Consider the following 144,179-nt stretch of genomic DNA (forward strand, 5'->3'; position numbering starts at 1 on the left):
ATGAACTACACTGAAAAAATTATACACGTTAAATATTTTTTGGGGATTTTTAATTTTACTTTTTGTCACTAAAACTTGATTTGCAAAAAACACGTTTTATGATTTTTTTATTTTTCGATATGTTTTAGAGGACATCAAATGCCAACTTTTCATAAATTTCCAGAACGGGCAAAAAATCTTTGAACTAGTACAGATTTTTCAAAAAATCGAATTATTGGTCGCAAAATTTTTCAACTTCATTTTTCGATGTAAAATCGAATTTGCAATCAAAAAACCCTTTAGTGAATTTTTGATAAAGTGCACCGTTTCCAAATGATAGCCATTTTTATGTAACTTTTTTGTAAATAGTCGCAAATTTTAAATTTTTAAAATAAGTGCTTATGTTTGCCCACCTTTGGAAAATTTGTTTTTTTTTTTTGAAAAGCTGAGAAAATTCTCTATATTTTGCTTCATTGAACTTTGATGGTACGACCCTTAGTTACTGAGATATTGCCATGCAAAGGTTTGAAAACAGGAAAATGTATGTTTTCTAAGTCTCACCCAAACAACCCACCATTTCTAATGTCGATATCTCAGCAACTAATGGTCCGATTTACAATGTTATAATATGAAACATTCGTGAAATTTTCCGATCTTTTCGAAAATAATATTTTCGAAAATTTAAAATCAAGACTAACATTTCAAACGGGCCAAATATTAAATATTACGCCCTTATCAACAATGTTCAATTTAGCAAAATATAGAAAATTTTCTCAGCTTTTCGAAATTATTTTTTTTTCAAAGGTGGGCAAACATAAGCACAAATTAAAAAAAAATTGAAAATCTGCGACTATTTTCAAAAAAGTTACCTAAAAATGGCTATAATTTTGAAACGGTATTTATCAGAAATTAACTAAAGTTTTTTTTAATTGCAAATTCGATTTTACATCGAAAAATGAATATGAAAAATTTTGCGATCAATAATTCGATTTTTTGAAAAAATCTGTGTTGATTCAAAACAACATAACACGGTCAAAGATTTTTTGCCCATTCTGGAAATTTCTAAAAAGTAGGCATTTGATGTCCTCTAGAACATTAAAAAAAATCAAAACCGTGTTTTTTGCAAATCAAGTTTTAGTGACAAAAAGTGATATTAATAATCTCCAAAAAAATTTACCTTGTATCATTTTTTTTAGTTCAGGCATACCGAAGGCATCAAAAAAGTTTCAGCCGGATTAAAAAATACAAAAACTAAAATTAAAGAAAAAATACCGATTCCGAAGAGACTGCTCAGTAGTGTTTTTCGATGAAAAATACGTTTTTTCAGAATTTTGAGTACGCCATCAAATCGGGTTGTTCCGCCCCTTCGTCACAATGCAGTAGAGCTGACCGCTTTTATTTCATATTTCTATTACTGAAAAAACGAAACTATTGGCACTACGCCCCCCGGGGCATGGCCTTCCTCTAACGTGGGATTTCTGCTCCAGCGCCTCTGACGAGACAGGAGAAACCGGGACCGACGTTTTACTTCACCATCCGATAGAAGCTCAGTGGATAAGGCGGGAATCGAACCCGCGTCTCATAGCATCATCGGGATCGGCAGCCGAAGCCGCTACCCCTGCGCCACGAGACCCACACATTTTCTATTACTATGTCCTCGAATTTATTGCAATTATTAATATTGACAAGAAAAATGCAATCTTACCGTTAGATTAGATTAGATTAGATTAGATTAGATTAGATTAGATTAGATTAGATTAGATTAGATTAGATTAGATTAGATTAGATTAGATTAGATTAGATTAGATTAGATTAGATTAGATTAGATTAGATTAGATTAGATTAGATTAGATTAGATTAGATTAGATTAGATTAGATTAGATTAGATTAGATTAGATTAGATTAGATTAGATTAGATTAGATTAGATTAGATTAGATTAGATTAGATTAGATTAGATTAGATTAGATTAGATTAGATTAGATTAGATTAGATTAGATTAGATTAGATTAGATTAGATTAGATTAGATTAGATTAGATTAGATTAGATTAGATTAGATTAGATTAGATTAGATTAGATTAGATTAGATTAGATTAGATTAGATTAGATTAGATTAGATTAGATTAGATTAGATTAGATTAGATTAGATTAGATTAGATTAGATTAGATTAGATTAGATTAGATTAGATTAGATTAGATTAGATTAGATTAGATTAGATTACACCGTGTTTCGTAGCAAAAACCTCATTTTTCATAAAATCATAACTCCACGTCACTTCAACCGTTTTTAGTTGTTCCAAAAAATCCAAATAATTATCCTTACATTTGAAAAGGCCAAATGAAACTTTAAAGTGCCGTTTTGACGATGTCTCAAAGAGCCTGTGCCTGAAATAGTAGTTTATGCAACAAGTTGCAAAAAGAGGATTTTTTCAGCACGAGTCGTACATTTATCCAACGAGGTTCACCGAGTTGGATAAATACGAAGAGTGCTGAAAAAATCAAGTTTTGCAACGAGTTCCATACAACATTTTTTGCAATTCCAAAAAACACACACTGAGTGAAATTTTATGTCAAATTTTCATGTATTTTATCAATAAATCGTTTAAATCAAAAAAAATGTTGAAAAGTGTAACTTTTCGAAACAAGTGCTGAAAAGTTCAACTTTTCAGCACCCATTTGAGTGCTGAAAAGTAGAATTTTTCAGCATTTATTTTGAAAAGTGTTGCTATTCGATTCTGTTATATTTGGTACAGAAAAGTAGGCTATTTCGTCGTTCAAGAATGACAGGAAAAGTAAGTAGTTTCACGACGGAATTGCAAAAATATTTTTATCGGATTCCTTGAATAATTTTACGTTTTCATGCTCAAAAATGGGAGGTATTCATCAACAGGATTCCAAGATATATTTTTTTGAAAATTTAAACTGGGATTCTTAGCGCGCGACGCGCAGAAAAAAAAATGACAAATATAATTAACTTTTTTCACTGAAACTGTGATAACTTTAAAATTTCAGCGATGATCTATACATGTTAAGGTATCAAAATATTCGCAAATTAAATACGCAACCGATAAAATCCGACATACATATTTTCAGACTAAGACTCTTCGGTCCAGACACTGTCAAAATGGAATTTTAATGTTTTATTCGACCTTTTCAAATGTTGGTTGAGATTTTTCGGTTTAAGACTAGTTTTCCTAGAAAGAGCAACTTTTCACCTTTCATTTGCGTCCAAGATAACTAGAATCGCTTGAAATGGCGTGGGGTTATGATTTTTTTTTAAATGGGCAATTTGTGGGTGTAGGTCACCCTTAAGGCAAAAAAATACAGGTCTAATTATTGTGGAAAAAAAGAACTCCTAGAAAAATTTTGAGTCCGATCGGAAAACAGTTTTTTAAGGTTTATGCACTTTTCAAATGGAATTGCTGTTAAATTAGAAAAAATGATTTCAGATAAAATAAAACATTAATGGATGAACGATTTTTGATATTTTTTCTGTCATTTGGCTTTGATTTAACGAGTTTTCAAACAATGGCAATGATGATGTTTTTCATTAAAGATAATTTACTTTTAGAATTTCGTCTGATTTGGTAGTGTTACATTGGTTTGGGTAAAATTGTATCATACATTATTTTAAACATGTTTTTAAATAATTAAGCTCTGTTCAAATTAAAGCTCAATATCCACCCATAACAACCCAAGTGATTTATGTTTCATTAACTCGCAAATTTTCCCAGGAAAAATCCACCCAGTTTATTACCTGGCACACAAATTAACCTCCTCGTTAAACATACCCGTACAGATCGGGTGGGGTGAAATGGGCCAGTAATTAGATTGGCACAACACCACATCGCCTAACCCAGCCCCAACCTGTTCACCTCATTATGCAACACACATGCGTGCATTTCTCCATTGCACTAAATTGCCACCGAACATTCCAAACCCTTCCCCCCAAAGCAATGATGTCATCTGGCTTTAGCTTACTTTTATTATGAAATAATTATCCTTGCGATAACATCGAGCTGGCCTGATTGCCGTGTTGTCGCCGCTGCAAATTGGGTGCACCTGAGGCAACTGAAAAAAAATTAAACAAAAAATAAGCAGCATTTTTCCGCTTCCATGAATTCCACCCGATGTAACTTAATCTTCAGGGGAGACAAGACAGCTGAGAGATAGATTGCGAGAGCAAATTTCTTAATGAATGCACTGCCAAGATGAATGAAACGGGTGCAAAAGTGAGAGTGGTGAGAGGAAAATGTTTTTAGTTGAGAAAGGGAGAGAAAAATTTACTGATTAAAAATGTTAGTTTTATTTGTAACATATTGTGATCATAGAAATATTGGATAAATTTTAGTATAAAAATAAAAACTTCTTAATTTCTTTAATATTATTTCAAGCAAAACTAAAGCTGGAAGCAAAAGCTCCCACCATCGTAAGTAGAAACCCCTCCACAGTCTGTTGATGCAGAAGCTGCAAGTGCAAGGTACTATTTTTGTTGCGTGCAACCGGTAGCAGCTGTCGAAGGAAGAAGTGAGTTTTGCCTCGTGGTCGTGCGATAATACGCGTCGTCGTCGTCGTCGTCGCGGTGCACCGCAATCAAAACATCTCCCAGGCAGTCTTAAGCTGGCGATGCACGACACGGTGTTGCACACTTGATGCTATTTTCAGGCTCAATGCGGTTATCGAAATCAAGTATCTGATACTGATGTGGAATTAACTTGTTTGATAACATAGTGATTTTATAGCATTCAATTAATACACTTTTTTGGAAATCTCAAAAAAAATCTAAATTTCTAATTTTTCAAAAAATGAAAGATTCGAAAATAAAAATTTAAGCGAAATTTTTTTTTTTAAAACATCGAAATTTTAAAAAAATCTAAAGATTTTTAAAGCAACTCAAACATGCTTAAAAAGATTTTAAACGCAGGGAAACGCATTTAAAGTTGATTTCAGAAAACAAAAAACAAAAAACAAAAAACAAAAAACAAAAAACAAAAAACAAAAAACAAAAAACAAAAAACAAAAAACAAAAAACAAAAAACAAAAAACAAAAAACAAAAAACAAAAAACAAAAAACAAAAAACAAAAAACAAAAAACAAAAAACAAAAAACAAAAAACAAAAAAAAAAAAAAACAAAAAACAAAAAACAAAAAACAAAAAACAAAAAACAAAAAACAAAAAACAAAAAACAAAAAACAAAAAACAAAAAACAAAAAACAAAAAACAAAAAACAAAAAACAAAAAACAAAAAACAAAAAACAAAAAACAAAAACAAAACAAAAAACAAAAACAAAAACAAAAACAAAAAACAAAAACAAAAAACAAAAAACAAAAAACAAAAACAAAAACAAAAACAAAAAACAAAAAACAAAAACAAAAAACAAAAAACAAAAACAAAAACAAAAAACAAAAAACAAAAACAAAAACAAAAACAAAAAACAAAAACAAAAACAAAAACAAAAAACAAAAACAAAAACAAAAAACAAACAAAAACAAAAACAAAAACAAAAAACAAAAAACAAAAAACAAAAAACAAAAACCAAAAAAAAAAACAAAAAACAAAAAACAAAAAACAAAAAACAAAAAACATAAAACAAAAAACAAAAAACAAAAAACAAAAAACAAAAAACAAAAAACAAAAAATAACAGCCCACGATTTTTTTTCGTTCAGATATTTTGTGAAAATAGCCTAAAATGTTGAAAATCAAGTCTGTCATCTAGAAATTGTCAAAACCTATTAAAAACGTTACTTAATCCACCCTTAGGTGGTTGGTGCCTTCCTCTCATTCAAAGGGTAATGCTATCCAAAATAGACACGCTCGTGGGAAGGTCTTTAAATTACCTATCCAAAGATAGGTCGCATGATATATTTGGAATACGTTTTCATCTAAATATCTGAGAACTAGCCTCCAAAAAGTGTATAAATAACTCTTAAGTGCTTATAACTTTTGATAGGGTTGTCAGATCTTCAATGTTTTGGACGCGTTGGAAAGGTCTTTTGATTACCTGTTCAACGACGGGTTGCATGATAGATCCGGGCAACGTTTCATCGTGATATCTGAGATCCGGCTTCCAAAAAGTGCATAAATAACACTTAATTGCTAATAACTTTTGATAGGGTTGTCAGATCTTCAATGTATTGGTCGCGTTGGAAAGGTCTTTTAAATACCTTTCTAGAAATGTATAACATGCTGGGGTTTCTTACAAAAACCACTTTTTTACAATCTTCCGGACTTTAGTCAAAATCGTTTTTTTAGCATAACTTTTGAAGTACTTTACTAAACTTCATAATTTTCAAATGAGACCAAAACGGTCCAAATCGATTAAGCCAGTGCTGAGATAATCGAGTGCATATTTTTTGGTGCACAGACCCACATCCCTACACACACACACACACACACACAGACATTTGCTCAGAATTCGATTCTGAGTCGATAGGTATACATGAAGGTGGGTCTAGGAGGTCTAATTGAGAAGTTCAGTGTTCGAGTGATTTTATAGCCTTTCCTCAGTAAGGTGAGGAAGGCAAAAACAGTTTCTGTAAATGATTTTTGTATTTTTTAGGTGAGTTGCTCCATCCTGCATTTTTCGTGAGTCTTTTTGTAACATCTCAGGCTATTTTCACAAGAAATTTGAACGAAAAAAAATCGTGGGCTCAGAAAATATCATCAAAGTGGAGTGTTTGTTTCTTTCAGTGTATTTTTTGGAAAGCCCGTCAAATTTTCTACAAATTTGTCTTTGACCACTTTTTGATACGATGCAACGGCTTCGAGATACAGAATAACAAAAATATTTAAAACACTTACGTCCTTTTCAAATGTCATTAGTCATTAGTGAAACTGGCTCCACATACACAAAAATTGCTTATAAAAGCGTATGTCTACAAAGTTTCATTGAAATCGGAGAGGGTTCGGTACATCCGATTCCCTACTAGGCATGGAATTGTTAAAAAAAACCAAAATAGCACACTCGCAATATCCAAAAATTTTCTGTTTTTGTTTTTGTTGGATGGTTCCTTGGTTGCTAGGATTTATCTTATTTTTTATTTTGTTTGAAATTAAGTTTTTCTCTTAATCGTCAAATAAACATTGATTTTTAAAATTTCAATTCAGTTTCAGATGGAAAATTTTAAAGAATAACGCCAAAGCATAAAATTTCAAATTTCCATAAAAGAAACAGTTATCGCAGTTTCCACCATCATTTCAGATGTTCACAAACAAATACAAACTTACTGAAACCATTCACTAACCGTTGAGCACACACACACATGCGTGCTCAAGTCTTATCAAAGTTCGTCTCTAAAGCTGCAGCGCTGCAGCTTCACCCTAAGTCGTGCTTCTCTTATCATTATGCAGCAACTCTGCTAACCACTGCTAAGAAAAACACACTGCACCAGAGCGCAAATATTAATTTGCAACCCCTCGGCACTCATCCACCCTCCCAGGGGGAGGTTTGTTCCGCACCGCACACCAGGTGGGGTGCGAGCTGGTAGAGAGTGAGAGTACTCAACTCCCTCTTCCCCCCTTTGAAAAGCTTCAGCTCTCCACCGCATAAACATTGCAAAATTGTTATTAAAATATATATAAAACTCCAACGCTTGGTGAAATTCAATTTTAGTCTCGAGCAAGTCCAAGTCGCGGCCGTCGTCGGAGCGAAGCGAAAAAGTTTGTTGCACGTGTACACACGTGTGCACGAGGAAAAGCGCGCGAGCGGGAAAATTCCTTCTTATTCCTAAAAAAATACGTGGAAAATTGAACTTCCGGTGGTGCGCTGCGATTTCGAGTGGGTGCGTGAAATTGGCTCAATAGTGCTGATTTGGGGGGTGGAAAATCAAATATTTGGAAAATTCGGAACATCCAACCAGTGACCAGTGGCGGAAAATCGTAGCATCAAAATGAAGCTTTTGGTATGTGTCAGCAGCAGCAGCGTTAGTGAGAATCGGGGTTTTGAAAATCAAATCATCCCCAATCGGATGGAAATCAGTGTCGGAAATCACTCCCACATGAGGAGGAAAATGAAGTCGTGATTGGAATTGGAACTCGCTGGAGAAAAGTTGCTCCTTAGCTTTGCAGAAGGAGTCATTTGCGGGGAAGCGTTCCCAGCGAACATTCGTGCAAAGTTGTCACCTTCGTAGCATACGGACCGGGAAATTTTGCTCTAAATTGTGTGCTGACGGGGACGGATTTTGTGTGGAAAAGCCAAAGGATTGAAGTGTCTCAATTAACTTGTGTCAACAACTCAAGTGTGTTGGTATAATGAGTGGGGTCTTGATTGGCTGAGAGTGAGTAAGGACGTATACTGCAGCAGCAGTAATCGTAAGACAGTTTTTGGCGAGAAATGTTTTGTTGACATTTTAATAGAATTATAGAAATCACTGGAAAACTGAAGTGTGTGAATATCAAAAATGATAAAAAAGTTTTTTTTTTTCGTAAATCGCGATAATTCGTAAACTCCTTATGTTTACATAATTTTTTTTTGCAATTGTCTTCTTTGTTGAACATTATGACATTCTAAAAAATAGCCCTGCAAAGTAAGAAAAAAAACGAAATTTTAAAATAGGAAATTTTGTTCTAAATGAAAAAAGACCCTTCTGAAAAAATGTATTTTTTAATATAAATTTTGACTAAAATGGGGTCGAAGAACTAGACTTTGACATTTAAAGCAGGGCTGCGGAGTCAGGTCATATCTCAAGCGACTCCGACTCCGACTCCGACTCTGGCTGTCTGAGTTAAGCCGACTCCGACTCAGACCCGGCTCCGGCTTTCCACAAATTGTTGACTCCGGCTCCGACTCCGACTCCGACACCTAATCTGTATCTCAAATACAAAAGAAAACGCATTTCTAGCATAACAATTTTTTGAGTTAATTTGAGTTTTATTGTTTGAAAAATTAAAACATTTTATTTAACTACTTTAAATTTACATTCATTTTTTTTAGTTAATAAGATAGCTAAACTAATTTTCAATTGTTTTTTTTTAGCAAGTTTTCATTTACTGAACATTTCAGTAGTGCAGATTTCAGTAAATTTAACTGAATTCAGTAATGAGAAATTGTTTTGCAATAACTATCAAAGATACCCTGGTTTTGAAATAAAAAAAAATCAAAGTTACAATTTGTTTAATCTTTTGTGAATTTATTTGAGAAGACGTACATGGACATTGTGTGATCCAGCTCAGTAAACACTTTAAACATACAAATCATGAGAAAATTCTAATATTTGAAAAATAAATTAAATTATATTAATCAAACCACCCCGATTTGAAGCAATTAAAAAAAATCGATCTTTAAGAGTTTGGTAGAGAAATTGTAAAAAATGGGGTAATCGATATATCTAATAAATTCAATGACTCGTATATGCAAAGTTGTATATGCTTATGCCTCGAGCGCCGATATAACTGTATTTCAAAATAAGTTGCAACTTATTTTTGTCAGCTTGAAATGTTTTTAGCAACACTTTGATTTGTTTTTATTTACATACATGCATTAGCATGTTGCGGTCCAAGTAGAAGAATGATATAATAGTTGATAATGTTTTAAAAACATAATTATTTTTTTTAAATAACTGATAGTGAGCTTTTACATAAAATTATTTTTATTAGGTCCTTTTCGGTGCTGGGACCTGGTTAGGACCGAATCGGCTTTTGTAATTACATTTGACTTAATAATTACAGGGATAGTGAGCTTTTGCAATCACAATAAAAATGCTTCGAAAACATCACGGTATCTGATAAATATCTTGAACCAAAAAATAAATAAAACAAAAAAATGTCAACGCAGTGCACGCAATTCAATAAATAAATTCAAAATATAAAAAATGGGATGTAACCTGAATTATTACAAATATAGAACAATAAATACTTTCGTAAATTATATTAAATTTTTTGACATCTCCGACTCCAGCTCCGACTCTGGGCCTATCAGAAATTTACGACTCCGACTCCAGCTCATACAATTTAGCTGACTCCAACTTCGACTTCATGATTAATTGGTATCTCGACCACAAAGCATTACATAGAAAAAACTAGAAAAAATAAAAGTTACAGTGAGTAAACTTCTTTTCTTCAAAGTTATTTTTATTTGAAAGGTCATTTGATTTTGGACATATGAAATTATTATTTATTTAAACTCTGGCATCTTTTTTAGGATTTGATTTTAACTTATGGATAAAAACTTACATTAAATTGATATCTACACCCAAAGGAAAAATATATCTCAAAATCTGCAACATTGGATTTGCTGCAGAAAATGTCACATTTTATAACATTTTTTGCAGCAAGCCCGTAGATCATTTTTGCCCGCGTGTAAACATGTCAGCAATCTGCAGTTCTCACCAAAACATATAATGCTGGCGCGTCCCCGAGCAACTTTTTAAAGAGAAGAATATGTTGGTGCTCTTTCTCCCACAAATCATGAAGCGTCCATGGCGCGGTGGAAGCGTGTCGGATAAATAACCAAGAAGTTGGTGGTTCAATCCTAGTTCTGATAAGTGTTTTTTTTTTGTGAAATACAACCAAAAAGCCGTCTGTAATGTCGATAATTGTCGGTAACGGGCAAAAATGTCATACTCCTATATAGCAAAAAATGCATGAGGACAGATTTCATGCAGATTCTGATATAATTTCATGCCGCCATGCATCACAATCATGCGACTGCAAGTTGGGTGTACTTTGATCAGCTACGAAACTACAAATTCATTAAAAATAAAAACAATCAGTGAAAATTATGAATCGCAAATTATAGTTTTCCCCACACTACAATTTGAGTCCCAACAGGCTTTCGAAATCAAAATTTGCCAAAAATGTTTACATCAAGTACAAAGAAAACCCCAAATTCTCGAAAAAAAGGGATGCACAGTGGGCAAAAACGGGTGAAAAAATGGATCTTTTGATGCCGTCAGTTCCTGCCTGTCAAAAGTATCATATTTAATATAAAAAATTACGAGGAATCGATTGGTGGTACTCTCATTAGCGGCAAATGACGGGAAGTGGTCCATTTTACCCCATTTTGCCTTTTTTGGGTGTTTTTCTCGAATATCTTCAACTGCCGTAGTTTGCAACACTTCTAAAGTATCTTATTTTATGTAAAAATCACGAGAAATCGATTGGTGATACTCTCAATAGCGGCAAATGACGGTAAGGGCCCATTTTGCCCGATTAAGCCCTTATTTATGTGTTTTTTTTATGAATATCTTGAATTACTGTAGTTTCCTGCAATTTTAAAGTATGTTATTTTATGTAGAAAATCGCGAGGAATCGACTTGTGACATTTTCATTGGCGGCAAATGACAGCATGGGCCCATTTTGCCCCAGTTACCCCATTGTATGTGTTTATCGCCAATATCTTTAATTGCCGTTGTTTTTACACTTTGAAAGTATACTATTTTATGTAAAAAATCACGAAAAATCGATTGGTGGCAAATGACGGCAAGGGCCCATTTTGCCCCATTTAACCCCTTTCTAATGTGTTTTTCGAAAATACCTTGGAATATCATTATTCCTTACAGTTTCAACGTATATTATTTTATGTAGAAAATCACGAGGAATCGATTGGTGGTATTCTCATTAGCGGCCAACGACGGCAAAGGCTCGTTTTGCCCCATTTGCCCATTTTATGTGTTTTCTTTAATATCTTGAATTGTCGTGGTTTTGCAAACTTTAAATAAATGTTATTTTATGCAGAAAATCACGAGGAGTCGATTTAGAACACTCTACATTGCGGCAAATGGCGACAAGGGCCCATTTTACCCCATTTACTCTCTCTTGAGATGTTTTTCGTGAATATCTTGAACGTACTGTGCAATCTACAGTAACATTCTTGTAAACTGTATTGGAAATCACGACACGTTTAATATATTTTAACACATGAAATGGGCAAAATAGGCCCTTGTCGCCATTTGCCGCTAATTAGAGTGTTCTCAATCGATTCCTCGTGCATAAAAAACATTCATTTAAAGTTTGCAAAACCACGGCAATTCAAGATATTATAGAAAATACATAAAATGGGGTAACTGGGGCAAAACGAGCCTTTGCCGTCGTTTGCCGCTTATGAGAACATCACCAATCGATTCCTTGTGATTTTCTACATAACATAATATACGTTGAAACTGTAAGAAATAATGTAATTTCAAGATATTTACTAAAAACAAATTAAAAGGGGTTAAATGGGGAAAAATGGGCCCTTGCCGTCATTTGCCACCAATGAGAGTGTCACCAATCGATTTCCCGTGATTATTTACATAAAATAGTATACTTCAAAGTGTCAAAACAACGGCAATTAAAGATATTGGCGATAAACACATACAAGGGGATAACTGGGGCAAAATTGGCCCATGCTGTCATTTGCCGCCAATGAAAATGTCACAAATCGATTCCTCGCGATTTTCTACATAAAATAACATACTTTAAAACTGCAGGAAACTACAGTAATTCAAGATATTAATGAAAAACACATAAATGAGAGGTAAATGGGGCAAAATGGGCCCTTGCCGTCATTTGCCGCTATTGAGAGTGTCACCAATCGATTTCTCGTGATTTTTTACATAAAATAAGATACTTTAGAAGTGCGGCAAACTACGGCAGTTGAAGATATTCGAGAAAAACACCTTAAAAAAGGCAAAATGGGGTAAAATGGACCACTTCTCGTCATTTGCCGCTAATGAGAGTACCACTTATCGATTTCTCGTAATTTTTTGCATTAAAAATGATACTTTTGACAGGCAGGAACTGACGGCATCAAAAGATCCATTTTTTCACCCGTTTTTGCCCACTGTAGGATGATTCAATTCTCGATTCCCGGGAAATTGCTAATCTCTGTGTTGTCCCCCTGTAAGAGTAATTTTTTTAAAGGGCCTAAACACATTCTTTTGACATTCTTAATTGTTGGGCTTTATTTTCATAATTCTCAATGAGCAGTGAACTTTACAAAACTATCATTTTTTAGCATTGAAAGTTACCCCATTCATGTTTTTAGCTTTTTCAACATATTTTTCATGATTTTTTATTAGCAAATTTTACCAAACCTAATTTGAAATCGGTGCACTACATCAAACAAATGTTGAATTCATTTTTGATTGCAAATACGTATTTGCATTTTAAAATAAGTTTTGAAATTTAGTTTTTGCAATTCCGTCGTGAAACCACTCACTTTTCCTGTCATTCTTGAACGACGAAATAGCCTACTTTTCTGTACCAAAAATAACAGAATCGAATAGCAACACTTTTCAAAATAAATGCTGAAAAGTTCTACTTTTCAGCACTCAAAAAACGAAACTATTGGCACTACGCCCCCCGGGGCATGGCCTTCCTCTAACGTGGGATTTCTGCTCCAGCGCCTCTGACGAGACAGGAGAAACCGGGACCGACGTTTTACTTCACCATCCGATAGAAGCTCAGTGGATAAGGCGGGAATCGAACCCGCGTCTCATAGCATCATCGGGATCGGCAGCCGAAGCCGCTATCCCTGCGCCACGAGACCCACTCAAATGGGTGCTGAATAGTTGAATTTTTCAGCACTAGTTTTGAAAAGTAACACTTTTCAACATTTTTTGATTTAAACGATTTATTGACAAAATACATGAAAATTTGACATAAAATTTCACTCAGTGGGTGTTTTTTGGAATTGCAAAAAATGTTGTATGGAACTCGTTGCAAAACTTGATTTTTTCAGCACTCTTCGTATTTATCCAACTCGGTGAACCTCGTTGGATAAATGTACGACTCGTGCTGAAAAAATCCTTTTTTTGCAACTTGTTGCATAAACTACTATTACCATTTTTTTATTTTTTTTTGCAAGCATTCATTATTTCAAAAAAAAAATATCTTTGAGCAGTTCCATGTAAAATATGGAATCACTTTTAATCAACCCTCGTAGACATGTTATCCATTTTTGTTAATATGTAGCCAGTTGCTCTCGTTTTGAAAATTGTTGCAATTGTAATTTAAATATTGCTGTACATCGAAACCGTTGCATCGTGTCAAAAAGTGGTCAGAGACAAGCTTGTAGGAAATTTCAAGGGCTTTCAGAAAAATATACACTGAAAGAATAAAACACGTATTTTTATGATTTTGAAATTTAAAAGTGAATTTTAGAGGTGAGCCCGAGATTTTTTTCGTTTAATTTTTTTGTGAAAGTAGCCTTAGATGTTACAAAAAGACTCACGAAGAATGCAGGATGGAGCAACTCTCTTGAAAAAAATCATTTATTGAAACCTTTTTTTTCGTCAAAATTGTCAAAAAACGAAAACGGGAATCGATTTTCCAGACACTTTTAAATAAAAGTCACCATATGGAATATTGTCTTTAGTCCAATACTTGTGAAGTTACTGCGGCTTTTAAAATGTTTAAAAAATATTGATAAAAATAAAAATGTTGAAAAAATAACTCGTTTTTTGATGATTTAAGCTACATAATTGACTATCCAGGTTACTACCTCCACTTAACTACATTGAAAAAAATATTCTTTTTTCAGATATGAGCAAAGTTATTAGCAAGTTATTATCTTATATCTGTAAGTCCATATTTCCAATTGAAATGTGGTCAAAGACAATCTTATGGGCAATTTGGGGCGAGCTTTCCGGTTAAAAATATTTTCGAGACTGAAAAATCAAGTCGGTCAATAAGAAAATGTCAAAAATTATAAAAAAATCCTATTTTTCAGCATTTTTATTTTGAAAACCGCTGTAACTTCACAAGGATTGGACTTTGGACAGTGATCAACATGGAGACTTTTATGTAAAATTGTCTGGAAAATCGATTCCCGTATTCGGTTTTTGTCAATTTTGACATCTTGGACAATTTTCAAAAAAATTTGAAGGAAAAAATTCGTGGGTTCACCGTTAAATTTAACATTAAAATTGAAAATCAAAAATCTCATAAAATCTTTCAGTGTATTTTTTTCGGAAAGCCCGTTAAATTTCCTACAAGTTTGTCTCTGAAAACTTTTTTTTTGATACGATGCAACGGCTTCGAGATACAGCAATTACGATGTTGGTTGAAAGCCAAAACAACTTTGGAATAACATTTTTTGTTATGGAAGAATACCGCCAACTGTTATTGGGATGATCGGATTAGTTGTTAAAATAACAAAAAATAATAACAAAGATTTGTTCGAAGAATAACTTTAAATGTTATTAGTCTGTTATTACAATAACAATCCAATAACAAAAAATCATAACGACGAATAGCAAATCTTGTTATAAATAACATAAAATGTTATTGGCCTAGTATTTTTAAATATCAAAAAAATTATTCCCAAGTTATTTCCGTCTGCTCGGGACAACATACAACGGGAAATTTGAAACAAAATGTTATCAACTGAATTGAACTTAATATTTCTAGTATCAAGCTATGATATACAAAGCCGAATAGAACAAATGTGAAAAAAAATCGTTTGAGAACTTTTCGAAATTTTTTCTCACCCTGATTCCAATGCTCAGATATTTACTATGATTTTTTTTTATTCAAAAGAAGTTCATTTTTAAAAGATTTTCCAACCTTATCGCAGTGAGGAAGGTTATAAGCTTTCAATTTTATTAAATTCAATAAATCTGTAACATAATTACTAAAGTTTTATTTTTCAAGGTATTTTATGTTATTGAAGCCATTTTTTAAAGTTTTTTTCCATCACAAACAAAAATTAATTAGATTACAATTTGTGTTTGTTTTCATACATGATAAAAAAAATACATTTATCTGAACTTTACGCAAAATAGTTTCTTCATTATCGAAAGTTTTTGAACAACGTTTGCAGTAGGCATATAGAATTCTGAAGATATTTAATAAAAACATAAAACGACATTTTCTGAAAAAAAGTTTTTTATGCACTAAGCTTGAAATTTCAAATTTTATGCATTTTTTTTATGTTCTGTGTCAGCTCTATCCAAAACCAGTCAGAATTCCTTCCTTTCTTAATATTGTGCATTAACAAGGCTAAAACAGCTGTCCCACTTCACCCCAGATGACGGCATGTGGTATTATCCTGATTCGAAACCAACCAATATCGATGATGCACATCTTGCAATCAAAAATACTTTCATGAATGAAACATTAACCTTTTAAAGCATTGTTACCTTACCTTAAAGTAAACTCGTCACTGAGAGCAGTCCTTCTTTTCCGACTGAATTAAGTGCCTTCGCATGACCAGTTAGCCAAACAGCAAAGTCCATTACATTCATATTGGCACCAGAAGCAGACGTTTTCGAGACCCCATTCCACTATGGGGTATTTCCATATAAGCGAGCGGCCAAAAATATTTTTTTGTTTTTTTGTGACTTCTTTGTGTTGTTTGTACTTAGTATAATGAAAAAAAAATGAATTTTGATATTTTTCCAAAAAAAAAGTTTAATTTTTGATTTTTTCATATATTTGAGGCCACATGCATTAAAGTGGTGAGTTTTAATATTCTTGCTCTGTCTATTTGATGCACGGAATGGCGGTTTATGCTATGTTAAAGTTTCTGATTTACGTTCCATCTCCCTCCCCTTTTTCTTGAGTTAAAATCCACCTCTCTTTGAAGACCCCCTCCCCTCCAACTAAAATTTAATTTTTGCGGTGTTTTAGAATTTTAGACGGTTTATTTTATGGAACATTGTATGGATTCTCGTCCACGTTTTTGGTTGCAAAATTTACGTTTTCCACGATAAATTCTTCTAAATCAAAATCACTATGTAACCGATTGTCGTTAGATTACTTAAAATATGAACTTCTTCTATGGGCTTTTGTATACCTCGTTTTGAAGCTACAAAACAACGTGCGTAGTTTTTCCTCTGTGGTTTTTCCCCGAGTTGATCATGTGATGGTTCTGCAATGTTGTAATTCTAACAAATATACTCGAAAGCAGTTCTCACGTTTTCAGAATAGTGCTTCGTTATATCGTACAGGGACACTACGGTATTATTATCCATACTTTCAAAAGAACACAACAGCGAACTGATACGAATATTCGACGAATCGTTTCTGTAAAATACTTAGAATAGGAATTTCTAATTTTATTAAACGTACCTAAGTACCAACAAAGTCATGAATATCAAATCAATTTCAAAACATACATAGCAGGTACGTCATTTCTGCCACCGCAGGTAAATAATGTGATTTTAACCAAGCGTATACGCGAAATCATTAATTTTCTTGCATGAATCAAAATGTTCAAAATGGCATAACTCAAAAAGTGCACATAAGTGCACTTTGAAATTTGGAGACAAGTTAGGACATGGTTCAAATTTTAAGCTGCAAAATTTTCAGATCGCACAAATGCACACAAAAAAAGTTCTCCATTAACAAAGTTAAAAAAAAAACTAAATTTTGAATAAAAATCCATCTTTTTTGATTTTTATTATTTTTTTTAGCCTGTAAAAGTGTGTTTTGTGAAATGTTATTGAATAGTTGAATCAATTACCTTTCTGAATATATATAATGATGCAGGAAAAAATACATAAACAGCTACACAGTACAACTATGAAAAATAATTATTTTTTTGTCAAAAAACATGTTTTTTCTTACCATTTTCGCCTTTGAAGGTCTGCAATTCAGTGAATTTTGAACCTTCAACTTTCAAACTCCGGATTTTTCTTAGTAAGAATGTTTATTTTCGAAAAAAAATACCAAAAAAATAATTAGAGTATGTCGGTTTTTCGATTTATGGCCGCCTGAAACCCCATAGTGCATTCCTTGCCAAAGGAAAAACATTTTCCATGCAAACATGACACAATCTCCGAGACATCTAGCAAAAACAAACATTTTCCCCATGCTCGATAACCGTTCGATTGGGGTGGAGGGGTTGTGTGTGTGTGTCTCAGTTTTGTGAGGTTCGATTTTCAATGGAAAATATGCGACTTAATCCACGGAAAATGACGACCAATTACAAAAGATTTGACGTGGAATGGATTCTTCATTAAAAAATGTTCGTTTGACATTTTTGAATACGATTTTGCTTCAGTTATTTAAATATACTAATTTTGTGTTTTAAAGTGGATTCTTCCATCATCGAAGAATATTTCTTCCTCAGAACAAGCCAGTACCTCATTTGCTACATACTTGCACAGGGGAAGGGGACACACAGAACCATCATCATGTACCACCCCGAAGCAAGGCACCTGTTTACCGTCGGAATTTGAATCCATTTTCCATTTTAATCCGTCCCCCGTTGGTAGCCCGTAAAAGCTTCAAACGAAGATTTATTGGCAAATGCATGGAACTGCACTCGGTCTGATTACTGCCCGTACACTCCGTTTTATATAGGAACTTTGCTCAGATGTGTGTTTCTTCATTTTGTAAACAGAGCTTGTTGGTTCTTCGATCTTAATTGACACAGAACACAGGGGGAACACATTTTTCGTTTTAATGGAACCTGGGCAAAAATCTAGGAGCTGAGTTAAAAGCATAAACTTGTCCAGAAATCCCTTCAAAAAAGGTGTTGGCTTGAAAAAAGGAAAATTCTTCCGGAACTTCAAGCTCATCAGATAAGCCATTCAAATGGGCACTTACCAGAAGCTGGAAATCCTGGAAAAATCCTGGAATTAATACAACTTACGAGAGATTTCTACAGAAATAAAAACATAGCTTGTTGGCGGATTAGCCAACAGTTTCTATACATTCCGTCTGGCATAAGCTCTACTTGTTGAACTGTTGTTTTGAACTAGAAAAGAATTCCTTAAGTATTGACGTTAACAAAAGATTTATTTTTTTGTTAAACAGCCATTAGAGCATATATGCATAAATGCATTTGTATTAAGCATAAATTTCGTGACGGTTTTCCTTAAAAACCGAGCCATGACCGAGTTTCCATGTACATTTGATTGCTTGCTATAGAAAAAATGTTTTGTACGTGTATACGTGTGTCTCAAGAAAAAAATCCTAATTAATTTGGTGTATTTTATTCTGCAAGATTGTGATTGCTTTTCAGAAATAAAGTCAATTTAAAACATTTTTTTCAAAGGTTTATCACGAAAATTTAAACTCTCAATTGTTAGGTTTGATTTATTATTTGTTTGTGGAAGGTTTCAACAAAATTTAAAAAAAAATAATAAAAAATCAATAGAAGAATATGTTTTTCTTTTTTTTTTTAACTGAAAATTGTTTTAATTTGAAAAACCACTAATGCGTTGAATAAATGTTGAATTGTATGTCATGCTTAAAATCTGAACATATAATCTATAAAAATGTTAGTTATAATAAATTTTAACAAACCGCATTAACGAGAGACGAAAACTGTTTTGCAAAATAATTTAGCTGTCTCCTGATTTTTTTTTTTCATTTTTTTTTGTGATGGGAAAGACAAAAGGCGTCATCCATAAAGTATGTCACGCTAAAATCGGCCAAAATTAACCCCCCCCTCTCCCCAATGTCACACTTTGACATGCTGGCTCTGACCCCCCTCGAAAAGTACGTCTTGTTTTGTCGCCCCCCCCCCCATTACCTTGTTTTTTTGTACAATTTTAGCATGATTCATAAAAAAAGATTATTTAAAAATTCGGAAATCAATTAAGGAAGTTTTAAGTTTTTACAGGTTACGTTTGAATTTTATTATTTTCTTCAATGTTGTAGTAACAGAAATCACCATCACAGTTTTTTTAAGCATATTAAATCTTTCATCAAAAACACTGTTTCTTCAAGCCTTGTACACGGAACAAAATCCGGTTTGCGGAATCGGAAACTTTGCTTTCGATTTGCTCTAAAAATCGCAAATCTCGGTTTCCACCCGTCAGCAGGAAACATTGCTTCCAATATCGCAAACGATTATTTCCGATATCGCAAACGTAACGCAGTAACGCATACCCCGCCAAAAGCATGCAGAACGCAGCCACTTCAATATTTACCTTTTTGAATTGACCGTTGCTGCTCGAAATTTCGATAGAAATAAGAAGAAGAAGAGTTCTTTTAAATTTTATTTATTTGTTCATATAAAAACAGAATCAAAAGTGGTGACGATTCGAACGAAGCGATTTGTTCGAACTGGCCTCGATGTCCGTGGTGCAGCTGGGTACAGCTGGGCGCCGTCGTCGCCGTTGACAAGTTGCTTTAGAAGGAGGAGGAGGCGTTTCCACAGTGCACTCGTTGATGCACGGTTGATGTCAGCGTTTGGCGTTTTGTGCAACAGAGTGGGCGAGTGACGTCGGCGGCGGGGCCACTTGGATAGAGGTGATGCTGATATCATTCCAGCGTGCTTGGGCCGGCGATCTAGTTGATTTCCGCGTCCTATTTTAGACTCAGTTCCGAGCTGGCACGCCGGAAGTTCTCCTCGTCCTGGAGATTTTGGCTCTTTTCCTCTACGCGCCTTCGAGAAAGGTCCTGGTGTGGACTCAGGTTCATGCCGGATCCCGAGTGATTCCACACAAGAGCAACGAAGGTGCCCTAGCAATGTGCCATGATCGTGATTCCATTTCCGATTTTCACCTGGAGGATCGACTTGAGCGAAGCGACCTCCCCGCTAGGAGCCCGTCCGCCTGGAACGAGCTCCAGTTTGGACGCCGTGCTGGCATGACAGAATCTCCGCTAGCAGTTTGGTCTGTCGAGGTGTTTGAAAGAAAACACAAAATTTAGTATTAATCATCAAATCAAATCAAATAAATAAAAATACAAACTTCAAAAATTAAAAAATTAAAAAATTAAAAAATTAAAAAATTAAAAAATTAAAAAATTAAAAAATTAAAAAATTAAAAAATTAAAAAAATTAAAAATTCAAAAATTTTAAAATTCAAAAATTCTAAAAATAATAAAAATTCTAAAAATTCTAAAAATTCTAAAAATTCTAAAAATCTAAAAATTTTAAAAATTCAAAAAATTCTAAAAATTCTAAAAATTCTAAAAATTCTAAAAATTCTAAAATTTAAAATTCTAAAATTTCAAGAAATTCTAAAATTCTAAAAATTCTAAAAATTCTAAAAATTCTAAAAATTCTAAAATTCTAAAAATTCTAAAAATTCTAAAAATTCTAAAAATTCTAAAAATTCTAAAAATTCTAAAAATTCTAAAAATTCTAAAAATTCTAAAAATTCTAAAAATTCTAAAAATTCTAAAAATTCTAAAAATTCTAAAAATTCTAAAAATTCTAAAAATTCTAAAAATTCTAAAAATTCTAAAAATTCTAAAAATTCTAAAATTCTAAAAATTCTAAAAATTCTAAAATTCTAAAATTCTAAAATTCTAAAATTCTAAAAATTCTAAAAATTCTAAAAATTCTAAAAATTCTAAAATTCAAAAATTCAAAAATTCAAAAATTCAAAAATTCAAAAATTCAAAAATTCAAAAATTCAAAAATTCAAAAATTCTAAAAATTCTAAAAATTCTAAAAATTCTAAAAATTCTAAAAATTCAAAAAATTCAAAAAATTCAAAAAATTCAAAAAATTCAAAAAATTCAAAAAATTCAAAAAATTAAAAAAATTCTAAAAATTCTAAAAATTCTAAAAATTCTAATATTTCTAAAAATTCTAAAAATTCTAAAATTTTTAAAAATTCTAAAAATTCTAAAAATTCTAAAAAAAACCTAAAAATTCTAAAAATTCTAAAAATTCTAATAATTCTAAAAATTCTAAAAATTCTAAAATTTAAAAATTCTAAAAATTCTAAAATTCTAAAATTCTAAAAATTCTAAAATTTAAAAATTCTAAAAATTTTAAAAATTCTAAAAATTCTAAAAACTCTACAAATTCTAGAAATTCAAAAAAAATCAAAAAAATCAAAAAATTCTAAAAATTCTAAAAATTCTAAAATTTCTAAAAATTCTTAAAAGTTTAAAAATTCTAAAAATTCTAAAAATTCTAAAAATTCCAAAAATTCTAAAAATTCTAAAATTCTAAAAATTTCTAAAAATTCTAAAAATTCTAAAATTCTAAAATTCAAAAATTCAAAAATTCAAAAATTCAAAAATTCAAAAATTCCAAAATTCAAAAATTCCAAAAATTCCAAAAATTCAAAAATTCAAAAAATTCTAAAAATTCTAAAAATTCTTAAAAGTTTAAAAATTCTAAAAATTCTAAAAATTCTAAAAATTCTAAAAATTCTAAAAATTCTTAAAAGTTTAAAAATTCTAAAAATTCTAAAAATTTCTAAAAATTCTAAAAATTCTAAAAATTCTAAAAATTCTAAAAATTCTAAAAATTCTAAAAATTCTAAAAACTCTAAAAACTCTAAAATTCTAAAATTCTAAAATTCTAAAATTCAAAAATTCAAAAATTCAAAAATTCAAAAATTCAAAAATTCAAAAATTCCAAAATTCCAAAATTCCAAAATTCCAAAATTCCAAAATTCCAAAATTCAAAAATTCTAAAATTCTAAAATTCTTAAAAGTTTAAAAATTCTAAAAATTCTAAAAATTCTAAAAATTCTAAAAATTCTAAAAATTCTTAAAAGTTTAAAAATTCTAAAAATTCTAAAAATTTCTAAAAATTCTAAAAATTCTAAAAATTCTAAAAATTCTAAAAATTCTAAAAACTCTAAAAACTCTAAAAATTCTAAAAATTCTAAAAATTCTAAAAATTCAAAAAAATCAAAAAATTCTAAAATTCCAAAATTCTAAAATTCTAAAAATTTTAAAAATTCTAAAATTCTAAAATTCCAAAAATTCCAAAATTCTAAAAATTCTAAAATTCTAAAATATAAAAAAATCTGAATTTTTAAAAAATCTGAAAAATTCTAAAAATTTTGCCAAGTTTGACAAAGTTGTTTGTCATAAAATCTCATTTAACACCACGTTTTGGGTAAGTTTGCTAAATTATTTTACTAAAAAAATACCTCTATGCATTTAATAACAATTATTTTTTTTTATTAAGATTTAGTTTAGTCTGGTCTAGTTTAGAGAAAAAATTGAGGATTCACATGAAAGCAAGTAATACAGCAACTCACCGTACAGCGTCTTGGTTATGTTTTGGTACTGCTCAATCAAATTCTTGATTACTTTGAATGCTCTCCTGCGTGTCGCGACCACTTCCGGCTGTTCAACCGAGACCGGTTCAACAGTTTGCCTCCCGCGATGGTCACATCTTCCTTCCAGATGATTTTTGCCAGCTCCGGAGCTGCCGAATACGGATGTACTGCGTGTAGGTTGTGCTGTTATTCATCATCTGGTGCCTCTTCCCGCTACCAACTTCCTCCGCGGCTGCAGATCGATAGGCAACCTAGCACATTTATTTTGCCAAGATGTTTATGCCCAAAGCTAATCACGCCGCCATCTACAAGTACCTCGTAGGCGTGTTGGCCGCGCAGATGAATTTCTACGCCCCGAAGCACATGGTGCAACTAGAGCAGATTGCAAAGAATTACAATCCGGAATCATGTTTATTTTGATGGACCAGTTTCCTCCCGCTCCCTTCTCTCTCGCCGACGACACCTTCACGTTCACATAGAGTTCAGCTCAACGACGAAAGACGTACCAATGCCAACTGCGCGCGATCGTGCGTCTCCCACTTCTTCAGCGGGCCGTGATCGCCGCAACCGTCGTTGACGAGGCGACCCTCGTCCCAGTACACCTGGTACTGGTAGCGGTCGTACTTGGTGAAGCCCCACTTCTTCGAGATGAAGATCTTCTGACGACCGGGGAACTTGAACTTGTCACGAAGCAGTGCCTCGACGACCTGCTGTCGGAACGGTGCGGATGTGGAGCTGGTCCTTGCCGCAGAACTTGACCAGGTATTTGTTGCAGCAAATGCGGGCCGCCTCGAGCGTTTCCGAGGACAGCTGGACGCCAGGTGGACGCGTTGTGGGAAGTCCTCGACCAGGGTCTTCTTGCGGCCGAGATCGAAGAAGCGGATCTTAGCGTCCAGGACACCACGGCAGAACCGCGGCTGACTATTGGCGAACTAAAACCGAAAAAAAGCGTCACTACTGCTGGTATCGAGGGAACCGAGTTTCCAAGCTCATACCTGCCTCCGGAGATTGTTCCGCCGACGCTTAAACAGGCTGGTCCGTTCGAAATCGCAGCGCGCTCATCGTGTCGGCGATGTTGAGTTCCATGATAGATTTGGCCGCGGAGCCCGGCCTCTTGATTTAGGCCTGCGAGGCGAAAATTTCTCTAGAAATTTCCACACGGCTGTCCAACGGAAGGCGATTTCTTCGAGGCGAAGCCTGGGCAGGGGGCAGGGCAGAGCAGGGAAGCTGAAAATTAATGTTTTTAGATTAATTTAATAAATTCAACAGTGCTTAACAATTTACCTTGCAAAATGCAACCAGCTTTTCCGCATCTTGAAGATGAAGATTCTTCCCGGGAAACCACCTCGCGAAAAATAAAATCGGTTTGTTTATTTTTTTGACAGCCCGTAACGCACTGGCTGTAGAGACCCTAAATAAGGAGACTGGTCTAAGCTTGCTAAATCGATCTGGCAACGTATGTTTTGAGCTTGGCAACACTGATAAGTTTTGCTGGGCGTAAAGGCAAATGCTCGTTTGGATACGTCAAACTCGCGTCTGTTTGGGTACGTCAAATTCACTTCGTCCAGTCTCCCTATTTAGGATCTCTAACTGGCTGCGGCGGTCTGCACTCTAAAATGAACCGACAACAAAGTGCGTTCGGTTTTGGAAGCATTTTGTTTCGATATTGAAAGCAAAGTTTCCAATATTGAAAACATTTCCGATGATTTCGCAAACATTCGGCGTTTCCGAATTCGTCGCAAAGATTTTTCGAATACGCTGACCGGATTTTGTTCCGTGTATCGTGTTTGATTTATGAGTAAAGTTTATCAAACATTTAACTTTTTGAGCTTTTTTTTAAGAATTAATTTTCAGTATTAAAGAAATATTCTAGTTTGACGTCACAGTTTCGCGTACGCCCCCCTTCCCAGCTCCCCCTTGTAACACTTTGTTACACTTGCGACAACACCCCTCCCACCCCCCCTCTCCCTAAAAGCGTGACGTACTTTATGGATGACGCCAAATTACTAAATATTTTTCGTAACGGCTTGTTAAGTTGCTAATAGTTCTTTGTACCGTACAAAAAGCTCCACAAAATTCATTGAATTAAATTTTAACAAATTAGGCTTGATTAAGTTGAAATGGGTTGTTCCATACATGACGAAACGAGAAAAGAAATTATCGTGTGTCAACTATGTGGGACATTCTTCTGTGTCGGTTAATGGAATACCCTAAAAAGCTAGTTCAACCAAATATTACACTTAGAATGAATGGCCCTTAGCTTCTTCACCTCCTTTCCCCTTATAACTGCCAGCGCCCTGTCTGGATCTATCCACCATGTGATAAAAGGTTTGAAAAATCTGTTGTCGCGATCTTCAATTCTATCTCTCCTCTTTTTGTCCTAGGTTAGCTTAATATTTCTCGTCGCAAATTGCCAATATAAGCAAAAAATAATAATTGACTTCCGGTGATCAAAACAATATTGTAAAGCAAAACAAATGAATGTTAAATCATAAATATTCGTAAATATAACCCCCTTGTCTTTTAAAAATAAAAATAAAGCAGAAAAAATTTATTGCGCTAGGCATTTTGAGGATCCCTCTACTAAAATTTAAACACTTTACTATATGAAACCAAATTAATGTTGATATCTAGAGTTTTTATTTTTTTTTTGTTGAAATTTGTTATTTTTTCAATTTCGGGAATTCCCAGTAGGGGAAGGTGGAGCAAGACGACCATATGGGGCAAGAGGAACAACCTCGTACGGCCGTAATTTTTACAATTTGGATTATTTCCAGTATGAGGAATTGTTGCTAGCAATGCAATTAGCTGATTCTACTACCACATAACCGCCAAAACGACGTAAACGCCACGGGGCATAAGATTTATTAAAGTTTTTTTCAAAACCTTTGTTTTCTTATAATATTTGGAAAGTACAAAATAAGGCTTAGGATTCGTTTTAAGGCTCATTTTACCAAAATGCTATTTTTCCTAGATCAGTAGTGTCCCTACCAATGACATGCACCTATTACAAAGTATGATTTAACTTTTGGTTATTTTTGTTGAGAGCTTATAAAAAATCTTGTTCAGGTGGGGCAAGTGCACCATATGGATTTTTAGTATGGAAAAAATACGAATTGCTGCAACAACATATTTTATTGGGAAATAAATACATGAAAGTACATAAAAACTGATAAACAATTGTTAAAAAAATCGTCCAGACAAAATATTGTGATATTATGAAAATTTACTATTTATCATCTAAGTAATATTTTTTTTCGTAAAAACGATAAAATTTTAATTAAAATATTATTATTGAATCTTAAAAATGGAAGAAACCTTTCAAATATATTCTAATCTGATATATCTAAGTTATAACAGTTCAATTGTTAGCAAATTAACATGTTTTTTCATGCATTGTTCCTCTTGCCCCAACGGGTTGTTTGTCTTGACCCACTAGTTGAGTAGAACGTACGGAAAATCAAAAATTTTAAAATCAATTTTTTCCATTAAAAACAGGATTTTTTTAAAAACTTGTTCTAACAAAGTCTTAGTCAAGACCTAGAATAAGATGATTATAATAAAATCCGACAGATTTTTTAACTTTTTAATGGGTTATAACGAGCATTTCCTTAGCTTGTTACACTTGCCCCACTTTCCCCAACAAACTATAAAAAATCCCAGGATTCAGGAATTCTCGGTTTTGGAAAAATCCCGAAAATTTTGTCCCGGGAATTCCCGGGATGGAAAAAAAAATTTTTGTGTGAAAAACGTCATTCAAGTATCCACAAAGAAAATGATTCTTTGTACCTTTTTTTTCCTTAATAGTTCTAACCAATACATACAGTTTTGCCGAAGACATTACATCTATTTTTTGAAAATCCTTCAAAAGTTACATTTTTGTATGAAAAGCTTTTAAAATTGTATGGAGACTTCTTCGAAAGAATTTCAATTTTTAACGAATGTTGTAAATTCACCCTATGTAAAAACTACTAAAATTGTAATAATTTTCAATATGAGTCGAAGCTAGAGCGTCCAATTTGCCGTCCCAGGAAAAAAATCCCGGGAATTCCCGGGATTTCTCGAAAAAAAATATTTCCCGTTTGCCGGGAAATTTGTAAATTTCCCGGGAATTCCCAAAATTCATGCGGAAGCATACATTTTCTTAAATTTTTGGAACTATTTTTTGAAAATGCTCTAAAAAAATAATAAATGAACAAACTCAATATGATTTTGTTCAATTAAATGTATTGTTTGGTTTGTATTAAATTAATCAGATTATCAGAAATTATGATATCAGAATTATTTCTGTTAATATACATTTTTGAAGCAACTGGGAATAGATATTGTTTAATGAGTATTAAATTATTACAATTAGGTAAGCTTTTAACAGATTGATGTTATTTCATCAAAACAGTATTAACTCCTTGCCTCCAAATTAAAACTGAGTTTTTTTTTTACGTTTTTGTTTACCATGATCAAATGAGATGAAAATCGAATTTGTGCAAAAAGAATTGATTCAATTGGTTGAATACCTAGTACTAAAGAAATAAAAGAATTATGGAGCACTGATGCAACTACAGGTGTTAGAGGGTTAAATGTGAAAAAATAGATGACTTTTTGTGGAATGATGTTAATTTATTGTATAATTTAAATCATGTTGCATAATAATACAAAAAAATATCATTGAAAAATTACTTTCTATTGTTTGTTCTCAAAAAATGCAAAAAAATATTCAAAGCTAGCTTCAAATATTTGAAAACATTGGGTTGTTTGGAGTAAAACCAACACTAAAAAGCTTTACCATTTGTTCAAGAGCTGAAACCAGTATTTGTCATGAAAAACATAATTTCTGCATGTTTTTTTTTCTCATTTCTTTTTCTTTTAGTTGAATGATTTTTTATATGCAGTCAAGCTGTTAATTGATCTTCACACTAATTTAAACCATTATTGTTGATGTCCTAAACAATTTTGTTGCATAATATTAATTAAAACCAAGATCACAACAATTTTCAATAAATTTAAAATTTCCCGGGAATTCCCGGGATTTCCCGGGAAATTGGCTGAAAATTTCCCGTTTCCCGGGAAATTTGTAACCCCGGGAAATTGGAAGCTCTAGTCGAAGCGAAATGGTAAATGTATTTTGCACTTTATTTAATGAGTTTTTTTTGTAAAATACTAAAATTTTCACCGTTCACCGTAATTTTTCGAAATTACATTAATTTTCATGCTTTGCCTTATGGGTTCAAACGAAGCAAAATTTTGTATTCTTTTCACTTTATTTGAGCTTTTTTTGCAAAATACAAAACAAAACCACAAATTACCGTTTTTTTTTTCAAAAATCCTCAAATTTCAAAATATGCCACATGGGTATCAAACGAAGCACATACGATAATATGTGAAAATTTCTGTATTTTTCAAAAAAAAAAACTCGAATAAAGTGAAAAGTAAACAAATTTCGCTTCGTTTGATACCCATAAAGCAAATTTTGAAAATTTGAGTAGTTTCGAAAAATACCGTATTTTGTGGTAATAAATTTAAAAAGCACACACAATTTCGCTTAGTTTGATAGCTTTATTCAAAATCATGAATTTTGTGAACAATCTTGAGTACATATTACATTATGAAACTTACTATATTTTCAAAAAAAATATATATTCTTGGTGAAAGCTTTGAAAATTTAACATGACATGGTTGTATTAATCGATTTTAGTACGATTTTAAAAATGAGGAATCGTCCATAATTGGCGATGAGATTATCGCCGATAGAATTATCGAAACAACGATAGGGCGCTGTCTTGTTTTTGCATGCTCATTTTCATTTCTATTGTGTCGCTGTTTGTGTGCTTGGGTGCGTGGTTATTATAATTAAATAATGGCATCATTAGTGCGCTGACCACGGGGACGCGCTGTCTTGTTTTTGCATGCTCATTTTCATTTCTTTTGTGTCGCTGTTTGTGTGCTTGGGTGAGTGGTTATTATAATTAAATAATGGCATCATTAGTGCGCTGACCACGGGGACGCGCTGTCTTGTTTTTGCATGCTCATTTTCATTTCTTTTGTGTCGCTGTTTGTGTGCTTGGGTGTGTGGTTATTATAATTAAATAATGGCATCATTAGTGCGCTGACCACGGGGACGCGCTGTCTTGTTTTTGCATGCTCATTTTCATTTCTTTTGTGTCGCTGTTTGTGTGCTTGGGTGAGTGGTTATTATAATTAAATAATGGCATCATTAGTGCGCTGACCACGGGGACGCGCTGTCTTGTTTTTGCATGCTCATTTTCATTTCTATTGTGTCGCTGTTTGTGTGCTTGGGTGAGTGGTTATTATAATTAAATAATGGCATCATTAGTGCGCTGACCACGGGGACGCGCTGTCTTGTTTTTGCATGCTCATTTTCATTTCTTTTGTGCCGCTGTTTGTGTGCTGGGGTGCTTGGTTATTATATATAGGTGAAGGGATTTTATTAAATGATCATTATATTGCATTATTATATTTATTTGATTATATAACCACACTATATTTTACACCTAACACATCATACAAAACACAAATGAAACTGTAAACAGGAGCGTTTGGTACGGTATGTCCACGCATCCTTCCTCCCCTGTAGATTCTTTGAAATGTGATCCGTTCTCAGAATCCTCTCTGCGGTAAACACAACGTAGTAGGGCTGGCCGCTTTAATTTTTGCAATACATTTTCGGGTGTTCTCGGATGTACTGCAATTATTAATAATGACAAGAAAAGTGCTTGGGGCGTAATCTAATCACAAGACTTTCCAGCATGCTTTCATCGGACTGGCTGCGTTTGTGTTAGATTAGATTAGATTAGATTAGATAGAATTATCGAAACAACGATAGCGATAGAACTAAAAAAATAAAATTAAAAATACCTCCAAAACGAAGCACGTCCTTTAAATTCATCAAAACTAGAATCATTAAAATAAGTGCAAGAAAGGGTTTTTATGCTTTCCTAAATTCTAACAATAGCAAATATTTCAGTATTTTGATAAAGTTCAAGCAAAACTTTATTAAGAGTAGTTTTTACATTTATTGATGAATTCAAAATAAATACACTGCAAAACGGTTAACAAATATATGTGTTATTTCACTAATCAATTTGATTAAAACACATAATATATATTCAACATATTTAAATGAAATTTGTTCATCGTTGTTTAATATCGTTGAATACTTAAAATAAATTTTACAAAAAAAAAATGTTCTTTTAAACTGTTTGGAATTTCTAATGAACAATATTTTTGATATTATATGATTTTTTTATGTGTAAACTGCATTTAAAATGCTTGTTAGAAATCTTGTAAAATGCTTGAATTAAAAAAAATAAGCTTAAATGCACTGAGTAGCGATTTATCAATTGATTGTGTGAAATTTCGCGGCATTTCACGGTATTTCCCAAATTTCACGACCAGGATCGAATTTCACGGATTACGCGGCTTCCGTGAAATCGCAAAAAAATCACTAGCCCTATTGATGATATTCAAAAAAGATGCCAGTTCTCGGAAAATTAAGTGACATCAAATGTCTACACATACACAGAAAGTTGCTCATTAAGAAGTTCATGTTTTGAGTGATTTTAAATCGTTACCTACATATTATGAAAAACATGCATAATCTATTGAAGAATTCGACGACGTTTTTTCCGCTAGGTTCGCTGTTGTTCCAGCGGTGTTCGGAATGACAGCCCCCATACAGTTTGAGCAGTTTTTTGGGAAAAATCGCGTTTATAATGAAAAATCAAGCATTTTCAGAAAAGTGGGGTATTGCAAAGTGTGGCAATTTCGCTAACGATCATAATGCGTGGTGATTTGTAGTGATTAATTGTGACTGGTATTTTATTTAAACGATTTTTCTAAAAAGATGATCGATATTTTGGATAACTTGAGTTAAATGTTGCAAAAGTTAAAAGTAATGATGAAATATTATGTAAAAGTGTTTAAACTTTACTTTTCTTCTCGTTTGACCAAAATATTGACCTCAAAAATGCATTTTGGTGATTTTTTGGAAATTTTTGGAAAAATTCGAATAACTAGCAATTTTTTAAGAAAATTATTGTAATTATGCTGTAATATGACTCTTATAGTTTGTTCTATCAATAATACACACATAAGGAGCATTATCAATCAAATAAATCTTATTTAAATCAATTTTTCAAAACATCTTTTTGTTAAATTTGAGGAAAAAACATGAAAAATTAACTCAGCCCCTATGATTTATACATCATTTGATTCGTTTATGTGATTGCCACACTTTACAATAACTTTCATCGACGTTAAAAAATATTTGAAGGAAATAATAATCAAAAACTGCAAAAAAAATAATATTTCCAAGCACGCTGTCATTCCGAACATCGTTGCGTAGTGTTTCTACTCGCCACCAGGATGCGTGCACGTTTCTGTCGAATCTCTCAATTGTATTTCAATATTGAGTTAAGACAATGTTGACCAGCTAGAATCCGTTAGTCCTCACTTGCTCATATCAGTCGACTCACAAAGCGAGCAAATAACAGTGTAAAATATGATTTCAAAAAGCGATTTACCATCGTCTCCGGGATTGTGCCACAAACATTCCTGGAAAACCGTGATGATCCCCCCAACAAACAAACAGTGCTGCTGGCAGCTTAGCAGATCCGCTTCGTCTGTGCCAGTCTGTTGGACAGTGATATCGGAATAAAATGGGATTATGTTTTGATTGCAACTAATGGCCGGCTGCTTTCCCTGATTTTTGGACCAGTAAATCCGTTCCAAAGGAAATGGTCCGGTCGTGAACGGAATTGATTAGCCTCCACCTCACGTGGACTTCCAGAACGGGTCATGATTGTCTTTTTTTTTTTTTTTGTTATTTCCATCTCTATCGGGGGGCTGGCAACCATTCATTTCCCTGCTGATGCAGAAAAACTGCCCCGCGGGGCTTGGCAAACTAGAAATCCAATTAAACAAAGTTTTCTTCGGTTTCTTTTCGAACCATGGGGTTTTTCCTCGGGAAAAAGTGAAACGAGTGCAATTTGGAGTTTTACACGGACAGAGTTGGTGGATTGGTGGGCTGGCCGGCAACACCCGGATGTGGGTGCCCGTCACCGGGAAATCCTAATTAGACACGTTTCGAGGGATGGAAATTAAAAGTGTGGCCCGGGGGCGGTGACTGGCGTAAAGTTCTTGAAATTTCTTCAAGTCAGCAAGTCAGAGATACGAAGTGTACTTTTGGAACCGGGTGTAGAATTTAGTGTCGTATTTTAGTTTCGTCTCGTGAATATTTTAAAAAGTTCGATGGAAATCATCTGGGCAACATGGTTCTTCAACAGAAGAAATATCAAAACACAACCATCTATCAGTAACAAAACATGACAGATCAACAGAAAGATTATATCCGACCTGCAAACCTTCTGAATCTCCACCTCACTTGACTCGAACTCTGAACGGTGTGCCACCGTTGACCGGACCACGTCGTTCCCACTATTGTACAGTATGGAAATCGAATTTTTTCCCCTTTCAGCACCAGGTGCAAGCAATTTCCACATTTCTCTCGCTCGGTTGTCGTGTTGTCCTTTCGCATCGCCACTTCACCGGCAGATGGTGCTGTTTTCCGGGTGGAGATGGAAAAAGTGCTGCTTCTACAAAAAATCTCACTATGATTCGCTGACTGCCGCTGGTGCCGGGGGTTTCCGGATCAGAATCGGTACAAAAGGAGCAAGTGTGCAGTTGAACCACACGTGTCACGAGCGCGAGTTCACCAGGAAAACAAAAGGTCTCCATTGTATTGTTATCAATATCGGAGGAAACGGGTAGTTGGTGGCGATTGTTGCACTTTTGTGACATTTGAACTGGCCGGGGGGTTGCAATCTGACGATGTGTTAACACTCTTATTTTAAGATCAATTTGAGTTTTTCTAATCTAATCTAATCTAATCTAACACAGACGCAGCCAGTCCAATGAAAGCATGCTGGAAAGTCTTGTGATAAGATTACGCCCCAAGCACTTTTCTTGTCAATATTAATAATTGCAGTACATCCGAGAACACCCGAAAATGTATTGCAAAAATTAAAGCGGCCAGCCCTACTGCGTTGTGTTTACCGCAGAGAGGATTCTGAGAACGGATCACATTTCAAAGAATCTACAGGGGAGGAAGGATGCGTGGACATACCGTACCAAACGCTCCTATTTATGATTGTATTCTGTTTTGTAGGGTGTGTCTAGTGTGCTATTATTAAATAATATATAATGCAAATATGATAAATAATAAAATTTCATGTAATTGGAAAGTCCTCACCAAGATCCTTAAAGTTGCTGCTCTTCCAATTCCTCAATTCCTTTTTGAGCGAGGGGGTGTAGTTAAACTAAATCCACAGTTGGCCCAACTAGTTGAACACCTCTTCAGGAAGCCTTCTCCGTCTCATCACGACTTAACAACAAAGCAGCTCAGATCTCACTCAAAATCCCTCATCATTTTCAACTGGCCGGGGGGTTGCAATCTGACGATGTGTTAACACTCTTATTTTAAGATCAATTTGAGTTTCCCATTAAAAATTAATTTGTGTGTTTTACTTTGGTGTTTTCTTCAGGCCACATTTCTCCACAATGCCCCAAAGTCGCGCGACATGGTAGCGACCCCGTTGTTTGCATATTGCACAGTCATACGGAATCATGTATTGTACCCAGCAAGATCCAATCAAGTAGCGTGACGATGACGAGAAAAAAAAATAATCCCTGGTCAACTCTGTCCCCCAATGTATGCCTAGCGGCAAAAGTGACCATGTAAATGAACCCGGCGAATCGTCTGGCAGACTCAGATACGTAGAAAGGATCCACCAGACTGAACCAACTGAAGGACATGCACAATACTGGGTGGACACGCTAGATTGATCGCTGGGAGGATGATTTTTTTTGTGGTAGTGGGAAATTCTTAGAATCTCCATTGACTGGATTCAGATTGGACGTTGCTCAGGGGCCGAATTTTCGAACAATGACCAATCTACTTGAACTTTGGCAATCCTTTAGGGTTGATTTGCTACGTTTTTCTTCTTATCAGTATGTCTGGAAAGGTCTATGAACATGCATTTGCCTTGATAGTTTAATTATTAATTATCTTTTATCCAATCATTGTATTATTTTTTGATTGGCTCTATTGTAAGTAAATTGATTTAAACATTTACAAATTTGCCCTTGAGAAGCATTATAAATGCCACTAAATGGTTCAAATTTTCAGCTTATTTAATTGATAGTGATTGCCTTTTGCAGATAAGAGTGTAACAAAAAGGACTTTTTTCTGACATCCAAAGGATTTTTTTTTGTATTTTTAAGGAATAAATCCCATTTAAAAATCGAAAGTGCAGAGCCAGCTCCTGTTACCTGGTCGTATTTGCGAATTAGACTCAGTTTATTTTTTCCACATAGTTGCAGACATAATTTTGTATAGGATTTACTCAAAAAAAAAAAAAAAAACATTTACACAGAAATATGAATTCATATGTTCATTTGTCATTTTTGAATGACAGAGGCGTTCAGTACTGATGATAGCAAAATTTATTTCACATAAAAAGATGAAGTTATGAGCTACTTTTTAAATACCCTTTCAAACAATGAATTAACTTTTTTAATATGTGCAATTTTAAATTGTGTGTTTAATGCAAAATTTCGTGGAATACCATGAGAAAAACATGCTTTTCAAGTGACCAATATTTTGAAATGCTGAAAGTATCCAAAATGTTTTGCATAATATAATTTGAATATGAGTCATTCCATGTAAACTGAGTACACTTTTGGACTTGACCTTCACCGAATTGGACCAAACTTGGAGCGAACGTTCATCTATCGTTATTTAACAGAAATCCCAAGTTTGTTGCTGATTGGACCATCCGTTTATTTTTGACACCGCCCTCTTTTTTGACGATTTTCCAAAAAAAAAAAATTCTTTTAATCATAACTTTGCAACTATTTGAGCAAAATACTTTCTACAGGGTGCATTTTATTGAAAATTGTCTAAGGAATTGAATAAAAATAAAATTTGAACCCTTAAGTGCCCCCGTATATTATATTTCAACGTTTTAAGTATTAAAATTCAGTTTTGACCAATTCCTTATATTTTTACTTTTTTTATTTAATCACTTTCGTGTTTCCCGGACAATTTTACATAATATTCAATGTAGACCTCAAACTAAAATGAACTATTGGCAAGATACGGCGATTTTACTGAAAAAGTTTAATTTTGCGCAGCATTTGGAAGTACATGGTATGCTTTTCAACAAGAAAAAAATAAAATAAAATAAAAATATAATGAATTGGCCAAAACTGAGTTTTAATACTTAAAACGTTTAAATATATTATACGGGGGCACTTAAGGGTTGAAATTTTATTTTTATCGAATTCCTTGGAAATTTTTTTATAAAATGCATCCTCTAGAAAAATTTGTGCTCAAATAGTTGCAAAGTTATGATTAAAAGAAAAAAAAAGGTTTTTTTAGAAAAAAAAACGTCAAAAAGAGGGCGGTGGAAAAATAGAGGGATGGTTCAATCAGCACCAAACTTGGGATTTCTGTTAACTATTGATAGATGAACGTTCCCTCCAAGTTTGTTCCAAATCGGTGAAGGTCGAGTCTCAGTTGACATGGAATAACCCATTTTTTGTTAAGTTCTTCGAAACTACTGTGCCAAGGCTGAGGAAGTATTTTTGTTTAATCCAACAATAACATTACATAAAGAGTTTCTAAACTAAATACTCAGTATTTTTGTATACTAAACAAAAATATTTTGAATTCTATTACCCACTTTTGTCTCGTAGCTCTATGAGACTTCCTATGGGACAAAAGAAGAGCAAAAATATATATTTTCATAGCAATTTTCTACGAAAACAGCATTTTTTTTCTTTTTTTATTTTCGTGAAACTTTGTGGGTACTTTCTTTGAGACCGCATACCCCAAGTAACATTTTTTTCCAGGAGTTCTACAAGAGCTCTTCAAGATAGCTTCAGCATAGCAGTTTGGACCGCGGTAGGATAAAAATTTCTTCAAAACTTCTTCAGGAGTTTGGAAGAGTATTTGAAGAGAGATTTATCTTACCGCGGTCCAATTTGTTATGCTGTAGCTATCTTGAAGAGCTCTTGTAGAACTCCTGGGAAAAAATGTTACTTGGGACGCCATTTTTTCTGTCATCGGTTCCTCCATACTGTATTCCATACAAATTTTACCGTTGTCTATACAAAAATTGCATGTAATTATTCAAAAATCTTTATACCGCGAAGACATTTCTTACTCGATTTGGTGTCTTCAGTTAAATTTTATGTATAAGTTTAGAGCTTTGTTAGAAATATGTGCGTTAAAAATTTTTTGCTGATCTTTAAATTATTTTTTTTTTTCACTAAAAAAATAACAGGTTAGGTTATCGGCTTTTCGGTCTTGGTTGGAAAATTCGAAACAACGCTTATTTTCTCGTATCCAACGTTTCAACCCCCTATGGGGTCTTCTTCAGGGAATTAAGAAGGATTGTTTCTCGTCCTGTGTAGTTTTAGTCAAAGTGTAAACTGTCGTTAGTGTCGTTTGTTGTTTCTGATTGGTATTCATCCGGGTAATCTGGATAAAACCAACGGTCAATTTGGACAGTGGAACCCGAGCTTGTTTACGCGGTACTTTTCGTGTTTCGTGTAAAACACGAAACACGAAATGTTTTTCGTTTCAAAACATTTCTTTTGTTTTTTTTTTAAGAAAGATAAATTGACTTATAATCTACAAGATTTTTGTCAGATTTGTTGATTAGGGACCATCCATAAACCACGTGGACACTTTAAGGGGGGGGGGGGGTATGGCGATTGTCCACGATCCATACAAAAAAGTTTTTTTTTGTATGGACAATTGTCCACGAGGGGGGGGGGGTAACAGATTCACAAAAAACTGTCCACGTGGTTTATGGATGGTCCCTTAGTGCACTGTTTCGATTACAGCCGTTTTTAAGCTTTTTTTTGGAGAAAAAAATCCATATTCGGCCTGAAAAACATAATGCTCATGTTTGCCCATCTATGACTCTTTTGTAAACATCGAAAAATTTCACAAAAAAATCTTCGTTTAACCCAACCCTATTTTTCACTGGATAATAATTTAAGGATGGCATTTTATCTCCCCTAAAACAGCCTTTTAAAAATAAAAAGCAGTTTTTATAAGTTATTCATATTTTAGTGACGTCGTTTTTTCAAAATGAAAAAAAAAAACTCAATCCGCCATAAAATTAGAAACTTTAATTTTTAGAAATATTGTCTCAACAGTTGATTTGACTATTTGTAACCACAAATAATGGTTTCTTTTTGAGATATTTTTTTCGTTAGAAAAAACTATTAACCAACATTTCCTACGATCAATACGAACTATAAGTTAAAATGATGTCAATCAAAATCAATCTTAATGCAAACGTGAACGTTTAAGTCAAGTCTTATGATAAAGTTATGTGACTTTTATGATATAACAAAAAAAGCATTTGGTATTATTGTTTACAGTTATCTTTTAAAAAATTTGAAAATAATCAAAGTAAGAGCAATTCTCTACGAAATCGGTCATTTTTTCTTAATTTTAATTTTTTGTGTTTTTCAATCCGGCTGAAACTTGTTGGTGTTTTCGGTATATTAAAAAAAAAAAACATTTTGCATCATTAGTCTGTCCATATAATTTTACATACAAATTTTGGCAGCTATCCATACAAAAATGATAAATGAAAATTCTAAAATCTCTATTTTTTGAATGAATTTTTTGATCGATTTAGTGTCTTCGGCAAAGTTGTAGGCAAAGTTGCAAGGTTGAAGGAAAAAATGATACCTGTCAAAAAAATGTTTGGTGATTTTTATTTTCATTTTTTGCCACTTAAACTTGATTTGCAAAAAAACACTATTTTTATTTTATTTATTTTTTTCATTTTCTGATAAGTTTTTTGGACATCAAATGCCAACTTTTCAGAAATTTCCGGAACGGGCAAAAAATATTTGAATGAGTTATGATTTTTTGAATCAATAGTGATTTTTTCAATAAATTGAAATATTGTTCGCACAAAATTATTAACCAAATTTTTCGATGTAAAATCGAATTTGCGATCAAAAAGTACTTTAGTGAAATTTTGAGAAAGTGCACCGTATTCAAGTCATAGCCATTTTTAGGTTACTTTTTTTTTAATAATCGAAGTTATTTTTTTTTTAAATAAGAGCACATGTTTGTCATTTTTAAAATAAAATATTTTTGTTAAGCTGAGAAAATAATCTTTATTTTGCTATTTTGAACTTTGTTGATACGACTTTTAGTTGTTGATATTGCCATGCAAAAATTTAAAAACAGGAAAATTGATGTTTTCTAGGTCTTTTTAAATATTTTCATGGCAATATCTCAGCAACTAAAAGTCGTATCAACAAATTTCAAAAATGCAAAATGTAGAGAATTTTTTTTAGCTTTTCAAAGATATTTTTTTTCAAAGGTGGGCAAATATGGGCACGATTGAAAAAATGAATAACTGCGACTATTTTTTAAAACTTACCAAAAATTGACTATAACTCGAAAACGGTGCACTTTGTCAAAATTTCACTTAAGTATTTTTTGATTGCTAATTTAATTTTACATCAAAAAATGAAGTAAAAAAAATTTTTAAACCAATTTTTCGATTATTTGAAAAAAAAACAGTAATGATTCAAAAATTCATAACTCGGTCAAAGATTTTTTTCCCGTTTTGGAAATTTCTGAAAAAATGGCATTTAAGGTCTCCTAAAACACATTAAAAAAATTATTAAAAGTGTTTTTTTTTGCAAATAAAGTTTTAGTGACAAATAGTGTAATTAAAAATCCTCAACATGTTTTGGTGTGTAGTCCTTATCCATACCTACAAATTAGCCGAAGACACCAAATCGATCAAAAAATTTCATTAAAAGATACAGATTTATTAATTTTTATATATGATTTTTGTATGAACAGCTGCCAATAATTATGTTATTAAATTATTGGTAACGATTGAGAAATGTTTATTTTATAAGTTCAATTATTTCTTTTGAAAAAACCGCATGATTTCCGACACTGCAAAGCTAAACCCGCAGCTCATCCTTCAACTAATAACAACGATTATTTTTCTCTCAGGAAAGGGCGCTGCTGTTAACACTGCTGGCAGTGCTTGTGAGGTGCGACGGTCAGCAAAAGCAGCAGCAGCAGCAACAAATCACAGATAATGGCAGTGCTACCAGCTCGGATGGTTCCGGTAAGGCAGCGACAGGTGGGAGCAGTGCGGCAGCCGGTGACAGACCCCAGTACAACAAACGGGGTGCACCGGAAATTCAAACCATTGTGGGTAAGTTTGAGCAGAATAGTGGTTTCAAATGCGTATTAAGGGTTTTTTTTAACTTTAAATTGCTTACAGTAGTGCAATTTCTCAAGCGTTCATTCATTATTTTCAATGTTTGAAAGTTCTCATTTTACCTTAATTAAATTTCATAAAAGGCAACAAACCAAGCGGAACGCTGTGTTCGTAAAACCGAACAACAAGTTCTCGGACAACTTCCCAGAATGCAATCTCGTCCATTAAATCAACTCGTTCTGGCAGCTTGGCAAACTATGCAGAGAACATACTGTTTCCGAGCATTGGCTGCCGCTTCACTGCGGCAGGAATGCTGGCTGGAGCACTTTTCGGAATAAAATTAAAATGTAGCATAACTATTTTAGAGTTGATTGCGGATTCCCACCGACCCTCCAGGCGTAAACCATGCACACAAATTATCCACCACTTTTGGCTTCATGATGTATGCGAGTTCGGGGTTTGCAGAATTCCTAGCCGGGATGGGAGAATATTTGCATCGGGGTGCTCGGATTCAAATTTGACCATCAATAAACAAAAGTGTTCCTCAACGACTTACTTTAAAAAACTAAAACACTTGAGTTTTCAAATACCTTTCCCTTCTTCCTCCTCAGGAACACCCCAGCATGGCTACATAAACCAGCCGGTGGTTGCCGGTGGGGCAGCTGCCACCGGAACACCCTCGATTGCCGCCCTGGGACCGGCAGCCGCGGTAGCATACGCGACCTACGCCCATCCCCAGCACCAGCAGCAGCTAGTGCAAGCTTCCAGCATAAGCTCACCTCAGGTATGTACCGGGTACTTGATGTAAGCAGATGTTTATCGAGCGTGAACTGGTGGAATTTTTCGGGAATTTATTTGCTGGTTTAGAGTTTTAGTTGTGATTCTTATTTAAAATTTAATCATATTCACAAAAAAAAAATAATTTTGCAAAATTCAACCTTCTTCCGAAAACAAAAATCTTAGCAAAAATCATTACACTGCAAACTGCCAAAGTTCGCTTGAACTGTGAGGGGTAAACTCAGTTAAGATACAGTAATTATCATTAACCATGTTTTTAACGTGCGAACCCTTTTACCCCTTGCCGTTAAGGTACTGCAGTGTTGCATGTTGCAATTTTTAAGCAAAGCGTGTACCTACTGCTTTTGCTCTTCTTTATTTTTATGGTCTCGTTTTGCGTGTTGGCAGCTCGATGAACTTGGCTCTTGGGAAGTCATTATATTTAAATGTATTTAGCAAATGTTGCTATTAGTGTTGATGAAAAATAACCCGCACAAGCCAGATTAACTTCAAAGGTTTGTTGCTGGAAAATATTACCTAAAATTGCTGCCATTTGTATGACTAGCATTTTCACATTTTTGATTTTACAAAATTCAAGTTTTATTATTTAATAACAGTAGAAGTATTTCTCTGGATGTCCTTAACAACCTTCTCAGAGGCAGTACTTTTCGAATTTGCAATTACTCAGAAGCGTCAATTTTTCATTTAGAACAAAACTATTAATTTTCAAAATTCGATTTTTTTGAAGACCAGGCAATTATACAAATTTTTATATGTATGGAAAAGAGGTATGCGAAAAGCCATCACGAGTTATCACGATTTTAAGATATTTTTTTATTTTGAAAAGGTTGATTGTCGTTGATCGTGGCCGTCCAAGGTCACCAACGACAGACACGACCTATGAAACAAAGAAATACCTTTTCCAAAACATGTTTCCTTATTTGAAATTTGTACAACATTGTTACACTCTAAAAATAACTCTGCAAAGAAAGAAAAAAAACAAGAAATTTTGAAATAACAAATTAAGTTTTAAATGAAAAAATGACCCATTCCTGTCTGCTCGGGACGTTTTAATAACATTTTATGATATTTGATAGAAATAGGCCAATAACATTTTTTGTTAATTATAACAGGATTTTTTATTCGTTATGTTTTTTTTTTGTTATCCCGAGCAGACGGAAATAACTTGGGAATAACATTTTTTTTAGTTTTTGAAGTACTAGGCCAATAACATTTTATGTTATTTATAACATGATTTGTTCTTCGTCACTGATTTCTATGTTTTTGGATTGTTTTTGTAATAAAAGATCAAAAACATTTTTAATTTTTCTTCGAACAAATCTTTGTTATTATTTTTTGTTATTTCAACAACTAATCCGATCATCCCAATACCAGATGGCGGTATTCTTCCTTAACAAAAAAATGTTATTCCCAAGATGTTTTGGCTTTCAACCAATATCAAACCAATAAAAATTTTGTTATGATAACATAAACTGCTATTAAACCCTTATGCATAATTTGATTTTCAAAAAAAAAAAAAAAAATCATAACACTTTCTGTTATTTTAACAGTACGCGTTATTGAAATGGCATGAATTTTGTCTTCACGGGTTGGAGCAATTCTCTACGAAATCGGTCTTTTGCCTTCCTCACTGAGGTAAGGCTATAATCCTGCTCTAAAAATGAACTTTTTATTAAAAGCTCGAAGACCCACCTTCATGTATACATATCGACACAGAATCGAAAACTGAACAAATGTCTGTGTGTGTGTATGTGTGTGTGTATGTGTGTGTGTATGTGTGTGTGTATGTGTGTGTGTATGTATGTATGTGACCAAAATTCTCACTGAGTTTTCTCAGCACTGGCTGAACCGATTTTGACCAAACCAGTTGCATTCGACTTGGTTTAGGGTCCCATACATCGCTATTGAATTGTTTGAAGTTTCGATAAGTAGTTCAAAAGTTATGTATAAAAATGTGTTTTCACAAATATCCGGAACTCAATTATATGCATGTAAACGATGTCTGGATCCATCATCCGATCCATCGTTGGATAGGTAATCGAGAGACCTTTCCAATGACTCCACAACATTGACGATCTGGCAACCCTGTCTCGAGTTATGACCACTTAAGTGATATTTATGAACTTTTTTGAAGCCGGATCTCACTTAAATGTATGTAAACGATGTCCGGATCCATCATCCGACCCATCGTTGGATAGGTAATCAAGAGACCTTTCCAACGAGTCCACAACATTAAAAATCTGGCAACCCTGTCTCGAGTTAAGACTACTTAAGTGATATTTATGTACTTTTATGAAGCCGGATCTCACTTAAATGTATGTAAACGATGTCCGGATCCATCATCCGACCCATCGTTGGATAGGTAATCGAGAGACCTTTCCAATGAGTCCACAACATAGAAGATCTGGCAACCCTGTCTCGAGTTATGACTACTTAAGTGATATTTATGTACTTTTTTGAAGCCGGATCTCATTTAAATGTATGTAAACGATGTCCGGATCCATCATCCAACCCATCTTTGGATAGGTAATCGAGAGACCTTTCCAACGAGTCCGCAACATTAAAAATCTGGCAACCCTGTCTCGAGTTATGACTACTTAAGTGATATTTATGTACTTTTTTGAAGCCGGATCTCACTTAAATGTATGTAAACGATGTCCGGATCCATCATCCGACCCATCGTTGGATAGGTAATCGAGAGACCTTTCCAATGAGTCCACAACATTGACGATCTGGCAACCCTGTCTCGAGTTATGACTACTTAAGTGATATTTATGTACTTTTTTGAAGCCGGATCTCATTTAAATGTATGTAAACGATGTCCGGATCCATCATCCAAACCATCGTTGAATAGGTAATCGAGAGACCTTTCCAATGAGTCCTTAACATTGACGATCTGGCAACCCTGTCTCGAGTAATGACTACTTAAGTGATGTTTATGTACTTTTTTGAAGCCGGATCTCATTTAAATGTATGTAAATGATGTCCGGATCCATCATCCAACCCATCGTTGGATAGGTAATCGAGAGACATTTCCAACGAGTCCACAACATTAAAAATCTGGCAACCCTGTCTCGAGTTATGACTACTTAAGTGATATTTATGTACTTTTCTGAAGCCGGATCTCATTTAAATGTATGTAAACGATGTCCGGATCCATCATCCAACCCATCGTTGGATAGGTAATCAAGATACCTTTCCAATGAGTCCACAACATTGACGATCTGGCAACCCTGTCTCGAGTAATGACTACTTAAGTGATGTTTATGTACTTTTTTGAAGCCGGATCTCATTTAAATGTATGTAAATGATGTCCGGATCCATCATCCAACCCATCGTTGGATAGGTAATCGAGAGACATTTCCAACGAGTCCACAACATTAAAAATCTGGCAACCCTGTCTCGAGTTATGACTGCTTAAGTGATATTTATGTACTTTTATGAAGCCGGATCTCACTTAAATGTAAGTAAACGATGTCCGGATCCATCATCCGACCCATCGTTGGATAGGTAATCGAGAGACCTTTCCAATGAGTCCACAACATTGACGATCTGGCAACCCTGTCTCGAGTTATGACTACTTAAGTGATATTTATGTACTTTTCTGAAGCCGGATCTCACTTAAATGTATGTAAACGATGTCCGGATCCATCATCCAACCCATCGTTGGATAGGTAATCGAGAAACATTTCCAACGAGTCCACATCATTAAAAATCTGGCAACCCTGTCTCGAGTTATGACTGCTTAAGTGATATTTATGTACTTTTATGAAGCCGGATCTCACTTAAATGTATGTAAACGATGTCCGGATCCATCATCCGACCCATCGTTGGATAGGTAATCAAGATACCTTTCCAATGAGTCCACAACATTGACGATCTGGCAACCCTGTCTCGAGTTATGACTACTTAAGTGATATTTATGTACTTTTCTGAAGCCGGATCTCATTTAAATGTATGTAAACGATGTCCGGATCCATCATCCAACCCATCGTTGGATAGGTAATCGAGAAACATTTCCAACGAGTCCACATCATTAAAAATCTGGCAACCCTGTCTCGAGTTATGACTGCTTAAGTGATATTTATGTACTTTTATGAAGCCGGATCTCACTTAAATGTATGTAAACGATGTCCGGATCCATCATCCGACCCATCGTTGGATAGGTAATCAAGAGACCTTTCCAACAAGACCACAACATAGAAGATCTGGCAACCCTGTCTCGAGTTATGACCACTTAAGTTATATCTGTGTACTTATTTTTCTGGATCTAAAAAAATAGCTGAAATATGTGTCTAAATCACTCATATTACCCATTGTTGGTAAAAAGTGAGGAAGGCATCAACCACATAGGTGGATTAAGGTAGTTTTTAATATTAAATTTGCATTTTTAATCCGTCTGAAACTTTTTTGGTGTCTTTGGTATGCCCAAAGAAGCCATTTTGCATAATAAGTTTGTCAATATAATATTCCATACGAATTTGCTAGCTGAGCAATTCTCTACCAAAACCGGAAATGGATTTTATTTGTATTTTTTTATTTGGCTCAAACTTTGTGGGGCCTTCCCTATGAACAAATAAACTATTTAGTGTGATTGGTTCATCCATACAAGTCTCTATACAATTTTGGCTGCTGTCCATACAAAAATGGTATATAAATATTCAAACAGCTGTAACTTTTGTGTTTTCTAATTAATTTGGTGTCTTCAGCAAAGTTGTAGGTATTGTTGAGGACTTTTGAGAAAAAAATAGGTACACGGAAAAAAATGCAGATTTTTTTATCAGCTTTTTTTTCACTAAAACTCAATTTCCCAAAATATGTATTTTTTTAATTTTCGAGATTTTTTGATATGTTTTAGGGGACAAAAATCCGCAACTTTTGAGCCATAGAGAAACATGGTCAAAAAATCTGCCGCCGAGTTATAAATTTTTGAAATAATTGTGATTTTTGGAAAAAAAATGATGTTTTATGCAAAAACAAGTTTGACATTATTTTTTAATGCAAAATTGAATTTGCAATCGAAAAGTACTTAAAAGATTTTTTGATAAAGAGCTCCGTTTTCAAGATAAAGCCACCGAATGTTCGATTTTAGCGAAATATTTGCAGTTTTTAAATTTTTAAAAATAGTGACCATGAGTGACCGTTTCTAATTTTTTTTTTTGAAAAGTTCAGAAAATTTGCTAAAAAATTGTCTAAGAGACATTGAAGATTGGACCTCGGGTTGCTGAGATAGAGCCGCATTAAGAAAAAGAAACACGAAAAGTAAAATTTAATGTTTGGCCGTTTTAAAATATTAGTCTTGATTTAAAAAATTTCAAAATATTTTTTTTCGAAAATATCGGAAAATTTCACGAATGTTTCATGTGTTAACATTGATAATCGGACCATTAGTTGCTGAGATATCGTCATTAGAAAATGGTAGGTTATTTTGATGATATTAAGAAAACTTCAAGTTTCGTTTATCTTTTTCATAAAGCGGCTCTATCTCAGCAACCCGAGGTCCAATCTTCAATGTCTCTTAGACAATTTTTTAGCAAATTTTCTGAACTTTAAAAAAAATATTTTTTTAGAAACGGTCACTCATGGTCACTATTTTTAAAAATTGAAAAACTGCAAAAATTTCGCTAAAATCAAACTTTCGGTGGCTATATCTTGAAAACGGAGCCCGTTATCAAAAAATCTGTAAAGTACTTTTCGATTGCAAATTCAATTTTGCATTTAAAAATAATGTCAAACTTGTTTTTGCATAAAACTTCGATTTTTTTCCAAAACTCACATTTTTTTTAAAAATTCATAACTCGGCGGCAGATTTTTTGACCATGTTTCTCTATGGCTCAAAAGTTGCGGATTTTTGTCCCCTAAAACATATCAAAAAATCTCGAAAATAAAAAGAATACGTATTTTGGGAAATTGAGTTTTAGTGAAAAAAAAGGTTGATAAAAAAATCTGCAAATTTTTTTTCCGTGTGCCTATTTTTTTCTCAAAAGTCTTCAACAATACCTACAACTTTGCCGAAGACACCAAATTTATCACAAAATTCACTCAAAAGTTACAACTGTTTGAATATTTACGTACCATTTTTGTATGGACAGCAGCCAAAATTGTATGGAGACTTGTATGGGTGAACCAATGCGCAAAATAGCTTATTTGTTCATGCCCTCACAATGTTTGACTCAATTAAAAAAATACAAATAAAATCCATTTCCGGTTTTGGTAGAGAATTGCTCATAATAAGTTTGTCCATATTCCATACGAATTTGGCAGCTGTCCATACAAAAATGATTTATGAAAATACAAAATCTGTATCTCTTGTAAGATTTTTTTGATCGATTTGGTGTCTTCGGCAAAGTTGAAGGTATGGATAAGGACTACACTGAAAAAAATGATTCACGATATTTTTTTGTGATTTTTTATTTCACTGTTTGTCACTTAAACTTGATTTGCTAAAGAACGCTATTTTTTATATGGTTTAGGAGACATCAAATGCCAACTTTTCAGAAATTTCCAGAATTTGCAAAAAATCTTTGACCATGTTATGAATTTTTGAATCAATATTGATTTTTTTCAAGATATCGTAATATCGGTCTCAAAAGAATTTCAACCTATTTTTTCGATGCAAAATCAAATTTGCAATCAAAAAGTACTTTAGTGCACCGTTTTCAAGTTAAAGCCAAATTAAGGTATGTTTTTTGAAAATAGTCGCAGTTATTCATTTTTGTTTTAAATAAGTGCTCATCTTTTCCCACGTTTGGATAAAATATGATTGAAAAGCTGAGAAAATTCTTTATATTTTGCTTTTTTGAACTTTGTTGATACGATTCTTAGTTGGTGAGATATTGCAATGCAAAGGTTTAAAAACAGGAAAATTCATGTTTTCTTAGTTTCACCCAAACAACACATCATTTTCTAATGGCGATATCTCAGTAACGAATTGCCCGATTTTCAATAATAAGATATAAAACATTCGTGGAATTTTCCGATCATTCCAAAATCATTTTTTTAATCAAGGCTGAAATTTCAAAAGGGCGTTATTTTGAATGTTTTGCCCTTTTGAAAAGTTAGTCTTGATTAAAAAAATGAAAATATTGTTTTCAAAAGATAAGAAAATTGCTCGACTGTTTTATAAATATTTAACGTTGAAAACCGGACCATTAGTTGCTTTATCCAAATTTCAGTTAAGTTTTTATAGATTGCAAATTTGATTTTACATCGAAAAATGAAGTTGAAAAATGTTTGAGATCAATATTTCGATTTTTTGAAAAAAAAAAAAATTGTATTCATTCTAAATTTATAACTTTGTCAAAGATTTTTCGCACGTTCAGGAAATTTCTGAAAAGTCACAAGATATCGAAAAATTAAGCTTGGATTCGTGATCAGCATCCAATAGCAGCCAGCAAACAAACAAAAAATTCACAAAATAATTCTATCATGGTGCTACAAATCCGATCTTAAACTCGCTCAACAACTCTCTAACATTCATTAACGCATCGCGATAATAAGCTCTTGGCACGTGCATAATTTTGCTGACGTACATACTCACTCATATGCTCACTAGCGTGGTTCACGTTTCTATGAAAAAGACAAAAGTTGTTATTTTGTCTTGCATCAACCGGAATTTCGTTCTTTTATGTCCCCAGAAGCACTCCTGAAAATTTGAGCCCATTTGGTAAGGTCTAGGAGCTCCAGTTTTAATTTGAAATTTATATGGGATTTTGATTTATTTTCCATGGGAAACTATCTTTTTTTATATTGTATTAGGATTTTTTTTTATAGATCGATGAAATGACTTGATTCTTATAGTAGGAGATAGGTTTTGAACTGGGGAACAACTATGTACAACATACCAACATGCTAGGAAGTGACCCTTTGAAGATACAGATACTTTTAGATGGTGGCTGGCCCCTTCAAAAGCCACCACCTAACGTATCTGTATCTTCAAAGGGTCACTTCCTAGCATGTTGGTATGTTCTACAAAGTTGTTCCCCAGTTCAAAACCTATCTCCTACTATGAGAATCAAGTCATTTCATCGATTTATAAAAAAAATCCTAATACAATGTAAAAAAAAGATAGTTTCCCATGGAAAATAAATCAAAATCCCATATAAATTTCAAATTAAAACTGGAGCTCCTAGACCTTACCAAATGGGCTCAAATTTTCAGGAGTGCTTCTGGGGACATAAAAGAACGAAATTCCGGTTGATGCAAGACAAAATAACAACTTTTGTCTTTTTCATAGAAACGTGAACCACGCTAATGCTCACACATACACCTAATATCTAAACAGACAAACTCAAAGCTCGAAAAATTTGACTCCCGGATTTTTCATGCCTGATGGAAAACTCAAAAACTTTGCAAAACTCCCAAACACACTTTGCACACGAATTTTTCAAGTGAACTCGTACGTCTGCTTATTTAATTTTTGTTTGGTGACATTTCCGTGAACTTGAACAGTACTAAATAAAAAATAAACAACGTAAAGAGCTATCATTAGTGAGTTTTTTTTTTCTTCGAGAAAGCGCTTCCTAACAAGCTTCCCCCTTGTATGAGTTTGCCAAACTTTTTCTCAAATTGCACACGGCCAATTAAATTATCATCTCACAAGTTTAAGGCAAGTGCCAACGGATATAAGTTTCCCCTCCCCCTCTTTTTCTCGTCGCAATTGAAACGTCTTGTTTGGCAGCATCAGTCAAACATTCTCGTTGGCTCTGTGCTGCAAAATGCAATTAAATTAAATTATAAAAAAGGCACACACAAGTGTTCGTGCATAATTTCCGACAAGAGAAGCTGTCGCTGCTCGTCATGAAGAGCTTTCATTATCCTTTACACTCCGCTCGGCGCTGGTTAGTGCCTGGGTGAGCCTTTTGGAGGAAACTTTCATCACTCGTAATTTTGCAGCCTGCCGGTAATTAATGGTAATTTTTCTTTCAGTGCCTGCGGCACGCAGGAGAATGTTTCAACTTGCACTTACTGTACGGAAAACTTTTTTTTAAACAGGAGTGTTTTACTTAAGTGGATGCTGATTGTCACATTTTTTTTAAACGTTGAGTTTATAACTTATTCATTTCCGAAATTATTTCAATAATAATTATTTATTAGGAGTCTTTTGTTGAAAATGAATTGACACCTGAAATTCAAAATTAAGGAACAAAATAATAAAAAAAAACAGATTCTTTCGAGAAGTGCAATTTTTTTTGTAAAAAAATGACTTGATCTGCTAGAACCTGTAAAAATACCTCTCTGATGCTCTTTTAAAATTGCAACCAATTTCGATTTTGTCTACGGTTTCTTGGAATGAAAACAAAGATATTGAAAATCATTTTAACACATTCACCTCCAGAAACAAACATCTGCCTTATTTTACTTCCCAAGTCCACCGCAAGAGAACCCTCTTAGCATGCACACATTACAGAACAGAGCAAATCTTTCAACCAGAAACCACCGACTGCGACATGACTATCTCAGGAGTTGCTCTCTGCTGTTGGGCAATTCTTTACAAAATTGGGCTATTTTTTATTTAATTATTCTAATTTTTAATCCAGCTGAAAGTTTTTTTCTACGATTTTTTGAAAAAATACTCAAAATTTCAGTTTTTACAATATGGGTATCAAATGATCGGGATTTTTACACACATTTCGAAAAGAATAACAAAATGTTTGAAAGTACTAAAAAAATCACAATATAACGTATTTTCGAAAAAATAATATAAATTTCAGTATATGGGTATCAAATGATCGGGACTTTTGCATAAAATTCGAAAAGAATAACAAAATTTTTTGAAAATACTCAAATTTTTCACAAAACTACGTATTTTCGAAAGAAAAAACTCAAAATTTCATTCAGTCCAGTTCAAAACTGAATTTTTTTAACCACTTTCGAAATAAACGAAAAAATCCTGATCATTTGGCAACTATATTGTAAAAAACTGAAATTTTAATTATTTTAAGTTTTAAGAAAACTTTAAGTATTTTCAAAAAATGTTTTGATCTTTTTAAAATGTATGAACAGTCCTGGTCATTTGATACCCATATTTTAAAACCGAAATAATTATTTTTTTTGAAAATTCGTAATTTTCAGAAAATTTTAGTATTTTTGTAATCTTTTGAAATGTTTTAACATTTGAAAATCCCGATCATATTGTAAAAATTTAAATTTTATGTATTTTTTTTTTCAAAAAAATATAGTTTTGTTAAAAAATTGAGTATTTACAAAAAAATATTACTTTCGAAATGTATGAAAAATCCCGATCATTTGAAATTTTGAGTACTTTTTCAAAAATACGTAATTTTGTGAATGTTTTGAGTATTTAAAACAATGTTGTTACTTTTGAAATGTATGAAAAAATCCTGATCAATTGATACCTATTTAGCAATAACAATAATATTGAATATTTTTTCGGAAATACGTAGTTTTGTGAAAAATTTGAGTATTTTCAAAAAAATATTTCTTTCGAAATGTATGAAAAATCCCGATCATTTGATACCCATACTGCAAAAAAAAACTAAAATTATGAGTATTTTTTCGAAAATACAAAGTTTTGTGAAAATTTTGAGTATTTACTTTTAAAATGTATTTTGAGTAATACTTTTGAAATGTATGAAAAAATTCCGATCAATTGATTCTAACATTGCAATAACAATAGTTTTGAGATTGAAAAAAACGTAGTTTTATAAAAAAAAATTATTATTTCAAAAAAAAAATATAATTTTCGAAATGTATGAAAAATCCCGATCATTTGATACCCAAATTGCAAAAAACTGAAATTATGAGTATTTTTTTGTTGAAAATACGTAGTTTTGTGAAAATTTTAGTATTTAAAAAAATGTTATTACTTTTTAAATGTATGAAAAAACCCGATCAATTGATATCTATATTGCAATAACAATAATTTTGACTATAATTTTTTTCAAAAATACGTAGTTTTGTAAAAAAATTGATTATCTTCAAAAAAAAAAAATCGAAATGTATGACAAATCCCGATCATTTGGTACCTTAATTGCAAAAAAAAACTAAAATTTTAAGTATTATTTTCGAAAAAACGTAGTTTTGTGAAAAATTTGAGTATTTAAAAAAATGTAATTACTTTTGAAAGGTATGAAAAAATCCCGATCAATTGATTTCTACATTGCAATAACAATAGTTTTGAGATTTAATAAAAAAACGTAGTTTTGTGAAAAAATTGATTATTCTCAAAAAAATATTATTTTCAAAATGTATGAAAAATCTCGATCATTTGATACCCATATTGCAAAAAAAAACTTAAATTTTGAGTACTTTTTCGAAAAAACGTAGTTTTGAGAAAATTTTGGGATTAAAAAATGTTATTACTATTCAAATGTATGAAAAAATCCCGATCAATTGAAACATATTATGCAATAACAATAATTTTGAGCATTTTTTGAGAAACATTGCATTTAAAAGAAAAAAAAACTGGAAGAATACATATGTTGTGAAAATTTTCATGTAATTATAACTGCAATGGTGAGTTGACCTCATCCCGGTTACAAAACACTCTATTTTTTTGAAGTTTGGATGATTTTTCATAAGATTATAGCCAATGTCTCCCATATAGCCAAAATCCCATAAGCTCTGTGCTTCAGTTATGCAGTGGGCTGTGCTTAACCGAGGCAGCTGTACGAATCAAAACCGGGGCAGTGCAAAACCGAGGCGTGCCAAATCGGGCATGACTGTAGGGCACTTTGTAACTTTTTGCAAATTTTAAATTTTGGGTTCACAGATCGCAAAAAGACATGGCAAAGTATTTTCAATATTTAATGATATTTTGATTTTTTAAGTAGCATTGCTTTAAAATGGCTTCAATTTAAAAATGGTGCACTTTTAAAAACTTCTATCATTTTATTAAATTTGTTAAATTGATGCTCTCAAGGAATCCTGTGATCCAATTTTTTTTTGGCTGCAAAAAAAATCCTGTTTTTTGTACTGAGCATTGAAAATTCAAGTCAGTTGTTTTAGAAAGGATTTATTATTCTAGCTTGTAATATTTGAAAAAGAACATTACCAACAATTTATTCGAAAGTCATTGAAAAGCTCAAAAATTTAAGGCACCCCCCTAGATATTCACACACAAAAGCTACCATCAATCAACCGTCAGCAAAGTTTGCTCAAACATTTTAGCCTCAATTACCGCAGTGGCAAACGCACACGCACCAAAGCCATCCGAAATATTTAAACAAACCAAAAATTGTACCGGGTTTAAATGAAGTCGGGCGGGGAGAAACAACCATTTTCCTCGGAACTTCACAATTAAACCGAACAAACGCAAAAAAAAAGAACTGACAAACTCCTGCCGGTTGTTGGTGCCAACACAGTGGAGAGTTCGGTGATTAAGTTAATGATTCCGTGAACAATTTTCACACATGAAATCACTCCAACTTGCTCCAACGTGCGGCGTGTGGGAAGTTGGGCCTCCTCGGCTCAAAGTTTTGCAACAATGAGTGATGTTTTCGTGCGGGGGTTGGTGAAGGGAAGGGGTTTTGAATTGTAGCTTGTTTGTTTGTGAAAGAGTTTTTTGGTGTGCCATTGTTTTACGTTTTTCCGCTCAAATAAATTTTTGGGGATTTTCGGTACGTAGTATTTACATTGACTGGCTGTTATGTGCTTGAATATATGTAATGGAATCGGCTGGTCATAGGTATGCAGATACTTCCTGGTTAAATGAGAAACATTTGACCTAATAGTTTTAAAAATAGTTGAATTCATATTTTGTTAAAGGTTTATGTTGCTGCAATAATTCTGTTGCAAATTTTTTAATCTGTAAATTGGTTTACTTTTTCTTACTATAAAAGCAATTATCTAAGCAAAAAAATAAATAAAAACTGCTACACATGTGGCACTGTTACCAGCAGTAGTTAGCTGTCAGCAGTAGAGAAAATTACACAGACGAGAAGCTGTGTTTAATTTTGATTAACTCAACCGTCCTCACTTGTTCATGGTATCAGCAATGATATGATTGTTACAGAGGGTGAAAGGAGTGATGGTTTTCACTACCCGACAATTTAAACGTACCTTTAATTGGATGAATGTTGGAGAAATAAGTGATACCTCTGATTTGAAGCAATGCTGTTGCAACGAATATCGCTTACTTTGTATGAGAAACCATTAAACATTTTTACTTTGTATGAGAAACCATTAAACATTTTTTTTTTCTCTTTCAGTTTAAGAAATCTCAGCTTTATTTGTAAAATTTTAAAAAAGACTGCACACTAAAGCCAATCGCTCAAAAATATGTTTATTAAAAAGTTAAAATTATCAAATTAAACATAACCTCAAAATGCTCCTAAAAACTGAATAGCCTTAAATCTTGAACCCATTTTACAACTTTGTTAAACCCACAAACCTCGCCTTAAATCTCTTCCTGGCACATGAAACAAGAGAAGCGCAAAAAGTGTGCTACGGTAGAACTTTTTTATGAACTTTAATTGCTTTAGTGCCTTTCTTTTGACGAGGAACAACTTTTGGCAACAATGGTTCGTCTTATTTTCATTCTTTTTTTTGCAAACTGCACAAGAGCTGAGACTGTGTAGGGTAGAGTAGTCATCAATGAGGCACGGGGAACAATGATAAAATGGCTCTAACAAGTCGTAGTTTCAACCAATCAGGCTCATATTTGGGGGAAAGGTGTGTCTACTGGATACACGTCTGCCATTATAGTGGCTTTGGTTATGGACGCTCCCTTGAAAAGTTATTCATAAATGTTTGATTCTGGGGTGTAAAAGTAAATTATGGACAAAAATTACTTTTTCGCTCGTAGGCTGCCATTAACACCAAAACTAATATTTCTTCAAATTTTTTTCGACGTTCCATAGAGATTGATTTGGGCTACAATGTCCTTTCATTAGGTTTGACCAAAATTTAGAATATACCCGGAATCCAGGGCTGTCTCATTGTTTCATTCATTCAGCTCATGGGTAACAATGAGACACTTTGATTTTTCTTCATTAAACATTTCAAAATCCATGAAAATCTTTCAAAACGTGAATTAAAAGTGATTTTTGCCATATTTATAGCGTTTAAACTTCAATTAACCAAAAATACAAAGTTATTTGGTATAAATATACGAATTTTACAAAATTTAAATACTTTTTAGTATAACTGTTGTTAATTAAAGTTTCATGGTGGCAAAATTGCTCTAAAATGTTCAAGGCAAGTTACCTGCAATGGAACAATACAAAAACATGATGTTTTACTAGAAAAATCTTGATTTTCGTAGTGTGTCTCATTGTTCCCCAGCTGTCTCATTGTTCCTGCCAAGTGCGTCTACAATGAGACAGTTGAATAACTCTGGCTGTAGATGTCGGATCGATCTCATATTTTGGTCAATGTTAGAACACATTAAAAGAAAGAAAATGCAACAAAAAGCTCATTAAAACATGCTGATGAAAAAAAGAGAAAAATCTTTTAAAGTTGAAAACCAAAAGTGTCTCATTGCAATGCATTGATGACTACCCTACCCTATTCTCTCAATGGATGCATCTGCTGAACAAATTAATGATTCCATTTTGTTTTCAGGTCGGGGTAGAAGTTGGAAGGAAAAAGTGGTCGAGAATTGCAAATATTACTTGTAAAAATAAATTGTACCAATTTCTGTGCTGTTTGGGGCAATTTACTTTTTTATGTAATTAGGCCGTTGCAAATATTTTTTGAAGTTTATGTCCCTCGACTCTGACCAGAATCGAGGGGAGGGGGGCAAAAAATAAAAAAGTATAGAAATTGAAATAACGAGCCATGGTTTCAACATTTTATTTGAAAAAGTGTTTTAAAATGCAATTACACCTGTTCACTTGTTTTGCCATCATTATCATAAATTAAAAAAAAAAATATTTGCAAACGGCCTCACGGCGTCTTTTTCAGGGGGGTAGTATTTTTTGAGAAATAGCAAGAAAACTGTCATATACATATGAAAGTGTGGAACATCCCCGTTCATTTGCGGGGCGAACGAAAATCTTTGGTCGGGAAAAATCAAAGTTATCCTCATTTGAAGTTTTTGAACTTTTTTCCTATGGGGCCAAATTTCGTCTATTTCAATTTAGTATTGTTATAAGTCTACATGGGCATGATTTATGGTTCAGATCATATGATTTCTTATGGGAAATGATGCAAGGAACATTTTTTCTGAAGCACGCAAAGTGATTGAAAATAAGGGAAAAAAGTTATAAAGGTTTTATTGAAAATTTGGGAGATTTTCTGATAAAATTGCACACCCCTTTCCCAAAAACCACAATGTTTTTGATATTCAGATCATTATTTCGATTAATTCTTTTTCGAGAAATGTTTCTGGACCCATTGAGTATATAAATCACTACAGAAAAGTGTAATTGGTTGGGTTTAAGCTCAATTGTATGTCACATTTATGAATTTTGGATTTCACCGAATCAACATATTTTTGTGTGTTTTGGTTATAAAATGTACCGTTTACATTAAATTTTCACTTTTTTTGTGAGTACATGGTCCACATGATATGTTTTGTATCTAATTGAGACATGCAGTGTAAATACAATCACAGGGTTTCTATTTCTATGCCTTTTGTTAATATGTATTTGTGAAAATCTAATGGAAACGGTACATTTTATAACAAAAACAAACAAAAATATGTTGATTCGGTTGAAATCCAAAATTCATAAAAGTGGCTTACAGTTGAGCATAAACCCAACCAATTACACTTTTCTGTAGTGATTTATATACTCAATGGGCCCAGAAACATTTTTCAAAAATGAATTAATCAAAATAATGATCTGAATATCAAAAACATTGCGGTTTTTGGGAAAGAGGTGTGCAATTTTATCAGAAAATCTCCCAAATTTTCAATAAAACCTTTATAACTTTTTTCCTTTATTTTCAATCACTTTGCGTGCTTCAGGAAAAATGTTCCTTGCATCATTTCCCATAAGAAATCATATGATCTGAACCATAAATCATGCCCATGTAGACTTATAACAATACTAAATTGAAATAGACGAAATTTGGCCCCATAGGAAAAAAGTTCAAAAACTTCAAATGAGGATAACTTTGATTTTTCCCGACCAAAGATTTTCGTTCGCCCCGCAAATGAACGGGGATGTTTCACACTTTCATATGTATATGACAGTTTTCTTGCTATTTCTCAAAAAATACTACCCCCCTGAAAAAGACGCCGTGGCCTTATTGTAACATATAAATTACAACATAAATTAAATTGAAATTTAGTTACCTAAAATCTTCAAATCTTCAAATTTTCAAATCTTCAAATCTTCAAACCTTCAAATCTTCAAATCTTCAAATCTTCAAATCTTCAAATCTTCAAATCTTCAAATCTTCAAATCTTCAAATCTTCAAATCTTCAAATCTTCAAATCTTCAAATCTTCAAATTTTCAAATCTTCAAATCTTCAAATCTTCAAATCTTCAAATCTTCAAATCTTCAAATCTTCAAATCTTCAAATCTTCAAATCTTCAAATTTTCAAATCTTCAAATCTTCAAATCTTCAAATCTTCAAATCTTCAAATCTTCAAATCTTCAAATCTTCAAATCTTCAAATCTTCAAATCTTCAAATCTTCAAATCTTCAAATCTTCAAATCTTCAAACCTTCAAATCTTCAAATCTTCAAATCTTCAAATCTTCAAAATTTAAAATTTGGAAAAAAAACAGATTTTCTATTTTTGTATTTTTTTATTTTCAAATCATAAAATCTTTAAAATTTTTAAGTCTTCAATCTTCAAATCTTGGATAAGTTTTCAAACGGTCTTAGCACCTCTGTTCTGAAAAACAAGGACAAGTACAAAATAGTATACAGTTTTTTTTTATGGTAAATGGCACCGGTTTCAAGATATAGCCCCTCAAAATGAAGAGTTATCTTTTACAAATAGGAGAAATTCTCGTATGTTTAGCAGGTTAAGCACTCGCTTCTAACTTTATCCAATTTGCTGATTTTCACTATTTAAACAACTAATTATCATATCGGGACTGGCAACACCAGCCAGCAACAGTCAAGTGTTCGGAGCTCTTCAGACTTTTCGATTTTTTCGCCGTAATTTACCGTGATTACCCGCGAGTTTGCTCCTCCAGCATGCCAAGGGCCAGCCGTGGCCGAGGCAGTTCGAGTGCGGCCTCGAAAAACCCGCGAAGTTCATCTACCGGCAGAGTGCAGAAAGGTAAACACAACAATGCCGCATCGACCGCCATCGCGCACGGGAGCGTCCCCGGTGACGTCACCGATCCTTCATTTTTACACGTGTCATACCGTCCACGTGAGTCCCCGGTACGGACGAGACAATCGACCCGGGCATCCGGAAGCACTTTCGGCCAGCAGCAGCAGCAGCAGCAGCAGTCCACCAGCACTACGACGACAACCACTTCCAAGTTCCCACCAGCAACGAATTTGAGATGCTGAGTGGAGATGAAAACAACACCGACAGTGACAGCAGCAGTGCTGGCGACGACGATGACGATGATGAACTTGCGCGCAAGCAAGGAAAGCAGAAAAATGGTAACTCTCCAAAGGAACGACGACCACCTCCAATTTTTGTTTTGGATACGTTGGCAGACGATGTTGACGAGTTGCTTGAGGGACTCCAATATTGTCTCAAAATTAGCAAAACTTCTGTGCAAGTGATTACGCATAAAAAGCTGCATTTCGACTTGGTGGTGAAGAAGTTGAAGTTGCGAAACTTCAAATTCTTCACATTTGATCCTGCAGAGAAGGTCCCAGTGAAGATCGTCCTTCAGGGATATCCGGACCGCCCGATCTCCGACCTGGAAGAACACCTGACGGGCGTCAAGGTTAAGCCTCGAGAGATAAAGGTGCTCTCAAAATCGACTACGGTGACAGGTACGTACACCTTGTACCTCCTGTACTTCGATCGCGGGTCCGTCAAAATCCAGGACCTACGACGGATCAAAGCACTGGACGGTTTCTTTGTGACGTGGCGATTCTACACGAAGAATCCGGCTGACGCAGCCCAATGCCACCGCTGTCAGAAATTCGGACACGGCTCAAGAAACTGCAATCTCCCACCCCGGTGTGTAAAGTGCGGTGAGACCCACTTCACCGAAAGGTGCAGTCTTCCGCGGAAAGACCAACTGGGGGAAAACGCCCAGCAGCACAAAGCACGTGTCAAGTGCGCCAATTGTGGTGGAAACCACACGGCGAATTTCCGTGGCTGTGCCGCGCGGAAAAAGTACATCGAGGAGCAGGACAAGAAGAAGAAAGCGCCAGCGTCCCGCCAACCTCCGAAGACTTCGAGCTCGACCGCTGCAGCAGCTGGCGGCGGAGCGGCTCCATCGACCAACCCAGCGTTCCCTCCCGGTTGGGGAGGTTCGTACGCTAGAGTAGCCGCTTCTGGGGGCGGTTCTCCCTCGGGACAAGCTGATGTTACCGGTGATGATCTCTTCACGCTTCCTGAGTTTTTCGCCCTTGCTGGAGAGATGCTCACGCGCTTTCGTGCCTGTCGAAACAAGGCAGAACAATTCCAAGCTCTCAGTGAGCTGATGATGAAGTACATCTACAACGGATAAGCTGCCTTGTGCAGCGAAGTTTTCGACGTCAATAGACAAAACATACTGTGATTTAGTTTTAAGCTTTTCTATTTCTATCCTTTTCCTTAGCAAATCTAGAAGGTTTTTTTAATTTTTCCTTCTCTTGCCAAATCCATTGTTAGAATATCCAATTACATCAAAATGAATTATAGTGTAAACCATAGTTGAAAGGAACTCCAAAACTCTATTAGGTTATAAGAAATACGGAATTGTAAATTGATTATTTACTGACAAAATAAATTGAATTGAATTGAACAACTAATTATGCAAAACTTTTGATAGAAACTTGCTTGCTCACTTTTTATTGAGCTATTTAACACTCGATTTCAGTTGAAAACGCTTTTAATGAGCTGTAATTGAATGTCAAAGTGCTGATATGGCAACATTAGAGGAACGCTGGAATTAGATGATGTTCCCCTAGTGTCTATGATTGTTCATTATTTTTGTTTGAAAAGTTTTGTTGAAAAATTTGATCTCTGGTTGCGATTAAAATAAATGGAAAATTGATGTTTTTGAAGTTTTATCCAAAAAACCTTTTATTTTCTAACAAAAATGTCTTTTCAATATTTAAAATGAAACAATTTCTAAAAATGTGTTCTTTTTAGAAAAAAAAAATATTTTCAAAATTTCAAGACGCAAGAAAATATTGCGCTCTTTTGAAATGTAACAGTTGATTCCCTAATAATTAAAAAATCGAAAAGATCAGAGATCATTTCCAACATTGAAAATAGGACCGTTTAGTTTCAGAGGCATTGTTCGTAGGAGCTTAAAGATCTTTAGATATGTCTTAAAAGATCTTTAGATAATGTCTCTGGCAATCTATTGGATTTTTTTAAATAAGAAATAAAATACTATCAGGACAGGACAGTAATAAGCACTTATTTGAAAAATCGAAACAAAAAAAGTAAAACAAAAAAATAATCGGAGCATTTGGTCCACGCATTATTCCTCCCTGTAGATTCTGTGAAATGTGATCCATTCTCAGATCAAAATCCTCTCTGCGGTTAACACGGTGCAGTAAGGCTGGCCACTTTAATTTGTGTAATACATTTTCAGAATGTACTGCAATTATTAACATTGACAAGAAAAGTGCTTGGGGCGTAATCTAATCACAAGACTTTCCGGCATGCTTTCATCGGACGGGCTGCGTCTGTGTCTGATTAGGTTAGATTAGATTAAAATCAGGTCCATGTCCCAGGAATAAAGTAATATTGCAGCTATCGGTCTGATTTTTAATGATAAATGATTTTGAATTAGAAAATCATTCGATTGAAAATAATTTTGGATTCAACCCTAAAATTTCATAGTTTAGTTGATATTTTCTCAACTCCTTTTTTTTCTTGAAAATTTGTTCAACACATTTCAAAATATTGTCGATTTTCAATCGTTAAATGGAACAATGGATATAATTTTTCATGTTTATCATTTTTGCAGTTGCAGCAATTAACGGTCGGATTAGCATTTAAAAAAATGATACAGAATATTATTCAAGGTTTTTGTCCCTTGACTCTGGCCTGGTTGGGGTGAAAACTGTTTTTAAATGCATTTTACACTAGTTCAGTTGTTTTTGAATCATTTGTTTAAAAAATGGAAAAAAAATCAAAAATTCAACATCAACCCAAATATGCTAAAAATGATTCGAAACGAGGGGAAATGTATTTTAAATTTATTTCAGCTGATTCCATTAAAATTGTGAAGTTTTTAGTATTTTTTGCCCCTGATTTTTCGGGGTTGGGTGACAAAACTTTAAATATAATTTGTAGCAGCCTGATAAAATTTAAACTAACAGTTTTTATAAAGTTTGGATCGCTTAACGTCTAATGCCCGAAAACGGTGCATTTTATCGCAACATCATAAGAGTTGTATTCGCTTGTTTTGCTAAAAACAGATTATTTGTCACAAACTTCTCTTCAAACTTTGTAATTTTCGAAGGCTTGTATGCAATTATGCCAGATTATTTTTTGGGAGATATGTATTTTCTCAAAAATAAATCTGTATTTTATCTGTATCATGTCAAATTCGAAGCTACAGAACATTTTTTGAATTTTTTACAGCAGCTTTAAGCTTTTTAATTTAATCTAATGATTGTTGTTGAAATTTTTAAATTTAATCATTTAACACTTAAACTACCATCCTCAATATTATCCCGCGAACTACCAAGCTAGCGAAAAAAGGCGAAGTCCAACTTCAAACAGCTGTATCTCGGCTCCCTGTGGACGGATTTTCAAAATTCAAGAAGCAAAAGATGCGGACAGATCTCTAGATTATTTTGCTTTTTGAAAAGTCAAAAACAGAGGCACTTACCCTAAATTATTCCCAAAACCAACCAGGTAACTTTTTTTTAGCCCTCTATTTTCTAGTTGTTTTGCATGTTGGATCGAATGTTGAATGACAATTTGTTTAAAATTTTATCATAATGCAAGTTACAGTACAATTATAATATCCAATACCATATTGGACCGATCTGGCCACATTGGGACCGGTTCCAGGTTCTCCGGTGAAACCCGGAATATCCCCAATTCCAGAGTATTTTCAAGAATTTTATTAGAATGGCAATATGGGTATCAAAATTCAGCATTTTCAAAATCAAGCTCACTGATAACGCTGAAAACCATTTTGGACATATCTGGCCACTTTGGGACCGGTTCCAGGTTCTCCGGTGGAACCCGGAATATCCCCAATTCCAGAGTATTTTCAAGAATTTTATTAGAATGGCAATATGGGTATCAAAATTCAGCATTTTCAAAATCAAGCTCACTGATGACGCTGAAAACCATTTTGGACATATCTGGCCACTTTGGGACCGGTTCCAGGTTCTCCGGTGAAACCCGGAATATCCCCAATTCCAGAGTATTTTCAAGAATTTTATTAGAGTGGCAATATGGGTATCAAAATTCAGCATTTTCAAAATCAAGCTCACTGATGACGCTGAAAACCATTTTGGACATATCTGGCCACTTTGGGACCGGTTCCAGGTTCTCCGGTGAAACCCGAATATCCCCAATTCAGAGTATTTTCAAGAATTTTATTAGAGTGGCAATATGGGTATCAAAATTCAGCATTTTCAAAATCAAGCTCATTGATGACGCTGAAAACCATTTTGGACATATCTGGCCACTTTGGGACCGGTTCCAGGTTCTCCGGTGAAACCCGGAATATCCCCATTCCAGAGTATTTTCAAGAATTTTATTAGAGTGGCAATATGAGTATCAAAATTCAGCATTTTCAAAATCAAGCTCATTGAAGACGCTGAAAACCATTTTGGACATATCTGGCCACTTTAGGACCGGTTCCAGGTTCTCCGGTGAAACCCGGAATATCCCCAATCCAGAGTATTTTCAAGAATTTTATTAGAGTGGCAATATGTGTATCAAAATTCAGCATTTTCAAAATCAAGCTCACTGATGACGCTGAAAACCATTTTGGTCATATCTGGCCACTTTAGGACCGGTTCCAGGTTCTCCGTGAAACCCGGAATATCCCCAATTCCAGAGAATTTTGAAGAATTTTATCAGAGTGGCAATATGTGTATCAAAATTCAGCATTTCCAAAATCAAGCTCACTGATGACGCTGAAAACCATTTTGGACATATCTGGCCACTTTAGACCGGTTCCAGGTTCTCCGGTGAAACCCGAATATCCACAATTCCAGAATATTTTCAAGAATTTTATTAGAGTGGCAATATGGGTATCAAAATTCAGCATTTTCAAAATCAAGCTTATTGATGACGCTGAGAACCATTTTGGACATATCTGGTCATTTTGGGATCGGTTCCAGGTTCTCGGTGAAACCCGGAATATCCCAACTACGGAGTATTTTCAAGAAATTTATTGGGGAGCATTATGGGTATCCAAATTCAGCATTTATTGATGACGCTAAAGACCATTTTGGACATATCTGGCCACTTTGGGACCGGTTCCAGGTTCCCCAGTAGAACCCGGAATATCCCCATGCCAGAGTATTTTCAAGAATTTTATTGGATTGGCAATATTGGTATCAAAATTCAGCATTTCCAAATCAAGCTCATTGATTAAAATAAAAACTAAAAACTATTTTGGACATATCTGGCCACTTTGGGACCGGTTCCAGGTTCTCCAGTGGAACCCGGAACAACCCCAATTACGGAGCTTTTCCTAGATGGCAATATGGGTATCAAAATTCAGCATTTTCAAAATAAAGTTTTTTGTTGACACTCAAATTATTTTTTTGGAATGATTTTGAAAATGCTAAATTTTGTTATGCGTATTGCCACTCCAATAAAATTCTTGAAATTGCTCTGTAATTGGGGATATTCCGGGTTCACTGAAAACCTGGAACCGGTCCCAAAATGGCCAGATATGTCCAAAATGGGTAGCGTCATCAATGAGTTTTATTTTGAAAATGCTGAATTTTGATACCCATATTGCCACTCTAATAAATTTCTTGAAAATACTCCGTAGTTCCACCGGAGAACCTGGAACCGGTTCCAAAGTGGCCAGATATGTTCAAAATAGTTTTTTGCGTCATCAATGAGCTTGATTTTGAAAATGCTGAATTTTGACACCCATATTGCCACTCTAATAAAATTCTTGAAAATACTGTAGAATTGGGGATATTCCGGGTTCCACCGGAGAATCTGGAACCGGTCCCAAAGTGGCCAGATATGTCCAAAATGGTTTTCAGCGTCATCAGTGAGCTTGATTTTGGAAATGCTGAATTTTGATACCCATATTGCCACTCCAATAAAATTCTTGAAAATACTCTGGAATTGGGGATATTCCGGGTTCCACCGGAGAATCTGGAACCGGTCCCAAAGTGGCCAGATATGTCCAAAATGGTTTTCAGCGTCATCAGTGAGCTTGATTTTGAAAATGCTAAATTTTGATACCCATATTGCCACTCTAATAAAATTCTTGAAATTGCTCTGTAATTGGGGATATTCCGGGTTCCACCGGAAAACCTGGAACCGGTCCCGAAATGGCCAGATATGTCCAAAATGGTTTTCAGCGTCATCAATGAGTTTTATTTTGAAAATGCTGAATTTTGATACCCATATTGCCACTCTAATAAAATTCATGAAAATACTGTAGAATTAAGGATATTCCGGATTCCACCGGAGAACCTGGAATCGGTCCCAAAATGGCCAGAAGTATCCAAAAATGGTTTTAGCGTCATCAATGAGTTTTATTTTGAAAATGCTGAATTTTGATACCCATATTGCCACTCTAATAAATTTCTTGAAAATACTCCGTAGTTGGTATATTCCGGGTTCCACCGGAGAACCTGGAACCGGTCCCAAAGTGGCCAGATATGTCCAAAATGGTTTTCAGCGTCATCAATGAGCTTGATTTTGAAAATGCTGAATTTTGATACCCATATTGCCACTCTAATAAAATTCATGAAAATACTGTAGAATTGGGGATATTCCGGATTCCACCGGAGAACCTGGAACCGGTCCCAAAGTGGCCAGATATGTCCAAAATGGTTTTCAGCGTCATCAGTGAGCTTGATTTTGAAAATGCTGAATTTTGATACCCATATTGCCACCCTAATAAAATTTTTGAAAATACTCTGGAATTGAGGATATTCCGGGTTTCACCGGAGAACCTGGAACCGGTCCCAATGTGTCCAGATCGGTCCAATATGGTATTGGATATTATAATTGTACTGTAACTTGCATTATGATAAAATTTTAAACAAATTGTCATTCAACATTCGATCCAACATGCAAAACAACTAGAAAATAGAGGGCTAAAAAAGTTACCTGGTTGGTTTTGGGAATAACTTAGGTAAGTGCCTCTGTTTTTGACTTTTCAAAAAGCAAAATAATCTAGAGATCTGTCCGCATCTTTTGCTTCTTGAATTTTGAAAATCCGTCCACAGGGAGCCGAGATACAACTGTTTGAAGTTGGACTTCGCCTTTTTTCGCTTGCATGGTAGTTTAGGTGTTAAAAAAATCTGTACATACAGATTTATGTGATTTTTGGGATCGAAAAATCTGTATAACACTGATTTATCTGTATATTTAGCATGGCTGCTTGCATGTTGAAACCAATGATACAGGATGAATTATTTAGACTTAAGGCATCGATGAAGAAAATTTCAGCCAAATAAAAAAATCTCAAAAAGAATTTTGTATAAAAAAGAGAACTGCACAAGCAACAAGACAAGACTATGACTATGACAAGAGAACATGCAAAATTCATAATACATCGTCAACCAATTCATATCATACACATTTGCCATAACAATCTTTTAGCATACAATCACATACAATCAAAACGTTTTAAACAAAATTGAACGCATCAAATCCCAACAAATCACACACCCTCATCTTAAAAATCACTTTCCATCTTCCCCTCCCAGAAAGGGGTTGTTGCTTGCCTGCTCCAAGTCACGCGAATTACGAAATGATGCCGACCTTCCTCGCGTGTTTTCCGCGCTTTCCCACACCTCCGCACTCTGATTGTACAGTTCCCAAGCTTCAGTAAACTTTTCCGGATTGAAGCTTTTTGCCACGGCAGGTGTGGAAGCTGTGACGTGGAAAAGAAGTTGAGGAGGGCAAAAAGCTTTCGCGCCTGTTCAATTATTTTCGCGCGTACTTGAGCACGTAATTTCTCACCCTTGGAAATTATTCAAATGATGCGCAAATCTGGGCGCAGCGAACACACACACACACCACCCACATAAAGAAGGGGGAGGTTTGATGTTGGAGTGGAGGTGCACACTTCAAGCCTTACTTCGAAGGGGAAGCTTTAGAAATTGGTGTAATGTTTAAGTTGGAAAGAATTACAGAATTTTGAATCATTGATCAAATAAAACTAAAACTACAAAGAAAGTACAAAGTATCCCAAAGTTACGGTACCCAATCCATTTGAGACGTGCATTAAGCGTTTCGATGGCACCTGAAAACGAGAATCGTACTACTTCTCGTGTAAGAGGTGTAAGGTAAAGCCCATCCACGGAACAGTGGGTATCATTTGCTGCGGCACGTGAAGTTATGTTACGTACGATATGGAACATTCGGTAGAACGTTCACACCTCGTCAAGCCTAATGGGAAGGGGGTTTTGGGCGCGCGCGCGGGATGGTACTTTTGCTGCATTTTGAGGCCCAAGGATATTTGTGCTTTTCGAGGTTTTGTGAACGAGTCGAAAATTGGACTTCAGCGGAATGGGAAAGAGTGATTTCTGAGGAGGAAGTCGACATAGTCGATTGATTGGAGCAATTGGAGTATTTCTGAAAATCAAAATATAAATGGGCCGATTTGGTGTATTTTTTAAATGTATTTTTTGGCTCAAACTTTTTAAGGCTCTCCCCTATAACCAAAAAATGCCATTTTGTGTCACTGGGCACAAGGCTCCATACAGTTTTAGCATCTGTCCATACAATTTTTTTCGAATTGTTGATTGTTTGGGTGAGACTTAGAAAACTTCAATTTTCCTGTTTCTCACTCATGGTCACTATTATTAAAAACGATAAACTGCAAATATTTCGCTAAAATCAAACTTTCGGTGGCTATATCTTGAAAACAGAGCCCTTTATCAAAAAATCTGCAAGGTTCTTTTCGATTGGAAATTTAATTTTACATTTAAAAAATACTTCAAATTTGTTTTTGCGTAAAAAACCTTTTTCTCCAAAAATTACTATTTCTTCAAAAATCCGTAACTCGGTGGCAGATTTTTTGACCATGTTTCTCTTTATCTCAAAAGTTGCGAGGTTTGTCCCCTAAAAAATATCAAAAAATCTCAAAAATAAAAAATACGTATTTTGGGAAAATGAGTCTTTGTAAAAAAAAATTGATTAAAAAATCTGTAATTTTTTCCGTGTACCTATTTTTTTCTCAATAGTCCTCAACAATACCTACAACTTTGCTGAAGACACCAAATTGATCAGAAAATTCGCTCAAAAGTTACAGCTGTTTGAATATTTACATACCATTTTAGAATGGACAGCAGCCAAAATTGTATGGAGACTTGTATGAGAGAACCAATGACGCAAAATAGCTTCTTTGGTCATAGGGAAGGCCCCCACAAAGTTTGAGCCAAATCAAAAAATACAAACACGTTAGAGGGGGTTTATCTTGAAAAATATAAATAAATACAAAAAAGGAATAGAAAAACTCCAAAAATATTAAAAAACTAGACTTTTTTCATTTTTCGAAACTATAACAATTTGAAAGAATGTAAAAGTCTTTTAAATATTCCACCAATTTTTTAAAATAAAATAAAAACATACAAATTATTTAAGAAAAAGTATTTTTTAAAAGTATCGCTAATTTTTTAAAGTATGGAAAAATTCATAAAATCATTACGACAGTCAGGAATCAGTTTTTTTTAATGAAATAAAAACTTAAAAAATATATTTAAGAAGTCGAACTTTGTTTTAGAAGAACTGCTCATTTTTGTAGGAATGGGAAAACTCACAAAAACATTACGACAGTCAAGAATATGTTGTTCAATTAAAAAATAAAATAAAGAATATTATAGAAGTCGACCTTTATTTGGAAGAACAGCTCATGTTTGAAGGAATGGAAAAACTCAGCAAAATATTTTGATAATCAAGAATAGGTTGTTTTTGAAAATAAAATTAAACTTCAAAAATATTTCAGAAGTTGAACTTTTGCTTTAACATTCCAACGCCCAAGGCTCCAAAAAAGTTGGAACGGTAACTTCAACTCGCTGGTTCTCGGGCATAACTCAGCCAATCAGGACGATTCTTGTTTCCAGGGATTTGTAAGAATGTCTAGATGATACTAAAATTTTGCAGAACTTGATTTGAACAAATCTGTTATTTCTGCGACCGAAAACATCGTTCCAACTTTTTTTTGCGTGTAAAAAAAAATCGCCAAAAATTCCGCGGGGGCAGTTTTTTTGAAACTTTTTCGGTCGCAGAAATAACAGATTTGTTCAAATCAAGTTCTGCAAAATTTTAGTATCATCTAGACATTCTTACAAATCCCTGGAAACAAGAATCGTCCTGATTGGCTGAGTTATGCCCGAGAACCAGCGAGTTGAAGTTACCGTTCCAACTTTTTTGGGAGGCTTGGGCGTCCGTGTAAGTTGGACATGCGTTGGGCGTTCAGGACATGCGGGAACTGTTCAGGTTTGAAAGAATGGAAAAACTCACTAAAATATTTCGACAATCAAGTAGAGCGTCCAACTTCCCGGAATTCCCGGGATTTCCCGGAAAAAAATATTTCCCGGGAAATTTGTAAATTTCCCGGGAATTCCCGAAATACAAGCAGAAGTATACATTTACATGTTTTGAAATTATATAAAAAATAATAATTGGAGAACCTGATTTGATTTTATTTATTTCCATCTACTGTTCATATTGAACTAATCAGCTTGTCTGTATATTTCACGTCAAGGTTTAATTCAGATAATATTTATTTCTGAAAGATTCACCACTAGGAATATTGTTTGCTTATTTGTTGGACAACAAAACTTATGCTGTTATGGAATAAATATGAACTATTTTATTTTTGACAACCTTTTTTAATGTTTTTTTGTAATATCATTTGAAAATAAGTTATTTACATCTTCCAGCCAAAATCAACATTGAGATTTGTTTGACTTTTTTTACCTTGAATATGTTGGATGGAAATTGAACTGATTTAAAATTTTTAAAAAAGGTTTGTGTGAGAAGAATTTTTTTCTAAGTATTAAAGAAATTATAGATTGAAGTTATAAATTTATGAAGCACGTGAGCTACCAAGGGCGTAAGAGGGTTATATGTGAAAAAATATCGTTGAATTTCAACCACTTTTATGTACTCAAAATTATTTTAATCTAATTAATTTATTAGGCTGGGTCTCGTGGCGCAGGGGTAGCGGCTTCGGCTGCCGATCCCGATGATGCTATGAGACGCGGGTTCGATTCCCGCCTTATCCAATTAGCTTCTATCGGATGGTGAAGTAAAACGTCGGTCCCGTTTTCTCCTGTCTCGTCAGAGGCGCTGGAGCAGAAATCCCACGTTAGAGGAAGGCCATGCCCCGGGGGGCGTAGTGCCAATAGTTTTTTTACCGTATAACTAAAATCATATCACAAAACCATGAAAAACCATTTATAAACATATGGAATCATATGATATGAAATTTACCCAAAGAATGCAACTATATTTCAAAAACTCGCTCCAAATATTTGAAAACTTTGGGTTGTGATTTCATTAAATCAGATTTCATGTTAAAAAGTGTAGAAATTAGATTTTTAAGGACGGTTCAATGATTATTTATTTATTCACAAGTTGAATTTTTCGTTTTTTTTTATTTTAACTTTATGGTCACTGAAACAAATTTAAAAGCAATTTTATGGTTGTGGAGCATAGATTTTCACTGTCCAAACACTTTGATTTAAATAAATCCTTCTCAACAAAAATACTAATAACATTTTCTTTCATTTGGGACGATTTGAAAGATTTAAAAATTTCGTTGCAAAAGATCAATCAGAAACAGGATTAGAATAATTTTCGTTAAATTTCAAATTTCCCGGGAATTCCCGAGATTTCCCGGGAAATTTGTTGAAAATTTCCCGTTTCCCGGGAATTGTGTAACCCCGGGAAATTGGACGCTCAACAATCAAGAATAGGTTGTTTTTAAAAATAAAATAAAAACTTAAAAAATATTTAAGAAGTCGAATTTTTTTTTGTAATAACAGCTCATGTTTAAAAGAATGGAAAAACTTATTACAACAAACAAGAAAATCAGACTTGTTTGAAAAAAAAATATTTTTTTCAAGATTTTTTTTGAAGTTTTTAATTATAATTATTTATTTCATTTTTCACATTCGACCTTTTGTCTTTTCGACGTTTTGTCCATTCGACCTTTTGTCCATTCGACCTTATGTCTTTTGACCTTTTGGCATTCGACATTTTGTCCATTCAACCTTATGTCTTTCGACCTTTAGTCGCACATCCGCAATGGCGCAATACAAATGTTAATAAATGACAAGAAGAGTGTTAGGCGTCATCTAATCTAAGGCACTCTCCAGGATCCCTTCGAAAGATTGGCTGCGCTAGAGTCTTATTAGATTAGATTAGATTAGATTAGAAATGCGTTATGATGTATGGAATCGATATACACTAAAATCTCAGATTGCATTTATTTTTTTTCATAATAACGGTCAGGGGCGCCGACTCTGGGGGGGCACGGTACTTTTTGCCCCCCTTAAAATTGGGCAGGGGGGGCAGCCCATACATTGTGCCCCCCCAGAAATTTTGGAAGAAAAATATTCTTATTTTTAGTATTACAAAAAAAATCACAGAAATAATTGAAAATAATATTTAAAACTGAATTGGGATTGGAAAGAATTCTTGTAAGCGAATCTGTAAAATAGTTCAAAAACATTTGTTGTTTTCTAAATCGACAACGTTTCATCTATACTACTGCGCTCTCTTATGCTAACTAGGTAGAAAAATCAGCAAGTTTAGTATACTAGAGCATTTTAGGTAATTTTTTTCTTGATTTCATTTAAAAAAATTGCAAATTTTTGGTCGTATCAAATTGTCATAATGCTTTTTTTGACTTTATTAAACACCGTTTGTGTATCTTTTTGGTTATTCTTGAATTGTTAAATTTTTAAAATCTTAAATTCTTAAATTCTTAAATTCTTAAATTCTTAAATTCTTAAATTCTTAAATTCTTAAATTCTTAAATTCTTAAATTCTTAAATTCTTAAATTCTTAAATTCTTAAATTCTTAAATTCTTAAATTTAAATTTTAAATTTAAATTCTTAAATTCTTAAATTCTTAAATTCTTAAATCTTAAATTCTTAAATTTAAATTCTTAAATTCTTAAATTTAAATTCTTAAATTTAAATTCTTAAATTTAAATCTTAAATCTTAAATCTTAAATCTTAAATTCTTAAATTTAAATCTTAATTCTTAATTCTTAAATTCTTAAATTCTTAAATTCTTAATTCTTAAATTCTTAAATCTTAAATTCTTAAATTCTTAAATCTTAAATTCTTAAATTCTTAAATTCTTAAATTCTTAAATTTAAATTCTTAAATTCTTAAATTTAAATTCTTAAATTCTTAAATCTTAAATTCTTAAATCTTAAATTCTTAAATTCTTAAATTTAAATTCTTAAATCTTAAATTTAAATTTAAATTCTTAAATTTAAATTCTTAAATTCTTAAATTTAAATTCTTAAATTCTTAAATTCTTAAATTCTTAAATTTAAATTCTTAAATTCTTAAATTCTTAAATTCTTAAATTCTTAAATTCTTAAATTCTTAAATTCTTAAATTTAAATTCTTAAATTCTTAAATTCTTAAATTCTTAAATTCTTAAATTCTTAAATTCTTAAATTCTTAAATTCTTAAATTCTTAAATTCTTAAATTCTTAAATTCTTAAATTCTTAAATTCTTAAATTCTTAAATTCTCAAATTCTTAAATTCTTAACAAATAAATTGAAGTTAATCTTGATTTTTTTAAACATTGATTTTTTTTGTAATTTCCAAATTTCTGATTTTTTAAATTTCTGAATTTCTACTTTTGATTTCTAAAAATTTTTAAGCCATTAGTTTTTTTTAACCCTACAGTTTTTTAAACTTTTTTTTTTAAATTTTGGAATATTTATTTTTGTCTGTTATTTTTTTCTCAATTGCAGATTTGAAAAAATGTTGTTTTTTTAATGTGTATTTTCCAATTTCTAAAGTTCTAATTTTTTACTTTTTACTTTTGTTTTCATTTTTAGAATATTTGTGTTGTTGAATTTTAAATACCTGATCATTTTTATTATTGACTGTTACTTCTGGAAAATAAGTGAGAATATGCCAATTAGAAGGAATTCGCCTTCCAAACATACAATCTCAATCACGTTTTAATAAATTATCTTTTTCAAAAAAATGGATTCCGGATGAAAAAAACTTGTATCACATCGTAATATTCAAATTGGTAAAATTCGTGATATACAATAAACTTAAACATCAAATCGCCACTCTCACCTAACGATTTCGGAAAACAACCGTGCCCCCCCCAACATTTTGGACTAGTCGGCGCCTCTGATAACGGTATTTTGAGCACCGTGCTTACTAATCTATTTAGAAATTTTTTTCTTGAAATTTTTGTTTTTTTTTTTGTAAGCAATTTAGCTATTCATTGGTCCTCGCACTTATTTGACCATAAATCTTACACAATTTGGTAGCAAAATATATGTCAGAACCGGAATCAGAATAATTTTAAATAAACTAAGGAATTTTCCTGGAATTCCCGGAAAATTTATCCAAAAAATCCGTTTCCCCGGGATTTTTGCAACTTCGGCAACTTTCGGCTGCCTAAAAATGATTTATGAATCTTTTTAAGAGTATACTTTAAAAGTTCGTCAAAATCATAAATGTTTAAAAAAAAATCATAACTCCGTTGAGAATTTTGATTTCTTATTAATTGATGGTGCCTGAAAATGCAGTTCGCTCCATTAAAAAACATGATCTCTAATGATATTTAACGGAAATGAAAATTAAAAAACAAAATCTCCGTCACAATCAACTCATTCACAATGCCATCGATAGGTTTCATGTCTTGTATCCAAGAATTTGCAACTCCAAGTACAGAAAAAAATGCAAAACCAATCCAAATAGGTATCATCATTCCCTCCACAACAAACAAGTTTTCGCTGCGGCTGCTGATTTTTTTTTTCGATGATAATATCAAAATTCAGCAGAAATCTGCCGGGCAGCCTTTTTCAGATCAATTCGTTTGAAAACATTTGAAATCGGAATCCTTAAGCACGCTTTGTGATGTTTTGCTCCTATTTTGCTGTAGTATGGATATTGTGTGTTGGGAAAAAAGGGGAGAGCTTCAACAAAAACAAAATAACAACCAACTGGTGATTCAGTACGGCGCTTGTTGTTTTATTCATCGAAAATCGTATTTTTCTGTCCGCTGCCTCCGGCGTGAATCTGAAATCGAAATCCTGTCTGAGAGTGTCATTTTGCGTTCAAATCAGACAGGTTTTTTTTCTTGTACACACGGGGAGTGATTTTTACTTTGGCATAAGCCTACACTTTTCATGATTGGAGAAAAAATCATGCAAATTTACTACCGAATTAAATGCATAAAAGTTGATCCCAAATTTCCAGTGAAACAATCGATTCACCTTCTTATTGACTTTTTACTCTCATTCGCAGACCATCTACCACAAAATCAACTACGTGGCCCCGGGAAGTACCCTGAAGGTGGCCACTTACGCCGCAGCGGCCCCAGCTCATTACGAGTACGCAGCGGCCGTCCCGGGACTGACCAAGGTAATGAAATTGCGTTGCTGCGTCGGAACGATTGATGTTCCCGCAGGGATGGTCAGAAGGGTGGTCCGAATACCCTACCTGCTTACAGACTGATCAATCACCGCTCACCGTATCGTTGACTTCTCTAATCGGCTTTTGCTACTTTCGCAGTACCAATACGCCGCGGCCGCAGCCTACCCCCAGTACCAGTACGCTGCCTATCCGCAGCAACATCAAATCCAACACCAGCAACATCAACAGCAGCAGCAACCCCAATACCAGGTGTACCAGCACCACCAAACGGTGCAGTTGCCGGCGGCCTCCGCAATCATCAGTACGGCGCCCCACCCCCACCAGACCGTGGCCACGCTGCCTGCCCACCAGATCCAACCCGGAACGACGATTTATGCGGCCCATCAACCGGCGGCCTTCCACTACACCCTGACGCAACCCGCCCAGCATCAACAGCAGCATAATTATCAACAGCAGCAATCTGCTGGACATTCGGGAACCTTTACGTACCACCAGGCCGTTCCGGTGGTCCATCAGGCGCCGATTGCGGCCATCGGACAGGTGCACCATCACCAACAGCAGCAGCAGCAGCAGCAGGTCGTGGCTAATCAGGTGATTGCTAGAGTTGGCCAGGGATTTATCAAACGGTTTTCGTGGTTAATTGAGGTGGCCCCCCGCTCGGGGGAAGTCAGTGTGGCCAACGTAGCGGGAACTGTTTTTGGTTTTGGATAAATTGATGAATTTCAGTTTTATTTGCATTGTTTTGTTCATATTTATTTAAACCAGTAATAATGCAATTTCAGTTGCAGTTGCAAATATTTTTCTAATTTTATGTCGCCACACCTTTTTCAAATTGATTTGGAAAATAAAGGGACAAAAAATTGTGTTTTTCAATAAACTTCAAAATTTCAATGGAAATAGAAGTCTAACCAACTGAAGACAATCTGAAATGCATTTTTCTGTGGGTAATTCTCCGCCAACTCACACAGCAGTTGCCCCGACCCCTCTTCGATTTGCGTGAAACTTTGTCCTAAGGGGTAACTTTTGACCCTGATCACGAATCCGAGGTCTGTTTTTTGATATCTCGTGACGGAGGGGCGGTACGACCCCTTCCATTTTTGAACATGCGAAAAAAAGAGGTATTTTTCAATAATTTGCAGCCTGAAACGGTGATGAGATAGAAATTTGGTGTCAAAGGGACTTTTATGTAAAGTTAGACGCCCGATTTGATGGCATACTCAGAATTCCGAAAAAACGTATTTTCATCGAAAAAAAACACTTAAAAAGTTTTAAAAATTCTCCCATTTTCCGCTACTTGACTGCAAAAATTCTTGAAACATGTCATTTTATAAGAAATTTAATGTACTTTTCGAATCTACATTGTCCCAGAAGGGTCATTTTTTCATTTAGAACAAAATTTTTCATTTTAAAATTTCGTGTTTTTTCTAACTTTGCAGGGTTATTTTTTAGAGTGTAACAATGTTCTACAAAGTTGTAGAGCAGACAATTATACAAGTTTTAATATATAGACAAAAGGGGTTTGCTTATAAACATCATTATTGCGATTCACGAAAAAAAAAATTGAAAATGTTAGTCTCAACGACGTTCATGGTCACCCGCGACAGACACGGACGACGAAACAAAGAGAAACGCAAAAAGTAACTCTTTCAAACTTTTTTTTTCGTAAAATCGCGATAACTCGTGATGTTCATTAGCAAACCCTTTATGTCTATACACCCAAAACTGGCAGCGCTAGTCCGAGAGAATGATGGTCTCGAGTCGAGAGAATAGTGGTACCATTCACGGACGCAGAGAACACAGCTTGAGATGGGCGATAGAACTATTCTCTCGAGGTTCATTTGCAAAAAAAGTTCATCGGTCAAACAAAAAACCGAAAGTGTCGACAACGGGAATCGAACCAGAGACCTTTGACAAACCAATCTAATGACTTACCTGCCCCGGCCACCACAGCTTGGTGACCAAGGAGAAGTCAGAAGTCGATGTATGACACTTGTTGGAGATTTATTGATTCAACTAACGAATGAACTCATTTGTTATGATGGTGTGAGTTGGTACCATTATTCTATCGATTTTGGCACAGAGCCCTCAATAAATTTTGAGAGAACGATTATTGCGCAATTCTCACTAACTTGAACTTCGCACTTAATCATTGCTATCGATCGCACTATTGCGACTTGTCAAGCTGGCTTGGGAAATTTTAATTTTCTCAAAAAATGATCAAAGCGAGCCGATGTTGCTCACCTGTCAATCGCAATTTTAAAGTGCGAATGTCCAGTTTGGTAGAAACTGCGACTGGAAATGTAAATAAACAACTGCTGGTGGCCTAGTTTTTAGAAATTTTGTTGTCAAAAGTGCGAGATAAAAGTGCGGGCCAAATCCAAGTTACAGTGCAAGGATCAATATCTCGACTCTGAATTTTGGGTGTATATTAAAATTTGTATAATTGTCTGCTTTACAACTTTGTAGAACATTTTTACACTCTAAAAAATTTTAAAATGAAAATTTTTGTTCTAAATGAAAAAAATACCCTTCTGGGTCAATTAGATTCGAAAAGTACATTAAATTTCCCATAAAATGACATGTTCCAAAAATTTTTACAGCCGAGTAACGGAAAATGAGAGAATTTTTAAAACTTTTTTAGTGTTTTTTTTCGATGAAAAAACTTTTTTTCAGATTTCTGAGTACGCCATCAAATTGGGCGTCTAATTTTACATAAAAGTCCCGTTGACACCAAATTTCTATCTCATCACCGTTTCAGGCTGCAAATTATTGAAAAATACCTCTTTTTTCGCATGTTCAAAAATGGAAGGGGTCGTACCGCCCCTCCGTCACGAGATATCAAAAAACGGACCTCGGATTCGTGATCAGGGTCAAAAGTTACCCCTTAGGACAAAGTTTCACGCAAATCGAAGAGGGGTCGGGGAAACTTTTCCCGATTTCGTGTGAGTTGGTAAAGAATTACCCCTGTACTGAAAATGACATTTTTCATGTTTGGGCTAGTGAACAGTATTTTCTCGCAAAATAAAGCTTTTTTCGTCGATACTAACATATTTTAAAACTTATAATAGTTGCAAAACAACCGGGCTGGAAAAAAATGCATTTGAATATCTTTTTTTACATTTATTTCATTTTTACCGTAAAAAAAAGACAAAGTGCTCAACGACCACAATAACTTTACAAATGACTTATCCTGTACAATATTTTAGGAAAATGTGCTTGAAAATGTTGCTTGAAATACTTGATTGAACCAGTCTAAGGAATACCCTTGAAACAATAATTTTTTTATTTTTTTAAGACTAATTTATTGCATAAAAAACTTTTGAAAAGTAAGAATAATCAAGATCTTGCAAAAAAAAAAAAATCTTAATACGCCATCAAAATAAGCGACCAATTTTATATAAAAGTTCCTTAAGTAACAAATATCTAAATCATTACCATTTCAGGCTTAGAATGATTGAAAAAACACGATTTTTTCCGAATGTTCATCAATTATAGGGGTCGTGATATTGACAAAAATACCTCGGTTTCTTGATCAATTCATGGACCCAAGAAAAAATTTCACGAACTTATCTTTTATTGTTTCTCTACATTTGAGTACATTTGAATGAAAAGACCAATAAGCAATGGTCTACCAAAACCGGAAATGGATTTTATCTGTTTTTTTTTTTTATTTGGCTCAAACTTTGTGCGGGCATTTCCTTTGACCAAAGAAGCTTTTTTGTGTAATTGGTTCACCGATACAAGTCTTAATGAAAATTTTTAGATGCTGTCCACATAAAAATGGTACGTACATAATAGCTGTAACTTTTGAATTAATGTTCTGATCAATTTGGTGTCTTCAGAAAAGTTGTAGGAATTGTTGAGGACTATTGATGAAAAAAAAGTACACGGAAAAAAATTCCGATTTTACACTAACTTTTTTTAACAAAAACTCAATTTCCCAAAATACGTATTTTTAGACAAAAACCCGCAACTTTTCAGCCATAGAGAAGTATGGTCAAAAAATCTTCCACCAAGTGATGAATTTTTGAAAGTTTGATTTTAGCGAAATATTTGCAGTTTTTCGATTTTTTTTTTTAATGACCGTGAGTGACCATTCCTGAAACTATTTTTTTAAGTTCAGAAAATTTGCTTCAAAGTTGTCTAAGAGACATTGAAGATTGCACCTCTGGTTGCTGAGAAACAGCAGCTTAAAGAAAAAGAAACACGAAAATTGAAGTTTTTTGAGTCTCACCAAAACAACCCACCATTTTCTAATGTCGATATCTCAGCAACTAATGGTCCAATTTTTTGATTTAAAACATTAAACATTCGTGAAATTTGTCGATCTTTACGAAAACAATACTTTTAAAATTTTGAATCAAGACTAACATTTCAAAAGGTCAAAGCATTCAATATTACGTTCTTTTGAAATGTTAGTCTTGATTTAAAAAATAAAAACTGTTTCCGAAAAGATAGGAAAATTTCACGAATGTTGTAGAAATTGAGTTTTTGTAAAAAAATAAATAAAAATCGGCAATTTTTTTCCGTGTATTTTTTTTTCTCAATAGTCCTCAACAATACCTTCAACTTTGCTGAATACACCAAATTGATCAGAAATTTCACTTAATTGTATGGATGAACCAATGACACAAAATAGCTTCTTTGGTCATAGGGAAGGTCCCCAGAAAGTTTGAACAAAATAAAAAAATACAAAAAATTAAAATTGTCGAAATCGGCCGATTTCGTAGAGGATTGTTCTAATCTTAATTTATTCAGAAGAGTTTATATAAAAATTCCTTTGCATTTGAAAACAGAAACAACTATTTCCAAGACTTATGATTTTCTAAATTCGCAATAATGATTTTTTTTCAAAGTCGTTCTGAAATTATTTGATGTGAAAACGGTTCAATTTGTCAAAACGTGTGTAGAGTTTACAGCAAAATGTTATGTTAATTTTTTTACATGAAATCCGATTTTTTTTTAAAATAGTCCATATTATCTTAAAAAAATGCATTAGTCTGAAAAAAATTGCTGAATTTCTACGCCTTTTCTCAAAAAACGGATTTTCAGAAATAAAATTTCAATGTAAAAAGTCAATAAAAACCCGATTCAATAGTGCCTTTCTTACAAAATGATGAAACTTCGACAAATATATTGCTGCAATTTATTTTTTCAGAAGCATACTGATACCACCCAGTGAAAATTTGACCTAAAACTTCGAATCTGTTTAGGCTAAACCTCCAATGCCTATTTTTAATTTCAGGGGTACATTACGGGTCGCCAGATAATTATATTTAATTAACAAAAACGTTACTTAATCTACCTTTAGGTGGTTGGTGCCTTCCTCACATTCATAAAGTTAATACAGGGCCTCAAAAAAAGTCTAAAATAACACTTAAGTGCTTAGAACTTTTGATAGGGTTGTCAGATCTTCAATAATTTGAGTTCGTTAGAAAGGTCTCTTGATTACCCATCCAACGATGGGTCGCATGATGGATTCGGACATCATTTTTATCAAAATATTTAAGATCCGCCCTCTAAAAAGTGTACAAAATACACTTAAATGCTTATAACTTTTGATATGGTTGTCAGATTTTCAATCTTTTTAATTGTTTGGAAAGGTCTTTTGATTACACATCAAACGATGGGTCGCATGGTTGATCCAGACAACGTTTTTATCAAAATATGTGAGATCCGGCCTCAAAAAAGTGCTTAAATGACACTTAAGTTCTTATTACTTTTGATAGGGTTGTAAGACTTTCAATGTTTTGGGGTCGTTGGAAAGGTCTTTTAAATACATTTCTAAAAATGTATAGCATGACGGGGTTTTTTTTTACAAAAACCACCCTTTTTACAATCTTCCGGACTTTAGCCAGAATCTTTTTTTAGCATAACTTTCAAAGTAATTAAGTAAACTTTACAATTTATTAATAGTGACTTAGGAGACTCCAAGACGGATCGAATGAGACTAAAACGATCAAAATCGGTTTAGCCAGTCCCGAGATAATCAAGTGCAATTATTTTGATCAGCATCCAACCACCCGCACAGACATTTGCTCTGAATTTGATTCTGAGTCGATATGTATACGTAAAGGTGGGCTACGAGGTAAAATAACAAAGTTCATTTTTTGAGTGATTTTATAGCTGTTCCTCATTGAGGTGAGGAAGGCAAAACATATTTGATTAACATTATTATAAAAAAATAAAGGGTACTCAGACTTTAACGTTAGTCTATGATTAACTAAAAAAAAATATGTATCGATATTGCACTTTGTCGATCTATTATGAGAAGCCAGCAAGAACACTTTCACGCGCAGCGTAAAACGCGCAAACGTAAATGTGCTGGCGTTTATGCTTCGACTTGACGACTTGTCGATCTTTCGATCGAGAACGGGCTGATATTTTGAATTTGATGTTCAGTACCAAAAAAATCAAATCAAATTATTCGCTCTACAGCATTGCCTTGACGTTCCCGATTGCGAGATTCCTACTCGAAACTAGGTGTCCAAAGGCATAATTTTTGAGGCAATTGCAAACCCCTTTTTACACCTTAGCTTCCATCCACCCCGGGATTCGAACTGACGACCTTTGGATTGTTAGTTCAACTGCCTACAAGCGACTCCACCGAGGCAGGACCCAGGGAGACGACTTCTTCACCTGGACTGAGCTAACGATCTAACCTTCTAGGTAAGACTGGGGTCAAAATTTACTTCCCCGTCCGACGGAAGGCGTGGTCAGACAAATCTCGTCTGGAAAAATGCCTCGGGGACCGTCTGGGATCGAACCCAAGCCGACTGGGTTGAAAAATGTAATTGCAAATTTAATACTTTGTTTACAGATTAACATAAACAACCGCAAATTTAAATTATTTCAAAGTTTTAAACATAATACATAATATAAATAATAGAATTTTTTTAGGCATTTAATGCTCTTCTAAAGCAAGTACGTGTTGAACAACTCTCAATAACTTTAACTCTCCTCTTTCCAGTATCCTGTGGTTCCGACGGCCGCAGCTCCCCTCTACGCAACCGCTTCGACGTCCCCGAACCAATTCTACCACCAGCCGACCAATTATGGTGAGTGTTTTAGAGCTCTGCAATTTTTCCTGTTCAATGTGTTACGGTAGGAATCATGTTGGTTGTGTTTTTCATTTTAAGAACAATTCCTAATTGTCGGTAATCGCATTGTTTCCCGGATATTTGTGGCAAAAAAATGGCATTCTAAAAAAAACCAATCATTTGACTTTAACTGAAACTGTGAGAAAATCTGCAACAAATTTTCCGTCTGTTTTCCCCCCGGGTTTTCAATACCACTGAACGACAAACCGCACCATTCATCGACCACGGATTCTCTCGCGGATTGTACAGCAGCAAATCGATGCTGTATTTGCGGTTGCACAAACATGATTGTGGGTGGGACGATAGTTTTGAATGGGGTTTTCATTAAACTGCAGCATGGCTTCCAATTGTTGGCGTTGTGGCTGATAAAATGACATTTCTTTGTTTCATACGTTGTACGCGGTTTATGTTGTACGGATTTGAAGGGATTTGAACATTATGCTTTAATTTTTCGTCTGTTTTTTAAAGTAGAGCTCTCAGTTTTGGGTTAAAAATTAATTGTGTCACTTCAACCATCGTTTCATCAAAAACATAGGTAAATTGGTAGAGTACACTTCGAAACATTAAGCACCAAGAGCACCTTCATCTCGGAGTACAGAACTTCCGAAAACAAGCCACATCTTGGGTAAAAAAAGCATCTCATCGATCGCCCCATGTGTCTACGTGAAAACAAAAAAAAAAAAAAAAAGGAATATCAAGCAAACTTCTCCTCTCAGGTGACCCGGACACGCTGACCAACTTCAACACCAGTCCGCGCCCAACCGGATCCGGCTTCAAGCCGTACAACCGGAAAACGCACGTCAAACCGGTCATCGAGTACGACTACGACCGGGATCGGTTCACCAGCGGGGAAGAACCGTGCGAGGACGACATTTACGTCTACAACCCACCCTCAGTGGACAAGAAGAAGAAGAACGGAACATCGTCCTTCGATCGGAACCTGCAAACGCTGATCCGGACGTACGGAGTGGCCACGGCGCTGCTGAGGGCGTCCAATCAGGCTGGGGATAAGCAGCAGAAGAAGAAGAAGCCTAAGCAGAACGGGGCGAATGGGGACAACACCGATCGGATTCAGTTGATTCATCCGCCCTCGGATGGGGATAAGAAGTTGAAGGCCGGGAAGGGTGGGAGTTCGAACGGGCGGAAGTACTACCACTACCATTACGATCATGATCACGATGACTACCACCACGGAGGGGATGGGTACGGGTATGGGCGGCGGGGGTACGACAAGCACTCGTACCGGAGGACTTTGGATCGTTAGAGGTATGGTTTGGGTTGGTTGAATGGGACAAATCGGCTCTATTACCCTAATAACATGAGATTGTGTACTTGTGTACTTAATCATCACACTAAATTTCAAGATCAATTGGAACCGACCTTCGCTCTTGCGAGTATCTCGAGAGTTGACCTTACAAAAATTGAATGAAAATTTTCCAAAATTGTATGTAAAATAAGATTGTATAACACTTTTTTCCAGAATATGATTTTTCAGAACAATTAGTGATATTTAGGAAAAAAAGAACATATAACATATGAGCTTTTTTTGAAAAGTTCTCTCAGATTTCGGTCTTTCGATTTTTTTTTTGTATTTTTTAATCCGACTGAAACTTTTTTGGTGCCTTCGGTATGCCCAAAGAAGCCATTTTGCATCATTAGTTTGTCCATATAAATTACAATACAAATTTGGCAGCTGTAAATACAAAAATTATGTAAGAAAATTCAAAAATCTGTATCTTTTGAAGGAAATTTTTGAACGATTTGGTGTCTTCGGCAAAATTGTAGATATGGATACGGACTACACAAGAAAAAAATGGTACACGGTGAAAAAAAATTTGTGACTTTTTTGAACTATTATCACTTAAACTTGATTTGCAAAAAAAAACTATTTTTGTTATATTTTTTTATATGTATTAGAGGACATAAAATGCCAACTTTTTCAGAAATTTTCTAGGCTGCGCAAAAATCTTTGAGCGAGTTATGAATTTTTTAATCAATATTGATTTTTTCAAAAAATCGAAATATTGGTCGCAAACATTTTTCAACTTCATTTTTCGATATAAAATCAAATTTGCAATCAAAAAGAACTTTAGTGAAATTTTGATAAAGTGCACCGTTTTCAAGTCAAATCCATTTTTAGGTGACTTTTTTGAAAATAGTCGCAGTTTTTCATATTTTAAAAGTAGTGCACATGTTTGCCCTTTTTTGAAAAAAATATTCTTGAAAAGCTAAGAAAATTTTCTATATTTTGCATTTTTAAACTTTGTTGATACGACCCTTAGTTGCTGAGATATTGCAATGCAAAAGTTTAAAAACAGAAAAATTGATGTTTTTCAAGTCCCACCCAAACAACCCACCATTTTTTAATGTCGATATCTCAGCAACTAATGGTCCAATTTTCAATTTTAAAATATGAAACATGGGTGAAATTTTCCGATCTTTTCGATAATAATATTTTCAAAATTTTTAAACCAAGACTTACATTTTAAAAGGGCATAATATTGAATGTTTGGCCCTTTTTATATGTTAGTTTTGACTAGAAAGTTTTGAAAGCATTGTTTTCGAAAAGATCGGAAAATTTCACAAATATTTCATATTTTAACATTGAAAATCGGACCATTAGTTGCTGAGATATCGACATTAGAAATTGATGGATTTTTTGGGTGAGACTTAGAAAACATAAAAAAATGAAAAACTGCGACTTTTTTCAAAAAAGTCACCTTAAAATGGATTTAATTTGAAAACGGTGCACTTTATCAAAATTTCACTTCAGTACGTTTTGATTGCAAATTTGATTTTACATCGAGAAATGAAGTTAAAAAAAATTTACGACCAATATTTTGATTTTTTGAAAAAAATCAGCATTGAAAAATTAATAACTCGCTCAAAGATTTTTTGCACAGCCTGGAAATTTCTGAAAAGTTGGCTTTTTATGTCCTCTAAATCATATAAAAAACTATAAAAAAATAAAAATAGTGTTTTTTTGCAAATCAAGTTTTAGTGATAAAAAGTTCAATAAAAAAAATCATCAAAAATTTTTTACCCTGTACCATTTTTTCCCAGTGTAGACCGTACCCATACCTACAACTTTGCCGAAGACACCAAATTGATCAAAAAATTCCTTCAAAAGATACAGATTTTTGAATTTTCATACATCATTTTAGTATGGCCAGCTGCCAAATTTGTATGGAAAATTATATGGACAAACTTATGATGCAAAATGGCTTTTTGGGCAATACCGAAGGCACCAAAAAAGTTTTAGCTGGATTAAAAAATACAAAAATTAAAATTGAAGAAAAAATACTGATTTCGTAGAGAATTGCTCTTCTTATCCAATCTCGTTAAAAACAGTTTGCTTTTTTAATTTTGGTCATTGGGCTTAAATATGACTCAGAAAATGCTATAACACAATTTTGTCAATTTTGTCAATTTTGTCAATTTTGTCAATTTTGTCAATTTTGTCAATTTTGTCAATTTTGTCAATTTTGTCAATTTTGTCAATTTTGTCAATTTTGTCAATTTTGTCAATTTTGTCAATTTTGTCAATTTTGTCAATTTTGTCAATTTTGTCAATTTTGTCAATTTTGTCAATTTTGTCAATTTTGTCAATTTTGTCAATTTTGTCAATTTTGTCAATTTTGTCAATTTTGTCAATTTTGTCAATTTTGTCAATTTTGTCAATTTTGTCAATTTTGTCAATTTTGTCAATTTTGTCAATTTTGTCAATTTTGTCAATTTTGTCAATTTTGTCAATTTTGTCAATTTTGTCAATTTTGTCAATTTTGTCAATTTTGTCAATTTTGTCAATTTTGTCAATTTTGTCAATTTTGTCAATTTTGTCAATTTTGTCAATTTTGTCAATTTTGTCAATTTTGTCAATTTTGTCAATTTTGTCAATTTTGTCAATTTTGTCAATTTTGTCAATTTTGTCAATTTTGTCAATTTTGTCAATTTTGTCAATTTTGTCAATTTTGTCAATTTTGTCAATTTTGTCAATTTTGTCAATTTTGTCAATTTTGTCAATTTTGTCAATTTTGTCAATTTTGTCAATTTTGTCAATTTTGTCAATTTTGTCAATTTTGTCAATTTTGTCAATTTTGTCAATTTTGTCAATTTTGTCAATTTTGTCAATTTTGTCAATTTTGTCAATTTTGTCAATTTTGTCAATTTTGTCAATTTTGTCAATTTTGTAAATTTTGTCAATTTTGTAAATTTTGTCAATTTTGTCAATTTTGTCAATTTTGTCAATTTTGTCAATTTTGTCAATTTTGTCAATTTTGTCAATTTTGTCAATTTTGTCAATTTTGTCAATTTTGTCAATTTTGTCAATTTTGTCAATTTTGTCAATTTTGAGCATGCATGAGAGATCACCCATGGTTGCCCCTCCGTTGCTGAACAGAACCGTAATATCCTTTCAGCACTACTGATTATAGGCTTCGACGATCTAGTGGTGTTTCCCTTATCAACAGCATGTATGAATGCGCTGAAAAGATAAAACACCATGATTGCTAAAGCTAGATCAGATGCGAATAGGTAACAGTCATTGGCCACCAACGGCGCCCGCCATGTCAATTTGTAGACCTCGATTTTAAGGGACGGGAATGTTAGTTAGCGCAGGTTGCTACTAGGGCAGCTGATTTACTCTGTGCTTACACCCCACGAGCGCCAGAAACCTGAAAATTGTGTTAGTAGGGTAGGGTATATGGTCAGGATTCATCATAGAAGATGATGATGCGACCCAAAATCGAATGTTTTGTTTGGAGAGATGATGTATTATTCTCAAGGCAAGCAATCGGATGCTGCGGATGAGACATTTCCCGATTATTGATTGTTAAATTTTAAATGCAATGATTTAATCTTAAACAGCCGGCTGTGGAAAGATATAATCAAATAATGTTTATTTATAGTATGGGGTGTTGAACGTAATGATTCAATGTTAGCTTGGTTTGAATTTTAAATATCTTAACTTGTAATTCATGAGGTAATAATTGAAACGTTATGCAACGCGACGCTTCGAAGCTAGAGGACTAAAAAACCGCTTTATAATAACACATGTTACCGTGCCTTACGAGTATCTATACTTAAGAAAGGTCTTTTGCGTGTTCTTCTAAACAAGAGTTGTTTAACCAATTACCACCGGATTATTTCCACTCTTCAAAATATACGCATCAAATCACAAAGCTTACAATTGAATTATAATGAATGATTAACGACCGCCGGTATTATTTGTATTTAGTGGATGTAGTTTAAATTATTTAAACCGTTCATTCTTAGACAGCCGGCTGTGGAAAGATTGAACCTGAATGACTGGAAATAGGTAAATAGCAAAACAGAGACAGCCGATCAACCTTGCAACGATGTTGCTGAATAATTGTACGCGTTTTTTTTTCGAAAATCACAGTTATCTTGCCCTAAAACCAAGTTATTAACAGTCTGGACCCGATACCTGATTTTTCTGCTACATTCTTATTGGAATATAATATCAACTGTAACGGGAATTGCAAGCACCGGGTCCTGACTATTAATTAATACTATCCACACTCATTCATTCACTCACACAACCAATCACACACAAAACTAACTAATTACTGTTCAAGTGTCTTAATTTTTTGCGAAGTGTTAAATTACGTACAAATAATGCGACATGGGCAAAAATGCAAAAGATAGTTCGAACTCTTATTTTTATCATTTGCTTTCTATATCTTTTCTTATTTGAAAAGCCAATTCTTAAAATGGATTTGATGTAATAAAAGAACAACCCTGTCCAATTCCATTCACACTTCACACTCATACAAAAATATTCAAATTGGAATTCGCTCACCCGGTTGCATTGCAGTATGTTTGGGTCACCAGCAGCACACAAGTGGCCGTCTCTCGCACAACCCAAACTGAAAACAGTGCCGACGCCGCTCGCTCTCTCACTTTTAACCACTGAAAGCACACTTTTATATCGCGTTTCCCCGTCAAAATCTGTCGAAGCGGTCAAGTCAACGAGTCATCGCCAGACCAACACCACCGCATCTCGTCGTTCACGCCAACACACTTCCGCTTCTCTTTCCGACTTCTCGATCCCAGAACCACAACAACACTACGAAACGCCTCACTTTCTTCGACGCATCCAAGAAAATATCAACGCCGACAGCAAATAACATATATCTATCTATAGATTGGTACCACTTTTGTTAACCATATAACTCGAATTCAAACACAAATTTCTAGTTAAGAAGCAACCGTACACGCGCAACCCTGTCAACCAAATCGCACTCCCACCAATCAATGAAAGCAAAACAATAACTTTAAAGCTTTTTTCCCTCCTCTCTCGCCAGCGAAAGCTCTCGCTCTTCTGATTTGACATAACAACAGGAACAACGGAAACTGAAACGATCTGAAAGCTCACACGAAAAAAATCGTAAACAAAACCCAAATTCGTTGACACAAAATTTGATAAAAATGCGTCTAAATCACTTGAAATCACATAATCTCCAACTTATTATAAAGCAACACAACTTATTCGACCGATTAAACACTTATTTGACACGGGCCGGCTCCATTCCACCACAAAATCAATGATTTATAACGGAGCAAACACACGACGCACTTGACCTCAACCAAACAGTAGAGGCCTCCATTTTTGTCAATTTTGTCAATTTTGTCAATTTTGTCAATTTTGTCAATTTTGTCAATTTTGACAATTTTGACAATTTTGACAATTTTGACAATTTTGACAATTTTGACAATTTTGACAATTTTGACAATTTTGACAATTTTGACAATTTTGTCAATTTTGTCAATTTTGTCAATTTTGTGATAAAATATTTGAAAAAACATTATGTTTTTTTATTCATACGGCAGGTACACATTTTTTAAAAGTTTTTGTCTCCCCCCCTCAAAGTTATCCCGAAAAATCAGGGGTAAAAAAAATATTTTTTTCAAAAAACTTCAAAATTTCAATGAAAGTTTAAGTACAGTCAGCTAAAATCAATTTAAAATGCGTTTCCCTGCGTTAAGAACAACTTTCAGCATGTTTGAGTTGATTTAGAAATCTCTTGATTTTTTTTAAATTTTCGATATTTTAGCTTTTTTCGCTATAATTTTTGTTTTCGTCAAATTTTTTATTTTTGAAAATAAATAGTTGCAAAACATATGAACTAGTGTAAAATGCATTTTAAAACACTTTTTACGTGCAAATGCTGAAACTGTGGCTTATTATTTCAATATTTTATAAAAACATATAAAACACAATAGATTATAGGACCTTTAGAAAAACTCTAGAAATTAATGATTTGGTGACACAATTTGTTATCTCAAGTATTTGGTTTTTTAACTGTTTTTTTTAATTTGCAATCAGGATTACAATATCCTTTACAATGAATTTTAATCTTAGTTTAATTTTTATCTTTGTTTAACTTATTTTATCTAAATTTGAAAATAATCATTTTTAATTGTTTTTGCCCCTAACTTTTAAGCAAAATACGTTTTTCAAGAATAAGATCCTGATCGTTTGTCTCAAAGACACCAATGCCCTTAATCTTAACGTGTGACCACAATCAATTTTGTCACGCTAGATTTCGGTTTCGGACAATTTTGCGTTATTTTGATATTGAATTAGATTTGAGCGTTATGTCTCCTAATTTTCGAACTTTCAACAAATTGTTGTTCTGCTCAAGGATCAAGTTTTTTTTTTATCTTGCCAAACCTTTTCTGAGTTCTTATTCGCGCTGGGATATGATAGTTTACACAATTTAAATTAAAAATTTATTGGAAAATAGAGATACTATTTTCCAATAAATTTATTTTCATGAATAAAAATTATCCTTCAAAAATTAGAACTCGGACAGGGAAAATGCTTTACACACCAGTTCCTAAGTAACTAAACAAAACTGTTTGAAAAAAGAAAATTTTCAACAAATATGTTGAAAATATAATTTTCAAACACTGTTTTGATTCAAGTCTAAAAACAATGGCTTGCAATTTGATTTTTATTTTGTTTTATTTTTGAATACCTGCTAAGGTCAATATTTCAATAAATTTATTATTTTGATGCTGAAAAAATGTAAAATAAGTTTTTGATTAGAATCATTTATTTAAGGTCAAGACCAGCTTGAATAATTTCGTAATTTCTGAATTTCTGAATTTCACATGTTTCAATGAATACACAAATCAAATTGAACTCAATTCAAAAAACTTTTCGATTACCAAACTCCAACCAAATTTTAGTTCGCGAAACAAAAGCCAACCCACAAAACTTCAGTCCAAAGAATTTTCTTCTCTTTTTCTCCTCGATGCAAAGATGTTTTCTTAATTAAAGCTCCCACCCAAATCCAGGAGCTGCCAAGCAAACAAAAAGAAACCAAACAACGTTGAGGCTTCTCTTGGAGCTTCCTGAATAGAATTGTTTCACCTTGAAGGTATCTGCGGGCGAAGGTCGTAATCAAGATTTATGCATCTCAATTAAACAAAAACTCTCCCACACACACACACCTCACACACAATAAGTGGAAAAGTGAGAGAACAATGCGAACAATATGGGAGGGGAAATGGAAAGAAATCGAAAAAGCAGAAAAGCCGGAAAACTCTTTCGCGGTGGCGAGATTGGTTCTTTTTCGCGCGCGCGGCGCCCTCCAGATGAAGACAATAGCCCACAAAAGAGGGTGAAAAGTCCGTAGTCTTCCCGCCCCCCCTCCCGGCTGGGGTTCATCCTACTGCCTATTTGTTTGGGATTTTCCGCGGGTGAATTTTTCAACAAACGAGCGAGTGAGCGGTGAATGGTACAACTTTTGCCTGCGAAGCAAAAAAGTCGAAGACAAAAGGATGGGTAAATCTGTTCTTTCAGTGCGATCGTTATTTTTTTGTTTTGGATTTTTGAACGGAGAGAGTTGGCAGGGAAAAAGTGGAAATTGGGAAATGGAAGTCGCGGTGATGACACGGTCGAAGGAGGAACATGTTGCTCGGCATGCAACAATCGAACAAAACGTGGTTGCAATCGATTGAAACCATTTGCGAACAATAACGATTATCTGGATGAGATTGCAGCCGTTTTAAAACCGTTTAAAAAATTATTTTCACCAAAAAGTGTAAATTTACCAGATATTTTTTTATTATATTTCTAATGATAAAATAAAAAATAGGTTGTTTGTTCATTTGGATAAAATATGTTGACTAAAATAATAACAATTCGCAAACATGATATCATAGTGCAAATTGTTAATCAAAATTACCCCTTTTTGCAGTAATAATGTTGCGCATCATAGTTCAAACACGTTCACGTTGATTTGATTATTTGAATGATACAGAAATAAACATTTAATAATGCAATCATCAAACGTAATCAGATTATTTGATTAAGCTGCGGTGCTGATAATCCACCGTCCAAAGTAAACAAATCTGTTTTTCCCCCGTTATCACCCACGCTTCTGACTTTTGCAGCTCTGTTAATTGCGAATATTGTTGCAGATTTTTCCTGCTTCTATTTACCTACTTTTAACCTCGGTCGGAGTCGCAATTAATTTTATTAATTTACACACGCCACGGGATATTTTCCCCCTTTTTTTAAAATAACTTTGTTTTGTTCTTCACATCCACACACAGCTGCCTATCCGGTTCCGCTGGCAGCCAAACAGATTGTGTCCACCGTTCCGGCACCGACCCTCGCCACCCCCGCCCATCACCAGCATCATGTGAGTATCAGCTGCATTAAATGTATTTATATTTCCAGTAAAAAAAATATTTAAATTTGATTTAAAATGTTTAAGGTTGAGACATTACATTACAGAAAATTCACTAAATTTACTAAAAAGATGAATTTCACTCCTGAAAGTTTCATGAAGATATTTCGTTACTGATATAAGTAAGAGACGATTTAAGTACACAATTTCGCCATGCGCAAAACGAACTGTCAAATTTTCAGAGCGTTTTCTCAAAACACTGAGTTGATTTACGGGTGCCACGATATCTCGAGATGGGATTGACCAAATTGGCTGAAATTTGGGGTGAAGACTCCCAAGAGATATCCCGTGAGCATGACAAAGCCCGATTACTAAGTTTTGCTATTTTTAAAAATACAAAAATCAAAAACCAACGATTTTTATGTATGAAAATATTTTTATCTTTTTTTTTTAAATTAAGTTTTTGAAAATCGGCGTTCGTCATGCACCCAGGACCGGTTTACAAATTTTCACCAAAATTTTGAGCCAGTTTGGTCGAAACAGTGTTTTTTGAAACTACTAACTTAAAACAGCTATATCTCGGGAATGGTACATCCAAATGTCTTCATATTCATTTTGTTAATAGATGAAAATGTATATTTTAATGCCCTGCAAAAAGATTAAAAAAAAAGTTTCAATATGTGCTCATACCAAACTCTGCATTGCAAATTATTTTGAATGAATATCCCACAACAAATCAATTCAACGAGTCAGTATTAGTTTTTATTTCCTTAGTCAGTTTGCTCAACTACTAAACGAATCGATTTAGATTAGTTTTCATTTTTCTAATGTTTTTTTTTTATAAATCTTGTTATCTTGTTAGTTTTTTTTTGTAGTTTCAAGCGTATTTTTCGATTTTCTTTTTTGCCTGTTCTTTTTTGCATATTCTGGAATATTACGAAAATTATTGCGAATTAATTTTAACATAACATATAATCTTATAGATGTTACAACACGGTTTTCAACAACAAAGCTTGATTTTAAAATGTTATAATTATTTTTATTGAAAAGTTCAGAAAATTTCGTAAAGGTACAATTTTTTAACATTGAAAATCGGACTAATAGTTTCCGAGTTATTTTAAATTAAAAAACGTTACTTAATCCACCTTTAGGTGGTTGGTGCCTTCCTCACATTCATAAAGTCAATGCATTCAGTAAAAATAGCAACATTCCCCCTTAACATGTTTGACAAATCAACTTTATTACTCATTTCTTTTGATAGGGTTCGCAGTCGTTCAATATTTATGGCTATCGGTAAGGTCTGATAAAAAACCTATCCAACGATAGTTCGCATGGCAGATTCAGACAAAATTTCTATCACAATATTTGAAATCCGGCCTCCAAAAAGTGTATAAATAACACTTAAGTGCTGATAACTTTTGATGGGGTTGTCAGATCCTCGATGTTTAGGCTCATTTGAAAGGTCTTTCGATTATCTAACTAATGATGGCTCGCATGATGAACCCGGACATCCTTTTCATTGAAATATCTAAGATCAAGCCTCCAAAAAGTGTATAAATAACACTTAAGTGCTTATAACATTTGATAGGGTTGTCAGATCCTGGATGTTTTAGGCTAATTTGAAAGATCTTTTTAATACCTTTCTAGAAATGTATAGCATGATAGGTTTCCTTGCAAATCTTCCGAACATACGCCAAAATCGTTGTTTGAGCATTACTTTTGAAGTACTTAACTAAACTTGTTGATTTTAAATAGAAACCTATGGGATACAAAGACGGATCGAATGAGACTAATACGGTCAAAACTCGTTCATCCAGTCCGGAGATAATCGAGTGACAATTTTTTTGTCCACCCACTTACACACATCCACACAGACATTTGCTCAGTACAAGAATCTGAGTCGATATGTATACGTGAAGGTGGGTCTACAAAGTCAAATAAATAAGTTCATTTTTCGAGTGATTTTATAGCCTTTCCTCAGTAAGGTAAGGAAGGCAAAAAGCAGAGGCTAAGTGACACTCAAAAAAAAACATCGATTCGAATTATTTGGTAATGGGACCATCCATAAACCACGTGGACACTTTAGGGGGTATGGCGATTGTCCACGATCCATACAAAAAGTTTTTTTTTGTATGGACAATTGTCCACGAAGGGGGGGGGGGGGGGTTGAGATTTCCAAAAAAGTGTCCACGTGGTTTGTGGATGGTCCCTAAGCTGTATCTCAGAAACTAGTTTTCAAAGTTCTGGAGAGAAACTTATAGGAAATTTTCTCAGCTTTTTTAACATGTTTTTTTTCGTTTAAGATACAGGATTTTTTTCAAATGCAAAAGTACGGAAAGAAATCAAAAATGAATACATAATGCTAGTTATAACTTGAAAACGGTAGATTTATTCAAATAATAGAAATTATTCCAATGAAAATTTTCCAGAAAAAAAATATGATAAAATAAAAATGATAAAATGTATATCTTCGAAACCGGATTTTGCAACTCTCAGAATATATTTTTGTAGTCCCCTAAAACATTAAAAAAATCGAAAATAAAAAAAAAAATATATTTTTGGAAATTCGACGTTAGCTGAAAAAAAGCTGAACAAATTATAAGTATAGTTTTTTCGTTGTTTGGTAATGTATTTTGGGAGATTAAAAACGAATTTTGGGAGATATTTTTAGTAAAAATACGGAAATTTTTGAGCAGTTCTCTACGGAATCGGTCTATTTTCTTTAATTTTAATTTTTGTAAATAAAAACGGCTGAAACTATTTTGGTGCCTTCGTCATGCCCAAAGAAGCCATTTTGTATCATTAGTTTGTTCATACAATTTTCCATGCTAAAATGATATATGCAAATTCAAAAATCTGTATCTTTTGAAGGATTTTTTTGATTGATTTGGTGTCTTCACTGCAAAAAATGATACACGATAAAAAAATTTAATGATTTTTAATTTTACTTTTTTGTCACTTAAACCTGATTTCCCAAAAATTCGCTATATTTATTTATGTTTTAATTTTCTGTTATGTTTTAGGGGACATCAAATGCCAACTTTTCAGAAATTTACAGAGTGTGCAAAAATTTGTTAACCGAGTTATTAATTTTTGAATCAATACTGATTTGATTTTCAAAAATCTAAATGTGAATCGCAAAAAAAAATTCAACCTCGTTTTTCTATGTAAAATCAAATTTGCACTCAAAAAGTACCCTAGTGAAATTTTGATAAAGTACACCGTTTTCAAGCTATGGCCATTTTTAGGTAACTTTTTTTGAAAATAGTCGCAGTCATTCATTTTTTTTTTAAATAAGTACACATGTTTTCACACTCCTGAAAAAACATTTTTGTAAAGCTGAGAACATTCTGTATATTTTGCTTTTTTTACCTTTGTTGATACGATTCTTAGTAGCTGGGATGTTGCCATTCATAGATTTAAAACAGAAAAATTGAAGTTTTTTTTTAATGTCAATATCTCAGCAACTAATGGTTCGATTTTCAATATTAAATCATGAAACATTCGTGAAATTTTCCGATCTTTTCGAAAGCATTATTTTCTTTTTTTTTAATTCAAGACTAACATTTCAAAGGGCTAAAAGTTCAAAATTACGCCTGGGTGACATAACTTCCAAAAATATTTGCAACAATCTTGTTTGAATAGTGAAAAACTGCAAAAAGTAACGAGAGTAGGTCGAAAAGCTAAGTGTGACGAAAATGGATATATTTCCTCCAGTTATTATTTTTTTTTTTGAATAAAAACCACATTTGTCACAAATTTTTATTTTTTTTTTATCATTTTTCCTTTACAATTTGAGTATTTTTTATAAAGTTTGGTGTTTTGTAAAAAAAAATATATATATATATATTTACATAAGGAAAGAATTGGGACTAAAATGCTTATTTATATCAACAGAACAAATTATGAAAATTTAGCATATCTCGAAAAACACACTATTTTAAATAAAATTGAGTCTATTACAAAGAAAACGATAATAAAGTTTAAATGCAAACAAAAAATCGCTTTTCGAATCATAAAAAAAAACTAACCTAATCCACCTATGTGGTTGGAGCCTTCCTCACAACAATGGCTGTACACAAGTTTCATCTATTTTTTAGATCCGGCTTCCAAAAAGTACATCGATATCACTTAAGTGGCCATATCTCGATACAGGGTTGCCAGATCTTCAATGTTTTGGGCTCGTTGGAAAGGTTTTTTGATAACCTTACCAACGTTGGGTCGGATGGTGGATCAGGACATAGTTTACATACATTTAAGTGAGATCCGGCTTCAAAAAAGTACATCAATATCACTTAAGTGGCCATATCTCGAGACAGGATTGCCAGATCTTCAATGTTTTAGACTCGTTAGAAAGGTATTTTGATAATCTAACCAACGATGGGTCGGATAGTGGATCCGGACATAGTTTACATACAGTTAAGTGAGATCCAAATATATGTGAAAACACATTTTTATACATAACTTTTGAACTACTTATCGAAACTTCAATCTGCATAAAACTCGATCTATGGGACCCTAAACCAAGTCGAATGCAACAGGTTCGGGTCAAATCGATTCAGCCAGTGCCGAGAAACATGAGCTAGTTTGTTGGTCACATACATACATACACACACACATACACACAGACATTTGTTCAGTTTTCGATTCTGTGTCGATAGGTATACATTAAGGTGGGTCTACGACGTTTTTATACGAAGTTCATTTTTAGAGCAGGATTATAGCCTTACCTCAGTGAGGAAGGCAAAATCAAGTTAAAAAACGTTACTTAATCCACCGGAAGGTGGTTGCTGCCTTCCTCCTAAAAGCCTTGCAACCACACACTACGAAAGCTTTGGCTAACGCTTACTTAGTAAAGACACTATACATCTGAGTGCTGCCATCTAGGTATGATAAATTTAATGAACCATTTGAAAGCACTGCAGTGTTTGTGTGCGTGCACTGAGCGTAAAGTTCCGACAGCTATCCGCCGGAGCTTTCAAATTATGTAAATAATGACCCTTTTAGTATCAACCAAAACAGTTTTTCGAACATATCTTTTAAAGTACTGCACCAAGCCGGATGAAATTTAAAAAAGACTTAAAGAACCTGAAGGCAAATCCAAAAACATAGATCCGGACAAAATCGGTCGAGCCAGTTCCGAGAAAAGTGAGTGAGAAAAAAAATTCTACGTCCATCCACACGCACAGACATTTGCTCAGAATTTGATTCTGAGTCGATATGTATACGGGTAATTCTCTACCAACTCACACGAAATCGGGAAAAGTTGCCCCGACCCCTCTTCGATTTGCGTGAAACTTTGTCCTAAGGGGTAACTTTTGTCCCTGATCACGAATCCGAGGTCCGTTTTTTGATATCTCGTGACGGAGGGGCGGTACGACCCCTTCCATTTTTGAACATGTGAAAAAAGAGGTGTTTTTCAATAATTTGCAGCCTGAAACGGTGATGAGATAGAAATTTGGAGTCAAAGGGACTTTTGTGTAAAATTAGACGCCCGATTTGATGGCGTACTCAGAATTCGAAAAAACGTATTTTCATCAAAAAAACACTAAAAAGTTTTAAAATTCTCCCATTTTCCGTTACTCGACTGTAAAAATTTTGGAACATGTCATTTTATGGGAAATTTAATGTACTTTTCGAATCTACATTGACCCAGAAGGGTCATTTTTCATTAGAACCAAATTTTTCATTTTAAAATTTCGTGTTTTTCTAACTTTGCAGGGTTATTTTTTAGAGTGTAACTATGTTCTACAAAGTTGTAGAGCAGACAATTACAAAAATTTTGATATATAGACATAAGGGGTTTGCTTATAAACATCACGAGTTATCGCGATTTTACGAAAAAAAGTTTTGAAAAAGTTGGTCGTCATCGATCATGGCCGTTCATGGTCACCCGCGACAGACACGGACGACGAAACAAAGAGAAACGCAAAAAGTAACTTTTTCAAAACTTTTTTTCGTAAAATCGCGATAACTCGTGATGGTTATAAGCAAACCCCTTATGTCTATATATCAAAATTTTTGTAATTGTCTGCTCTACAATTTGGAGAACATTGTTACACTCTTAAAAATAACCCTGCAAAGTTAGAAAAAACACGAAATTTTAAAATGAAAAATTTTGTTCTAAATGAAAAAATGACCCTTCTGGGTCAATGTAGATTCGAAAAGTACATTAAATTTCCCATAAAATGACATGTTCCAAAATTTTACAGTCGAGTAACGGAAAATGGGAGAATTTTAAAACTTGTTTGGTGTTTTTTCGATGAAAATACGTTTTTCGGAATTCTGAGTACGCCATCAAATCGGGCGTCTAATTTTACACAAAAGTCCCTTTGACACCAAATTTCTATCTCATCACCGTTTCAGGCTGCAAATTATTGAAAAACACCTCTTTTTCACATGTTCAAAATGGAAGGTCGTACCGCCCTCCGTCACGAGATATCAAAAAACGGACCTCGGATTCGTGATCAGGGACAAAAGTTACCCCTTAGGACAAAGTTTCACGCAAATCGAAGAGGGGTCGGGGCAACTGCTGTGTGAGTTGGCGGAGAATTACCCAGGTATTTTGTTAAAAAAAAGGGTAATCAAGATACGTTGTCCAGATCCCTCTTTGATTTGCGTGAAATGTGACCTAAGGGGTAGCTTTTATCGCTGATCACGAATCCGAGCTTTGTTTTTCGATATCTCGTGACGGAAGGGCGGTATCCCTTTTCCTTTTTTGAAATTAAAAAAAAAGAATTTGGTGTCAAAGACTTTTGTATAATTGGACGCCCGATTTGAGAGAGTACTTATTAATCATAAAAAATGCCCAAATAAGTTTTATTCGTTAGAGTTTTACAATGTACTATATGGATCTGCCATAACTCAGAGTTATTTTTTCATTAGGGAAATTTTTTTATTTTATGATTTGATGGTGATTGTGATTTTAAAATGTTGTTTGTTATTTTTAAGAGCGTAATAATATTCTAAAAAGTTGTAGAGCAAACAATTACAAAACTTTTTATGTAGAAACATAAAAGGTGATTGTAACTACAGTCGACTCTCTGGTTGTCAATATCCAAGGGACCGTCGAGGAAGAGAATCATCAGTTTACAGAACGATGCAAAATGAAGACTCGATTGAAAATATTTTTTTTGGGTATCAAACCCAGCTATGGGAGAGAATCATGGCAACGTCCATCAAACAAAAACAAACTAATGTCAAACACCCTTCAAGGCTTTGTTTCGCCAAGAAAAATGTCTATGCAAGCCATGAGAAAGTAGAATTATTGACAACCGGAAAAGATTTTTGAAGCAAACAGAATCCAAGGGACCGTCGAGGAAGAGATCCTTCAAACAAGGGAAAATATCGAGGAATGAAGATAATTGAAGTATGCGGATTGAAGGGACTGAAGAATTCATCGATAGATGGATAATTATTGATATCGAGAAGATCGACAGCCAGAGAGTCGACTGTATAACAAGTTTTCGTGATATTACGAAAAAAAAGTTTAAAAATAGTTAGTCGTCGTTGATCATGGCCGTTCATGGTAACTCTCGACAGACGACAGACTGAGATTTCGAAAAAAGAGTCCTCGTGGTTTATGGATGCTTCCCAAGTATCATTATGTTTCATCAGCCTATAAACTTGCTTTAAAAATGAATTCCCAACAGAAAAAAAATCAAGCACCAATTGAAAAATTCCCTTTTGTCCACAATATGGTACGCAACGGCACTTATTCAGAGCCCAAGATATTCGATTTAATTGCCACACAAAAGCGTATTAATTAATTAAATCTGCAAACAAAGCCAGCCATCCCGGGGATAAAATTCCACCATCTTTTTTTTTTCAATTCAACTTCCATTCCATTTTTCCTCCCTCCCAGCTCAAGCAGTTAATCCCGGTGACGACCGCCACGACCACCCACCACCACGGCAAGGGGATCAGCTATGCCACCTTCACCCAGCAGGCGAATCCGGCCAGCTTGGGCCACCTCCAGCAGCACTACCTCCAACAGCAGCAACACCAGCAACAACAACAGCAGCAGCAACAACACCAACCACGCTACCAGGTCTACTCGACGGTGGCCACGCCGCAGAAACAGACCCTGGTGTACGGTCCAGCTGGGCAGTCGTCGATTCCGGCGGCCATTTACGCCACGGCACCGACGCACCTGCAGCTGGCGGCCTTTCAACAACATCAACAACAGCAGCAGCAGCAGCAGCATCAGTCGGTTCACTACGGAACGCACCTGTTCCAGCAACAGTTGGCCCAGTATCAGCAACAGCCAGCGTACGTGGCGCCCCTGGCCAAGATCAACTATGGCCAGGTTCAGGCCCAGGCGGTGGCGCTGCAGAAGGGTGGTGGCTACTACCATCAGGTGCAGTAGAAGGTGCAGGTTTCGGTCCAAGTTGAAAGATCGTTGAAAAAAAAGCTCCTTGTTTGGTGGTTTTTACCCTTTGTTCATTCATTTCAACCCTGTCCTCTGTTGTTTCATATTTATTAGTTTTTATTTAAGTTAAGTTTTAATGTGAAGAAGTTGTTAAAAGTATTCAAAAAATATATTTGTTTATGATTTGACGAGTTGTGAAAATTTCCCCTAAAAACAACCAGATGAGCAATTCTTGGAGACATCGGTAACCGATGAATATTCGTGATTTATGATTGGGCTCAAACTTGGCATACGCGTTCGGGATGCCCAAAGGAGCCACTTTTTCTAACCCATGCGCCCATACAAGCCTCTACACTAGTTTTAAGGGTGCGCCTTAAAAAAAAGATTGTTTGGTGTCTTAGGCAAAGTTGTTAACAAGGGTAAGGATAATTTGGGGAAATATGGTTACATTCTTTTCAAAATACCCGTTTTTTATTTCACAGTTCAACGCAAAAACATTTTTGAAAATTTATAGCTTTTGATATGTTTAAGATGACAAAAATCTACGGCACAGCTTAATGAAAATTGGTTTGCCCAATTTTTCAAAAAAAAAATTATTTTTTTTTCCCCAAATCTCGAATCCTGTGCATGACTTGCATGCTCTAGTCACTTTTTTGTAAATGAGCAATTCTCTACGAAATCGGTCTTTTTTCTTCAATTTTAATTTTTGTATTTTTTAATCCGGCTGAAACTTTTTTGGTGCCTTCGGTATGCCCAAAGAAGCCATTTTGCATCATTAGTTTGTCCATATAATTTTCCATACAAATTCGGCAGCTGTCCATACAAAAATGATATATGAAAATTCAAAAATCTGTATCTTTTGAAGGAATTTTTTGATCGATTTGGTGTCTTCGGCAAAGTTGTAGGTATGGATACGGACTACACTGGAAAAAATAATACACGGTAAAAAAATTTGGTGATTTTTTATTTAACTTTTATCACTAAAACTTGATTTACAAAAAACACTATTTTTAATTTTTTTATTTTTGATATGTTTTAGAAGACATAAAATGCCAACTTTTCAGAAATTTCCAGGTTGTGCAAAAATCACTGACCGAGTTATGAATTTTTAATCAATACTGATTTTTCAAAAATCGAAATTTTGGTCGTAAAATTTTTCAACTTCATTTTCGATGTAAAATCAAATTTGCAATCAAAAAGTACTTTACTGAAATTTTGATAAAGTGCACCGTTTTCAAGTTATAGCCATATTTAAGTGACTTTTTTGAAAATAGTCGCAGTTTTTCATTTTGTTAAATTAGTGCACATGTTTGCCCAGTTTTGAAAAAAATATTTTTGAAAAGCTGAGAAAATTCTCTATATTTTGCTTATTTGGACTTTGTTGATACGACCTTTAGTTGCTGAGATATTGCAATGCAAAGATTTAAAAACAGGAAAATTGATGTTTTTTAAGTTTCACCCAAACAACCCACCATTTTCTATCGTCAATATCTCAGCAACTAATGGTCCGATTTTCAATGTTAATATATGAAACAATTGTGAAATTTTCCGATCTTTTCGAAAAAAATATTTTTGGAATTTTCAAATCAAGACAAACATTTTAAAAGGGCGTAATATTGAATGTTTGGCCTTTGTGAAATGTTAGTCTTGATTTGAAAATTCCAAAATATTTTTTCGAAGAGATCGGAAAATTTCACAAATGTTTCATATATTAACATTGAAAATCGGACCATTAGTTGCTGAGATATTGACGATAGAAAATGGTGGGTTGTTCGGGTGAAACTTAGAAAACATCAATTTTCCTGTTTTTAAACCTTTGCATTGCAATATCTCAGCAACTAAAGGTCGTATCAACAAAGTCCAAATAAGCAAAATATAGAGAATTTTCTCAGCTTTTCAAAATATTTTTTCAAAACTGGGCAAACATGTGCACTAATTTAACAAATGAAAACTGCGACTATTTTCAAAAAGTCACTTAAATATGGCTATAACTTGAAAACGGTGCACTTTATCAAAATTTCAGTAAAGTACTTTTGATTGCAAATTTGATTTTACATCGAAAAATGAAGTTGAAAAATTTTACGACCAAAATTTCGATTTTTGAAAAATCAGTATTGATTAAAAATTCATAACTCGGTCAGTGATTTTTGCACAACCTGAAATTTCTGAAAAGTTGGCATTTTATGCCTTCTAAAACATATCAAAAATAAAAAAATTAAAAATAGTGTTTTTTGTAAATCAAGTTTTAGTGATAAAAGTTAAATAAAAAATCACCAAATTTTTTTACCGTGTATTATTTTTTCCAGTGTAGTCCGTATCCATACCTACAACTTTGCCGAAGACACCAAATCGATCAAAAATTCCTTCAAAAGATACAGATTTTTGAATTTTCATACATCATTTTTGTATGGACAGCTGCCGAATTTGTATGGAAAATTATATGGACAAACTAATGATGCAAAATGGCTTCTTTGGGCATACCGAAGGCACCAAAAAAGTTTCAGTCGGATTAAAAAATACAAAAAAAATCGAATGACCGAAATCCTAGAGAACTGCTCAAATACTTTGTTGATTTCTCTGGAACGTCGCAACATTTTTGCAGCTTCCAAAAATATTTCATGGTTTTAGAGAGATCGACGAAACAAACAGCGTAACGCCACCGCACAAAAAGAGGTTGTTCTGTACCCATCTCAGATGAAATGCAAATATTGAGTCCGGAAAAAGATTATGTTGGTGTAATTTTTGATTTCCATTACCGGTTTATAAAAATTTTCACGTTTAGACCACTTTTCAAAAAAAAAAAACAGTTTTAGTAAATGATTTTTGTATTTGTTTAGGAGAGACATAGCATCCTGCATTTTTCGTCAGTCTATTTTAGGCTATTTCCTCAAAAGTTTTGAACGAAAAAAATCGCGACATCGCCTTGAAATTTAAGTTTTAGACTTAAAAATCAAAAAATCTCATAGATGTGGCGTGTATTTTAGTTTCAGTGTATTTTTTTCAGAAAGCCCGTCCAATTTCCTACAAGTTTGTCTTTGACCACTTTTTGATACGATGCAACGGCTTCGATTTACAGTAATTTTTAAATTACAAAATACAAAAATATTTAAATACCTTACGCCCTTCTCAAATGATATTTTCGGGTACTATTGGCCCCATATACACCCTATCACAGCGTGGGTCACCCTAATGACCAAAGAAAAAATACCGTTCTGATTATTTTGACCAAGGGACCACTAGAAAAATGTTGAACCCGAATTCAGTTCACGGATGGATTTTTTTAATCTCTTAACGATATCACAGCAACTATTGGACTGAATTTCAGTCAGTCAAAAAATTAAACTTTTCAGTAATTTTCGGATCTTTCGAGAAAAAATATTTAAAAGTTTTTAGAATCAACTCTAACATTTAAATAGTTCCAAACGCCTTAAGTCAGAGATGAGCTATTCTCTACGAATTTTTATTTTTTTGTATTTTTTATGGCCAGTGAAACTATGTTGTGTCATTTGTTCACCCATAAAAGTCCCCATACAATTTTGACAGCTTTTCATACAAAAATTGTACGAAAATATTCTAAAAAATTTAACTCTTGAATGAATTTTCTGATCATTTTGGTGTTGTAGGTATCGTTGAGGAATATTCATAAAAATAGGCACACGGAAAAAAAATGATTTTTTATTGACTTTTTTATACAAAAATTCAATTTCTCAAAGTAATTTTAATGATTTTCTAGAATTTTTATATGTTTTAGGGAACAAAAATCCACAGGTTTTAAGCCATAGAGAAGTTTGGTCAAAAACTTTGCCGCCGAGTTAGAAATTTTTGAAAAAAAGTGATATTTGAAAAAAATCGAAATGTATTAAAATGTAAATTATTAAACTACTACCATGAAAAACTACTTCCGTATTTTTTAAAGTTGAGAAAATTTGCTATAAAATTATCTAAGAGACATTGAAAAATTTGACCTCTGGTTTATGAGATACAGCTATAGGGTCAAACATTCAATATTACGCCCTCTTGAAATTTTAATATTGATTAGAAAACGAAATTCAGATTAATGTTTTCATAAAGATCGGAAAATTTCACGATTGTTTCATATTTCAACAATGAACCATTCAATAGTTCAATCTTCTAGACGAAATTTTAGGAAATTTTCTGAACTTTTCGAAAATAAATATTTTCAGAAATGGACACTTTTTTATTCTAAAAAACCGGAAGTTTTCGATCGAAATTTAAAATTGAATAACTCTATTTAGAAAACGGTGCAGCAAATAATTGAAAGTATTTTCCGATTGCAATTTTAATGTTACCTATAAAATAAGATCAAAAAAATTTAAGTACATGATTTTTTTTTACAAAAATCACTATTTCAAAAACAATAAGTAGTCGGCAGAATTTTGATCTATATTTCTGAATGGCTTGGAAGATGTGGGGTTTTGTCCCCTAAAACAAAAAAAAATCAAAAATAAAAAAATACGGAATTGGGAAATTAAAAAAAAAAATGCAAACCCCGATTTCGGTTTATACTCTTCTGAAATGGAATTGCCGACTTAAGTGACGATTATTATTGATTTTTTTATCAGTTAGTTATATTTCAGCAAATATTGGACCAATTTTCAGTGTTAAAAATTACACTTTTGAGAAATTTTCTGATCTTTCGAGTGAAAATATTTACTAGTTATTCAAGTAACTAACGCACAAGTCTCTTTTAAGTTAAGAATTATAGGTAATAACTCTAACTGACATAAAAAATCAAAATTTTATTTCACAATTTTAAAAAGCTTTGCGTTTAAGTGCAAAAAAGAAGAATAAACTTAAGATGATTTTGAAAGAATCTGTAATTTCGTTAAACTTTTCAAAACTCTGGATCTGGAATCGAATTGTTTTTTAAAATCAGTTCGTGGATTAATAACTTTGTTACAAAAATCCATGTATGAATTTTGATTATATTTATATAACGCGTCTTACCCGGATTATTTTAGGAACAGAATTCTCGGGTTTTTTCAATATTAGAATTCCCAAATACCAGGATATTTTATTTTTTCTGTCCCGGTTTTCTCAAAATTGAAAATGCGTAATAAAATTACGCATAGAGATTTGATCGCGAAAAACGAGGAATAGTTGCATACATATTAATCGATAGGAATTTTTATAACATTACAATTATTATTATCGTGCAATTATTTTCAATGGAATTTTTTAGTTTGTTGTGCAATTAGTTTGATTCATTTCATATAAATGTTTTAAAATAAGATCATTTTCTTGTTGGATTGGACTTTTATGTATGTTTTATTTATTAAATTTTAAAACCTTTTAAAAATTATGTTGGAAATACAGGCTTCATCATTTTATAATGAAAGTGCTAATTCGTTTCTGATGAAAAAATCTAGTTCGGAAACAATGTATTTAAGTTAATTTTCTACTGAAGGCTTTTCACCTATTCGTATATAGAAACGACGAACGAGATAATTGAATTAGTTACAAAAAAAACCAAATCGCAAATAACTAGCACCAGTCCCAGCTCTCATCATCAACTTCTCACCAAGTCAATCACGTTCGATTCGGAGATGTGGTTTGGCTTTTCCAGGAAGTTTCTTCATCCGTTCTGTGGTTTTTTGCAAATGCAGACTATTTTTCTGAGGCTGCTAGTGGACTTGAAGAAGACAGTCTTGCACTTTGTTAACTAGAGCCCATTTCATTCTTTCATCTAGTGAGTTTTTTTTTGCGGTTAAATTCAATTCGCATTAAAATTTTCATCCTGGCAGAAATTTCCAAGCACAATTGATAAGATCACTTGCGTCCTTGAGCTGATAGAAAATCCGCGGTCCAACTTTGATTGACTCAACAGAGCGGCATGGAGGGAAAGAAAAAGTCCCGCTTTTGCTTTCATCTCACCGCCGACTTCTTAGCCTAATGAAAGTCAACATCATTCGATTTATTCAAAGCGAGGCGAGGAAAAAACAACAAATCTTTCCATCTCCGGCAAAACTGAAGAGGACTCTTCCACTTCGAAACGAAAAATACGGGGCCGGGCACTGATTGCCGTTCCGATCTGAAACAGATATCCTCTCTTTCTCATCGTTCCCCAAGAAATCGCTTTTCCGAGGCACACACAACACTTCAAACAGCTTCTGGTGGGCCTCAAAAAGTGCCAACAAGCGGAAATATCATTTCCTTCCTCGAGTCGAGAAGGGAAATTGGATCTAATTGATACGAGAAATGATCAAAGCCCTCGTCGTCGTTGGCAGCAACTATGGGAGGGATCAGGGCAGGGACTGCTGGAGGTCGGTTGGAGGTTCCATTTCTGGTTCCGGAATCCTGCCGATTCTTATTTCTTGAGGATGGCCCGGGAAGAAGTTGTTTCAACTTTATTCAAAAGTTTTTATCTTGAATAAGATGAAGGTAGCTTTTTTAAAACAAACTTACATTTTTTTCATGAATTTTATATTTTTCTATACTGGAATCAGGTAGTCCTTTTTATTTGCCTTCATTTAAAATTTACACTTTTTTGCAACGCAAATTTTGCTCGGGTCCCCCAAACTTTGCCAGCTTTCAGGCTTTCAAGAAAGCTGATGATGATCGAACGAACGATGGGCTGCATTACATCACGGCCATTCAATCATCACCACCCATCATCCCAGAATAAGGAGCAGAAGCTCCTTCTTTGGGAATGGTACCGGCAGTCACACACACACACAAACCGCACGACCACATCCTTCCCTCCGATAATGGGCTTACTATCATCGACACCACCACCTCCGGCAAAAACAGCACCAACAACAACAGCAACATGGATAAATAGCATCGTGTGGTGAGGGAGCAGAATTCGATTCGATTTGATAGAGTTTGGGAGCAGAAGTAAAAAAATGGCAGTTACGTGATGGGGAGAAGAAAAAAATACCTAAAAACTAATCAAACTATGAGCAATATACCCTTTTTTGACATACTAGCATTAAATTTAGCACACCGACGAGCAGACGTAAGTTTCTTACGAAACCCTTTAAACAATTACACTGACCTAAATTGAGCCCAAAAAGTCCCGTCTTCTTGGGCTGCAGGGCAAAAGTTAACGTTGTAAAAAATTTGTTATAAAAAAACTGCGATTAGCCAAAAAGGTTATACCGTAGGCTTATAGTCCTAATCCTAATCTAATCTAACCCTAGCGCAGCCAGTCTTTCGAGGGCATCCTGGAAAATGCCTTAGGTTGATTAACGCCTAGCATCCTCTTGTCATTATTAACAATTGCAGTGCCCAATGCAATAAATTGCTTTGAAACATCACAAACGTTAAAGCGGCCAGGCCAACTGCGTAAAGTTTATCGCAAAGATGATTCTTTGAATTGGATTGAGTTTGAACACGAATGTTCAAACAACAACACATTTCTGAATCGACAGGGGGAGGAAGAAACGTGGGGATCCCCCCGCTCACGTTCCTGTTTGTAGGAGCAATAAATCGTTGGGAGCCACCAGCTAAGAAGTTTTGGTGCTCCGGGACCCTCGAGGATGGGACACTGTATTTCCACAAATGCCTTGGACACTATTTGCCGTGGTTATAGCGCCACAACTCGCTCACTGTTGGTGACAGAAAGAACATTAATAAAACTCTTATAAACACAAGATTTCAATTGATGGGATGACAAGATCATCTCACAAAGACCCAGTGCATATTAAATATGAAATGGTTTATTTTGATTAGAATACATTATCGGATTGATCTCACCAAATTAAACCAGCCCTCTGAGAAATGTAACGCCTCGATCAGTCTGATGGCTGATTAAAAAAAGGCTGATGTAATGTCGATCAGGGCGTTAAATTTCTCAGTGGAAGCTGCCGCATCTCAAAAAATTAATCACGAAAAAACAGGACTGCGCGTCCCAAGAAGCACTGCACTTTTTTCGGTTATACCGTAGGCTTATAGTCCATGAAATTACTTATCTTTTGACCTGTAGGAGTATGGGTGTTGGAAGCTGTTCCAAAAGATATTAAAGTTAAAAAAAATCAGTATCTTGCAAAAGCTATGAGAAAAAATCAAACCAATCTTAAATGTATGTGGCACATTTTTAAGGACTTTAAAAGACTTTTTGAATGCATCTACAAGTGTGGGAATTGATCAAATTTTACGCAAATGGGAGCAATTTTATGATTTTTCATGTTATTTGGACCTCAAATTTCAATGCCCGTTTTACCCCACTTCCTTTTGTCGCAGAGGGCTCATATTTGGCATGAGATCATCTCATGTATAGACAAACAAACGCTGAAAATTTCATCCAAATCGGAGCACCTCGATACGACCTGTTTACACACTGGTGAAAAACTCGCTCTTAAGTGTACTGATTTCAAAATGTAACCATGCCTGTCTGAAAAATTCCAGATTTTAGATTTTTTTTTAAATAGTGTCCATGACTGAAACTTATGGTCCGATTTTCAATGTTAAAACTTGAAATGAACTTGAACTTGTTCGATATTTTTGAAAAAAAAAATATTTTTTATCAAGACAGACATTTCAAAAGGGCCAAACGTTCAATATTATTTTTTTTGAAAATATTGTGTTTGAAAAGATAGGAAAATTTCACGAATGTTTAATTTTTTTTTTCAACATTGAAAATAGGACCATAAGTTGCTGAGATACACAAAAACAACTGTATAAATTTGGATGGTGTTATTTTGGAAGGTTGAATATTAACTCTTTTATGATGTAATTTTACCACATTTTAGACTGAAAATGTGACATTACATCAGAAAAGTGGTAAAATTACACATTTTCAGAGGTAAAATTACACCTTTTATCTGACATAAAAGATGTATCCCCTTCCCAGATGTAATATTACCATGAATTTTTTTTTCTGTGTATCGACATCACAAATTGAAGGTTTTTTTTAATTGAATACACAGAAAAAAAATCATACTTATATTACATCTGGGAAAGCGTAAATCTTTTATGTCAGAAAAAATGTGAATTTCACCTCTGAAAATGTGTAAATTTACCACTATTCTCGGTTCGGTCGGTTTATCATTCTTAATTAAGGTAAAATTACATTATAAAAGATGTAATATTCAACCTTCTAAAATTGCACCTTCCAAATTTACACCAATTTTTGCTCTGTATATTCTGGAGTTTTTATAAACCAAATTTCCAGTTTTTGCTTTTTGGGTGTTTTTGAAACAGCCTTGAGTCAGGTGTATTAAAAAACACCCAACAAGCAAAAACTGAAAATTTGGTTTATTTGACCTTTTCAAAAAAAAATAAAAAAAACTCCAGATATATCTTACGTTTTTTTTTATATTCTAAGTGGTATGGCTCTTCATCTTCGTTGTACTTTTCGTTTTATTATTAAAGGGTTACATACATGTCGAAAATCACAAAATTTCATATTACAGAAAATTTATTGAAACCATTAAAAAGATGATTTTCAATCACTTCTTAAACATTCATGAAGATATTCCATGATTAAACTGAGTTAGGGACGATTTTAGGCTCAACATTTTGCCGTGCGCAAAGCGGACTGTCAAACTTTCTAAGTGTTTTTCTCGAAATTGGCTGAAATTTGGGGTAAAGACTCCCAAGACATATCTGGAGTTTTTTTGAAAAGGTCCAATAAACCAAATTTTCATTTTTTGCTTTTAGGGTGTTTTTGAACACCCCTAACTCAAGGCGGTTCTAAAAACACCCAAAAAGAAAAAAATAAAATTTGGTTTATAGGACCTTTTCAAAAAAAAAAAAGCTCTAGATATCTCGTTTGCATGACGAAGGCCGATTTTTTAATTTAACTTTTTAAAAAATACAAAAATCAAAAACTGACGATTTTTTATATGAAAAACAGAAAAATATTTTTATCTTTTTTTAAAATAAGTTTTTTGAAAATCGGACTTCGTCATGCACACAGAACTGGTTTAACGAGTCTTCACCGAAATATATATATTGCTGAGATATTGCCATGCAAAAGTTAAAAAAAACAGGAAAATTTATGTTTTCTAAGGCTCACACAAACAACCCACCATTTTGTAATGTCGATTTCTCAGCAACTAATGGTCCGATTTACAATGTTAAAATATGAAACATACGTGAAATTTTCCGATCTTTTTGAAAACAATATTTTCAAAAAGTTTAAATCAAGACTAACATTTCAAAAGGGCGTAATATTTAATGTTTGGCCCGTTTGAAATGTTAGTCTTGATTTAAAATTTCTGGAAATAGTCGGATTAAAAACTACAAAAATTAAAATTGAAGAAAAAGGCCGATTCCGGAGAGAATTGCTCACAGGTTAAATTAGTGAAATGAACCTTAAATGATTTTTTACGCATTTTGGTATATTCCCGACTTTTTTTGAGACTTTCTCAATTTTCCGATTTTAGTGGCCACCCTGCATTTATTTTTGATTATCAGCATCAGGAATCTGGAAATATGTTAAAATTTAATGGTTAAATGCTAACTTCTAATTATTCGTCAGGGGCTTTCAATGTTTGGAAAGTTTGATTTAATGGAAGCGGTTGGTTTGAAGATTGTGTTTTTTTTGTTTAAAAATAGACCAACACCACGTCCTAATTATTTTCTCAAATAAAGTAAATTTGGTTTTTCAACGCTTTTTAAGTATTCCAAACGTTCTATAGAACAAAACCCTGAAAGCTGCTTGGATTGACATGGCCAACAACTTTCCAGGCGGAAAAAACTTAATCCTGAAAAAAATTCTGAAACATCATAATTGTGAACCATCCTACTATGGGAGCGTTCTTTTATTACGTAACGCAGTAGGGGGGAGGGGGGGTCGGAGGCCGTGTTACGCTCCATACAAAATTTTTAAAATTTGTATGGAAATTTTGTTACGAGGGGGAGGGAGGGGGTCTAAAAGTCCGATTTTTCGCGTTACGTAATAAAAGAACGCTCCCATTATAGCAAACCGCTCCTCCCCATTAAGAATTTTAGCTCGAGCCTCGAGTTGATCTGGCTTGAGATCGAGCCTAAAGCGAGTCGAGGCTTTAGTTGAAATTCTCAGAGTTTTGCCAATTGAAAAAAAAAACTTTTTCAATGACACAAAAGCTTCATACAAACTTGACTTGAACGCTGATTTGACAACTTCCTGAGAACCAGCATGTTGTGCCAGTGATTAGAATACGCTAATTACGCTTGTCTGTTAGGCTCCCGAATACCCTGAGAGATTATTTTCAAACCCAACTGAGATATAGGTTAAGAACTCTTAATTGCACTCAAAGAGCTTTTAAGAAGTTCTTCTTGAGAGCTTAAGAGAACTTTTACATGAAAATATAGCTAAAATCGGGTTTTCCAATGAACCAATGTTTTCTACACATTATTCAAGCCAAAAACAAGAGATTTTTACCTAGCAACAAGCATAACATGCTTTAAACGAAAATGCCATCTAGAACAAGCTGAGTGCAGTTAAAAAGAGCTCATAGTGCCGATGCATGTCTGCTGAGAAGGACTATGTGATATTACAATTCATAAATCGTTACACCTTTTCTAATTCCGGCAAACAAGTTTCGAGTAGTGCGTGCCCTTTAGGGTGGGCCTTTTATTTACATTTGCCACTGGATTTTTACATTAGTATTTATTTCTTGTTTAATATATATATTTAGTGTTTTTTTGCGTGTAATACATTGTCACGAGATCAATAAATGTTACATTGAAATACAGTACAGCATCACACACAGTATCAATCAGATTTTTAAAAAGTCATGCGTTAAGTGTTGTGTCATATCATATCTTACTCATTGGGGAGCAGCGCGCGGAAACGACCACTACTATCTGGCTAGCTGTCAAGCGAATTGGGAGATTCTGTAACAAAAGTGAAGATTATTAGTTGGTTGGCTCTTTTAACCGAGAAATCATCAAGTAACTACCTTATGTTGGGTATTGCATGCGGAATTACTTCCGGTGGAACTCGGCCGTGCACAGAGCGCAGCTCCAGGAACCTTCCGGCGGAGAAATGAGCGGCGGCGACAGACAGTACATGTGATAGCCGCGGTCACAGTCGTCGCAGAACAGCAGCTGGTCGTCGTTGTCCGAGGTTCCGCACATGGTGCAGTACTTGCACTCGATGCACTGCCAGCGGTACTTGCGCACCGAGATGATCATGTTGGCCGTGAACTGAAGACAGGTCGGGTGTCCCGAGCGGCCACAGTCCGAGCAGGAGACCAGCTCTTCGGCTTCGAATGTTTTCTTGTTTTCGCGAGCGTCTCCCAGGCAAAAGTCACAGTACGGAGACGGGACGGCGCGTCCCTTTTCCGGAGGAGGACCTGCGGTAGCGGGAGCAGTAGCGTTGGAAGCGGATCCGGCAGCGGAAGGAGCATGCATGTGAGCGGAAGCCGATGGTCCGGGCTTGACCGGGTTCGGTCTCTCCTCGGGTTCTTCGAAGGGCTTGTGCTCCGGGACCAGCACCGGCATCGGAGGCTCTTCTGGCGGAACGGTCAACGGAGACGATGGGATTGCTGCTGGTGGAGCTGGAACGTGCTGTGGAGGAGGTGGCGGCGGTGGTTGTTGACGAACTTTCTTGCTTGAACTTGCCTCCGGCGCTTCCTTGGTGCTGGGACTGTCGCCAACACCTTGAGATTTCCGGCCGCGGCCTCTGCCAGAACCGCGCCCACGTTTGGGTGTATTCGGTTCGGCTACGCTAGCTTTGCCCTTGCTTGAACTCGACCCACCCTTACCACCCTTGCTACGTTTCTTCCGGCTGCTGTAACTCTCGTCAAAGTCACAATCCGAGTCCGGCAACTCGTGATCGTCGTACGTCTCCATTTCATGCATGTCCATCTCGTCGTAGTACCAATCCTGGCCCGGATCTTCCTTCATGTCTTTCCCACCCTCGGCGTCAACACTGGAAGTGGCAGAATCCAAATTCGATCCCTCAGCATCATAGCTGCTCGTTAAATGCCCAAACGGTCGGTTCGTGTACGCCGGAAAGGCCGGGTGCTGCTTCTGGAGCAGATACTGCCGCCGGGACTTGCGCCAACGGGCCGCCGGATAGCTGTAAATCTGACCAACCTTCAGCCCCGGCATCCGCTGCCTCGCCTTCATAAACAAAGCCGAGTGATACTGGGCGACTCCGGTTTGCGGGTCCAAAAACGGCATCCGCTGGCGCCGTTCAATGCACAGCCGCGTATTAAACGTTTCACTGTTCTCGATGCCCTCCTTGTACGCGGAATCGTTGATGAGCGCTTCAATTTTCGACACATTTTGCAGTTTTATCTCGCGAAACTCAACCGGACCGACGGACGCCATCGTGTTTTGTTTGCAACTACGAGACAAGGTACGAACTGTCACCCCTAGGCCCGCACAGTTGGTAGCAGAAATTTGTGTTTGCGTCGTCACGTTGGTAGCAGAAACGAGAACCAGGGCAGCAGAGAAAGGACCGAAAAAACCGAAGCAGGCGCAGACGCTGTAGCGTGACTTGCTCGTTGTTGTGCTTTGATGGTAGAATGTTGAAATTACAATACCAGAGTGCCACTGCTGGAAGCTGTGGTGTGATTCTTGTACCTAAACGGCAAGCAAACTAACCGGTTTTTTTGTTTTTAAGGAATTTTAGATTTTTTCTAACCACTTCATTGAAATTTATAGATGGATTTTAACAATGTTTTGAATACATTGCCATGACGCAATAATGATTTCGATAGTTTCTAGGTTCGTTTAAAAAATGGACTTCAAGAATATAATGCCACAATGTGATTTAAAATCAATCAAAAATTTGGGACAAGATTTGAAATTAGCTATTGCATACCGTCATCAGGGGTGACATTGGGTCTGGGGGTGAGATTGGGTCATACAAATTTCAGCAATTTAGTATGACCCAATCTCACCCCCAGACCCAATGTGACCCCTGATGATGATAACATTTAAAAAATACGGGGATAAGCATTTCTCTGATTTTTTTTTCTAATGTTTTTATGTGTACATTTTAGTATTGCTGTTCACAATATAAGTTTAAGAATATGTTTGCTTCAATTTGTGTTACGTAAACTTTTTGTCGACTTTTTAGGACGGAGTGAACAAATTTAAGATTTATTCAAGGCCAATACAGTTCATTAAGATACGCTTTTAGGTTATTTCCAAGAAAGTATGAGTATTATTTGTAAATTGACATTGAAATGAAAAAAAAATCCCTTTTGATTTTTCGGGCTGATATTGAAAGATGTGGTGACATAAACTTTGAAGAATATGTGTTACAGCCTCAACAATGTTTAATAGTGTCCCAAAGTCCTTTGTCAATTTTAATGTACGGTAAAAAAAACACAACTAAAACTCATTTCAGATCATTTTTTTATATTAATGCAGAAAATTAATTTGACAGGATAGTTTTTTTCAGATAGAACAACTGTGGTCAACTTGGAATGAGCTATCAAGTAGGACATTTTCTGACAAGAAGGGCCACGATTCATTTTTTTTAAAGTGATTTAAAATTCCGTTTTAAATTCTTTGAGGTCGCACAAAGGGTAATTGTATTCAGATAAAAAAAAGCTTTATCGCTGTGAAGAACAATATCCCAAATTTAAGCTGAATTTTAGGACTCAATTCTAGATATGAAACTACAAATCTTTTGGACACAAAGAATGTAAGACAAAACAGACAAAAAGTTTAATGCCAAAAGGTCGAATGGACAAAATGGCAAAAGTGGACAACGAATCAAATTGAAAAGGCAAAAGGTCGAACATTAATTCAATGTATTCCAATCTAATCTAATATATTCTTATCGAATATGTGGTAAACTCACGGCCAAAACTTAAATGTAGAGAATAAGACCAGGATTATAATTTATTCATTTAAGTTCTTTTTTTGCATAAATTATTATCCTGGTCTTATTCTCTACAGAATACAAGCAAAGCCAGTCCGAAGAAGCATCCTGGAAGAACTTGTGGGTAGATTACGCCGCAAGCAAAAGGTCAATCATTTCTTTAAATATTTGTTTTTAAATTTATCTAGTTTTTTAAGATTGTTTAACTCATCCTCAACATAACTCAAACCATGTTTAGAAGTTAGAATTTTTAAAAAGAATTTGTTTATTTGAAGTAATGTATATAATATGAAATACAAGAATGGATTCTTTTTAAATTTAGACAAATAAATTACAACACATTTTAAATGTTGAACTGTCGTTTGAAACAACGGTCAATGCTGGAAAATTAGAGAAAAACTCACAAAAATATTACAATCAGCTGGTTTTAAAGAATGTAAAATCTCTTACAATGTTTTTGAAGTCAATCACTTTCTCTAAGAAAGATCTGCTCAATTTTGAAAGAATAGGATAACTCAATATATTATAACCAGGTTTAGTGATTTTTCACGCACAAAATTGCAAATTTCACGGGGACCTTAATTTCAAACCATCAAATTTCACGGAAATTTCAGGGAACGTTAAAAACGTTAAAATAACTAAGAAAATCTTATATTAAAATTACAGAAACTACTTGTTAAGCTTCATTTTATATTATTTTCAATTAAACTAAAAAATATTTTCGATTCCAAGAAAGTTTCCACATAGTTCATGAATTTGATTCGTTAATATTTTGAAACGAAATGTAGGGCATATGTTATCCCATTGATTAAACGGAATTTTTATATATTTGACTTATATTGATAAAAACATATGGGCCAACTCACACAGCAGTTGCCCCGACCCCTCTTCAATTTGCGTGAAACTTTGTCCTAAGGGGTAACTTTTGTCGCTGATCACGAATCCGAGGTTCGTTTTTTGATATCTCGTGACGGAGGGGCGGTACGACCCCTTTCATTTTTGAACATGTGAAAAAGAGGTGTTTTTCAATAATTTGCAGCCTGAAACGGTGATGAGATAGAAATTTGATGTCAAAGGGACTTTTATGTAAAATTAGACGCCCGATTTAATGGCGTACTCAGAATTCCAAAAAAAGTATTTTTCATAGAAAAAAACACTAAAAAAGTTTTAAAAATTCTCCCATTTTCCGTTAATCGACTGTAAAAATTTTTGGAACATGTCATTTTATGAGAAATTTAATGTACTTTTCGAATCTACATTGACCCAGAAGGGTAATTTTTTCATTAAGAACAAAATTTTTCATTTTAAATTTCGCGTTTTTTCTAACTTTGCAGGGTTATTTTTTAGAGTGTAACAATGTTCTCCAAATTGTAGAGCAGACAATTACAAAAATTTTGATATATAGACATAAGGGGTTGGCTAAACATAACGAGTTATTGCGATTTTACGAAAAAAAGTTTTGAAAAAGTTGGTCGTCGTTGATCATGGCCGTTCGTGGTCACCGGACGACGAAACAAAGAGAAACGCAAAAAGTTACTTTTTCAAAACCTTTTTTTCGTAAAATCGCGATAACTCGTGATGTATATAAACAAACTCCCTATGTCTACCAATCAAAATTTTTGTAATTGTCTGCTCTACAACTTTGTAGAACATTGTCACACTCTAAAAAATAACCCTGCAAAGTTAGAAAAAACACGAAATTTTAAAATAAAAAATGTTGTTCTAAATGAAAAAATGACCCTTCTGGTTCAATGAAGATTCGAAAAGTATATCAAATTTCCCATAAAACGACATGTTCCAAACATTTTTACAGTCAATTAACGGAAAATGGGAGAATTTTTAAAACTTTTTTAGTGTTTTTTTCGATAAAAAATACGTTTTTTTTCGGAATTCTGAGTACGCCATCAAATCGAGCGTCTAATTTTACATAAAAGTACCTTTGACACCAAATTTCTATCTCATCTCCGTTTCATGCTGCAAATTATTGAAAAACATCTCTTTTTTCACATGTTCATAAATGGGAGGGGTCGTACCGCCCCTCCGTCACGAGATATCAAAAAACGGACCACGGATTCGTGATCAGGGACAAAAGTTACCCCATAAGACAAAGTTTCACGCAAATTGAAGAGGGGTCGGGGCAACAACCGATTTCGTGTGAGTTGTTAGAGAATTACCCATATAACATTTGTCCAGCCTTAACTCAGAACAATACATCAGAACAAAAAACAAAAAAATGTTTTTTTATTTCCACGAGAACTATCACCTCATAAAATCAAATATCATGAAAATAAAACAGGACTCAGAAAAAACTGTAATGTTCTTTAAACATGATTTTAAATATCAATAATACTATTCACTTAATCTTAAGTAAACCAATCTTGAATCTTATAAATTTCATTTGAAACTTAATTCATTTAAAAAACATTTCTTACAGCGAATGGAAATATTACTAAATAAATTTTGAATACGTTTTAACTGATTTTCTCAACATCTTATTAGTATTCAAATCATAAAATTCACTCGATTTCACGGAAATCTTAAAATTTCTTGAATTTCACGCTGTCCGTGAAATCGTGAAAATTCACTAAGCCTAATTATAACAAATTAGCACCGTCAACTGGAGCGAAACGGGACTACAGTCTTAATAGTGATGGCAGTTTTGAAGCACCTAAGAGCTTGGGAGCATCAATAATATCAAAATCTTGTGCAGTAACAAGGTTAAAACAGTTGTCCCAAATCGCCCCATGTGATCCGTTTCTGCCTCAGACTACGGTAATGGAAGTAGTTTTTTTTATTGCTCATATTTGAGAGAATGGAAAAACTTACAGAAATCTACAGGACTTACAGGACTTGTTTGTAAAAAAAATAATTTTACAACAAATATTTAAGAGCAAGTCCACGAACAGGGCATACCCCTTTATATGGGACGTCGTTTGAACCTCACCAATCTGCCTGAAATTTTCAGGGATTGTTTGTACATAAAAAAACTAGCATCTGGCCAAAATATGAGCACTCTAAGTCATCGGAAAGTGGAGCAAATCGGGACATAAAGTTTGAAAGTTCAAAAACGTTAAAAATCTAAAAAATTCTGTAGCTTAGCAAATTCAATCTGATTTCAAAGTTCAAAATGCATCTCTGAAAGAGCTTGAAAAATGCAACAAAATGCAGGGTGAAGCATCCCTATTGGTTGAATCTAAAGAGAGTTATTGGCATTTTAGTGAAAAAAGCACAATTTTCAAACTCAAACAAAAAAGTGTTCCATCCAGATATCAACTCAATTCGACCTGCAAGGGGACATCGGGAACTACCATCTGAGTAGTTTAACATTTTTAATAGATACTTTATCTTTAAGTGATTTTTAGGTTGTATTTATTTTTAATTTAATTTCTTCAATTAAAAACCCTTTAAAAAATTAAGAATCTGTCTTTTTCTGGTGACATCTAGTATCCTTCGGAGATTTTTTTTTACTTTAGTTTTTTATAGGGTTTAAATGGACGAAATTTAAAAAAAATGCATAATGTCCTACATTTGTTTTGACTAGAGTGCCATTAGAATTTTGTTGAAATTTGAAATTAAATATGTCTTTATTGATTATTCTTATAATAATTACATTTCTTTTACATGCTAAGTGGTATGGCCTAATGCTCTTCATCTTTGTTGTATTTTTCGTTTTATTATTAACTGATCACATTTATTTTATTTACTTCAAATTGTTTTACATTATTGCATTGAATCGAATACATTTGGGTAAAAAAGAAAAAAAATCACTTTAACAACTAATCCTAACTTAAAACTAAAAAAAATATATTCATTGAAATATTCAAAATCACTAGAACGAGTAAACTACGAACTGTATTTTAAGATGAATGCTCCAAGCGTTCTTACTTGTGAAAACAGGTCACTACTGCCTTCATCCGTTGATGCTGGTTGGTTTTCCTTCGGTTGCTGACTGAAACCAGGAGGTGTTGTATTCTCTGCAACTTTTTGCCGCTGATTCAACGGCAATGGCTGCAGATTTGGAACCACTCGAACACATCCCACTCCAGGTGACGCCAAAGCGGGAAAATCCACGTCCGTGAAAGTTGGTGGTGTTTTACGACGATTTGGTTGGTGCCTCGTCGTCGCTTGCTGCCGAATTTTCACAAACTCAGCTCGTTTAGGGCAGCTTCGATTCTTGGTCGAATGGTCGCCGCCGCAATTGAAGCATTTGGCTTCAATGTTCTCGTTGATTGTTGCGCAAGGTTGTGTTTTGTGCTCACCTCCGCAAGTTGCACAACGACTCTTGATGAAACAGTTCCTTCCACCATGTCCAAACTGCAAACAGTTCGAACACTGCGTCACGTCACGGTGCACTGGACGATAACGTTCTCAAGTCACGATGATGTTGAAAATTGCCCGAACTGCTTTCAGCTCAGACGGCGTTGTCGATCCTTTCTCGAGATGAACCAGGTACAGTTGATCACGATACTTGATGTCCTTGTTGTGTCTCGTCATCTTGAAGACTTCGATCACGTTCAACTTAAGAGTTTTGAGCTCTTCTTTCAGCACACTCACATCCATGTCGTACAGGCCTCGGAGGACCTGTTTCATGGGGCGTTTACCTGGATCGTCATAGCTGTAGTATTCAATCTTGGTGTTGTTCAGGAAATCCCAAACGTAGTTGTAATCCTTTCTGGTAGGTAGCAGAATTTTGAGTCCATCAGCACACAAGCGAATGGAAGCTCGTAAAGCACCAGATTTGATAAATCCGGTCAGCCACTTTCGCACCGAATCCGATGACGACGTTTTCACAAAAATGGGTGGCAACTTCTCCCGTCGTTCAAATTCTTCCTTCTCGCTCACGTCCACAGGGAGGGTAGCGAACTGGTTTCCAGACGAATTTTGAGCGTCCTTGCTCAAACTGCCTGGCTTTACAGGTAGAGCTTCGGCATTCTTTAGCTTCTTCAAATCTGCCGATCCTGCTGGTGAGGACCACCTCTTTTTCTTGTACTGAGGCATTTTTGCACTTTTTAAGCACTTTTCAGGAGCTAATATCCAGGAGTACCTCACTGATTGGTGTTCCACAAGGGAATCTAGAATTTTGTTATTTTTGCCTTCCTCACTGAGGTAAGGCTATAATCCTGCTCTGAAAATGAACTTTTTATAAAAAAGTCGTGTATACATATCGACTCAGAATCGAAAACTAAACAAATGTCTGTGTGTATGTGTGTGTGTGTGTGTGTGTATGTGACCAACAAACTAGCTCATGTTTCTCGGCACTGGCTGAACCGATTTGATCCGGACCTGTTGCATTCGACTTGGTTTAGGATCCCATAGATCCAGTTTTATACAGATTGAAGTTTCGATAAGTAGTTCAAAAGTTATGTATAAAAATGTGTTTTCACATATATCCGGATCTCACTTAAATGTATGTAAACTATGTCCGGATCCATCATCCGACCCATCGTTGGTTAGGTTATCAAAAGACCTTTCTAACGAGTCCAAAACATTGATGATCTGGCAACCCTGTCTCGAGATATGGTCACTTAAGTGATATTGATGTACTTTTTTATTCCGGATCTAAAAAATAGATGAAATTTTTGTACAATTCCATCAGCCATTGTTGGTAATAAGTGAGGAAGGCTCCAACCACATAGATGGATTAAGTTAAGTTTTTTTCAAAACAATTTGCATGAATATTGTGTGAGTTGGGTGGTGACGCGCGGTCAATTATGTGGCATTGTGTGTGAAAAGAAAAGAATTTTATTTCGTGTTTCATCCTGATTGGCTTGCTCAAGTCCTTCCTACATCATCGTTGATCGGGAGGCACGACGTCGTGTGAATTGTTGCATTAAAATAAGTTTAAGTATTACTGAAAATGACTGTAGAAAAGTCCTTCCTTTATCATCAATGTCGTCTGGGTAATCGTGATGAAAAATTACATTTATTCAGTATTTAAATACCTGTGCGCGAGTGTTTTGGTGTACTTATTAGAAAGACCTTCCCATAGCATCGTTGCTCGGAAGGCTCGCCGACGGGTTTGTTATGAAAGTCCTCCCCATAGCATCGTAGCTCGGGAGGCATCGAAAAGCCAATACCTTATCCTACTAACCCAAAAAAAAATAATCACGTGATGCTTGAAGGAGATGCTGTGGATTCAACGGTCTCAAGCGGTATCAACAAGTATATAGCGAAAAACTATGTGCTTGATGAGTCTGCAACTTCAACTATCGGACTAACATTCCTCCCTTTTGTTGAACTGCAGGCTTCTTGGGAGGGCGCCGGTATTGACTAATAAAGTCGGGGTCTTCAGGGGTTAAACAGTGAACGGATGGTTGGCTCCCACTGATCATTTTTGATTCATTGTTTAACTTCAGCTGATCTGTCAATAACGGAGTAGCAGCTCATTGGCAGTCAACCATGCTCATGCTCATGCTCATGCTCAACAATTTGCATGAATATTGTGTGGCCTAAACCAGCCTACTTGTTTTATGAATATGTAATGAACATAGCCTTACCAGTTGAAAAATAAGAATTAGAAAAATAAACTAAAATCCTGTCAGTGTCACCCAAAAAAATAAAATTATGACCACATTTTTTGGCAATTGTTGTTTAATTGATTATTAAAAGAGTTTGGTATTTCTGTACAATAGGGTGACAATAAAAAAAATCGACATTAAGGATTCCCTTTAACTCATTTCCTAAGGCACAAATAAGTAACTGTGCCAAATTTTAGCCAAATCGGTTAAGGATTAGAGGTCACTGTTGATCGTTCAAGTTTGTATTGAAAATTTGCAAAAATGTGTAAATTTAGCCGGCAGGTAGCGAAAGTCTCGCCCAAAATTGTCCAAGTGTGAGATTTCTTTGAAAATTCCTACCCAATTTCGCACAGGAATTCAAATTCCCCCCAAAGCCACATCGATGACAAGCAGTTCATAGCGAGTGTGAGAATGTTGCCGGCACATCGAAATGTGGGGTTAAGCTTTTGTCAGTGTATGAAAGCTCCGTTTCCACCCTTTTTCTCTCTGCTATCCAACAGCAGCCGCTGGATACGTTCGCGATCCATGTTTTGATTGCCCTAACTCGAAACAAATTGTGTTTTCGGTGGTGATGTATGGGTCTGTTTTTCGTTCGATTTTTTTTTTCGTCTTTTTTCACAACCGTTGTCGTTGTTAGAAGTACGTTCATGTGATTGGTAGCAAAAATGACCCAAGTGAAATTTAAATACTTTTTTTAAAACACATACGACACTGTTGCCCTCACAAATAGCAAACAAATATGAAGACACGATAATGCTCTAGGCAGACTTGGGTTCGCTCAAAAAATAAACATAAAAACGGCGAAATATGCTCAACATGATTTTGTTTTTTCTTCAAACTGCCTGCCGGTGCCACCGGTTGTTGTTGGCTGCCAAAGATGGGCAAATCCAAATCGATACTTATGCAAATCTAATTGAGATGAATTTCAACCAGACACTTTCTAAGAGGTCTTTCGCGTCGAAATGTTGACTGTCGAAATGGCTCGGGGTGGATTTTATGGGCTTTCGAAAGTAAACCAGTTTATGGCCAAATGGGGACAGTTTATCACTATTGGATGTGAAGCTCAACATTACAATTCCACACCATTAAAGCAGAAAAGATTGGTCTTTTCGTAACATTACAAACTTTTTCAAAAGGTCCCGACACAGTTTTGGCAACATACTTCACACAATTAGCAATTTAATTTTCCTCCGGGCAAGTAAACTTGTTATCTTCAGTAAAACTTAAAAGTGCATCCAACAAGGTGTCTGCTCGTTGCCATCCTGTTAATTACACAACAGTAAACTTTTGAAAGTAGTTTCGGTGGCACCTTGCAGCTCTGCACGGTGGGTTCTTAGTTCTAATTGGTTTCATAATTTTATTCTTAAAACAATCTGAAATTTAATCATTTAAGATATTTTCAAATAAAAATATTTTTTCAAATCATCCCACCGTAGAATCATTTCGAGCGCAAAATGTTAACCGAGAAAAGTTTATATTCGCCGGCGTTTTGTGCATCTTGGCCAGCTCAAACTGTTGCGTTCGAGTTGCACGTGCACCACCACCACCTGGTGAGCGAAAGCTTTAGCTCGCTCTAGGGGGGCTTCCACCGGAAGGTATGGTAATGCTTAAAGTTTTGCCGTTTTATTATTTGAAAATATGGTTCTGGCTTTTTCATGATTTGTGTAACAAAGAGATAGAAATTTGCATGGGCAAAAAATGTTACTTCGACGCCGTCGTGCTATCTTGTCGCAGCCACCAGTTTGATATTCCGAGAAAACGTAGATTTAAGTTTGACCACAAACGCGTTCTGTTTGTCTGACCATTTTTAGCACTGTCCCGAATTTTGGTTGAATTTGATTTCCAGAGTCTCGAGTTATAATCACAAATGTTTATGGTAGTCGGGCACGTACGTGTGTCAAACGCGTTCTGACCTGAAATCTCTTTGCCCTTTTCGCTCTTACATAAAATTTTAGGGTGTGTCAAAATAGCACTACAAGATTGAAACTTCTTTTATATGAAGAGTCACAACAATGCACGGAGTTCTTTCGGTTTATATTTAATTGCTCAGGATTGAAATCGAACTTTGTGACAAGATAACACTATAGCGACGACATGTAAACAAATGAAAGCAGTTTAATTGTTTTTGATATTTTCAAAAATGTGTCCATGTGGCTTGTGAATGGTCCCTTTCAAAATATAGAAATTTAAAGTTAAATTCTAGCCGAAAAATTCGTTTTATTATTGTTTAAAATAGTGATTGTCATTCCTAAAAATATTTTTTTTACTTTAAATTTCCTACAATTTCATCTAAGAAACATTGAAGATTGGGTTGCTGGTTGCTGAGATACGCGGATAATAGAAAAAGAAACAGAAAAATTGATTTTTTTTGTATGTCTCACCCAAACAACCCTCCATTTTCTAATGTCGATATTTAAGCAACTTATGGTCCGATTTTCAATGCTAGGATATGAAAATTTCATGGATTCTGTTTGAAAGCAATATCATGATTTTGTATGATTCTAGACTTACATTTCAAAAGGGCGTACTATTATTGTTTTCGAAAAGATTGGAAAATTTCACAAATGTTTCATATTTTTACATTGAAAATCTGATTATTGGTTGCTAATTATTTAGGACCATGTAGAAAAAAACACACTGAAAAACATTTTTTGTCAATTTTATGAATTTTGTTCACAAAAAATCAATTTCCAAAAATCCATATTCTGCCGTTTTACGGCGATATGATGTATACGCCATTTTGGACACTTTCAATTTTATTGTACAGTCTAATAAAGTATCTTAAAAGCTACCTCCTGACGAAAGAATTATTCAAAAAATTGCTCTGGGGGCCATTTTAATAAGCAAACAAACAATGATGTATACTAGCCCGGGTCAAAAAAATTAAAGTTGCTCAAATCAAAAATTATATGAGATTGCCCGAAAGAGTACTCAAAATGGAGGCTCAGGCCAAAATTTCAGCCCATTTGGTTGAAAACTGGCTTGCCTTGAGCAGGAACAAGTTTAAATGGGAATTAACCCGTAAAACTGGAGCATTTAGGTAAATTGCTCTGTACAAGACAGCCGTTAACAAATGACGACTTTTGCAAACCATGGGGTCCAAGGGGATGGTCTGGGGAACAATTCCTCCGAAGGGTGCAAGACGATTCGAGGCCCCTGGATTTGCCTTGAACCGGATTCATTCCGGCGTCGCAGAAATTCTCATGGTCCCAGCTAAATGTATAGGGAAAATCAAAGCACACTAAGAAGGCTGCCTCTATCAGAGGACGCCACATGGCAATCAGCCACCACGTGGCAGGAGGGTATCATCATTTTTTGCTTTTAAAGTGGTTTTGTTATTTCTAGGACACTTTATTCAACCAGATATTTGATTAAAAACACCTTAACAACGCTAAATTTAATTTTGAAGTCGATTTTTGAGTTATTTTCCTGCCACGTGGTGGCTGATTGCCATGTGGCGTCCTCTGATCGAGGCAGCCTTCTTAGTGTGCTTTGATTTTCCCTATACATTTAGCTGGGACCATGACAATTTCTGCGACGCCGGAATGAATCCGGTTCAAGGCAAATCCAGGGGCCTCGAATCGTCTTGCACCCTTCGGAGGAATTGTTCCCCAGACCATCCCCTAGGACCCCATGGTATGCAAAAGTCGTCATTTGTTAACGGCTGTCTTGTACAGAGCAATTTACCTAAATGCTCCAGTTTTACGGGTTAATTCCCATTTAAACTTGTTCCTGCTCAAGGCAAGCCAGTTTTCAACCAAATGGGCTGAAATTTTGGCCTGAGCCTCCATTTTGAGTACTCTTTCGGGCAATCTCATATAATTTTTGATTTGAGCAACTTTAATTTTTTTGACCCGGGCTAATGTATACGCCAATTTTACTCATCATGATGTATGTATACATTGAGAATTGATATAAGTCAAATTCAATACTGTTTGAATGTTGATTTGAGGTTTTTGAGACCAAATCAAGACTGGGCAATATTTTATTACAAAATTTCGATTTAATTCTTGAGGGAACGTCCATTAGGCGTCATCCATAAAGTACGTCAGGTTCTGAGGGAAAAGGAGGGTTTTGAGCAAGCATGACATTGCGTGTTAAAAGCATAGGGAAATCGTGACAAAGGGGGGTGGAGTTATTTTGGCTTATTTTAATGTGACGTACTTAATGGATGACACCTTATCCACATCCACGTAGACACTTTTTTGAAAATTCTAGACCTACCCACCTCTCATGCGGACAATTGTTCAAGCAAAAAACGTGTTTATGGAGCGTAAACAATCGCTAAGGGAGCGTTCTTTTATTACGTAACGCAAACAGCCGGATTTTTAGACCCCTCCCCTCCTCGTAACAAAATTTTCATACAATTTTTTTGTTTGTATAGAGCGTAACACGGCCTCCGACACCCCCCCCCTCCCCCAACTGCGTTACGTAATAAAAGAACGCTCCCTAATACCCCCCCCCCCCTTAAAGTATCCACGTGGACAATGCATTATGGGATCCACTCAGCTGTCAAAATAGCTGGCATTATACCCTACTTTGATCGAGCAATGTATACATACATCATTGAGAAGGAAAAGAAGTGATTTTTTATTGCTATTTGTTCGGCCAAATGATGTTTGTGGTTTAAAATCGTAGAGAATAGGAAAAAACCAGAAATTTTGTAGGGGCCACATTTTTATTATACTTTTTAACAGTTTCTACAGAGCAGACCTTAAATTAGTAATTTTAAATTGAAAAAATGAACAAAAACAGCAAATCGTGTCTAGAGCAAAATCACCTCAATGGCGTATACATCATATCGCCGTAAAAGGGCAGAATATGTAAAGTTGTTTTTTTTTGGAATAATTAGAAATTGTCAAATAAATGTTTAACTTAAAGGTGTTAATGTAAAATCAAATTTGCCATCGAAAAGTTTTTTTTCTTATAAAGCCCACCGTTGAAAAGATAAAGCCACATGAAGTTTTTATGTTTACTATAAAATTCCCGTTTTACGAATTTTAAAAATGGTTTTAATGATTTTCAATTCATAAAAATATTTTTTTTGAAAGCTTCTGAAAATTTCCAATAACATTTTGAAATACTTTACCTGAATAAAACCTATGATCCAATTTTCAATTTCTGAAAAATAAAACATTTGTGAAATTGTATGTTCTTCTTGAACAAAATATTTTGAACAAAATTTCAAAAGGGCGTAGTACTGAATGTTTGTACCATTTGAATGGTTTTAGTGGAGAATTGCCCATTTACAAAATTAATTTATTTATAAAATATGATAAGTAAAATTATCATATGATAATTAAATTATTAAATCAATTTAAAGCAACACACGAAACTTAAAAATGTTGTTTTTTTTTGTTACATAAAAAAACATCTTTCAAAATATAATCGAAGCCTTTCAATCTATCTATTTTTGCTTTAAAAAATAAAGATTTGTTTCATGATTAACTAAATATTTCGCCCAGATTTTTATAGGCACTTTCATTCGTAATGTTCAAAGAAGTAAGCATATCTGAACTAAATTCGATTGGATCATACAATTGTATGATTTAAATGATGACGGTAGCACAAAGTGTTATTTTTAAATTAAAAATAAACAATTAAAAAAAGCACTTGAAATTGAGAAAAAAAAAGTCCGCAGACTGAATTTAAATCAAAAGTACATTCAAAATTTTTTTAAATTTTTGTAATCAAATGTTGGACAGAAAATCTTAAAGTGAAATTTGTACTGGAGTAGTTCGTTTGTGGAATTTGTATTTTTTATGAAACTCTTCCCACTCATTTTATACTGTTCCGAAAAGAATGTTTAGCTTGTCAATTTGCTATTTTCCTCTAAAATTTTGTATTTCCAAAATAACCTTTTTTTATTGTTTTTTTTTTAATATTGGAACTAAAAATACATCTTTTCAGCCATAGGGCATGATGGTCCAAAATCTGGTTCCAGAGATATGTACTTTTGAAAAAAAAATTGTGACATAAATCGAAATGCGGTCAAACAAATTGAAGAAAATTGAAAGCTAAATTAAATTTCCAATTGAAAAGTATATAAGAACTTTTCACATCTGCTTGATGATGTGATAAGATGAGATTTGCTAACAAATGTTTCTTTATTTTTATATTTGCTGAAGCAACCGACGGTGATTGATTTTAATGGAATTACCAATATAATAAATGTTATCTCAACAAACAAAAACATTTCTAGGGATTTCGAACAATGAAACCATACATTCGTTTATTGTTGTTGAACGATTATGCATTGTTATTTCGTTACGTTTAGATAAGCTGGCCAAACAATGCTTTCCAAACTGTGTTTACCCATTTCCTGGATGCAAATATCGAAAAGCCCATTTCCATTCAACCACTACGAATGCAAAACCAAACATTGCTACGAAATAGTTAATTGCAGTTTAATTTGCCGAGACACCTATGAGGGATCGAGGTGAAACTTTCCCATTTTCCTCGCATAAATTAAAGCCATGTTGGTGGTAAAGTCTCTTGAGTGGAAAATGCGGAGGGAGGTAATCAAATAACACACACTTTAGTGTGAGTACACTTTCATAAAAAGACATCGTCGGTCAGGTGTTTTTGTGCCAGTCCTGCTGAAGCTGTGATACAAAAGCCAAGCCTAGGTTGCATTTTATGATCGGTTTTAACGCTGGCCAACATTGAAGTCGGTGAAGCCATGGCTTAAAAAGGACGAGTATTATATGCATATCACATTAGCATCAGCACCACCCAGAAAATGGTTCCACCCCCTCTTAACTCTTCAATTCTGCCTCCCAAGATCCTTCGTGACCGCAACGAGGATAACATTTGCATTCAAAGTGGCTGCTGCTGCTCTTGCTCTTGCCTCTGATCCTTTGTGGTTGTCCATGTGAAGTGACACAGAAAAAAAACTAATTCTGGATTTTCAACAAATTTTATTTATCAAATAAAAATAATACTATTTTCAAAATTCAATTTTCGATATTTTGTTAAAAGTTCTAACAAAAAACTTCACTGTGTCTTTTTCGCCAAGTGTTTGTGTTGCCCGGAAAAGGATGCAGCACATCCTGAAGTGTAGAAGATTGCTGTTGGCTTGCTGGCTTGCCTGCTAGTCGGAGTCCTGAATAGAAGTGGTAATTTCAGGAGCGTCTTTGAGATAAAAGAAGAAACGGGACAGGCACGCAAGCCAGCCAGCTTTCTTAAAGGGGTTGTGGCCACATGGACCGAGCTCTTCAAGGAGGGAAGGGGGAAAAATCTGCCCGGGAAAATGTTGTGTTTCAGGGCTTTGCTTTGCCGAGAGAGTGGCTTTTCCTTTGGTGAGGATGTAAATTTTGGTTTTCTTGGCTTTGGGTTTGTTGATTCTTTTTTTCCTGCTGACATTGTTTTAATTTGAAGCAAGATTGTGTGCTGTGAAGATGTTGTTTGAGAGAAAATCGTTACGAGCTGAAAATATTAATATATTTAACATTTTCAAAGGATTCGACTCATGAGCATGACCACACGTTTCAAAGAAATGGAAACGATTCAGACAATTTATGGTTTATGAAAAAAAAAAAACAAAAAACAAAAAACAAAAAACAAAAAACAAAAAACAAAAAACAAAAAACAAAAAACAAAAAACAAAAAACAAAAAACAAAAAACAAAAAACAAAAAACAAAAACAAAAACAAAAAAAACAAAAAACAAAAAACAAAAACAAAAACAAAAAACAAAAACAAAAACAAAAACAAAAAACAAAAACAAAAAACAAAAAACAAAAACAAAAAAAAAACAAAAAACAAAAAACAAAAACAAAAAACAAAAAACAAAAACAAAAAACAAAAACAAAAACAAAAAACAAAAAACAAAAACAAAAACAAAAACAAAAAACAAAAACAAAAAAAAAACAAAAACAAAAACAAAAAAAAACAAAAAAAAAACAAAAACAAAAAACAAAAAACAAAAACAAAAAACAAAAAACAAAAACAAAAACAAAAAACAAAAACAAAAACAAAAACAAAAACAAAACAAAAACAAAAACAAAAACAAAAACAAAAAACAAAAACAAAAACAAAAAACTAAAAACAAAAACAAAAACAAAAAAAAAAAACAAAAAACAAAAAACAAAAAACAAAAAACAAAAAACAAAAAACAAAAAACAAAAAACAAAAAACAAAAAACAAAAAACAAAAAACAAAAAACAAAAAACAAAAAACAAAAAACAAAAAACAAAAAACAAAAAACAAAAAACAAAAAACAAAAGTTTGGACCGTGGTAGGATAAAATTCTTTTCAAAACTTCTTCAGGAGTTTGGAAGAGTACTTGAAGAGAGTTTTATCCTACCGCGGTCCGAACTGCTATGCTGTAGATATCAGGAAGAGCTCTTGTAGAACTCCTGGAAAAAATGTTACTTGGGAGGCGAACTTCCTGAAGTGCCACTATCATTTTGTTGGTGGAAAACTTTCAGCTACATTATTCAATGACTTATCGCATTTTGGTTGATGGGATCTGTTTGATTATTCCGAGAAAGTTTGTCTTGCACGGCAGTGGCGCTGTCCCCGCCAACTTGACGACGAGCAGTTTGGGCTTTGTATTATTGATTTGTTTTCGTTTCATCACGAGAGAAAAAAAAAAGTTTCCAATCGATGAATGTTTGTATTTGGTCAAAGTTTCTTTTCCCACCCACAAGCAGTAATTGCAATTTGGGGGGAGAAATAAAGTCGTCAAAGTGACACTCAAGTTTCTTGAGGAAACAAGGCGTGATGAGATTCTAAGAAATGGTTCAATATTTTATGTTGTTCATTTGAAACATGTTTGAAGCTGAATTCGACTGCCTAATGATACTTTGTGGAATGAGAAACTCTCATCAAAGGATAATTTTATCCTTATTAGCTCTTTGTAATAAGCGCCCACATAATCAGATCTAATTTCATTAGACAAATCTCGCAAAAAGGCCTGGTAAACACCACCAACGCTCGATGTCGGAAAGATATTCATTGATTCCCTCATTCATACACAAATCCATTCATTCACAGCCAATAGAAGCCAAAGCCGACCTACTTAATTTCCATGGAGCGTCATCTTCTGTATCAGCGCTTGGTGGCAGCACCAAATCAGTCCCACCCACGTCTCTAATCTGGCTATTTACTTTTCACTTATCGAATCGAATCACGAAAAACATGCGCTTGATTTATATGCTGCAGAGACACCCGCGCGGGTTTATGTTTGAGGTGAAATTTATGAACCACCACAACCCTCAACAGTGGGTGGGCAAGATTTATCTAAATTTTGCGGTGAAATTTACCAGTTTATGTTTGTTCAATTTCATATTCGAAGCAATTTTCGCGATTTACTACCTTGCGCTGCAGAGCTGGGGCTACAATTCGGGGGGACAAAATCAAATCTCGCGAATTTTCCCCACAGACACGTAGAGCTGCGTGCAGAGAACTTTACTCCGAAATGGTGATAATGCAGCTGCTACTGTGAATTCACCAAGTAATCATTCATTTTGTGGAACGCAAACAGTTTAGGGTTGCTTGTTTTTGATGAATTTGGCGATAAGTCTGATAAGTTTGTTTTATGACGTGACATCGTTGATTTGACGACTTGACGACTTGACGACTTGACGACATGACGACTTGACGACTTGACGACATGACGACTTGACGACTTGACAACTTGAGGACTTTACGACATGACGACTTGACGACTTGACGATTTGACGACTTGACGACTTGACGACTTGACGACTGACGACTTGACGACTTGACGACTTGACGACTTGACGACTTGACGACTTGACGACTTGACGACTTGACGACTTGACGACTTGACGACTTGACGACTTGACGACTTGACGACTTGACGACTTGACGACTGACTTGACGACTTGACGACTTGACGACTTGACGACTTGACGACTTGACGACTTGACGACTTGACGACTTGACGACTTGACGACTTGACGACTTGACGACTTGACGACTTGACGATTTGACGACTTGACGATTTGACGACTTGACGATTGACGACTTGACGACTTCACGATTTGACGACTTGACGACTTCACGATTTGATGGTTTGATGATTATTTTACAAAATTATTCCTTACTTTTAAATACGGAACGAAAACTTTTTTTAGCCAATTTTAAATTAAGTTAAACCAATTCAAGGAGTCGAAAACATAACAGTGATAAATATTGCAAGATAGGAATGTTTATGCATGAAATTTTGTAACTCGAGAAGCAATTTTCTGATCGATTTGGTGTCATCGGCAAAGTTGTACTCTAAATGCATAAATATTGGACACAGTTATGCAAAGGTGATTTGAACGGTTTTCAATTAATTTCACATCAATTTTCATTACACTATATGGTTTTTATTCAAGAATTATTTGCACTTGGTTTTTTTGAAGACTTTGTTTATGAGTTGAGGGTTGAGGGGGAAAGGGCTAAAGCCCTAAAAAATGAAATATTTTTGAGGTATTTTTTTCAAGGAACGGCCCTATTTTCAATGAAATTAAAAATTGTTTACGTGTGGATATCCAATGATCCAACATTTTAAGTGTAGAATAGATATTCGGTGCCCTCTTCTTGTGCCATATCTTTTCGCTTAGGACTATACGTCACTTCGCATTGAAAAATGTGATTTTCATTGTTTTAAGCTGATATTTTCGATACAATTTTGAAATTTGTTTTCTTTCCCTGATTTTTGACACAATCATACTATATGGGTCATTCCATCTGAAGCGGAACAGCATTTGAAAATTACCCTCTCCGATCCTGCTCAAATTTGGCAGGGCTGTTGGTACTATCAAAACATGCAAGAATCATGAATTTCATCCAAATCGGACCACCCGCTCCATTGTCCGAACAACAATGTTTTTTTCTTCTTCTATTATTCTTCGATTCTTGGAACACAATATGGCTGCTGTCCTCACTTATAAGGATTTTTTTTTTTGATTAAATTTAACTTGACCAAAACCATCTTTTAATCAAATGGAGCTGGCTCACAATATAAAAATTGATTTAATATGATCAATCTATTAAACCATAAAGCAGATTTTGGGGCTTTTGCTGAATGGCACTATTTTGCTACCACCCATGACAAAGGCCTCGGAGGTACTCTAAAACGGATAGCAACACGTAAAAAACGGTACATTCAAAATAACCCAATAAATATTCCTTACACAAAAAAATATTGATCAGGGCCTTACCTATTTGAATAAATATTTGCGTAAAATTATAAAAATAAAAATTAAATGAATCGTCTCCCAGAACACCAGGTAGCAGTTATTGATAATCCCGCCAGTGTGCTTCTAGCAGATTCGGCGAATGAAGCTGAAGTAGGTAATCTTGAAAACACAAAACTTTAATTTTCAATATCTCTGGAACAAAACATATTCATTTTTGTCAATAAATGATTCTTATGTAAAATTGTCCTCGGAATACGATGGTGAGGTCAAATCAAAAAAATAAGTTGGGGTGTTTTGAGATACGACCGTTTGAAATTTTCAATTGCGCAATACAGGTAGACAAAATAAATTAATCAAGACTTTATTCACGGAAATCTATTCTACGTCCCATTTCTTTCAAAATTGAGCCTAAGACCGACTTTCTAAGATTTGTGGTTCCTGAGCTATCGTCGTTTGAAACTAGGAGGTTCGCTCCAAAATCGCCAAAAAGTCGATTTTTTTTACGACGATCGAGAATGGGTTGTTAAAAAAACTTAAACATATTTAAAGCTCGGTCTTTTATTAAGATCTTCTAATGTTAGAAAGAATGGAAAAATCAAAGAAAAATTACAAAAGATTGTTCTTAAAAATTAATTAAAAAAAACAATAAACATAAGTTTCCGACTTTAAAATGTTTTAAAAACTGTATTTTTTCGAAAATAATCAAATTTTCATAATTTCTAATATGGGTATCAAATAAAGCGAAATCGTGTACGTTTCTTTCACTTTATTGAAGTTTTTTTGCTATGTACTAAAATTTTCATAATTTGCAGTATGGGTAGCAAACGAAGCGAAATTTGATATGCTTTTTCACTTTATTAGATTTTTTTAAATTCTTAAATTCTCTAAATCACTCGCAATCGAGAACGCCAAGGCAATGCTGTAGAGTGAATAATTTGATATGTTTTTTTTTAAATTCTCTTAAAAGTATCGTATTTTTTTTAAATAAAAAGGTTTTCAAAATTTGCATTTTATTATCTACCGCATTGAAATTTTGTATAATTTTTCAATTTATTAGAGCATTTTTGGAAAAAACTTAAATTTTTCATAAACGACCTATTTTTTTGAAAATGCTTATATTTTCAAAGTATGGGCATTAAACGAAGCAAAATGTTGCATGCTTCATACAAACATTCAAATTGTACATGCTTCATACAACATTTTGCATCATTTATAACACATTTTGCAAATTTAAAAAATAGCATTTTCGAAAAAAATGGTAATTTGTGAATGTTTTAGTAAAACAAAATTCAAATTAGTTTGATTTTTCAATTATAAACTTTTTGTTTATTTGTAAAAAATATTTCTTGAAAATTCTAGTTCGAAAAACCCTTTTAAAGTAGAAAAGCTTACTAAATTTTGGTTCGTATGAGACTTTTATTGCAAATTTTGAAAATTTTAGTATTTTTGAAAAAATACCGTATTTTTTGTGAAAATTTAAATTTTTAACAAAAACAAAACGTGAAAAAGCTCTACTTTTAGTACCCATATTGCATATTATGAAAATTTGAGTACTTTTGAAAATATGGTGTTTTGTGAACAATTCTGAGTATAAATTTTACTTTGAATCTTAATAGATTTTCAAAAAATATATTCTTAGTGAAAACATTGAAAATTTAACATGATCGCCGATAGAATAATCGAAATAACGATAACAATAGATTAAAGTTACGATAGAAATATCGTTATCGTTATTGAGCCTCGATAATATTATCGTTGACAACCTTGAAATGAAAGCTGTAGACAAGTTTACAAAACTATTTATTTATTGTTTTGTTTTTCCACATTCGACCTTTTGTCCTTTCAGTTTTGTTCATTCAACCTTTTGACCATTCAACCTCTTGTCGCGCATCTCGGAAAAAAAGGTTCACGGAAAAAATACATATATTTTGATTTAAAATGTTTTAAGGGGACTAAAAAGGCATCTTCAGAGCCATGGAGCTTGATGGTGTTAAATCTGGTTCAGGAGATATGATTTTTTATTTTTGAAAAATATCGAAAACCTGGACAAAAATATTGATAAAAATTATTTAATTATAATGGAATAACAATTTTTTAACATAATCAAAAATTTATGATTGAACACTACGTTACCATTTTTTTTTAAATAAACCGTTGTCTGGTTAAGACTTTTACGTAAACAATTTCAATTTCTTTTCGTTTTTTTGCATTCAAAAAATCCTCTTAAAAGAAAAGATTTGTATATTTACGAAAAGCTTAGAAAAATTCCAACAATTTTCTCACTAAGACTTTGAAAATTGAGCAAATAGTTTCTGAGGTACAACCACCAATAATTTGAATCGATGAAAATAAGTATTTCGAAGTGTAACCTTACTAGCCTGAAATTTTTAACTGACTCAAAACTGTTGATCCAAGTTTCAACGTTTGAAAATTAATCTTTTGTAAAATTTTCTGATCTTATTGCAAATTTGTGTTACACAAAAAATCAAAATCAAACCATCCACATTAACGACCCCCGGATCTTTTGTGGTCTCTATTGCAAGTTTCTGCTCGAACCTAGGAGTCCGAAGACTTGAATGGAGAGAGCACCCAAACCTCTTTCTACTCCAAGGAACCTTCCACCCCAGTGTTTGAACTGACGACCTTTGGATTGCGAGTCCAACCGCCGCCAGCGATTCCACCGGAGTAGGCTTGGTTTGGTGTGTTGTTTGTACTTATGGCATGGAGACGACTCCTACACCTGGAATGACTTAACGGCCTAACAACCAAGGCCGTTACTGACATTTTACTTTCTCATCCGATGGAAGGTTGGAGCAGATGGGAATCGAACCCAGAATTATCCGCTTACAAAGCGGACGCACTGCCACACTGCACTGTTACACACATTTTAGTATTTTGAAAACTACGGAAACTTAAGGTATTGTTTAAGATTTATTTCCCAAAGTAATGTATACAACAAAGTTTGACTATTTTTACAACCAGATTGCTGCAAGATTAGGGCCTTTAAAGCAACAATTGGTCACCCTGTCTATGGATAACATTTTTGTTTGATGTCCGACACCATTGAACCCCGCTGGTTGGCAAGCACCATACTATCGACAAAGAGAACCACCCCCCACCGTGCGTCCATTCATCAAAAAGCGATGGACAAAAGGGGATAAATTTTCACATTCTCACATAAATGACATAAAATTCGCCCGGTACGTGGTCCCGGCCGCCGAGAGGGTGGTCCAGCTTTTGTCCCGCCATGATAAATCTGCCCGTTGGTCACGTCACGTTTTTGGCCCCAAGTTTGTCGCAGTAAAGCTCGCCTGAAGTCAGAGGTCACCGCGTTGTGGCCATTATCACCATTATCATTATCAACGGCGACAACATCGTGTCGAACAACACAGCCGCGTCAATAAACCACGTGGCGTAATCTCATTGGGTGAAATATTTATGGGAGCAATTGGATATGGCTGTCAATTGATGATCGGATAACCCGGGGAAGGGGCTGACCTTTTTTGAGAGGCAATTGTTTGCCTTAAAATTATTCTTCTTGCTTTTCTAATATGAAGAGTTTGGAAATCTCGAAATAACAGTCCCAAATTCCACATCAAATCATTTCCTAACAATGTCTTCAAATCTTCACCACCAGGTGATGACAGCGAAAATTCCTACATCATCCACGCTTTCGGCAAGGCTCCCCGCCGAACAAATCGAATCAATTTGTCTGAACAATCGAATGCTTAATAGACATGGCTCGATTGCTTCCGACTCTACTGGGCGAGCCGGCGTCCTTTTTCTTGAAAATCGTTTATCGAAACCGACATTTTCTTCCCCTCCTGGAGGCTCACTCAACAAAAACAAAATCCCGCTGAGTAACGCCCAAATTGATTGATGGCTTTGTATTTGGGTGGACGTGTGAAAGTGTGTGTGTGTGTGTGTGTGTGCAGTGCCTGTGTGGCAATACAACTCATGCAACAAGACCAACAGTTTATAAGCATTAAGTATATCAATTTCAATCAATCTCTTTGCCACGTCACGGTTTTTATTGTGTGTTGAAAAGGACGACAGGATTAATCTGTCGGGCTAATGATTTTCTTTTTAATTTGGCTGGGCGGAATGGTTTAATATTTACAAACTAAACCGAGAATTTCGTTTACAATTCGATTCGATTCTGTTAATGCGATGCGAAAAATGCGTAAAATGCTTTAATCAACCATCCATAAAAATTTAAATAAAATCAAATTAGCAAACGAGTGCTCCCAAGAATCATTAATAAATGTGAACAAGTGCTCATTTGGATCATCAATTGGCATCCTCCATATATAGTATGTGGTGTGAAGTAAAAAAAAGCAGTACTCAGGGCTAAAAACAAACCACGTCTCTAGATTTTTTTTAAATAAAATTATGATTTTTTTTTATTTAAAGTAGTTAGATATGCCAATTTAAAAAAAGCAATCTGGGTTCAACTTTGGTCATATTTCCTTGCTTATATTTTTACTGTTTGGTTCCCTGGAGAAAATTCCCGGGATTTTTCCAAAACCGGAAATTCCTGAATCCCGGGATTATTTTATTTTGTCCCGGGAATTCCAAAAATTAGAATAAATATAAAATGTTGGTCTGGAAATTCTGGTTTTGTTGTGGAATTAGATTAACAACGATTAAAAAAATTAAGCATATATCCAGGGTTTTTTTTTGGATATGTCCTATAAGCTTTTGTGTTTTTCATATGTTTATAGGACCTATTCAAAAAAATCTAGATATAAGCATTAATTTGACTTTTGTGAAAAATTTACCGATCCGTAAAATACCTAGAGCTTTAAATATTTTCTATTTTATATCAAATATTTTTGAAAAGACTATGTATATAAATGATTTTAAATTTAAAAATATATATAATTTAAAAAAAAATCATCTAACATCTTTGGCAAATCAAGACAGATTTATCGAATTAAGACAGCTGTTTAAGCCATTTTTTTGAATAATCTTTTGATTTTTTGATTGATTTCGGTTGAAACAGGAACTGAACAAAACAATTAGTACACCGATCTCCAATTTAATTGTCTCAAATTTCTTGTACCTATTTAGACTGAAGTTCCAATTATTCCCAGTTTCGTTTCTCAAAATTTAACATTGGCTAGTTTATTTTTATTTGCTGTATTTTTATTTGATATTTTAGACATTTGAAAAGATTTTTTTTAAGCTTTTCTATTCATGTCATTTAAAAAAAATTAAAAAAATATGTGATAATAAGAGATTTGTTTAATTTTAATCACATTGGATTAGGAATTGAATTAGAAACCAAAGCACAAGAAAGAACACCAAAAAATATTTCAAGCTATCTAAAATCTGCTATCCTTGTTTAGATTAAAGCGTAATTTATCACCAATGAATAGTATTGAGCTTATTCTATGAGTTTAAGCTTGAAAAACATGACAAATATAATGAAAAACATAGATTTTATTACTGCTTTAGAAAATCCCGGGATTTCAAATATATTTTTGCCGTTTCCCGGGAAATTTTAAACCCGGGAAAGTGGATGCCCTATTTCCATGTTTGTTTTCTTATATTTATTTTTAATGTAATGAATGCTTTTTTCCGAAGAGTGAGGAGCGGCCGTGGCTGACTGGTTACGGTGTTCGCTTTGTAAGCGAATGATCCTGGGTTCGATTCCCATGTGCTCCCAACGAGAAAGTATAGGAAATATAAATCTTGAAACTCTGAACATGTACGAAAAATCAAAGTCGCTCGAGTCGGGGTTCGATCCCCCGACTTTGGATTGGTAAGCAAAAATGCTAACCACTAGGCCATCGCGACTTGGTGAGCTATGACTGGAATTAGGAATACTGTTACCACCATCAACTATATACGCGCTGGGTCCTTGTCCATTTGACAAGGGTTCGGAAGTTCTAAATAACGTTTGAATCCGATTGGTCCAAACGTTCTTCAGGGCGGGGCTTGTCGACAAAGCTGAAGTACCTCGCGCTCGGCTAGCCAGCGTAGAAATGGGTCACCGAAGCTCGGCAGAGCTAACACCTTCCAAATGCCTTTGCGAGTTATTTGCATGTATAGAATGAGAGCTAAAAAAAAAAAATACATGGAAACAACTCAATTTGTAAGAAGTGACCGCGTGGTCCCGTTTGGTTGGTTGCACACACACACACACACACACACACACAATGAATGCTTTTTTCCAAAGAGTTAACATTTTTGCAGTGTTGGAATTCAAGCGAGAAGAAGGAAAGCAACGGCGTGCTAGCCGTTCGTCCCAAGCTAGTAATTTGTTTATCAGGCTTATGAATGCGAACCAGGCAATGGTGTAGAGGTGTAATTTAAATCGCTTTGTTGTTTTTTGATCATTTCCAACACGAACACGTTAAACTTTTTGCGAACGAGCAATTCTGGCTCGCGAGAAGACCCGTTCGCGAGCGAAGGAGGCTCGCGGCCAGAAATCGAGAGAGAGGAATTTTCTCGCGAGGTTTTTTTTAGGCATGTTCATATCGACATGTTTTGTATCTTTTCAAACCCCGTTTAAAATCAAAAACAAAAAAAATAAGAGAGTTTAAGAATAGCTTTTCTAGAAAAATCTTAATTTCTGGACTAAAAATAAAAATTGGCGGTTTCTTATGGATATAAAGCATTATAATAAAGATAAGTTTCGTTACATTGTGAATGAAAAATATAATCAGAAAATTCAAAATTTTATTCCAAATTAAAAAAGTGTCTATGTGCGAACTGTTCTCAAAATTCGCCAATTTTTTTTCATCCAATATGTTATTTAAAAAAAAAACTTTGGAAAAGGGACTCTTGAAATTTTAAAAAATATAAGTCTTTTTATTGCGACTTGTATTTTTCTGGGGTCAGATTTGCATTTTTTAACATTTCCAATATTTTGTGCATAATAAAATTTGCAATATTTTTTGTACCATTCCACACTTTGAATCTACAAAAAACTTATCAATTTAAATGATAATGGTAATAATTTATAAAAAGAAAATGTGGAAAACAAGCAAAAACCAGAAAAGTGACGGTAAAAAAACTTAAAATATAAAAGGCAAAAGGTCATGCTAGAAATGATATAATAAGCCTAATATGAAAATGAATAAAAATAATGGAACAAAAGTTGTTAAGAATTTAAGAGGTACTTTTGAGCAACTCGTAGAACAAAATCTACGAAAAACAGGGCTAAAGCAAAAAAAAATCAGAAAGAAAATATTGGCTTTGGGGCCATCCATAAACCACGTCGACATTTTTTTTTTTGAAAATCCCTTACCCGTTTCCCCACTTGTAGATATTTATTATTAAAAAAAATATTTATATGGAACGTGGACATTCACCAAATACGCCCGTTGTCCACGTTCTTTATGGATCAATTAAAACCTTTTTCGACGGAATGCAAAATATTTTTTGAATCTCTACAATTTAAAGTTGAGCAATTCTGTAAATTATGAAATATTCGTAAAATTTTTCAAACTTTTCGAAAACAATATTTAAATTTTTTTAGATCAAGACTAACTTTTCAAAGAGGCTTAAAATTGAATGTTTGGTCCTTTTGAAAATTTCACGAGTGTTGTTTGGGTGAGAATTAGAAAACATAAATTTTCCTGTTTCTAAATCTTTGCGTGGCGATATCTCAGCAACTAATGGTCACAATGACAAAGTTCAGAAAAATGAAGAAAATTTTCATAAATATTTTGTTATAGTTGGCAAACATGGGCACTTATTTTAAAAAAATATAATAAAAATTATTTTCAAAAAAGTTACCTAAAAATGGCTTTAACATGAAAACGGTGCACGTAATCAAAATTTCACTTGAGTATATTTTGATTGCAAATTTGATTTAACATAAAAAAATGAAGTTAATTTTTTTTTGCGACAAATATTTCGATTTTTTTTTAAAATCAGTAATGGTTTAAAAATTCATAACTCGGGCCAATATTTTTTGCACACTATGGAAATTTTAGAAAAGTTGGCATTTGATGTACCTTAAAACGTATCAAACAAAAATTAAAAATGGTGTTTTTTTAAATTCACAAAAAGAAAAATTAAAAATCATCAAAAAAAAATACCTCGTTTCATTATTTTTTCAGTGCAGTCCTTATCCATACTAACAATTTTGTCGAAGACACCAAATCGGTTTGAAAATTCTTTCAAAAGACACAGATTTATGAATTTTCATGTATCATTTTTGTATGGATAGCTGCCAAATTTGTATGGAACATTAAATGGACAAACTAATGATGCAAAATTGCTTCTTTGAGCATACCAAAGGCACCAAAAAAGATTCAGTTGGATTAAAATTACAAAAAAAAAAATCGAATGACCGAGAATTGCTCAGTTACTTAGCTGTTTTAAAAAACTGTAGCAGATTTGTTGTTCAAATTGCAAGTCTCGTATGTTTTAAAAATACTTCGTAATATTGATGAAAAATTCAATAAAATTAAAATAAAAGATAGAATAGTAAACAATTTTATTCCAATGTTTCAAATATGTTTTTATAAGGGTAATTCTCCGCTAACTCACACAGCAGTTGCCCCGACCCCTCTTCGATTTGCGTGAAACTTTGTCCTAAGGGGTAACTTTTGTCCCTGATCACGAATCCGAGGTCCGTTTTTTGATATCTCGTGACGGAGGGCGGTACGACCCTTCCATTTTGAACATGTGAAAAAGAGGTGTTTTTCAATAATTTGCAGCCTGAAACGGTGATGAGATAGAAATTTGGTGTCAAAGGGACTTTTGTGTAAAATTAGACGCCCGATTTGATGGCGTACTAAGAATTCCGAATAAACGTATTTTTCATCGAAAAAAACACTAAAAAAGTTTTAAAAATTCTCCCATTTTCCGTTACTCGACTGTAAAAAATTTTGGAACATGTCATTTTATGGGAAATTTAATGTACTTTTCGAATCTACATTGTCCCAGAAGGGTCATTTTTTCATTTAGAACAAAATTTTCATTTTAAAATTTCGTGTTTTTCTAACTTTGCAGGGTTATTTTTAGAGTGTAACAATGTTCTACAAAGTTGTAGAGCAGACAATTACAAAAATTTTGATATACAGACATAAGGGTTTGCTTATAAACATCACGAGTTATCGCGATTTTACGAAAAAAGTTTTGAAAAAGTTGGTCGTCATCGATCATGGCCATTCATGGTCACCCGTGACAGACACGGACGACGAAACAAAGAGAAACGCAAAAAGTAACTTTTTCAAAACTTTTTTCGTAAAATCGCGATAACTCGTGATGTTTTTAAGCAAACCCCTTATGTCTATATATCAAAATTTTTGTAATTGTCTCTTTAAACAGAACATGTTAACTCTATTAAAAACACGAAATTAAAATGAAAAATTTTGTTCTGAAAATGATTCTGGGACAATGTAGATTCAAAGATTAAATTTCCCATAAATGACAAAATTTTATCGAGTAACAAGGACAGTGTTTTTCGATGAAAACGTTTATTCGGATCTTAGTACGCCATCAGGGCGTCTAATTACATAAAAGTCCCTTTGACACCAAATTTCCATCTCATCACCGTTTCAGGCTGCAAATTGTGAAAAACACCTCTTTCGCATGTTCAAAATGGAAGGGGTCGTACCATCAAACGGACCTCGGATTCATCAAGGACAAAAGTTACCCCTTAGGACAAAGTTTCACGCAAATCGAAGAGGGGTCGGGGCAACTTTTCCCGATTTCGTGTGAGTTGGTAGAGAATTACCCATAACAGTTTTTATAAAAGAATAACACAGAGCATTTTTTCAACATCCAATCTTCTCAGTATTTATCTGTTTTAGTACAAATGATTTTTAGGTTATATTTCATATTTAAAAAGTATTGAGAGAGTTTTCATGTTAATTTACCAGACTTTTATTGACTGGTTATTGTGGCAACCAAATTACTTATAAGTGCAAAGTATATTTAATTAGGTTTAATTTGAGATATCATCCAGAATTATTACCAGAATTGCCTGCAGTTAACTATCACAACTCTTAAAAATAAAATCACTTTCAACTTATTAAAGAATATTAAGAACTAAAAAATAAATAAAAAAATAGATAAAAGAGGCAACCACAAGTGATTGTGCTTCATTTTGAATGAAACCTAATTAAAATCCACAAACAAGAGATTCCTAGAATCAACGATTAAAATGAATAAAGGCTCGTTTGGATCGTTAATTGGCATCATGAGTACACTTTGTGGTTGAAAATGGTTATGGGTTGTTTTTTTTTTTTTTAATTTTAAGGTTAATTAGCATCCTCCTATTGATCAAACAGTTGTTGATGCATAATTTGATGCGGCGCTCTACAACTCAATGGAAATTATTGATGACGATTTAAAAAAAGATATCGGAAGTGTTTGCTTACATTTTTAAATCGTTCCTTATTAAACACAAGCTTAAAATGAAATTATGACATAATTAAGTCATAAGTTTTTTTTTAAATGTTGACAAGACTCACAAAAGTAGCGAACCTCTTCACTTTAACAAACATTTCAAAAATCATGGCACTGCAAAATTTTTTCAAATTCCAACTCGGCTAGAAAAACAGATTTAATTAGAGGCAAAATTCGCTGCTGTTTATTTGCGGCAGAGCCAAAGCAAACAGCAAATCAGCACTCCGTCATCTGAATCCTTTAACCAGAGTCAGATGGAGAGAAGAAATTAACGAGTCTGCCGGGTTTCCCGGAAAACCAGTGAAATGAGATTGTGGTGTTTTTCGTAGCATTCTAGTGCAAAAGAAGCTTTTTGCTTCGACTGAGGGTTTTACGCCTCAAATGGATCATTTTGCTTCAACTTGATAAACCTGGATAATACGAATTCTTTTTGCTTTGATCTTCGCTAGAAAATATTTGTGATTACATAACATAACATAAAAAAGTATATTCTCTAAAAATGCTTAGAAAGAAAGATCTTTAAATTTTCACCAAATCCCCATCGGTCCATGCAGCCACCAACCAAGCTTTATCCCCCAGGGGAAATCTTTTCTCCGTTCCAGGTATTTCAATTCCTGGGCCTGGGATGTGTGGTCAACCGGCAGCCTTTATGGTTTTGAAGAAGAAGCTTCCAGCGGAAGATAGTTTGGCTTGGATGTATGCACATGACAAACACCGGTTGTGTTGACGACAGAAGTTGATGACAAGCAACAGCAGCAAGATTAAGCTTGACAAGATGTGGGAGATCTGTATGTGTGTGTGGTTGTGGTCTTTAAGGCTCAGCACATCACCCACACCACCACCATGACCACCGGCGTTTGGGGTTTTGGGAATATGACTGTGGCGTGTGGCTTGAATGGCTTTTGAATTAATTATGTTTCATTACATTTTTTTGTGACGCTTGTGATGAAAGGAGAAACTAGGAATTCCAACACATTAATGCTCATTTAGTCTCATTCATTTTCTTGGTAGATTATATTTTAAGAAAAATTTAGAAAACTGACAGGCTAACCTTTACTGAGGCTTACAACTTTGCCTGACCCTGGACGGTTGTTTCAAAAAAGTTTGAAAAATAAACAAAAATATTTTGAAATATTCCCCAACATTTCTGTGAGGGTACTTTGTACTAGAAGTACAATTTTTACTTACTCAACATTACCTATATTTTAAAATATAATTCAATATGATATATATTTCAATGTGATATATATGATATATGATTAAAAGATAATTAAAATGTGATGAGTGTTTAAGAATTTTTTTTTAACCTCATTTTAACCCATTTTTTGAACTATTTTTTTCAAAAATGCCAAAATTTAGAGATTACAGTCCAGACCCAATTATCCGATGCCTCGATTATCCGAAGCCTCGATTATCCGAAGATTTGTATGGAACTTCGGATTTTTTTTCTTACTTTTAACATCAAATTCGAGTTCTAGATCGAAATAGGCTGCGCGGCGGATCGAGTAAAATTTTTTTTGTTCTTGTCATTTTTTGGAGTTTTTTTTGTGTTTGAGCTAAGAGCGAGTCCACGAGCAAAGTATACTCATCTCGCATCGATCTCACCAATCTGCCTGAAATTTACAGGGCTATAGGTCAACGAGAAGTGGAGCAAATCGGGACCCAAAGTATGAAGGTTCATAAACGTCAACAATCTTAAAAATGCAGTAACTTGGGCAAACCTCAACTAAATTTCAAAATTCAAAATGCAATTAAAAATGCAACAAAATGCAGGGTGAAGCATCCCAATTGGTTAAATCTAAATGGAGTTATTGGCATGTTAGAAAAAAATAGCACAATTTTCAAACTGAAATAAAAAGTGTTCCATCCAGATATCAACTCGATTCGACCTGTAGCTTGTACAGGACATTTGGGACTACCATCTGAGATTGAGAACGCTTTGGTTTAGGCAGTTTAACACATAAAGTTGACACCTTTACTTTTAGTGAATTTCTTGGTTGTAAATTTTTGCTCTGGGGACTCCTTAGATCCCATTTTTGGTGATATTTTTATCATTATTATACAATAAAAAATGCATTACAACGTTTATTTTCTTCCATTTTAACTCTTTAAAAAATAAAAGTAAAAAATAAATTAAAAAGCTGGTGAGTTCTAGTATCTTTGGAAACGAACTTAATTTCAATAAATGTGAACTGAAGATTTTTTTTTTATTTTCTAATTTTTTTCACCGCCATTTTGGCCGCCATCTTGGATTTGAAAATTCAAAATTACTTTTGCATGGTTTAGGGGTCATAGTAAAGCTCAACAATCCAAAATAAAATAACGATTTTTTTTTTGTGATTCAATTATCCGAAGTTTCGACTGACATTTTGTATTTTTTTTTATTTAGGGCGATGCAAATATTTTTCAAAGTTTTTGTGATTTAACGAAAAAAATACTTATCAAAAAAATCTTTGTAAAATTGAAAATTTTCAAAAGTTCTAAAGATGTTTAAATCAACCCAAACAAGCTTAAAAACATTTCAAACGCAGGGGAATGTATTTTAAATCAATTTCAGCTGATTGCACTTCAATTTCCATTAGTTGTGGATTGCCTGCTTCTCTTCTGATGGTTCGACTGAGAGGGCATGCTTATGAATTTCTCGTCGCTCCATGCCTTTAGTGACGTGATGGGAACAAGGGCGTCTATGCGAAGTGTCCCTTCACCCGCTACAAATTTCCAGTGCTTTGGGGGAGGGGAGAGGGTAACCATTTTAATATATGCGCCGGTATTTGTAGCACTAAAATTCGTGCAAAAAAAAAAAAACTTATGCACGTGGGTGACTATGGCAATGGAGTAAAAGATGATCGAATTGTTCACCTAGCGCTCATATTCGATTCCAAGACCAAGTTGCCTGCGGGTATGGAGATCATACACACATGCATACCATTGAAATTTTGAAAAAGAAACAATGTTTGCCCCCTGATTTTGTTTTAATTAAAACTTGTACCAGCCTTAATAGAATTTTAGGAAAAATACTCAAATTTTCAAAAAATAGCGTGTTTTTATATTACAAATAACCTTTATTTTTCGAAAACACTCAAATTTTTATTAACGAAATTTTGCATGTGGGTAATTCTCCGCCAACTCACACAGCAGTTGCCCCGACCCCTCTTCGATTTGCGTGAAACTTTGTCCTAAGGGGTAACTTTTGTCCCTGATCACGAATCCGAGGTCCGTTTTTTGATATCTCGTGACGGAGGGGCGGTACGACCCCTTCCATTTTTGAACATGCAAAAAAAGAGGTGTTTTTCAATAATTTGCAGCCTGAAACGGTGATGAGATAGAAATTTGATGTACTTTTCGAATCTACATTGACCCAGAAATCACTCTAAAAAAAAACCTTGCAAAGTTAGAAAAAACACGAAATTTTAAAATGAAATTTTTTGTTCTAAATGAAAAAATGACCCTTCTGGGTCAATGTAGATTCGAAAAGTACATTAAATTTCCCATAAAATGACATGTTCCAAATTTTTTTACAGTCGAGTAATGGAAAATGGGAGAATTTTTAAAA

At 34.3% G+C, this 144,179-nt stretch overlaps 2 protein-coding genes across 2 annotated transcripts; one reads left to right on the forward strand and one right to left on the reverse strand.

Annotated features, from left to right (window-relative positions):
* The first annotated feature begins 7,816 nt into the window (after window positions 1-7,816).
* LOC6048691 (putative uncharacterized protein DDB_G0268364) lies at window positions 7,817-98,009 on the forward strand. Its single transcript, XM_038265684.1, has 8 exons — window positions 7,817-7,882; window positions 38,922-39,129; window positions 39,747-39,919; window positions 72,575-72,691; window positions 72,842-73,294; window positions 79,674-79,761; window positions 89,392-89,480; window positions 97,333-98,009. Exons 1-8 carry the CDS (start codon window positions 7,871-7,873, stop codon window positions 97,834-97,836), a joined length of 1,644 nt encoding a protein of 547 aa, XP_038121612.1. The 5' UTR covers window positions 7,817-7,870; the 3' UTR covers window positions 97,837-98,009.
* Window positions 98,010-109,307: 11,298 nt separating this feature from the next.
* LOC6048692 (zinc finger protein DPF3) lies at window positions 109,308-111,124 on the reverse strand. The gene is made up of 2 exons (XM_001865536.2): window positions 109,692-111,124; window positions 109,308-109,626 (listed from the first exon to the last, which is right to left on the reverse strand). Exon 1 carries the CDS (start codon window positions 111,067-111,069, stop codon window positions 109,717-109,719), a length of 1,353 nt encoding a protein of 450 aa, XP_001865571.1. The 5' UTR covers window positions 111,070-111,124; the 3' UTR covers window positions 109,308-109,626; window positions 109,692-109,716.
* Between the last annotated feature and the right edge of the window lie 33,055 nt (window positions 111,125-144,179).

Source organism: Culex quinquefasciatus, chromosome 3 (genome assembly GCF_015732765.1).
Source record: "Culex quinquefasciatus strain JHB chromosome 3, VPISU_Cqui_1.0_pri_paternal, whole genome shotgun sequence".
In the NCBI taxonomy this organism is placed as follows: domain Eukaryota; kingdom Metazoa; phylum Arthropoda; class Insecta; order Diptera; family Culicidae; genus Culex; species Culex quinquefasciatus.

What these genes read in the sequence shown, in the direction of transcription:
- LOC6048691 (XM_038265684.1), top strand. An exon ending in AGCAGGTCGTGGCTAATCAG is followed by an intron (nt 73,295 to 79,673) that starts GTGATTGCTAGA and finishes TCCTCTTTCCAG; the next exon opens with TATCCTGTGGTTCCGACGGC. An exon ending in CCACCAGCCGACCAATTATG is followed by an intron (nt 79,762 to 89,391) that starts GTGAGTGTTTTA and finishes ATCCACACACAG; the next exon opens with CTGCCTATCCGGTTCCGCTG.
- LOC6048692 (XM_001865536.2), bottom strand. Translation starts at nt 111,069, where the DNA reads ATGGCGTCCGTCGGTCCGGTTGAGTTTCGCGAGATAAAACTGCAAAAT.